The sequence below is a fragment of the Thermobia domestica genome, chromosome 7 (assembly GCF_964235325.1).
Source record: "Thermobia domestica chromosome 7, izTheDome1.hap1.1, whole genome shotgun sequence".
In the NCBI taxonomy this organism is placed as follows: domain Eukaryota; kingdom Metazoa; phylum Arthropoda; class Insecta; order Zygentoma; family Lepismatidae; genus Thermobia; species Thermobia domestica.
Window position 1 is genome coordinate 44627126 of NC_137460.1, and position 110696 is coordinate 44737821.

Below are 110696 nucleotides of genomic sequence, written 5' to 3' on the forward strand. Positions count from 1 at the left end.
AAAACGGTCAAAGATTTCATTTCATTTTTTCATTAATCCATAAAAATTCATAAACCATACCTTATTTTAGAAGTTAAATTAGCAACTATCATGTGTGCTGTCATATTTCAAATAATATAATTATTGATAGTAGATACGATATGCTGTATCTATTGCATATGAATAACAATAATATACTAATCAAATATTGTTCTGTGACATTATAAATCAAATAGTTCTTATCAGAACCTAAAACACATTAACGTGTCAATTAAACTCTCCATATTTCATTTATTTTTTAATTATAATATGGTGCATCTATCGCTAATAAAAATTGTCTACCATATCTTTCTTGATGCCAACTCCCAAGTATAAACTGTCAAAATGTATCAAAGTATCAATCGTAACCTTACTAGGTAGCAATAATTACCGTAAAGTTCCTGGCTGCTCCACTAAAGTGGAAAAATGCAAGTGTAGTCACAAACCATATCTGGTCGTACCAGAAGCTCTGTTATGTCTGTGGCTTCCCGCTCTTCAATCATGCAAACTTATTCTAACCGCTTGCAATTCTCACCAGCTGCAAAGAAAGCACACGCTACACCAGATATAGTAAACAACAGTATGAACATGGAAACAAATTCTACTACGACTCCAACTTTACGTCAAACATTATCTCAGTCAATGTACTCGTTTCTGTTGACCCGTTTCGATTCACGTTTCTCGAGTGAGAAAAAAGTTGCTCTACAACTGTACAAGTACCTTCGTCGTGTGTCACTCAAAGAAATAGTCAAACTAGGAACGGCTTTATTTTCAAAACAGAAAAAAGGCAAACATGATCAGCGCTATAAAACAAAGTACATATAGATACCTTCGACAAAAAAATGTTAAATTTGCTAACCACAATGCATCTCAAGGCAAGCAAATACCACCACCTCGCCGTCCTCCTCTCCTTTCCGTGATGAATCGTGGTGATGATCCTTATACCAATAAAGAAATTCAGGGGGAACTTACCTACAAAGGACACATACTCCTGAAGGTTATACATATTAAAAATGTTACATGTCACACATACATTGTTCAAGTACTAACACCTTCTCAAACCACTAATGATTCTCTTCTAACTAGTGAGGCATACATTTATAACAAAAACAAAGTTAAATTTTCACGGTCACCAACACCCCTAACACTTCAATGCGAAAAATGCTATACATATAATCAACACTCTACCACAATATTGCCAAATACTTCTGTCTGCAGCTATTGATCTAGTGATCACTCCAGTCATTCATATCCCAATCTACAACCCCAAAATTATTACACTTGCCATGAACAATACCCGACATATAGTTACAAGTGTTAAGGCAAATCCGTCCATACCAAAGTTCACCTTGAATAAGTGGTGCCACTACGTATATACAACTATTCTGCAAACGTTCTACAATCACTGGACTCTTTAATAACAGTACGCAATATTGTTGCCTTTCTAACGCTTACTCTTCAAAATATTCAATCAATTCATCGTTCACATGTCTTAAACAAATCATCCACGCAGCAAAAGAAATATTCCATGTTACATTTCATACTACTTATTCTGGTCAAAATATATATTTTCATACAGTACCTTTGGAAACTACTGTCTAACCTAGTGATCATAGATATAGTCTTTATATTTCTCAATATTGGATCCAATCATCAAAATAAAGCTTTATTCGAAGCGCTGTTAGTGAAAGAAAAAAGCTGTAATATTTATCCTTGCCAAAACCTTTCTCACTCCCTCCATCATTTGTCATTTTTCTGGATATACATTAATTCTACAGGCTAACACCTTCCTAGGAAACGCACAAATAGATAAACAGATGTGGAATTTTCTCCACGTATTCCATCATGTCGGCACTTTTGTAGGCTGCCAGATCTTCCTGAATATCTCATCATTACTTTATACTTCCGTAATATAACTATAATCGTTGCTACAGTTTATATCAGACCTGTAAAACCACTACCTACTGTAATCGTGCAACACATTTCCGATAATTATAAAAAAAAATCATAATTATGGATAAATTCAACATGCACAACAAATCAAAAATAGACAAATCTACCTTTCAAATCTTTGTCATAACTTACATACCTGATATCATTCATAATCTTCCAAACCCACTAGGCCTGCATCACAAAGCATACCAGCTATTGTCATTACTTCTGCTAATCACGTTTCACAAATCCAAATTGATGTTCTCAATCCGTTAGGAAGTGAGCCTCTTTCAATCAAATTACAACTTAGTACTCATCATACAACTCAATCTACAGAATTTCGAAGAACTAGCATCCCTTTTGACAAATTCAACTGTGAACAATACAAAACATATCTATCGACAGCAGTAGAGCCATTGCAACCTCGTACATCAAAGGACAAACTGTATCATGAGATTCATACCATCACACCTTCAATCCAAGAAGTTAATTCACTTTACATACCAATAAGTACATCAACGCCTTATTGATCAACATTGCCACCAAAATATCTCACATTTATCACTCACTCTCGACAGTTTTATCGTGACTATCAATGTACAAAAAAAATCCAGAATCACTCTTCATCACCAACAACTTCAGAAAATGGTCAAAAATTACATCTGTGGTTACAAGCTACCATGTCGGGTTAAAATCTGTAATACTCTCTGACGTCACTCATCCTAACAAATAGTGGAAACATTTCAATGCTCTTTGCGGAAACATAGTAAAACACCATATCTACTATTAAATGATGTCTTCCCCGCCAGGTGAACTTTGTGGTGCACAAACACCGTGTGTGTGGGTTTTCTCGGGGTTCCCCCCGTTTCCTCCCACTTTCTATATACTTTTAAGAGCTTATTTTAGCTCCCATATTTAGTTCAAACATCTTAGATTGTTCAGATTTTGTAAAAACAAACAAACAAATAAAATAATCACTGTCTCCTTTAGCCTAACCGGCATAATCGTGTGACGTAAAACTCAAAATTTTCATTTTAAATAATGTCTTACCTATATAGACAAACTCCTCCAAAGCTAATACTTTTGCTAATTTCCTTCTAAACATCTTCACACCACAAGTCCCACCTATTCATATAGACATCCAGCCGACACAATCAATCCATCTTCTCCTTCATTACAGCCTCATATCCTTCATACTCTTCCGCAAAATGAACATCTAATAATAAAACAAATTGGTTGGTATCATTTTCATTCAAATATCATAATACAACTGAAACATTTGTCACCATACTGAAGAAATAGGATCAACAAACGTAACATAAAACATATCTTGCAGAAAATAAAGAAATCATTATAATGAAAACAATAATATGCAATTGTTAAAGTCAATAGTCTCAAAACTGTCACCTAAAATAAACAAGCGCTTATAGTTACTGATAACTAAATTATTCTTTGTATGTGCTGAAATTATGAACAAATCCTACAATATGTTGATCCCCTGATTAATACGTTTATTAAAACATTTATAAATGAACATAACATTCATCTATTCACAAACATTGTTTTGGGAGGATTTCAAACCTTCAAAACACTTAATACTGAAAATGTCATAATCTATAATACAATTAAATTATCATGTAATTCATCAGTAATAAAATAGTGTATAGTTTGTGTCTGTAAACAATCTAAAATAAAAAAATACTTAATGTCACTAATAAACAAAAATACATAGTCTTCATAAGTAAAATTGCTATTTTCTTATCCATCATATTCTCCTGATGTCTCCACATCATAAAGTCAGGTCTCATCGTTTTAGTTTTTTAACAATTACTTGTAAATATTCCTTATGATTCTTTAAACTTCATGTATTTAAAAAATTTCTGTTCAATAAGGATACAGTGTTCTTCAGTACAAAATTAGTCTGTATTCATAGAAAGTTATCCTTAATGTTATGCTTACTGATATACAAATATAAAACTCACAGTGTGTTTGTTCAACTTTCATCATCAACTCGTAAATCAAACCAGTATTTATTCAATATGTAGGGTATAAATATATAATTTCAATTTAGCTGTGTTTATACAATTATATGTATCTTATCAAATTTCTTCAACAAAAAATGTCTACAATAACAACTTAATATAAGCAGCAAAATAAATAAAATATAAAGTTATGTAAAAAATATAATGCCTATCCAATAGTATTTATTGATTGAATAAATAAATAAATATTCAAAATAATTAGTCTTTTAGTATAACAGCAAAACGTCCTAGTCTGTCATTCAAAATCTAATAATTTAAATACGATGTAGTACATGGTAATGACGTATACTGAGTCGTATTTAACGTCAATATACCCTGTTACTGTACAGGCATTTTAAAATATTTATGGTTTAATAAATGAATATTTAAAGTATAACAATTCAATCTGACATTCATGCAATTAATAATTCTAAGAAGTCAACAAATGTCGCTAGTTGTGCTACCTCCTATCTAACATCAGTAATCTTGGTATTATACTAATCAATCCTTAAATGTAAACCTATTATATCTTATAATGAAAAGGAAACAAATCAAACTGGCATTCACACATTCTAATAATTCAAATAAGTTAATAAATGTCGCTAGTTGTATTGCCATCTATCTAACATATATAAATTTCAGTATTGTAATAATCAAAATATCCAACTTTAATGTAAAACAAATACATCTTATGACAAAAAGCAAATCATGCTAACATTCATGTATTTAATACTTCAAATAAAATAATAGCTGTCGCTAGTTGCGCTGCCTCATATCTAAAATAAGTGACTAATGCCGAAAACAAAAGTGTCTCCATAAATGTAAACCAAATATATCTTATTATAAAAGCAAAACATACCCATCTGTCAGTTATATTTAAATGGTTTTAAACAAAACAATAGTTGTCACTATTTGTGGTGGCCTGGCTATCTATTAATTAAATGTCAATAGTACACTCTTCAGTTAGCATTACAAGTAATTGCAATGCATTTATGTTATAAAGTACTATATGGCAATCTGTCAATTATGTGTTTAGTACTTCAAGAGGATAATACTTGTCACTAGCTGTGGTGCTTTGTATATAAATAAAGAAATAAATAACAATATTCCAGGAATCATCTGTCAATCCTAATATTCTAAATCAATTAATTCTTATTATTAAAGCAATACATATCAATATATCTCTCAAGATCATAATAATTCATAATCAAAGCATTTCTTAGTTAAAAAAAACTATAATTCCAAGGATATAATAAGTCTCTACCGCACATTTTCACTAATATCAACTCAAAAAATTCTCCAGTGGATCATAATATTGGTCATAGTTAAGACTGTTACTTTAGTTGATTCCATTTAAGTAAATCTAAATGACATTAATAAACATACCATTAAAAGAGTCGGTATCATCAATATTTATAAATAATGTACTTCTATCTGCTAATTACAATACTAATAAATTAAAGTTATATAAATAGAGTATCTCCAATCCTGTATAATAGCTGTCACTATTGTACAAATCAATTGTCCTTGCTCTTAAAACATAGTAACCATCTACTTCTTAAAAGACTAGTAATTTCAAACCTACAAAGTATAGTCTAAACTTGTGTTCCTAGTAAACAGTAGTTAGTATTAGTTATCAATAGTTCATACTTAATTTTCTGTCATATTTCAATATAAAATAAATTCTAATTCTACTGTAATATCTACAAATAGTCGTAGAAAACTAATTTATCCTAAAGTGTATGCAATATGTGAACAATAAAGTAGTAAATCAGTGAACACAATTAAAGTTCTAATCAGTATAATAAGTAAATATTATTCATCGCTAAATTCAAGCATAGTTCTTTTGTCTTCAATCTTATTTCAAATATAGTTACCAATACTGATAAATAGTTTCTAATATGGTCTAATGTGATATAACAAACTAATTTGTAGTTGTTTCTGGTAATGTTACATAAATATAATACATTAAACAGGTTTCAAGTTTAAATATTGTAATTATAATTCAACAAATTTAAATCAACATCCATAAATAAACCAAATAACATCAAACAAAGTTCTATCTTGCAATCTGAAATTCCAAAATCTTAATGCCCACAAGTTTCCGTAAATTCTTTTCTAGAAACCATTAAGCCTTATATCTAATATCCAAACAATAAAGTATCAATCAATTTTCACCATCATATAGTAATAGCGTGTAGTTCATCTGTATCTCTATACAAAACTAATCTCCTAAAGGACCTAGTTCAGCAAAATACAAAGTGTAATCAGCCAAATCTTCATATGCTGGTTCTGTAGGGTACCACAATGCAATTCATGTCAAATTCTAATGTTATCGTGCATTGTAAATTTAAATATATCTACACTATACTAAATATCAATGTGCCATATATGCATCACATGTCAATTTGTGAATCTCTAATTCCAAACTTCAATTAAACCTATGTCAAATACTCTGTCAACAACAATATATTCTAGTCTTAGATATAATCAAATTCACATATACTCCATAAAAATATTTTTACGGTAAACAACCAAAACACTTAACATAAAATTTCAAGACAAAACAATTTTTACCTATAATAATTCCATTAGTAATTTAAATATATATAAATTAAGTCAAATAAAGCACATACATTAAAATATTGTTGTACAACATAAAAATAAATAATCAGCTAGCACATCCAAGTGTTAACCAAAAGGCTTGTGAATCAAGCCCAGTTGTAAGTACAAAATTAAATATTCGTAGTATATTTACTTCAAAGTATAATAATACACTCCTCGGCAAGCTTAAACTAAAAACTCCCTATAAAAGGCATCAACTATAATCTTCGCCTAAATCAATAGTCTCGGTACTGTATCCATTGTAAGTCTTAAGTCCACATAATATATAAATAGTTCTGCAACACTATCTATCACATAAATTGAATAACTTTTACCCATACAATTATCAACAATTTCCCATTAAAATCGCTTCCAACAATGGAATACCCTCTATTCTTACTTATAGTGAACACACTTCGTAGTTAGTATCGTCAATACTCTTGGTTCAATTCTGGACCATGTATGTTTGTAATGGACAAACATCGTACATATGGAATTTTCTCGGGTTCTCCCGTTTCCTCCTACATTCTCATTCCACCATTTCATTCATCTTAAAAGGGAAAGTCACCACAAAGTGTTCTCATACAAATTACCTTAACATGCATAATCGTAGGACAATAAACTTAAAATTATTTAGTGTTCAATTGTAACCTCTGGAGCGTAAAATTTTTAGTTCAATTCTTAATAAGACTATCAAAATCAAATATTTCTGTAATCAAATCTTCATTCAGTAAACAAATATTCATTTCACCTATAAAAACAATAACCATCATGCAATAAACGTATATACCATTCAAACGCTGTAACAAGCTTTCTAAGTAAACTCAACTATAGTGTCCCGTTATAAAGAAAAGGATTCTAATTTCAAAGCATAATACAAATAAATTCAATGTAAATCAAACCGTTAAAGCTAATTTCATGCATGCAAAACAGTTTAAAACCAATGTAAATTCTAGTAAAATTAGTGCCATACGTAATAAATATAGTTTAATTAGTAAAATTCATGCTTGACTTGACAATCCATAATGTCACCATTATTTTGAATACAAGCTGTATTAAATTAGTAATAAAATTATTAAATTCGGGTCTTATATCTTAAATGTCTATGCAATAATATTGTAAATAAAAATGCAGCACCCTAAATAAAAATAAGTATCTAACAAAACAAAAAAAAATGGGTATCCTTAAAATCCACCCTCCAAATATCTAAATACAATTTCAGTTTCAACCTATATATGGAATGACTATTCTTATGCATATATAATATAAAATCTAAACACCGCAAAATTATGTTGGCAAACAAGACTTCTACGCATTTTTCAAATTAATTGTTCGTTGCTACCGATTACATAACTATTAGGATACACACACTAAACATTAAAATCTAAATATCACAATCCAAAAGTAAACTAAAATCATATGGTCTCCGCAATTAGTAACAAAATAATAATTGCATATCAAATAATTGTAACGTGCAATTTCACAATTAAATAATAGGAGCGTGCAATAAAAACAATTGCATCTACATGTTATGTACTGTTATTTCTATATCCAATTTCATATACTAAAACGCAATCATGTGCATATAATAATTTCCTGCAACATACAAACCTAACTCTCTTCCAGGCAAATATATTCTGACATAACAAAGTAGTAAGTCAAAGAGCCCAAGTTGCAATTCTATTTACTTACAATAATAATTATTTTCATAATTCTAATAATAATAATAATAATAATAATAATAATAATAATAATAATAATAATAATAATAATAATAATAATAAACTCCGATTCAAGCTGTATTAACAATAACAAAAAAGTTGTCTATAAAGAACATGGTTCTGACTTGCAAGGTGCAATAAATATCCTGCAATCAAATGCTGTACCTGCAATCAGTGTCAAATAAGCCATGTTTCCGGAAAAAGACAACATAAAAATACCAACATACAACGTTAGCTTATAAACATAGTTAGTTTCGGATAATGTACGTGTAAGCGCCATAACAATATCCACATTCCTATAATATATAGTTTCTCGTACTTTTTAAAAAATATTCTTCAATACATAAGTGCACAATAATTATGTTTTTCATAAAATTACAATATCAAATTTATATATTCACCCAATTAATTATTATTTTATTAAATTCAAAAATAGCCTGAATCAAATAGTCAACCTAGGTTATAAATATATCTAAAACCGGAAAATACAACGGCGGTATCGCAATATTTGTTTGCTTTCGGTTCGCGCAACAAGTTCTTCTACGTCATAAAGATAATCAACATCAATGAACCACCAACCGCAACTAGGAAATAGGCAGCAGCGGAGGTGTTATCAAAGGTAAGTGAACTTTGTCTTCTTACTTAAGTTAAAGTGTTAAATAAACATACATAGTGTGTCGTTATCTATAAAGGAAAATACATTAGCGTCCGTGGCTGCCGGGCAGCAAATATACAAAGCGGGTGGCGCGACGGTAATGGCGCCAGCGCAAAGGTCACACATACGTGATAAATTAAATAAAAAACAATCAGTGCTTCTAAGCACCGTTAAAAAATAAATAAAACTTCCTATTGCTTAATAAAAAATAAACAGGGCTTTCTGTTGGCTCATAAAAAATAAACAGGGCTTTCTGTTCACTGATAAAAAATAAACATGGCTGGTAAAAAATAAACAGGGCTTTCTGTGGACTGATAAAAAATAAACAGGACTTTCTGTGGGCTAATAAAAAACGAATAGGGCTTTCTGTGGGCTAATAAAAAATAAATAGGTGTTCCTGTGGACTGATAAAAAACGAATAGGAGTTTTTTATGGACTGGTAAAAATAAACAGGGCTTTCTGTGGACTGATAAAAAATAAACAGGACTTTCTGTGGGCTAATAAAAAACAAATAGGGGTTTTTGTACAGTAATAAAAAATGAATTGTGTTTATTTAATGAAAATCAGGTGAATTATAGGTAAATTATGTCATTATCGGGTCACAAACAGGTAAAAAAGTCCCTCTAACCATCGTAAGCCCGTATATACCTGTCCCAAGGATTAAAAAACTTCTCCAGACATACTGGCACCTCCAGACAATGTGTCACAATCCTACTAAGGTTACAGGGTCAATATTTCTTGACTTTCATCTGTTATAGGAGAATGGGGATTTTAATCCATGGAGTTGGCAACTGTCCAGTTTTCAGCCACTCGCCAACTACGGCGCTAGTATACATAAACACGAATAGCTATGAATTCTAAACGCGAAACATGTAACCGGGGCTGAAATTCACCAGCAGCTGGTAGAGGCGTACGAAGAGACTGTAATGTCTCGCAGGAGCGGATCCAGGACGGACTTCTGGGGGACGGTGGGTTGGAATATGCTACTTAGAACTCCTTTAAGAGATCCAAACTCTGGGATGGGTTTTATTTATATATATAAAATAAGAAAGTTTCCTCTTTTGGGGGTGGATCCGCCACTGATGTCTCGTCACCGTGTCCCAGAATGGTGTCGAAAGTTTGTGGCTGATAATTCACCGGCAGCTGGTAGAGGTGTACGAAGTCTGTAATGTCTCGTCAGCGTGTCCCAGAATAGTTCGTGGCTGACAAGGAAAATATCTACAACGAGGAGCGCAGTGGCCGGCTTCAACAGATTTGAACACAGCTGAGACATCATCGATCATCCTTCCTACAGCCCAGACTTCGCTGCAAACGACTTCCATCTGTTCCCAAACTTGAAGGAGCACCTAGTGGCAGTTGCTTCGCTTCAGACAAGGAAGTGAAACACTTCGTGACATGTCTGAACACGTAAGGACAAGATTTTTACCAGGAGGAAATATTCAAACTCATCGACAAGCACCTCAACCGAATGAAGACTATGTTGAAAAATAATCTAATGTATGGTACCTGTTGGCTCTATTGGTTGTATGAAATAATGTATACACATTTCACAGCAGGCTTTAAAACCTTACTTTTTGATCATTCCTCGTAAAACTTACTTTATGCAACTGTTAAACGTTTCATAGCTCTGTTTTTAGTTGTGTTTAAGATCATTTGTACTTCGAATGTCGCTCTTATCTCCTGAGTAGTGTCCATAGTTGTCCATATTCAGATACACATCCAGAATTTTTGCTGGGGGTGGGGGCGGTCCAAAGATAGGGTGCGGGTCCAATACTATAAGACATTACGTCTATGTTATTGGAACGATGTTATTCCGAAAAGACTATAAGTAATTGTTAAGTGGTGCCACCTATATTCTCTGAAAAATGATAGAGCTAAATTGTTTTTAGTATATGAAAAGCAAAAGTATAGATGAAGTGTAATACCAAAATCTTTAGGTCACAAGGTTACATCAGTAATTTCTCGGCTAAATAAGGATAGTTTTAAGAAGAAAATTTGCTAATGTATCCCGAGTTACGAAGTTTTTTTCGGGATGCAGACCCAATAGAACCCACACATGAGTGCCCTCCTGCCCATATTGCATTTCATTCAGGGGTAAAAGTGGGTCTGAAAAGATAGAGGGACGCATGAACGGCACCCTGTCACCCATGCCTATCTTTGCCCATTGTAATTTTTTTTTAGAAAGTTGGGGGACGCCACAGATATATTTCTGCAAGTGGGAGGACGGTATCCCTCCGCGTTCCCCGTCACTTTTACCCCTGATTCCATTTGTCCCAATATTATTTTGCACCATTCCAAGGCATCTGATTTTATAAGCTATTTGTATTATTAAATTGTGTTCGTAGTTGTCCATACTGCATAAAATTTAGTACAAGAAAAATTACATGGTATACTACGGTATAATACCTTTAATGAAAATAAGTTGCAGTACTAGGATTCCGTTAAACATTTTTTTTTTTTTTTTTTTTTTACTGTGGTTGAAAAATGAAGTGAAGAAAGGGAGGGGATCCCTTAAATAACAAAAAGAAATTGTCATCAGAAGGGAAAAGGTTTTGTGAATAAATGACAGCTGGACTGAAATGTCCAGAATAGGAAATAAACTGCAAATCAAGTTGGAACAGGAACGGTTTGAAAGCTGATGGAATTAAAAGTATGGAAAACATTCTTCCCTTCTCCTCCTGTACCCTTCTCATGGGCATCTGAGTGAGTAAAATGTAAATGAGTGAAAGAAGGGGGAAAAAATTGATTTTTCATCGAACGTACAGAACATAGCCTATCCATTCCGTACGTAACCAATATGGCAACAATGCTTGGTACTTTTCTCCATGTTCGTATGTCTATGTCCCCCTCTTGGTCATCCCTAAAAAAAACCTTCACAACTGCCTCTGATGTGTGCCACTTAATTTTCAAGCATTTTGCATTCAATGACGCTTTCAATTAGTCCTCGTTACGCCTATCAAGATCCTAGAGTGGTTTCTTTTTTATCTTTTTTATTTTTTAAATACGATTCAACGAATGTGTTAAATCCTATCAGTTACCCATCGGAAACTTCATTCGAATAGCGAGGTCGGGGGCAAAACTGCATTATTTTTTCATTCTCTCTCTGTCTCTCTCTCTCCTTTTCTGTCTCTCTCTCCCTTTTAAAATCTTAATTTCGACATTAGAGGTTTTATAATTAAAACTATATAAATGGAAACAAAATTTTGGTAAAAACTTTCCCTTACATTTCTTTTCCTTCCTGCTTCTTTTAAGCAAAAATTCAGTTCTGCCTCTCTTGCAATACCTGCATAATTTTTGTTTTAATGTCAATAGAAAATCATTAAACTACACAATAATAATAATAATAATAATAATAATAATAATAATAATAATAATAATAATAATAATAATAATATGGAATTATTGTATATTTGCTAATATCAATTATAAACGCTAATCTTTTGTTCTAATTTACGCAAGCAACATTTTTAGCTCTTTTTCTGACACAATACTTCGCATAATACACAGTACCTGAGATGGCGTAGTTCAATGAAAACTTGACTCATGACTCACTGACCCACCACCCACCGTGACCTACTCTGACCCACCAAACTCCATCATCATCAACTCTGAACCATGATCCACGCCTTTTGTCTTAACTGACTAAAAAGTTTACACTTATAGTAAACAAAGGCTGTGAAATTGTCACTAATAGAAGTTCGATTTTCTTCGATCAATCGCTCAAGCACCGAACTGTTACAATACGGGTGGATCTAACCTTTACAATATAAAATGGTAAAAGTTTTGTCATGGGCCAAATTACGATGAATTTCAATTTAATTATATATATATATCTATATATATATATATATATATATATATATATATATATATATATATATATATATACAGTGGCGTATTTAGGGGGCTTCCGGGCTTAAGCCCCCCTCCCCGAAATCTTACCTACTATAGTAAAGTATATGAAATATCTTGCAGAATTTTCACATTTTCAGGCAAAGCCCCTCCCGAAAGTTAGCAAAGCCCTCCTCGAAACAAAATCGTACAATACGCCACTGTATATATATATATATATATATATATATATATATATATTATATTATATATATATATATATATATATATATATATATATATATATATATTGACGATGGGGCAGCTCTCTAGTTAATCTTGCTCGTTTTTCCCATATATTTGGAGAACTGCTCACGCTAACACTTAGCGGTTGTCACAAGAGAAAAATATTGGTAAACACCAAGAGTTACTTGGGAATAATGGGAACTTAAACCTAGGGGTTGAATAAAGGCTCTTGTTAATATAATTGAATTTTATTACATGATTGATTAAGCAATATACAGCTCATTACCTTTGATTGTTATTGAGTATTTACTATTATATTTATGGTCAATAAGTCTCTGGTTTATTTACATGATTGATTAAGTAACATATAGCTCATTACCTTGATTGCTATTGAGTATTCACTATAGTTTTTACTATCAACATTTTTCTGAGGATATACGGCGAAATGCAATTATACAACTGCCATTCGTAATCGTGAGACCTTTATTGTAGGAAGACAAAACATAGTTGAATGTGATATGACATCCCCAATACAAGAAAATGGTACTATAAGAAACTGTTACGTACCCTGCTGAATTCTTGTAAAGCTGTGTGAGTCGTTACTCCGATAGTCGTCGCACTGACTGTGGAACACCTGAGGGCTGACTCTCGAATGCCTGGGGGCTGACTCTCGAATCACCTAGAGCTGGGCATCCTGAGATTTTTAAAGTATAACGGGTCACACCCAAATCTCGTGGTGATCAGACCATAAATTGCGTCAGATTCCTAAATATGGAAGCCTATTGCCCTTTTAGCCTTCTCATTGGTTCTCACCAACTGCCGCACCCAGGATAGGATACAGATGATACATGTACACGTGTACAATATCCGACGCACGATGCAATGTCACGCGTCCAAGCATCCGTAAGCCCTGACTAAATTTCCTGTTACTGCGTTGTTGCGATCATAGTTCAATATCAGGTATCCTGTTTTTGTATTATCAATTATCTTCACTGAGTAAGCTTCCTATAATATTGCGTCGTTGTGATAATATCAATTGTCTTCATCGTTTGCATAGTTCCCTTTCTCTTGTTACTAACTCTAAGCAAACCAAGAGAACAAAAGTGTCTGAATAAACCCATTAATTCAATTTTACTCAATTAAGGGCAAAAAAAAAAAAAAAAAAAAAAAGTTTATCGCCACAATATATATGCACAATTATTTCCTTGTGAATTGCAGGTATTTTAGTGGAAAATAGAATTAAATTTGAGTCTCAAAGTCAGCAAAATGCGATACAGAAGTTATAAACTGCTATAAACTTTGATTTCATAAATAAGATAAGCAGATAAAACAGAGCACAATAGTGCTTAAACTTACTGGGCAGTGGCGTAGCAATAGGGTAGGCAGGGTAGTCATTGCCTACGAGCGCAAGGAATTTCGGTATATTAGGGAGAGCCCCAGGTTTTTAACAAAAAGAAGCAAATTATATAAATAGTGCCCCAAGTTTTCGCGGTATTTCTTTCTGAGCATGGCAAGAATAAAAATTCCTGCTCACTTCACTCGCAGTTTAATATATTTGCGTATCAAATTATTGACATTACTGCAAACTCCTCGAGGTTATAGCACTGTATGACTAAGAAATTAATCCTCCTGTATTTATACGATATCAGTTCTATTACATGTAATGAGCTTATAAACTTTAAATAAAATTCCCCTGCACAACAGGCTTCAACAATAATGACAAATTCTATGACTAATAAAATCTGGATTAAAACGAGTTAAAAAGTGTTGCTATGATTATGAGACACAGTACTATTGCCACGTACCGTGGCTACACAGAACCAAGCAGAACCACCAAGGGTCTGGGAAACCGGGTCACTGCCCGGGGCGCCAACATTAGGAGGCACCCAAACGAGTACTCCAAAACAAATTTTCCAACGTATTTTCTAATATCACTATAATAAAATGTTAAATATAGGCTAGGACTAGGTGGGGGGACGGCAAAAATACAGTTTGACCGTGAAAATTTTGTCCATGAGTTGGACATCTCTGAACTGATAAAAGAATATGCATAAGCAAAAGTGAGAAAGAAACACTTCTGATTTTGTATATAATTTTTCGATTAAAAAAAAAAAAAAAAGAACTGAAAATAGAAAAAAATGCTTATAAGCGATTTCACAAAATTTTATTATATATTTTATAGTTATGTAAATTCGTGACTTACTATATAGATATATTAATTTGAAATCCTTTTAGTAATACTGGTTGATACATTACTGTTTATTTACACTACCACTGCAAAAAAAAAAAAAAAAGTCCGAATTTTACATGAGTATATTTTCAATGTCTAGTTTGCTTTTAAAAGACATACCACAACGATATAAAAAGAAAAACTATCAATACTGCCCCAGGGACGGCGTTAAGGGTGGGCGAGGTTGGGCGACTGCCCACCCGATGGATGACCTCGCCCACCCATCCGCCAACCCCAACAGAAGTAGAATAATGAAGGTGACCAGTGCCGGATTTAGGTTTGATGGGGCCTAAGCTATTGAAGTTAATGGGACTCTTTGTATTTCTAGCTTTCTTTTTCAGCGACAAAATTTCGCCTTTTTTATTTGAATATATGCTATATGGTAATTTATGGACCTAATACATATCTAAATACGTTTTCGCATATATTTCGTTATCTTAACTTACTGTTTTGAATACATTACAGAAAAACTGTAAAATTTGTAAAATTAGCGGTAGTTTAATTTGGTCCCAATAAAGCCCCTTGCCGATCTTCTCTGTTTTCTTTTTGCACCAACTATGATCAACGCTCCACGCCATGCTTCTACAATATGTGGAGGCCGCATCATTTCTCATTTCAAGTTGTTTCTATTCAGTTGGGTAAAGTTTGAAACGTTTCCAGGGATCCGATGTAAGTAAATACAATCTGAATATCATCCAGGGTTGGTAATTACTGCCTGAAGCTCAACTAATCGTGTAAGCTTTTTCCAGGTTAGGTTACTAGAGTAACTCAAAATGGAATGCAACTCTCGAAGATTACACAAGGTGTAATACGACACAAATTCGCTGGAAGCAGAGGCGAATCTAGAAGGTTAAAACTGGAGGAGGGGCAACTAAAACCCAGATTATGATAGATATATCGTGAGTTTACCATAAACTTTCAAAAATATGTAAGTAATGGCTTCAATTATTTCTGTCACTCAAAAAACTGGGGGCTTAGCCCTCTCCGGCCCCTGGTTAGATACGTCTCTGGCTGAAAAACCTAACTGTTGCAATAAAATTATTATAAGTCCTATAAATGTAGGTAGCATCTTTTTACTGCGACGTGAAAAGATGTTGGTACCTTGTCTGCTATGTAGTAACTAGTGCCGATAACCTAATGCATTCAGTCTGCTGCATACTAACTTACACAACGTAAATTCGGGCAGTTCTGAACGTAACAATACATAAAATACTGTTAATATATACGAACAAACGACTCATATGCCTATAACGAATGGATGAAATCACTATGATTCGTGCTCCTATTTTTTTCTTTAGTCAGGGGCGGATCCATTCTGAATGTTTGGGGAGGCAGTCGCTCGAAGTCAATTGGTTTTATTTTACGTTTATAATGCAAAGGTGAAAATTCTTAGGATAGGTTTTATTTTTAAAATAAAAAATATTCAATTCTGGGGGGCGATCGCCTCCTGGATCCGCCCCTGCCTTTAGTGATCCATTATTGCACTCTATAGATCACTATATGAGCTCCTCCGTGGCTAAGCGGTTAGCATACGCACCTTTGGAGTGGGAGACCCGGGTTCGATTCCCGGAGAGAGCTCATGTGGTTCGGATTCCATGTTAATCAGTAGATTCCGTCTCATATAGCCTCGCTGCTGAAAGGGACATTAAATTCAAAATCAACTCAACTCTATAGATCACTTTGAAAATCAGTGCCAAGTTCTGAAAGTTATGAAAATACTTCTGCACACTACTTTTCATACTTACACGTACGTACAGCGAAATATCTATAATTTCGCGATATAAAGATTACTGCCGCTTAGGGCTGTAATTCCAATATATTTTACTATTATTTCGCTAGCTTATCGTTTCATGTCTTCTTCTTATGCATCCACTGTTACCAGACTCAATTTCTTGTCGAATTCCAAATAGTACGTGAAAGAGTAGTACTAGAGTTCTATCCGCATACAAGATACTGTATCACTTATGCTGTGAAGTCTTATTAAAATAGTTAAGTGTAATGGCTGTAAAACAGGATCCCGATTACAAATAAGGCTCTGAAACAAGATCCCCATTACAAGCGGAGCTGGGAAACGAGGGCTCCATTATAAGCGAGGCTGGGCAACAGAAATCCCATTGCAGGCGGTTTGGAAAACAGGGCCCTATTACTTGCTTCATGAGAGCTTAATACATAATAGTATAGAACACCGTTGTTGTATGTGCGTTTTATCTTGCTTACTTTTTCATATTATTTGGAAATGAAATTACAGTCATTTTTCTTTAAATTATTTGGTGCCCCCAAGCTTATACGTAAATCTGGCACTGAAGGTGACATCCTGTACTTCAAAAGCAATAGGTATTACTTTCGATTGAAATGTAATAGGTTCTAGGACTCTGTTTAACTCTGCAATGAACAATGATTTTAAGATAGATACTTGTAGTAATATGATGACAAAAGTCGTGATAATTGAATTAAAGTTTAACACATACATACACAATCGTGCTATTGAAACGCCAGTGTTTCTATGTGCTGCACTGAAAAAAAAAGGAAGTACTGTCCGTTCACTGTAGCTTGGCGCTGTGTTTTGACACAAAACCTGGCTAGCGGATCTTAGCAGTCCTTCCCCTTCTTTCCCTTTATTACAGTGGTAACAGTGGCACTAACTCATCAACTTTAGCACTAGTAGGGTTTGGTATTTGCAAGTTGCGTAAATTTCGAAACAGTTTACTTCTTCACTAATCGGGGCCGTAACTTGTGTGGGGCAGGGGAGGGACAACTGCCCCCTGGGAGGTTCCCCGCCGTTCGAAGGGGCCCATTTTGAGACAAAATTTTCTTAATTCATATACGATATGAACATGAAATCTATATATATAAAAGAGAACGTACAAAATCCTTTGTTCCCTCATCACGCTAATACGGCTGAACCAATTTCTTTTATTTTTGGGGGGTTATTAGGATTTGGACCCTAGATGGTTTTTATCATATCACTTTAATTTTTAATTGCCAGTGTCTTGAGATAATTGACCATTCAAGTGTCCATAACGTACAAATCCTTTGTTAGCTCATCATAGCTAAATCTAACCGTATTTATATGCAACCCACATGACCGTGTCACTCGGCGGGTTAACATAAATGACAGGCGATATAATGTTAACATTCTTCTATGGTTTTTATCATATCACTTGAAAGCGAAAAAGTAAAAATTATCTAAGTAACAAAGTTTATTGCGTTCCAGGGTGACCGCAGCGAAGCGGGGTGAACGCTGCTAGTTATAAATAAAGCATCAAACAGTTTCACTACATTACATAAAGCAGCGCACAAAAGGTAAATAAAACAAAAGTGACTCGTGGGCCCACTTCAGAAAAAAAAAGTCTACTATTAGGAACCCTAGAAATAACATTTGTTCGTAAGGATTTGAGACTTGTCAATATTGTCCTCTGAATTAATTTGTCATGTATGGAAGGGGCCCAGGGACGTGAGTAACGGCCCCGCAGACCTTTCCGTGAGGGAGGGCCCACAGGCTCCGGGGGACAAATAATAAGAGAAAAATAGAAAGAGGAGGGCCCAAGAATGGGAAAATACTTTTTCTAGGAGGTCCAAATACACGTATTAATGCTTGCCCCCCAGAAAAAATCTAAGTTGCGGCGCTGTCTCTAATGTGAATTTATTGGGACAGTTCTGCTAATAGTTAACTATATCAGGTTGGTCTCTTTAAACCTTGGGCCGTGGAGAGAAACAATCTTACAGGAGGATAGTATTCAGATTTTAAGAAGGCGGGGTAAAGAGAGTGAGGATGAGAACGATGAGAAGAAAGAAAGAAAGAAAATGATAGAAATACTTCTACATTTACTTCATAATGAATTTAAACACATATAAACGGAAAAGGTATATCGGAACCCATCACCATAATATTTGTGGAAGTGTTGGCAACATAATATTCTGGCGGAATATATTTCCCGCCAATTCTGGAGCCTCAGTGTTTGGCCCAATTCTGGTCTTACAGCATTGCCGAATCCAGGGGGCGATTGCCCCCGGAGAGGAAACTTTCTTATTTTATATATTTAAATAAAACCCATCCCAGAGTTTGGAGCTCTTAAAAGTAGCTCTAAGTAGCAGTATTAAAACCCACCGCCCCCCAAGAAGTCCGTCCTGGATCCACCCCTGCCTTACAGAAGCTATCGTCTAGGCATTTACCTCGTGGGACTGAGGAAAACCTTAATAAGGAATGCCAGCCAGAGCTGGGTTCATGCCCACGCTCGATCTACCTATTTTAATGCCTTTTTTGTGTCGGAGAGTGTCTGGTAATGCCACCCAAACAGGGTAAATGCGTACTTCTTTAAAATGTTTACTTGTTAAAATTCGCTTTATACTGTACTTTGGACACGTAATTCAATGTGTATTATATTCTTCTTACAGCAGCATGCTTTATTTCCTAATAGTTTAAGTCTATGGCTGTTAGTATTTATAATTATTGCATCATACTAATCATTCTCAAAGCTCGTTCAATTAGTATGAAATTCTAGACTTGGCAGTTTGCAACATTGCAAAGCTTCACCAACAGGCAATAATGTGGCGAGAATATTTCCACCTATACTCGCATCGAAATTCCCAGTCCCTGTTTACAATCAGTACGATATGTTTCTGTCGCCTTATCATGAAAACAACGCTGTCCAGCGAACCTAACGGTCTTCGCTGTCTCTGTTTATTGTTTACAATACAAACTCCAAGCTTCCAATATTGCCAGGCGTACAAGGTTTTCGCTCACTTTCGAACAAGAACACTTGTACAAAATTGAGTGTGTATTATATGTAAGATTGTATTACATAATAACTAACTCGATTTGTCATAACGTTAATATCTCAGGCATCTCAAAAGCAGCAATTTATGTAGTAATAATAATTGTTCTATGACTGTGCAGAAGTAGGTACATTCGGTTCGGCGATTAATGTGCCTGGCAACCATGAATTAACCATGTAGGGGTGAGAAGCAAGATGTTGACGCTCGCACTACAATTGTTGTTTGTAAACAATTTTCCATCCTAGAGTGAACGGACAATACATTTTAAAAAGCCGACTAAATAATGGACAGGTGGCCAGTATTGACTATTGTCTCATTTCAGAAAGACAGGGAGGGAATAGTGCTTTGTGTCGGTGCGATAGCTTCTTATAAAAGGGTTGCAACTTGCAATTGTTTACAGCAATGTACCAATTACCACATGTCTTATCCGTGTGGCATTAAACAGATTTGAAAAAAAAACCTTATTACAGCATTGTTGAGTTGATCTCTGTTGCGTTCAGAAGTCTCGGTGGTCGGTGCTTGTTCCAGGCTCAGTGTCTTCCTTGTGTTCAAAGAAACGCGATTTTCAATCCGTTGACGTTAGTGATAATCCTTCTTCAATAGAGAAAAAGACAATAATACAAATACATGTGACAACCAGGATTCGCAATTTGAAGTGTTCGATTACGAAGAAAGTGAAAATGAACTAGATGCTGGAGAGAGCGAAGACGACAGTATTGCTTCTGAATATACTGATTTATATTTTTTTGTCTCTTGCTTTCTTGTAATAAATCCTTCAACGTTAAAAATGTTTGCAGTAGCCTATTTTATCCTTGGTTTACTTTACCTACTTGTTGTGTATTTTATGTTATTAACGAAAAGTAGAGTATTGTCTGTTAGTCTGTGTTGTTGGAACCTTCTTTTATTTCTATGCATTCATGTGCATTCTTGGAGGGAGAGGAGTTAAAGCTGTCTTGAACTTCATCGACTACACAGTACACACCGAGAGCCCCTCCGTGGCTAGGCGGTTAGCGTACGCGCCTTTGGCGTGGGAGACCCGGGTTCGATTCCCGGCGGGAGCTCATGTGGTTCGGATTCCACGTTAATCAGTAGGTCCACGTCTCATATAGCCTCGCTGCTGAACGGGACGTTAAACTCAGAATCAACTCAACTCAACAGTACACACCGTTATTATTGCTTAAAAAAAAAAAAAACTGGAAGTAGAGGTAGTGTGTCTGCCACGCGGAATTCTGTAGGTCGAGCCTATAGCACATTCTAAGTCCTGCATTTCTCCAGTCCCACCAGGCGAATGCCGAAATTGTACCTTCTATAAGGCCAAGACAGCTGTTTTCCACATCCTTGTTCCTCCCCAATTTCGGTCTGAGCCTTAGCTAACTAAAGACTATAAAAATTGAAACTTAATTATTGTCAAAAAATGTCTACATTACCCAGTTCTCATTTTCATTGTCCGCCCACCCCATCAAGCGTTCCTGGCGCCGTCCCTGACTGTCCCACTGATAATTTTCGGCTTATGGGCGTTTCTACGCGTTAGCGTAAGTTATAGATAGTCATGCACGGGGCCTATTCGATGGATGAGGAGGGTGCCACTAGGGTTTTTGCCTACGGCACCAACGTCAAAACGAAGGATCACTAAAGAAAAAAGGCAACGCAATTCTACATTTTCTTGTTTTGTTTTGTTTTGAAAAGATTCACCAGAGGACAGCACAATCCAGAGCGTGAAGAGCATGCGGAGTTGTTGAGTAACAGTGTCGAGCATATACAATAAATATACTAGAAAAATTATAAATTGTATACATTTAATTCTAATATTCACAAATGGGTAAAAAGGACAAGAAAAAGGGAAAAGGAGCGGAGAAGACAGCGGCAAAAACTGAGAAGAAACTATCTCAAAAACAGAAAAAAGAATTAGCTGCCCTAGGAGAGGTTAGGTTTACATTGTTTATCTTTTAGTTATTTCATTTTTTTAAAAAATCAAACATGCAGGTTAAGGTTATAGACACCTTCAAAATAGTACTGATTAAGATTAATCCGTCATTAAAATGTTTAGTTCACGGTTAAATGAAATCTTTCAGTTTAACATCCCAAGATTATGCCCTTTAAGCTAAGGGAGCCGAATGGCTAAAATGAGTGAATGCATATGAAAAAGAATTGTCTAGGATATTAAATTTCACTAGTGGAGGAATTCACAGTGTACAAAACCAGTATTTTCTAAGAGCTGTACAAGGATTAAGGTGAATCAGTGCATATTAGAGACGATAGTGAAATATACTTCCTACCGGTGAAATATACTTCCTACCGGTGAAATATTTCTGCACGATATAGGAAACCTGTAATTTGTGTTTACAAGCATAGAATTGCAAGTCTCGATTCTACGTGATTTTATGCAGTACCAAGTGGTTCTACGCATTCCTTCCATCGCTGACGCGCCTGCTCCCTACGGGCGCACTCCCCGCGCGGGCTCCCGTCCTGCATTCCTGTACTGCCTCTATTAGATAGGGCAGAACAGGACCATTCAAAGCAAGAAAAGTGCACATGCAGGTTAAGATTGTGGACACCACTCGAAATAACTGTGTTATCCACGCACAGCCACGTGAACTTAGTGATAGACAAACACCGTGTGCGTGGGGTTTTATCGGGGTTCTTCCACTTTCGTCATTCCACCATTCCATTGATTTCTCATCATCACTGTCTCCTTTAGCCTAGCCAGCATAAACAAGAGACGTGAAACTGAAAGATTTCATTTTGAAATAATTGTTAAAATATTAAAAAACGTTTACTAATCCAAAAGTTTGTGCTGGGTAACATGAAAATACTTCACTTGATATAGATGAAGCTAAGGAGGCCGCTAAAAACAAGATACAATATTGCTTTAAAAACTTGCATTCTGTTACTAACTATGCACTCACGAAAGATTTGTATTATAGCCAATGGAAAATGTAGAGATAAAATAAATAGTAGGTAGGCGAGTAGCAAGATTTGGGTTTCGAAGGTGCTTGGGCGGATGTTATCCATTCTACTATGTATAGCCCAAGGAAATTGCACTAAACTAGGGAAAGGAAGCAGAACTATTTGTTCACCCTATACTCAGCCAGTGCTTGCTTTTCACAGTCCTTGCTTCTTCATTCCTAGGTAATGTTTACTCGTAAAACATTGTCATTTGCTTTATTCCATTAAATTTTTATTATTATTATTTGGTATTCTTCTCGTATATTTTACTTTTCTGATCTTTGGAAGGATTATCTATTTTAATTTTTACTGGTATTCAAGTAATTATACAATTACTTACATCTTACATTTCGCTTCTCTGAGTCTGCACTTCACCAAATTTAATATTTCACCATTTCCATAAGACTTTGATCATTTTGCTTCATTTCACCTTTTTATGAGTACATTTGTCGATGAGTATTTGTCATTTTTTCACGTAAATTTACATTTTAGCCCAAGGAAATTGCACTAAACTAGGGAAAGGAAGCAGAACTATTTGTTCACCCTATACTCAGCCAGTGCTTGCTTTTCACAGTCCTTGCTTCTTCATTCCTAGGTAATGTTTACTCGTAAAACATTGTCATTTGCTTTATTCCATTAAATTTTTATTATTATTATTTGGTATTCTTCTCGTATATTTTACTTTTCTGATCTTTGGAAGGATTATCTATTTTAATTTTTACTGGTATTCAAGTAATTATACAATTACTTACATCTTACATTTCGCTTCTCTGAGTCTGCACTTCACCAAATTTAATATTTCACCATTTCCATAAGACTTTGATCATTTTGCTTCATTTCACCTTTTTATGAGTACATTTGTCGATGAGTATTTGTCATTTTTTCACGTAAATTTACATTTTAGTTACTCCTTTATTATCCTTATTTTGGTCTTACGGGTTTCCCATGCTGAAAGGTGTTCTTTATATAGGCGTCTTGCGATTCCAAATATCCAGTTTTACCTGTCTATTTTTAAAGCTATGATGTCTTTAAGGTTGGTTTAAAGGGACAAGTTTTGTCGATAGATGGTACTACAGTTTTCGTATCTCTCCCATGTATTTTGTACCATTCACAAAAAGTCACGATTTCTCTTACAAATTTCAACCTACAGACTTCAAACTTTTAGAAAAGGAACTTCATAATCTATCGAAGGCAATAATCCGTGCCGATTTTTTATTTAGAATTTTCTTCATTGTTGAAATGGATATCCAAACCTTTAACAATGGAACTGTTTCAACTTCGTGAAACCGTGTTAAACTTAAAGATTTCATTACAAAAATATAGATTCTTCTTACACTGGAGAAATGGTTATCCTTCCTTTTTCATTGTTATTTGACCATGAAAAAAACACCAGAGGCATATGCAACCCCTATATACAACAGTATGGTGTTGGAATGTATAATGCATAGGATATGATTCTTTAGATTTTTTTTTTATTTCAATGCTTCCAGTGTACCTTTAAAATGTAATAAAAAAATAATAGCCATGTTTTTTTTTTTTTTTTTTTTAAAAAAACATTCAATTAGAACTGGATAATCTACGCCAAATTTCCAATCGATCAGTGAAAACGTCATCTTTCTAGAGCCTGTAGTTTCCGAGATCTCATTGTCGAAAGGATTGACTACAAACTTATAAACGTCCACAACATATAGTTTAAAAGAACTCGGAAGATGGAAGCACAATTCACGTGCATTGGTTTTAGAGAAGGCTTATTAAAATACAAAGGCTTTGAACAATAATTTTAAAACATAAACTTTATGAAAAAGATGTATTTAACTAATTTATTTAAAGTACACATACTCAAAATGTTATGTTTGTCTATGTTAAACGTGAAATCACACATAACCGTAAATGAAAGATTTGAAAGCCAAAGTTATAGGTTGGAGCTCAGTTGCTTTTAAGTGATATTGTAGCATTTTAATATATATATATATATATCTGGTGGGAGATCATCGACCACACTACAGTATAACAGTTTCCACTTGAAAATGTGGTTTTGCTGCTAGCGTATACAACCTTTAAGGAAGAAACATTTTTATCAAGTAGCAGGCTGCAGCCTTGACAGTTTTTGCGAAGTTTACTTAGGAGAAACTCGTGCATTCGATTGGAGAACGAGCTTGCACAACCATCATTTCCAAGCGCTTCATGAGGTTAACTTTTTTTCGATTAACAGAATTATCGTCGACCACGAGAAGTTTACACTTATATCTCATTGTCGATTTACGGGCACGCCCTAAATTTATAATTTTTGGTGAGGCAAAGCAACAAAGTGGGAAGGTACTATGAATTCACCAATATCATAGTATGATACTATGAGTGTGTTCTATACCTCTGTTTCATTGCTTATAATTTCCGGGACTTTTTTGAATCTGTCACTTTAACGCATTGAGCGCCACACTAGAAAAAAAAATTTACTGGGAGTCGCAGTGTTTCATTACGAAATAGGAACTTCGAGAACAAAATAAACTTTAAAATTAATCAAGACTTTCACGAACCAACTGCAGGGTTTTGTCCAGGGACCACTCATCAGATTTCATAAGTATTACATGTTGCACATACAGACCTTTTTATGTGCTTTTGTTTATCAAGTTTTCGTTTAGTGACGTCAGGGTGTGTGACGTGTATTACTTTACGCCCTCTAGTGACAATACGTAAGGGCAGTTGTAGTAGCGAGATGCATACACACACAGTTACAGTTCATGTTTTGTATGAGTGCTGTGAGCTGGAAGTTGCTGCTCTGTAGGAAGCAGTCGTATGCAATTATCGTAGAGTGCGGTCAACACAGATCGTGTACTTGTCTAACACATGAGTTTAATAGTAAATGAAGCGAGTATAATTACCTTGCTCCGGTGTGATTTTTATAGCTACTGAAAGTTAGTGCTGCAGGAAGTTGGGATGTGTATAATATTGGACTCCAGCCTGTGCACAGGACTGACAGTGTGAAAATCACGTCGAATCTTCTAGAAGATAGGAAGATCAAAGGGAGCATTACCTATAAGTGAAGTATTTTTTTAAATTTTTTTTATCCAAGACGACGAAAGGAAACCACGCTTGCGGAAATTGAGGTAAGGTACTCACGTATTATATTGAATTTTTTTATTTATTTATTTATTTATTTTTTTTTTTTTTTTTATTTATTTATAAAATTTCCAACATTACAGCATAGTACTGTGAATCGCCTGTGCAGCATACGACTCACAGTATAAAGGTGTAAATGTGAGTTATATTTAATTCATTTAACTCCGGGCTTAAAACTAGCTTTCGTTTTAAATTCAACTTATGTGGCAACAATTGTGTTAAGAGTGGTCAGAAAATTTGAATACTGATTTCTTTCGTAAGTACTCTGGTGAAAGTGATAGATTACAAAAAGTTGCCAAAATTATAAGTAACAAAATGTGTCTTTAGCTACATCTGCTGGTGGTGTGCAAGTAAATCAGAATTTTGCATTAAATCATTACATGTGATGATTTTTGTTTCAAAATACATTTATTTTATGTTCTCTACCTTTCAATAAAACTAAGAATATATGTGTGTATTTGAAGGATGACGTTGAGAAAATAGTAGCCCAGATAGAACAAGAAGAGAGACGTCGTGAAAAGGTTGTGGAGCAGGTAGTGGAACCGCCATCGAGACGATCCAACTTCTCTTTTGTGTCTCACCCAGAAAAGGAAGAATTGATCTTGTTTGGAGGAGAGTATTTCAACGGACAAAAGGCAAGAGTTATTAATTTGGTAAAGTAATAAGGGAGATAGTTATTAGAGCTGGGAATTTTAAGTGCAAAATGTTCGTTAAAATAGTGCAAAATTTTGGAGAAAAACTGTAAACTTAAAATGTAAATATGCATGTAGACAATACCAAAACTAATGAGGAATTAGTAAAATAATTTACTATTATTATTATTTATTTATTTATTTATTTATTTATTTTAAGTATTCTATCTTTCGCCAGGTCCTGGGACCAATGAGTTTTTTTTATCTTCAGTTTTAGATTTAGGCCTGGAATGTTTCTTCCACATTTTTCGATCTTCAGCTTCCTCTTTTAACTCCCAATATTTTCTTATACTTTTCAAATCATCGATCAGTTGTGCTCTTTCTACTTCTCGTTTTCCTTCTATCTTTCCTTCTATGGCGATATGAAGAAGACAATTTGTTCGCAAGATGTGTCCAATCCAATTGGCCTTCCTACGAAGGATGATGGATAGAAGTGTCCTCTTCTCTCCTACCCGTTGTAAAACATCTTCGTTTGTTGCTCTCTCTGTCCATTGTATTTTCTCCATTTTCCTCCAACGCCACATTTCGAAGCTCTCTAAATATTTCTTCTCTAATTTCAGTAATGTCCAAGTTTCTGAACCATACAGTCCAATGGTCCATATATAGCACTTGACAACTTCTTCCAAGTTCAATATTGAGACTACTAGTTAAGAATGATATTTTCTTGTTGAATGATTCTTTCGCTATGGCAATTCTTGACCTGATCTCTCTGATGCAGTAAGCGTCTCTCGTCAAAATACTTCCCAGATACTTGAATGATCGACCTCTTCATATTCTCTTTATTCTACTCTGACCCGTAAGGGCACATTTCCAAGGGATATTGTCATTTCTTTCGACTTTTCGATGTTGATTTCCATTCCATATAGTTTCCCAGTGGCAGCTATTTTGTCAATCATCTCCTGTAGTTCTTCTTCAGTTCTAACTATAATGACCGTATCATCTGCATACGTGATCTTGTTATGATCAGCCTTCCAATTTTGAAATTCACGGTAATGTTTCATTCATTAAACATTCACTGTAAATGTTGAATAATTAGGGCGACATACTACATTTTTGATTCCTCTACTACTTTCCACACTGTTGGTTTCTTCTTCATTCAAGCGCAGCTTTACTCGTTGTCCTATGTACAGAATTCGAATGAGTCGTCGGTCACACCAGTTGATTCCGATTTCTTGAAGTATTTTCAAAAGTTTCGTCCAGTTTACCCGGTCGAAACCTTTTTGCCAGTCGATGAAGCACAAATACAACTCTTCCTTTACATCAAGAACTCGTTCTGAGATAATTCTCATCAACCCAATGGCATCTCTGGTGCCTTTTCGTTTCTGGAATCCAAATTGATCTTCGTCTAACATCTCTTCTAACTTACTTTTCAGCCTCCTGTTCAATACGCATGCAATAATGTTTCCAGTGTGGGAAATAAGGTTAATGGTTCTGTGATGGTTGCACTTCTTTGCGTGCTTTTTCTTGGGTAATGTAATCATTGTAACATCATTGTAAAATTGTGTACCTTCGTGTATTTGTCTTATGTAATTGTCGTTCATTTCGATGCAACCTGACATCTTTTTCAAGACGAGAACTTTGGATTAGTTGTCGAACTGTTGATAATTTATATTTAGTAAGATTACAGGAAGACACAAGATCAAGCATCTAAGTTATGAGCAGTTCAATAAGTAATTGAGAGTATTCGTCTGATAAAAATGAAATAACACGTAAATACGCTAAACTATGTGATTTCATTAATTCTTTATGAATTACTGACTTGCATAGTAGCGTATTAAACATAAAATGAATACATTAGCGTAGTGTCGAAACTAATTACGTCATATATGAGGACTTAAAAAATTTATTGATAAGACTACCTAAAGCAAGTCTCAGGACACAACGTTATTGAAGTTTCAAGATCACAAAACTAGCAAAACGTACTTTTTTAGTTCGACTTCTCCAGTCACTAAGTAAGGCTATATGGTCACGGGACGCGCCTTTGGCAAGGGAGACCTGGGGAGGTTCGGTTCCTGATTGGAGCTCATGTGGTTCGGATTACTCGTTAAACCGTAGGTCTGTTTCATATAACCGGGAACGTGAAAGCCCAAACCAACCCATCTGGTCACTAAATAAATCTTTTCAAATACAAAAGCACTAAACAATAGCACTCAACAATTGATAATAGCCGTGATTGGTCAGTTTGATGTTACCATTCCCCTTTACTTTCTGTTTCATAGCTTTCGCCTAAAGGGACTGCACTGAAGCGAAGGTAATGTGATGCCGCACACACTCAGTGTTTCTTGTTTAATTATTATAGGAATAATATGCGGAAAAGGAGCCAAAAATATTGAAAAAGTGCATAAAAGTGCTTGCTTTGAAGAGAAAATGCAACCAGAACACAAAAATGTTTATTTAATGTCTTCTTTGCAAAACAGACTAATTTGGACATTTTAATAACGGAAAAAATAATAATAAAATGCAGCACTTAAAATTCTTAGCTGTAGTAATGATGATCTGTGTAAGGATTCCAGGGCTCATAGCGAGTCACTTTTTTTTAACTAAAAGTTACTTTTTTTTTCAAGTTGGTCACTAAAAGTTACTTTTTTTTTTCAAATTTACTTTTTTGGGAGCTGAAGTGACTTTTTCGTGTGATTTATGTTTTGCATTGGCAGTTTTCTAAGAAAAATATTGTAAAAATAAACGGAAAAAGGCAGAAACTTGTTACTCATTATTCTTCTGAAAGCTTCAGTACTTGCTGCCACATGTGAAACAGTTAGCTTTATTCTCACTTCAGCTTTTATTCTTTTTAAAGCACAGTGGATGGTTGGTGGATGCTTAAGCTCTCAAGGTGGGGTTGAGAACCCTTCTGTGTCTATTCTTTCTTCTATCATAATAGTCTTTTAGTTTTCTTTCGTAATAGTTAACGCTCCGCTCAACGTTGTGTGTGTGTGTGTGTGTTTGTGTGGTTTATCGTGTTCGTCTTGTGTTATGCTTCTTGCATGTTCTTCGTAACATTAGACGATGAATTTGAATATTTCATGGCTTTGAAAACTCTCAATGCTAAGTTAAATATAATGTCTGGGATGAAGAAATTCGGAAATAGGCCAGAACTGGTTCCACTTACTCAAAAGCTTCTTACATCTGCTAAGTCTACTTACCGTAACTACAAAGCATACTTAAAAAACCTAAGAAAGGAGGAAACTCAAAAAGAAGAAGTAAAGAAGAAAAGATGAAGCAAAACAACAAACAAAGAGAGAGGTGATGGAGAAGTTGACAAAGGAAAACGGGTCATGATGAGATTTTGGTCACTTTTCAACTATTTACAAGAGACCAGGCCACTATGAGCCCTGGGATTCTGTCATCCCCGTTGTAAACTGCAAAACTTCCACATTTATAATACGGTTTCTCACTAATGTCTTTGTTTTGACGTCAGAATAACAATTCCATTTTCGTGTCCCTCATATACGTTTTGTTCATTGTCCTACCGACTTTTTCTCTTCTTTATCATTTCCCAATGTTTCTCCTCTCTAACATTCCTTCATTGAATTTTCGTTTCATCCAGCTTATTTTCTTCATCTTTCTCTATAGCCATACCTGTTTTATTATTTGTTCAAAGCTGTATTTGATTTACACTTATTTTTGATTTCGTTTCTCATGTTATGAGTAGACTTCCCAATAAATGTACTACCTTAAAAAAGAATGTGCTTCGACATATATAATGTTAACAATGTACCTATCAAATGCGTTTCATCCCAAAAAAGAACTAGGTGTTGTCTTTGATGAAAAACTCTCCTTTGTGGATCATATCAGTTGGATCTCATCCAGAGCTATGAAACTACTTGGTCTACTCTATAGATTTCCGGAAATACAAAGTCTTCCTGCCCTTACAATGTTTCACAAGGCTTCTATTCACCGATCATTGAATATTGTTATGGAACATGGCAGTACCTACTAATCTATCTCGCCTCGCATTGACTCTGTATTAAACTTCTTTCTTACCATAGTTAGATTTAGAATTCCCGAGTTACGTAATTACTCGGAACAAAAACTAATTAATGTCTTTAATGAAGTTACGTTCCCCTGACAAACGACATCTCGGAGCTGATTTACGTTACCTGTATTGAGTTCATCAATGATAAAATTGATTCTGAACTTTTACTATCGCAAATTAACTTCCGTGTTTCTCAGCGGCGAACTCGCTCTCTCAACTTGTTAACTTATGAGACACCTAGGTTATCGATTGTAAAGCGCTCGTTGTTTAACAGACTAGAGCACGATTATAATACATTGTCAACAGGATGCAATATTTTTTACCTCTGAGAGAAACTTTAGAACTCAGTTGACGAGAACTTTGTATATTGAGAATTAACCTTTATTCTGTATTTTATTCTTTTATGTATTTGTTGTTTTGTCTTTATGTTGTACAGTTTCAGCTAATTGGCCTAATGCTGTATGCAGCTTTGTGAATAAATAAATAAATAAATAAAACTTCGGATCAAAGTGCACTAAAGTAGGTTAATGTCCAATAATTGTATTTTACATTTTGTTGGGCAGGTTACATTAGTAGTTATTGGCAAATTTTTCTTTTCTACAAACACAGCAGATTTATCAAGAGGCAGGGTTGGCTGGTTTAAACCAAAAAGAAAAAAAGAACGAAAAATGCTTTAAATTGTGTGAACTTCATGGTGTCGTTTTCACATATCAAACCATCTGCATTAATTATCTTCTTTTCACCTTTTAATCAAGGCGTCCCATGTTCAATTCTTGGTCGAACTACAACCCTTCTTTCAAGTGTAAACCAAGTAGTGGTTCGGATGTCACTTCAAGCGAAAGTCTTCTTCTTAATAACATAAGGATGTTAAGCGTAATCATACGAAATGAAACCAAATTGTATATTTCTGCTTGCTTGAATGCTTGTTTTATAAAGAAACCAAGATTGCTTAAATATATTGATAGGAATTGACAAAATTTATCAACTGCCTACGTAGCTTCCAACATTAGCTTGGATTGGACTTGGTGTTAATTTTATTGAATGATTTAATGAATAGATGTAATTTTATATCTACATACTAAATTTGTAATTTAATACCTCAGTTTTAGCGTACTGATTATGATATGTTGACCTTAAAATTGTACATGCAAATACATTTAAAGTAATAACAGGATTTCCCCAATGGCTAAGGCGGGAGTTTCCCGATTTATATATAATTCTGTATAATGGTTTCATTTGTGCAACTGTTTATCTTTTTACCCTTCTGAAACAGCTCTTGACAATTACATTAAAAAGTATATAAAGATCAGTACAACGTATTTTTATCAATCAGGAGTTCTTCGTGAGTGAGTCGGCAGACTCATTACATTTGTGGCCAATTAGTCCCGGTTTCGAGTCCAAATGAAGAACAATTTCTCTCGGATGAGAGTCGAGAAGCGTTTGGATTCCGCTTTAAGCTTATGTGATCCCTTCCTGCATAATCCTGTTGTTGCATAGTAACATCAAGGAGAAACAAAGCTATTTCTGTCCATATGTAATATAAATACATAGAACAAATTATTTATACCAAAAAAAAAAAGTTTAAACCAAAAAAAGGGGGGGGTAAACAAAAAAAAACTTTTTTTTTTAAATAAAAAAACAGTTTTTGCCAACCCTGTCAAGAAGTCAGTACTTCAGTTTTGTTAAAGTTTTGTTAATTTTAAAACCCTTCCAAATTTTTTCATAAAATTATTCAATCTTCATGTGGGTTACGTCACCTGTTGAGAAAGGTAATGATATAAGTGATTGAAACCATTCAGGTAAATCTTTAAAGATGCCGTAAACAAGGTAGCTCCATACTACCGCGTTTTAAATAGTTTAAAAGGAACTGAAATATTTGAAATTGTAAATAGCGTGAGTAGGTAATCACCAATAGTAAAAAATAAATACATAAGTAAAAATAAAAATAAAATAAAAGAAATCGTTGATAGTGTTTTCTTTGGAAACAACTACAGAGTTCTGTAAGCTAATTAACTTGTAATTATCTTTGTGAGAAGCATACCTTGGTGAGTGTCTAGCACTTCATGGCAACAGAATTGGTTACAGAAATCGTTCTAAGAAAATAACTATCCAATAAGGATACCCAGTACACGTAAAAGATGGTTAGTGGTTGTTTGTTTAGGGAAAAGTGGAGCTTTTCTTAAATTTTGTATTCCGTTTATTTCATCAAATCCGATTGTCTGAGATTAAGTGTTAATGTGTAATTTGGTAAAAGGTTCATGTGATGTATCGAATGCAGTAACTATATTGCAGAATTTAGCATCATTCGGTATGCTAATTGTGTTGTCTGATTGCTAGTTGTGTTGACCGACAATTTGGTAGGATGAATTTTCTTTCAATTCTGTGTCTAATATTTTCTTTTCTTTCATTTCTTTTCAAGGAGACATATATTAAATCCACATATTCACTCATCACCAAATCACCGAAAATATTAGACACAGAATTTTGAAATTTAATAAATACATACATACATATATATATATATATATACTAGCAGCGTTCACCCCGCTTCGCTGCGGTCACCCCGGAACGCAATAAACTTTGTTACTTAGATAATTTTTACTTTTTCGCTTTCAAGTGATATGATAAAAACCATAGAAGATTGCAGTAAATCTTAACATTATATCGCCTGTCATTTATGTTAACCCGCCCCGCTTCGCTGCGGTCATCCCGGTGCTGGCATATTGTAAAAGTGTCTGTAAAAATAAGCAAATCAATTAAAAAATTTTAAACAGAAGATTCAAGCTATTTTCCGCTGTATATCGCCTGTCATTTATGTTAACCCGCCGAGTGACACGGTCATGCGGGTTGCATATAAATACGTTTATTTTTACCTATGATGAACTAATAACAAAGGATTTGTACGTTATGGACACCTGAATGGTCAATTATCTCAAGACACTGGTAATTAAAAATTAAAGTGATATGATAAAAACCATCTAGGGTCCAAATCCTAATAACCCCCCAAAAATGAAAGAAATTGGTTCAGCCGTATTAGCGTGATGAGCGGACAAAAAATTGTACGTTCTCTTTTATATATATAGATATATATATATATATATATATGCATTGACAATTAACATATATTAACAATGTAATTATATGATATTGTTACATATTACAAATTTAAATTTTATATATTAAAAAAACTGTTATAATGAAAATTTCAAATGAAACAGTAAATATCTATTCTTCGGTACTTTGTTCCCATGATGTTCGGCAGGTACTACTAAATCTTCTGCTTTCAAAGGCTCCAACCTGTCATGTTATGTCACTGTCTTGACGTACGGTACAGCATTCATGCTGTTTTTTATATATATATATAAACTTATGGACTGTGAGCTGTCTCTTCATACTCCTTGCTCGGTTGCTACATAAATTGATGCACCAATGATGTTTGTTTTTTCTCCTAACCTCCCTTCTCCGCAATTACAGAAGAAAGACTTCTTCTAGCTCTTTACTAGTGGGTAACGTTCCCATTATAGCCGACACGTTCCCACGTTGAATGGCTATGCTTATGCGTTGAATCAGGAAACTTTTTGCTCGATTATCTCCTGATTTAATTGATAGACGGTGGCCGATTTCTTTTATAAATTTGAGGCCTCCTTCTTCCCAAGAACCGCTAGACTCAATTGCTATTGCGACAAAGCAATAGTTATCGATTAGATTGCTATATTTATTCCTTTTTTCTTTCGCTCTTCGAGCAGCTACGAGTCCAGCTTGTACTGAGGCATATTGTAGGTTGGAGGGGGCATAGGTGTCTGAACATGTGAAGTCCCAAATCAATGCCTTTCCTTTCTTCCAAGGTACTATGTATGTATGTATGTATGTATATATATATATTGTCCTTGCACCCCGATGGCAGAACTTTCTTTGTCTTTCTGCAATGAGCTTTTGTAAGTCAAAAATTTTCTGCAGGAATTCCAAAATAAAAAAATCAAGATACTATTATGTTTTTATTATAGCGTTACATGAAGTATGGTAAACAGTTTTCAGCGTTATCCCTAGTTCCAGTTACAACCTGTGAAGTCACGTTTTTTGGAAGAGTTTCGCTAAAAGAACCAATTTTTTTTGCACAGGCGCAGCAAATTTTCTGCGATCGCATGTTCTGCTATGGAGCCTTGCACTCTAGGCTGTTAGACTCTAAGACGAAATTTTGTGAAATGAGATCTCTAAGGGAGGAAGAGGACGTGATTTTTCAACTTTCACTCCATCTGCGAAACTATTGTGCGTAGATAACATCGTGTCCTAGCTCGCTCTAAATTTCTTTCAAATATAGTCACGTAGTGGACATCAACTGCCGCTTGTGACGTGATTCCATCCCCAAAATTTAAAATCCTTTTAATTATTCCTGTGACCATTCTGACAAGTTCAGCTTCCGATTTTTTGTCATGACTAGGGCTCGGAAGTTGAACACCTAAAAATTACCAAAAAAGGACCTATAAAAAGACCTAAAAATATCTTTAAAAAAAAAAGGACCTAAAAACTGGAAAAAAGGACGTAAAAATAAGACCCAATTTAATTAGAATTACATATTTAATGGATATAATGCTCAGGAAATACAAGATTCTGGTAGGTTAACGGTCTGTCCTTCTTCCACAAACTGAAATACAAACTAAAATAAGAAAACTTCCCAGTGTCACCCCCTTGCTGGAGGACATTGTCACGCCTCCTTATCTGGCTTCTGATTGTTGAATATTTGCTCTTATCAGTCCAGTCGTTGAAGAATATCTTATCTTTTGAATTTTCTTTACTAAAGAAAATATGTTTAAGATGTGGAGGTGATTCGAGTTAATGGCCAGTAAATTTATTGTCGAAAGATAAAGTGCAAAAAAGACGTTAAGACTTATGAAAAGCTTAAAAAAAAGACCAATAACCAAAAAAACGCCGAAAAAGGCAAAAGAGGACAAATAAAATCCACCATTTTCTGGTCTACAATGACCCAAAATGAACATATGTTAAGCCTCGTCTTCGGGCTTTCGTAAAAAAGAGGATTTTATTTCAACTTCCGGGCCTTAGTCATAACCAATCTAACTAAATTTGACAGATCTTAATACAGGATTTACACTGACGTTGAAAGTCAGAGAAATGCTTCAAAATATATCAAGAAACAGAGAAGTCTTCTGCTGCATTTAACAGAAGAGTCATTTTTTTTTCAGTTGCTCACATAAGATATGAAAAACATCTCAATGAAGGGAGCCGCGGTGGCTCAGTGGTAGAGCGTTCACATCTGGTGCTTGGGGTCCCGGGTCCGATTCCAGCCCCCGCCAAGTTAACTTTGTGGTGGACAAACACCGTGTGCGTGGGTTTTCTCGGGTTCTCCCGTTTCCTCCCACTTTCTTCATTCCACCATTTCATTCATTTCTCATAATCACCGTCTCCTTTAGCCTAACCGGCATAACCGTGGGACGTAAAACTCAAAAATTTCAACATCTCAATGAATCAAGACAATTTTAAAATGTGATAATAAGAAAAAGGTTCCCATAAAGAAAATTATTTGTAGAAGTAAAAACGCTTAAGAATCGCTAAGGTGTTAAAAATTCAGGCTTTTGAAGAACAACAAAATAATAATAATAATAATAATAATAATAACAAATATTAGAGAATTTAAAAAAAAAATAACTTAGGTTTGTTCGTTGAAGATAATTAGAAATAGGCCAAATTATGAGGTATGTTTACTTGTTTATGTGTATGAATGTATTCAGAGCGCCTAGAGATAATCAAAGAAATAGGCCTAAATTAAGATGTGTGTTTACTTGTTCGTGTGTATGAATGTATTCAATGTGTTTTATAGTGTTCCAAATACAAGAAGTTTGACTCATAATAAGTATTTACAAGAAAATAAGCTAACTAACTAACTAACCAAAACTAACTCTATGGCCTATGGAACCCGGAGGTTCAGTGCCGCGTTCACAAAAGCTCTCCACTGACTTCTATCCTTAGCTAACTGCATCCAGTTTCTACTTTGTATTCCAATCTCTGCGAGATCCATCTTAATATTATCCTCCCATCTGCGCCTAGGTCTTCCTAATGGTCGTTTTCCTATGGGTCTACCAGTCAAGACTTTGAAAGCAATTCTACTTTCTTCCATTCTAGCTACATGACCTGCCCACCTAAGCCTCCTAGACTTGACGACTCTAACAATGTTGGGTAAACCGTATAAACTATGTAGTTCCTCGTTATGAAGCTTCCGCCATTCCCCATTCTCGTTCCTCTTGGGTCCGAATATTCTTCTCAGGATCCTGTTCTCAAATACTTTCAGTCTATGTTCTTCCCTCAGAGTAAGCGACCATGTTTCGCAACCATACAGAACAACAGGCATGATTATCGTTTTATATATTTTAAGCTTCAAATTCCTCGACAGAATTCGCGACAACAAGAGATTTTGAACCGAGTAGTAACATGAATTCCCTGCTTTTAGTCGACATTTAATTTCTTCGTGAATATGATTTTCGTCTGTTAATATTGATCCTAAATATTTGAAAGTATCCACTTTATCAAAAGCGTTATTTAATATTTTAACGCCTCCACAATTTGCCGTATTATGGTCCCGACGCACTTCCACGTATTTAGTTTTCTCTGCATTTACTTCTAAACCCATGTCCCTGCAAGCTTTTAATAAGATCTCTGCATTTATTTCTACTGTTCTCCTATCCTCCCCTATTAAATTTACATCATCAGCATATGCCATAACCTGGTGAATGCCGTTCAACTCTAGGCCCTTTCAAAAATAAAAAGGAGAGCATCGGAAAGTTACAAGAATGGAGGTTTTTTTTTTTTTTTTTTTTTTTTTTTTAATCTGACTATATAAATGATAGTGTTTACAGTGTCGCGGGTCAGGGAAAAGTTATCTATTCAGTCATGGAATTTAGGGTAAGTCAGAGAAATCAATACCAGAATTTTATTGTGAACCCTGTTATACGTAATATAAAGTCGGGAGTAACTGTTTTGGACATAAGACATTTAGATTTAGACAGTACTAATACAGTATAGTTTATATTATTTGGAAAACAGTAATAATGTTTTTCTGTAAAATTATATTGCCATGATTTACCATCTAATTTTCCTCCTAGCATTCTAGAATTGAAAATCAGATAAAGAAGTCTTGTCTTTTTTTAGTTTATTTAGACTTTTTTAAAAGTTTATTTTCAGTGATAAGCTGGAACTTTTATGTATTATCTATCATTCTATCTATTTTATCTATTATTCTTGATTTCGCTTATAACTTTTTCTTTTTTTTAACTTATCTCTTTCAGACATTTGTATATAATGATTTATTCTTCTACAACATCCCTCGCAAAGAATGGATCTTAGTGAAAGCCCCAGGCAGTCCTCCACCGAGATGTGCACACCAAATGGTAGCATTACCGACATCCAAAGGACAGCTGTGGGTGTTCGGAGGAGAATTTGCGAGTCCAAGTCAGGCACAATTTTACCATTATAAGGATTTGTGGGTTTTTCATTTGGCCAATAAAAAATGGGAGAAGATCAAGTGAGTATTATTAAAGAACAGTGAGTACGTTATATGTGTAGTATACAATAACTAGAATGACTGAAATACTTGAAAAGTGTACTTTAGACAGAAGGTAGCGGCATTGATATAAGTGTTCGCAGGGGTAAGAGTGAATCTGAAAAGGTAGGGGCGCTTGACTTCACGCCGTCTTTCGTGCCTATCTTTGCCTACTGTAATTTTAAGAAAGTGGGGGGACGCTATAGATATTTTTTGAAAGTGAGGGAACGACATCTGCCCAAGTTACCCTCACTTTTACTCCAGAGTGTTTGTTGATTGATAAGTCGAGTTACATCGATATTAACTCTTTAGAGACTGACGAGGCATATAAACACTCTGCCTCAACTTGTTCCGTTGGGGACGGGTGTGGTATATAAGTACAACATCTTCATAAAGACGTCAAATATTTGGGCATGGTGGCTCAATGGTAGAGCTCTTACTTCTGGTGCGTGGTGTCCCTGGTTCACTCTCCGACCAAGTAAGTTTATGGTGGACAGCCTCGTGCCGGTGGGTTTTCTCGTAGTACTCCCATTTCCTCGTGCATTCTCAGTCCATCATTTTCTCCAGCATCATTCACATGTCTTAATCATTGGTCTCTCTTAGTCAAATGAGCATAATCGTCGGACGTTAAACTGAAAGATTTCATTTTTACCAATCCCGATGACATTTAAGCCCAAAGTTAAACAAGAACGGGAAAATTAGCTGGCTCGTAAATTTTATAGGGGCAACGCCGAATGTGTATTGATATATAAACTTTTTTGCTTTCTGTTCAGCAACTTGCGAAACAAATTTCCATTTACGCATCGCAATTTATTATTTGTGTGTACCATTTTTTAGGCAGCAGTGTTAATGGAAATTATTATTTCTTTGTTTTGTTGTTCTACGTGGGCATAAAATATTATTTATTTTTTCTTAATATATCAGAGTGTCTACCAGTCAGGGAAAGTCAGCGAATTTCATTATGAGTCAGGGAAAAGTCTTTCCCAGGACCTCTATAACGGGAACTAGCCTAAGGCTAGGGGCTTCGTTTCAAGACCCTCGCGCTAGCTCGGGCTCCGGTCTCGTACCTCATAAACCTACAAGCATGACAAATTTCGTCATTATGGTTCTACCGGAAGTACCAACATCTTGGGGTGCAGAATATGTGATAATATGGGAATGATTTCTCTGTTTCCCATAAACCCCACCTAAAATTGATTTTTAAAAAAAAAAAAAAAAAAAAAAAAAAGATAACGCTATTAGAAACCCAGGCCTCCCAGCTGTCCAATTTTTTCCCTATATTTTGGAAATTTGTGTATATTTATCCTATATTTTAATCTTGCCCTTATTTCCTGTATTTTCAGTCATTGAATTATTAAAAATACAAGCCAAGGGCAGTTCCATTGATGATAATTTAAATTGCTACATATTAGCAATATGCTAAATGTGTCTTAGCATTTTTTTCTCAGGACTGTTCACTGATTCTCACTATTTTTTTTTTTTTTAAATTTGCTTTTTTTCTATCTTCCCATGTCCACTCTTTTTTTCTTTGTTGCATATGCTTGTTCTTCCCCAGCGAAGCTTAACTGAAGAACCTTGCCATGCTGCAGTTTCTTATAACGCAAGCTGTATCAGCGTTTTCTTTCAGCAGTGTTTGCAGCAGTATTGGCTGGCCATTGAGGTGTATTGGTATTCACTAACTTTCCCAGCGCCTTCCAATATTGCTGTACAAAATATGCAAGGTTGCCACGCGTCCTGGAAAACCTGGAAATAAGAGTGTTTTGTGAAAACGCCCGGGAAAAGTCATGGAAAGCAGAAAAAGGGTAAAAACCCTGGAAATTATTTATGAACTGGAAAAGACTTGAAATTTATGTTGTATAACAGTTGTTAGAAGTGTATATAATTTGTAGAGCTATGATGAATGAAATTCTTTTACATTGTTTATTTGAGAGGAAAATACGTTGATCATTTTTCTTTGATTAGTAAATGAAGTCATTTATTTCAATCAGTTTCTTTTTTCCAAAACAATACAGCAGGTCTATTAAGTTTAAAAAGCAAAAGGTTATATATATACTCTTATTAAAAAGGTTATATATTAATCTACTAGAGGATTTTTGTCTCTCTCTCTTTTTTAATGTTAATATCTGCTTTTTTTTCATTCACATTTTTTTATTATGTCCAGTGATAAAAGTAATAAGTTTCAGGAAGTAATTATTTCCTTTTTTGGTATAATCTCTTGTGTCTTGTCATTTCTCTCCCTAGAGAGTTTAACTTTTCCACTGTTCTCGTGCATGTTTCTTTACTTTCAGTTTGAGTATTTGATCGTACCGAAGATGTCGAAGAAGTGTCATTTCAATGAGTTGTGGTTGTAGGACCTTCAGTTCAAACCTTTGCTTGCTAAAGTAGATAGAGATCAGTATAAGGCCAAATGTGTTTATTGTATTAAAGCATTTAATTTGAGCAACATGGGTCATCGTGCAATACACAGTCACTCTGCAAGTAAAGGAGACCAGATTATTTCTGCCATAGTACGTACTAAGTCACAACCAAAGATATTCGAGGATTTTCGTGGACAGCCACAGTCATTTTCAGCAAACCACGACTCTCCACAAAGTATAGAAATCACCCATCCTGAACAAGTGAAGTTTCCAGCAAGTAGTTCTATCCAGGTGGCCAATAACTCATCAGAAGCATCAACATCAACAGAATTCATCTTTAAAGGTCAAATCCCCGTATTTTGTTTCAACAGAAAGTACAAAAGCAGAGATACTGTGGGCGCTAAAAGTTGTTTTGAGTCACTTTTCATTGCGATCGGTGGACAATTGTTCTGAGTTGTTTAAAAAAATGTTCTCTGACAGCAAATTCGAAATGAAGAAATACAAATTTTTCTTACACAATTTCGTATGGTCTTGCACCATTCTTCATGGATCAGTTAACAGAATCTTTGAGGCGTGTTAATGAATATATTGTGTGTTTCGATGAGTCTTTGAACAAAGTAGTTGAACGTGGCCAAGTGGATGTGCATCTCCGTTTCTGGAATGATAAAACAAACACAGTGAGACAAGCTACTTGAATTCAGTTTTCCTTAATCATATCAGCGCTGAACACCTGGTGAATATCCATTTGTAAGTTAGATATGCATCAGGTGCTCCAAATTTCTATAGATGGTCCTAATATTAACTTCAAGTTCCTGAGCTACTGCAAGTAAAGACATAAAGGAAGATGAAAGTGGTCATGCTGTGGTACTAGTTGGAAGCTGTGGTCTGCTTACTATACATGGAGCATTTCGTTTTGCGTTCAAGAAAGTGAAATGGGAAATAGAAGAGTTCTTATTTCACTGTACAACCTCTTCAAGGATTCACATGCAAGAAGAGGAGACTGGGTTGACTGTTCTTGTTCAGATATTTTTCCTAAGAAGTTTTGCAGGACATGCTGACTGGAAAATGTATCTGCAGCCAGTCGAGCACTTACCTAACATTAGAAAGTATTGCAGCCAGTACGAGCCAACATGTAACAGCTACAAAATTGTAACATTTGCCTTGAAATCACAATTTCTTGAAGCAAAGTTGGGCTTCTTTATTTCTGTGGCTGCACAGTTGGAACCTTTGTTGGTTGCTCTTCAGACAAACAAACCAGTAGTTCCTTTTTAATGTACAGATCTGACGTGTGTGCTGAAGAATTTAATGATGAAGTTTCTGAAGTCATCTGTTATCAGTGAACCAGTGGTAAAAATAGATGTGTTGAAAAAAGAAAACCAGCTTCTTTACTATGAGTGTGATAATGGATTTGCTGCAAAAGCTGCCCTGAAGAAAGCGAAAGTAAATGAACGGGAACATTTAGAATTCCGCAAGGAATGCGGCACCATTTTGTCAGCTCTAATTGGCAAGATTAAGGATCGTAGCCCCCTGAAATGTCCGTTAGCCAAAGGACTCACTGCTTTGAATCCTGAAATTATCGTTACTCAACCCAACATTGTCAGTACAAAGATTGTATATTGCTCTTGAAGTTTTCATTTCAAAAAAGCAAATTACACCAGATGAAGTAAAGAGGCAATACACATCTTTCGTAGAGTCCCCAACCTTGAAAGTTAATTTAAAGTCCTTTTCAAGAAAAGCAAACAGGTTGTATTAGTTATACTCACAATTACTCAAAGGCAAAGAGGAATATAAATAACTATATCATTTTGTGAAGAAATGCCTTATTTTATCTCATGGATTCGCCTCTGTTGAGTTTGGCTTCTCAGTAAACAAAGATATCTTATTACCTAATCTTCAAGAAGTGTCACTTATTGCACAACGTCTAGCGTATGATAGTGTTCTTAAATTGAGAGGTATTCTGAACATTGAAATTACGAAACCTATGATACATTATGTGTGAAATGCATAACAAAAAAGGAAGGAACCATTAGCTGAAAGTCATCTTCAGAAGCAACAACTGAAGGACGAACAATCAGAGTGAAAACGAACGGCTCAAAAAATCAAAGAACTTACAACTAAGAAAACCAAACTTCAAGAAAACACTGACCAAGAGATTGTTAAATTAGACAACCAGATAGAAGTGTTGCAGAAACTGTAAAGAATGTAACATTGTGAAGTGCATGTAATACAGTTTTAAGGGTGTATATTTGTTCGTAAACATTTAATACTACTCAGTGTAAGTTATGTATGTATGTGGAAAATTGTATAACGTCTGTGATAATGGTCTAAGTTAACCATCTGTGTAAACAAGAAAGTTATTGTATAGGAAAACCCATTTCCAAAAGTTTTTGCATTTAAATTCTATTATACTGTGATGACTAAATAATAAAAATAAATAGGAGTGGAAAGGGTGACTGTGAGGGGTGAAGGGAGGCTACTAAAATAGTCATAAATTACAGATAAATGAATTGGTACGTTTGTAGAATATTATATAAGTATGTAAACAATGACGAAAACTTCACTTTAAATATAAGTTATTTTTCGTGAGTTATATTAAGAAAAAAAGATAGCGACAGAGTCAGGGAAAATTATAATTTTATCAGGGAAAATGTCAGGGAATTTGATTATGCTTGCTTGGTAGACACCCTGTAAAGGGAGATATTAGAATGTTGAGGAGAGGTTTATCTCGACTGTATGTGAGATATTTAAAAAAAAAAAGAAAGAAAAAAAAACCCTATTAGGAAGGAAAGACCATACTATACTGTTTCTGTTCCAAAAATGTGTTATATCGGTAATAAATCGTGATGATTTATGCATCGCAAGTTGCAATGCGATACCGTTTAAATAAAATGCTGATATATACCGGGTGAGTCATTTAAAACTGTTTTTGAAAATATCTGGAAAACTACAAATCGAATTAAAAAAAAAAAAAAAAAAAAAAAAAAAAAAGCTGTAACAAAAGTTGTTCGTCTCGAAGGGGGACATTCAATGACACCATACTCCACTCCCCTGGCCCACCCTTCGGGCAGGAGGGGAGTCAGTTTTGAAATATTCAATAGGAACCCCCATTTCTTATTGCATATTTGGATTTTCCGTGAAAATAAAATACATAACTTTTGTATTGATCATTTTGTTCGTTGCTTGATAGTTGGCACTGTAATCGACAAAAGTCAAAATGGGTTACAAACAGTTGAAAAATGAGGCATTTAAAACTTTGTGGAAATATCTGGAAAACTACAAATAGGATTTTTCAACTACTTTGCCATCTATCAAGCAACGAACAAAACGTTCAATTCAAAAGTTACGTATTTTTTCCCGGAAAATCCGAATCTGCAATAAGAAATGAGTGTTTCTATTTAAGATTTCAAAGCTGACCTCCTCCTACCCCCGAGGGATGGGGCAGGGGAGTGGAGTGTGGTGTCATTGGATGTCCCGTTCGAGACGAACAAATTTTGTTACAGCTTTTTTTATTTTTTAAAAAAATCCAATTTGTAGTTTTCCAGATATTTCCGAAAACAATTTTAAACTCCTCACTTGGTATATAGTCTAAGATATATATATAATGAGACAAAAACGCAAATAATTGCCAGAAGTTTGGTTAGTTGCGACACGAGAAAAAATAAATATCAAAACAAAAATCATACCTTGTGCTTGGTATTTTAGTGACAGCATCCGTCGAGGAAGTGGGAGTACAAGATTTGACGGGAGAGTGAAGAAGTTGGAGTACAGTTCAGTAATCATAGTTTTCTCCATGTTCATAACTTTAGACATCTACTTTGTTTGCGCAAGGAAAGGTGGCTTCTGACGGTTAGGTAGACCACGTGGAGTATTGGAGACCCTGTTGCTAGAGGCTCCGCAACAGATACAGTAGCTCTGGCGACAAACTTAAGACGTGTAACAAATCGTCTCAACTACCGGCAACAAAGCGGTAAGTGACCTTCGTTGCCTAGAAACAGCGTGAAAGAACACTGCTGTGATTGGCTAACAATCTTCCCTCTCGTTTTGTTTACAACATGTGCAGCTATCTGTCAGAGGCCACCTTTCAGTAACTGCTAAAGTAATAGTGTTTGAATTGTTTTAAAAAAATTAAAATGGTTGTATATTTCTTAATCTTTATTATTCTATTTTAGTGCGCCAGGCGGGCCTTCACCAAGAAGTGGCCATCGTATGGTTGTTTCGAAAAAACACCTGATTGTGTTTGGAGGCTACCATGACAACACAAGGGACTATAAATATTTTAATGATGTATATGCATTCGACTTAGAGAATTACAAGTGGAAGAAACTTGAACCAACAGGTAAGAACATGTTTTCACTGAAATTACTCCAGGAAATTGTCTTGTTTAAGCAAACAGAAAGCTTGGGATTCATCTTTCATTTAAAAATTGTAATTCTTTTAAGCATACATGAGATATTTTAGTATTCTGAACTAAAACTCAAATAATGAAATGAATGAAATGATAACTAGACTGAAAAAATCAGAACTGGACCGAGAATCGAACTCAGGGTCTTCGGTTTATCATTGTACAAAAAGTGGATGAACACTGATCTCAAGAATGACAAATGTATAGCTGGTCAGGGAACGAACTGGGTAGCATAATAATTAACGCGTCGTCACTGTTAGCCAGAGACCCGGGTTCCATTCCCATTCCAGTTGTGGATTTAGTCACTTTTGTACATCATTGAATTCGCATGTATAGAAGAATTGGTGTGTGATTTCTTCCTTTTACCATGGATACTACACATTTGCTTACTTCATTTCAAACTATGGATAATAATACAGGTCTTTTGAAAAGAAAGTGTTAACCAGGATTTATTCATTGTTCATTCAGTTTGAGTACTAGAAGACAACTGGAGAGAGTTAGATAAACAATAAATAGGTAATGTCTATTGGATTCAATACCTAGAGGCCAATATTATATGAACTAACCTGCTTAAAGTGCAATATTATATGAACGAACCTGCTATTATATGAACTAACCTGTTCAGACGTTTATTCAACAAAAATTATTTCAGTGCTAATACGGAAGCGCTTTCTACAAAAGAAACAAGAGAAATTGACAGTTATCGGGTTGATGTTTTTCAACTGTTGTTTGTGGTAATGCAAGACAAATTTGGTTTAGAAGTAGAACTTCCTCGTCGCTAAGCGGTTAGCGTAGGCGCCTTCGACGTTTGAGATCCGGGTTCTGTTCCCAGCAGGAGCTCATCTGGTTCGGATCCCACGTTAAATTATAGGTGCACGTCTCAATAACTTCGCTTCTGAAAGGGATGTTAAAATCAAATCAAATTTATTATGAAGTTAGCGCGATTTTATGTTTTGTACGCCCCACAATAAGGAAAAACGTAATAAAAGTGATCAAATCTGAATAACTCATGAAACAAAATAAATATTAAGTGATATAATTACGTTAAAAAAAAAAAAGAAGAATTACGTGTCTCTTTAAAAGAAATCATAAATATCTACCCACAGATGTTAAATCGATGTTTTTTGACAAAAATTGAATCACATATTCATGTAGATAATGAGCCTCACGCACGTACTTCTAGGTGTTAAGCTGAAATAATCATTTCTGCATTTATGAAAAAAAAAAAAAAAAAAAAAAAAAAAAGTGAAGAAATATATTATGAAGCGCAAGCAATGTTTTCAAACCTATTAATTAAAAAATATGGACACACCTACTGAAATAGTAAGTGCTAATCAATCTCCGTTGAATTAAGCGCAGCTCTACTGACTTCTTCGACATCATAAACCAAGTTTTCAGCGTAATATCATTATCCAGTAATTATTTTAAAACAGAATTCCAATGCATCATTCTTTGCATCCTCAGGAAGATTGAGACATAGAAATGTATCTCCATCTCTACTTGCTTATTTACAAAGCAGGAATGCTAATGGCCTAGATCCTGTTTGTTCTAGATCCAAACGTTGCATACTTTTGCAGCTAATCACGGTAAAGACTCTTTATGCATACTTCAAAGTGATATTTAGGCTTGAAATGAACAAGACACAAGGAGACAAAAAAAAAAAAAAAAAAGAAAAAGAAAGAAAAGAAAAATAAAAAAGAAAATCCTGTCACTTATAAACTTGGCAGTTGTGCAGTTCTGACTTTTTTCTACGTTCGGATTTTAAATGTCTAAAAAAAAACTTTTGTTTCTCACTTCCAATTCTGTACGTTGACCAGACCTAAATATTGCGACTTACACTCAACCCAAGAAAATAATAGAAAATAAATATATTTATAAATGAAAATTTACTGAATAATTTAAGATTTTCCTTCACTTTTTCATACTACACTGACTCCCCACAATCTTGCAATCAACATAGCCTTCTGAAACTCGAGTTTTGATAGTCCCAGATGCTAACCAACACATACTAGTTCCAAGAAATTTTTTTTTTTAGTTTAATTTTAGTAACTTTTTCGAGATTTTGCCCCACTGTGCGTTCGTGCTTCGATTTACATACTATATTCTCTCATTTTATTCAATTTATAATTATAATTAATCTGAATATACATTATACATATTGAAATACAGTGAAATTCTGTAAGCTTATTTGCTTTAGATAATCTTTTCAGCGTCACGTAGCTGTGTACCCTAGATTGCTAAAACAAAGTTTCTTCCTTTCTTATTTTTTAATTCACTTTGTATGATGGAGCATATTGGAATGTAATGTATGGGAACGTTAATTCCATTAAACAGTATTAAACAGATTAAATAGTATTAATCTTGTTACATATATAAAGGTAACCAAAAAAGTTCTATCGCTTTTTGTGGAGGACTGTTCAATTATTCCTCACATCGAATGGATATGCCAGGCCTTTGGTGAGGGTGTCGTGACTACGCGCGTAGTGCAGCGGTGGTTTAACAAGTTTAAGAACAGCAACGAAACACTCAAAGACGCACCACGTGCCGGAAGACCAACACATGTACAAAATGAAGGTCTTCAGACAGCAATTGAGGCGAACAGTTGCCAGACATATGAAGAACTGGGACTGCAATCCAGTGTGAGTGGAGAAACCGTTCGGTAGCACCTTCATCAACTTGGGAAGCACTACAAATTGGTTTGATGGGTTCCACATGATTTGACTCCGCGCCAGAAGGCAACGCGAGCTGTGCTTTTTTGCTGTCTCGTCTGAGGAAGGAGTCATTTCTGGACAGGGTATTAACATGTGATGAGAAGTGGGTTCTGTACGAAGCTCCACGGCGCAATCATCATTGGTTAGCATCCCATGAACCGGTTCCGAAACAGCCGAAACCAACACTGCACCAAGGTGGTCCTCCTGTGTGTTTGGTTGACTGCTCGCGGCATCGTGCATTAGGAACTGCTAGAAGCTGGTCAGAGCATCAATGCAACTTTGTACTGTCTGCAGTTGAGCCGTGTTCAAGAAAAACTCAGAACTCTGGAACCAGCTCTTCTGAATCGCAAAGGAGTCCTCCTGTTACAGAACAACGCTAAGCCCCACGTGACTAGGATGACCCGGGACACTAGTCTGCGCTTTGGATGGAAAACAATAGTGCATCTGCCATACTCTCCGGACATTGCACCGTCCGAATAACATTTGTTCCTTTCCTTGGACAATCACCTTAGAGGACACCAGTTCAAATTCCTAGTAGAGGTGCAAATGCACTTGATACTTCCTTCGCTTCACGGCCCACCAATTTCTACCGCAATGGAATTCATGGCCTTCCAGATACGTCTTAGGTGACATATCGATGTTCGAAGGTGGTGGGTGAAAAAGCACAGAACTTTCTTGTTCACCTTTATATATGTGCATACGAAGATGTCTGACTTCGTGTTTAGGTATTATGAGGGCACTCTTATAGAGAGGTTTCAACCGTATGTTGTGCTATTTAAAGGCTTTTGCGAATTTGCCTATCTATTGATTTGACTTGCATTTAATTACTGCATTCTGAAGAAAAAAGTGAAAAGTTCAGTAATCAAGGATAATCGATCACTCGATAGGAAGGAAAAAAGTTCAGATTGTTGGACGCAATGGGTTTACTAGTTCAAACGAATCGTTCGTAGAGCTATTAATGCTCTGCTACGACAAAAATATTTTAGTAAATATTTAATTGTGTTAGCAATAACTTCTGATAATGTTGTAGACTTAGTAAAACAAAATTATCATTTAGAATTCATCCATGAATTAAAACTTCTTTCTTTTAAAGCTAAAGACATCTTTTGTGTAGCAGATTATGCTGAACAAGCGTATGTATCTATTCTATATACATAGAATTTATTGAGGCCATTAAAATTTATGCAGATGAAGGTTAAAAACGCTATACCCAATTTTCCTATTGGAAATACGTTGACATAATATAAAGAAATAATGTAATTAATGTTAGTTAGCTATCGTTAAACTAAAATTATACCCAAAATGGTCGTAAATGCTTGTAAAGTTGACTTTAATTAAATTCCAACAAAATATATGAAGCTCACAGTAAAGTGTTTTCCCGAACGGGAAACGAGATGTAATAGAAATTTTATATCAAAACAAATATAGGATTGCTTTGTGGTTTATGATACTTTTTTTTTTTTTCTTGTTTACCAGTTTGATTTTGGGCAATCGTACAACACATATGATGAGATAACATAGAACTTTAACTTCATAAAGTGGCCCCGCATGGCGTAGTAGCTAAGTTCTCGCCCTTTGTGCGAGTGGTCCCGGGTTCGATTCCCGGTGGGGACACCCGGTCGAAAAAGTGTAACAGCTTTTTCAGGCTAGTCATCTTGAGTGAGGTTTTTCCTGGATTTCCCTCATTTACACCAGACAAATGCCGAGATGGTACCTAACATAATTTTCCCAGGCCGCTTCTTTCCTTCCCCAATCCTTTCTTCCTTCCCTTTCATCAGAGTGTGATCGCCGAGGGACGTCATCCCTTATGTACGTGATGGGCTAAATGGGCTTAGATGCCGACAGCCCAGAAATCGAATTCCTAATCCTAATCCTTGAACTTGAAAAAAAGGTTAGACAACCTACATGACCTTTGCGATGTTGGGTTGCATAACATACATTTGCTGGCGACCAATGAAATACCAGTTCGAAAATCAATAAAGATAAACAACACTGGACTCTTAAATAATGAATGTTATTAAGACACCTCTTTAATTAAATTGTGTAGTCAGTTACAGGAAAACAAGATTAAGAGTTGAATAAGAAAATCATAGAAAGTCAAAAAAGCAAAAAAAAAAAAAAATATCCATTGCTTCTTCCCCTCAAGATTTTTTTTTTTTTTTTTAAATGGGGGAAACCTCTATCCCAAATAAAAGTTGACTCTTTTGTATGTCTGGTGATTATATAAAACAGAAAGCTTAATTATGACAATTTCAAATACGTCGATGTTAATAATTTGCCTTGTATTTAAAGTTACTGTTGTGTTAGCTTAGAAGAATTTTTTTTTAATTTAATTTATTCATTTTTAGTAATTTGTATAGTTATAATACAATTCATGTGAAAGGCTCAAATAATAAGTTTGAACGAATTATTAGAGCTTTTTTTTTAAAAAAAAAAATAATAAGAATGTATAATTTTGAAATAAAATGCTTATGAACAGTTTTATTTGCCATGTACACCGCTTAAATAAATAAAAAAAAAATGATGGTCTATCGCTCCTTCTTACATTTTCTGCCCCATTCTAATTGGTAAAAATTCCAATGTAAGTTGACCTCGCACATTGTATCAAGAAATTGAAATAAACAAGTCTGGCACCATTAATACATGGTCTGGAAGCCTTCATTGCGCCAACGTTACTCAGCAACTTCTCGTTCCTTTTAACCTTTCTGTTTTCATTTTTCTTTCTCACTGTCTGATGAGGGATTAGCGAAAGCAATTCGACTTTTTAAAAGTCTATGATTTATATATCTATATAAAAGTCTATATTTAACCATCAACAGGTAACTAGTTATTTTATGTATATTGTAAATTTGATGTTATCTTTTCCATAAAAATAATTTTGAGTATAATTTTATATTACAGGAACACCTCCGTCGCCCAGATCAGGTTGTCAAATGGCAACATTACCGGATGGGAAGGTCATCATCTTTGGCGGTTATAGTAAAGAAAAGCTTAAGAAAGACGTAGATAAGGGTATAGTTCATACGGATATGTTCCTCCTCTCGCCTGACAGTAAGTTATTTTTTATTTTTATTTTTTTAAAGGAATAAACGAGTTGATGTAGTTCCAATTACTGAATAATTAAATATAATGAAAAACATGTTTAATGTCTTATCTTGCTTTTATTTCTACTGGGCTGTGTGGACTTTTGAGTCAAGACTTATCAAAAGTCAGGAAGGGGTTATAACTCTGAATAACCATTGTATTTATTATTAGTTTCCATTGATATTTCACAGACTTAAAAATCAAGGATGGGATATTGTTTACACTTGTGTGTGGAATATAATCTTAGGCAGATGTCAGCCATTATGGGCCCTACAGATACGGGCCCTCTGTAGCACATGACAAGACTCAACACTTCTGTTTCAAGTGCCTCTGCACGAATATTGTCTTTGAGCTGCTGTATTGGTTATTCTTTGTTCACATATACTTTGTCTTTCAAATAGCCCTAAAGAAACCAAGCAAATTGAGTGAGGTCAGAAGAACAAGAGGGCATGTTTCTTGTGTACTATATAGGATTCGTATCTGTGAGGCCCATAATGGCGGACACCTACTTGAGATTATATTCCACATATAAGTGTAAACAATATGCCATCCATCCCATCCTTGGTCTTTAATTCTATGAAATATTAATGGAAACTAATGATAAATAAAAATAATTATCATAGTTATAACTCTATCGTGACTTTTGGTCCACCCTGTGTGTATAGAGATAAATAGATATAATACAAGCTATTAAAAAGCTTATGTTACGTTACGTTTCATTACATTAAAATGAAGTGAGCTGAGTTTGAGATTTTGTTTCGTGTCCTTGTGTAGCACAGAGGTTATAAAGGACGGGACGTACTACTAACGTAGGCTCTGATCTACGACCGAAGCTTTAATCCGGAGCACAAACATCATCCAGGATCAACTTTCACATTAGTAGCCGTTCTCCACCTTACTATTTCGCCTTCCAAGAAGGGTTGATTTTTTTTTTTAATTATTAGGGAGAAACCCACATAAGAAAAACACATCGAGAACAGAATGCCCTTGAAAAAAGGTTTCCAAATCATGCATAGCTAATTTTTTGCTTACAATCGATCAAATGTACTGTAACAGTGTGTTCAACTGTAATCTCTTACATAAAAATGAAAAGGATTTTGTTTGTGATCGCATCATGGAGAAACAGCTGAACCGTTTGGAATAAATTTTTGGATATTATCGTTATCGCGTACCACGAAGTAGGATTTTATTATGTTACTTCGATTAAAAGGCATATTCTAAGAGGGGGGAGCGAAAGGTCACACACTCTGCAAAAAAAAAAAAAAAAAAAAAAAAAATATCTCAATCCTGTCCAGTTAGGAAGATAAAGTGTCCTCATTAAAATTAAATGGATCCCTGTCCCAGCGTTTTTACAGTTCCTGTTTTAAGGGGGGAAAGGGACATTTTCTGCAATTCTTCTTCACATTGAAAGCGATGTTGCCTGTTGTTTGTGATCGCATCACGGGGAAACGGTTGAATAGGTTGAAGTGAATTTTTGAATCTTGATCTGGGATTTTATCATATTACTTTGATCCAAGGGCGCATTCTAAAGGGAGTTTCAAAATTTATGTTACAAATAGAATATGTTAGAAGCTCGCCAATTTAGGAAGATGAAACTCGGTGTATATAACTCCTCACTAGAAATAAGTGGAAACGCATCTCCCTGTTTTTGAAAATTACCGTTTAAAAGGAGAAAAAGGACATTTTCTATAATTTCTTTCTTCACATTTAAATTGATGTTGTCTGTTTAGGATTGCCTCACGAGGAAACGGTTGAACAATTTATGAACGTACTTAGTACTTACATCAAGGTGGAATTTTATCATGTTACTTTGCTTAAAGGGCGTATCCTAAGGGAGAAAGAGGTCCAAAACTTATGGCAAAAATAGAATATCTTGTGGAGATTTTATGATAACATTTTCATTGATATGAATATTCTAAGCGGCAGAGGCATGAACCTAATTCTCCCTGTGCAAGGAACGGGCATTTCAGCTAGTCTGGAATAAAAAGTAGTGAGATTACATTCCCTTTATTTTTGTAGTACGTACTCGTGTCTTGGTAAGCTCTTCCGGGTTCGATTCCCGGTGGGAAGGCCAGCCACCCTGAATGAGGTTTTCCTGGGTTTTCCTCATTCATACCAGGCAGATGCCGAGATGGTACCTAACTTATAGGTCCCAGGCCGCTTCCTTCCTTCCCCGATCCTTTCTCTCCTTCCCTTTCTCCGGATAGTGTGCTCGCCGAGGGACGTCATCCCTCGAAACGTGACGGGATGCCGAAAGCCCAGAAATCTAAATCCTAAATCCTAATAACCGCGTTTTGGTACAAACAAATAATAAAATATCTTCCTTCATGTGCCAGTTAATCACAAGTCGAAAACATTTTATTTAAGAAAAAGAAATTCTTAAAGATAAACGCTTATTTTCTCAATAACAATCAGATTGTGAAACTCGAATTCATCTTGCATACCTGTGGAATATATGGCTTATAATACAATTAGCATTTGTTACAAAAGCTCTTTAATCATAAAATAACTTACGAGAGCAAACTGGTAACTGGAAATTAAAATTTTAAAAAATCCAGCATTTCAGTACTTCCAAAAAAAATGTCTCTTTATTTTAAGAAAAAATTAATAATCTGTATTTTTACCTTTGACTCATGAACTTGACGTAATATCTCAGTATTTGCCTGGCGTGTTTCGCAGGAAACTAAATCCCTGGTGCGATCCCCGCTCGAGCCAAGTGAACTTTGTGGTGGACAAACACAGTGTGCGTGAATTTTCTTGCTGTTCTCTCCCACTTTCTTAATTCCACCATTTAATTCACTTCTCATCATCACCGCCTCTTTTAGCCTAGCCGGCATAACCAAAGGACGAAAAACTGAAAGATTTCATTTCATTTTTCGAAGGAAACTAAAGGAATCTTTAGTCAGGACGACTGGCTAAGGAATTTGAATCCTGAGTGTAATGAAGGATTTTATTCCTATTTTATGTTAGATGGAATTACCCACCCCGAATCGCGGATGGAGCTTTTCGGATTTTTTAGTGTTGCTTTTTTAAAGTTTAGTTCAGTGACTCGCGATTATGAAGCGATGCTAAGGGAACTACTGATAATGAAATGGATAATAATGAGGTGGTATGACGAAAGTGAGAGGAAACGGAAGAACCCGAGAGAAAACGCATGCACACACGGTGTTTGTCCATTACTAAGTCCACTTGGCGATAGGTGGGATCAAACCATGAACCCTCGACAGAAGTGATCTACCGCGGTGGCCCTACAAGAGAATTTGATAGTTTCATGTATACACTAAAACACGAATGCTTAAGTGGCATTTTAAGTGCAAATATGGCTTTAAATATACGTACAAAATTCAATAAAACTCAAGTTTTACCCAATAATACCCGTTTTTGCCAAGTAAAACTCAATTTTACCCAATAGAACCTCATGGACTTTTCACAACCCTATTTCCAAGAAAGCTGGATGACAGGATTATGCCACCAGGCTTTCGTCCGACGGGGAGGTGTAAAGCAAAATCAAAATGTGAGTGGCTGTAGTGGAACATATTTTGGTATATAGGCAATAGTAATTTAAATTTTCTTAACGCCGGCGAGAAAGTATCTCCAGAAGTATGTCTGGAAGGAATAACGGCATGTCACTGGTTTCGTTAAAGTAGAAATAAAGGCGCATACTACTAGTACTAGGTAGAATCGCCTTAGTTTAGTGAAACAGTGCAATGAAAATATTGAGAATATATAATTGAAAAATTTTGTCCATCTACCTCTATTTAGAACTGCGGCTCGTCAAATTACTCTACAAAAGATGAGAGCATTGAAAGTGGATGGAAATCTATTGCAATGAATAATTTAGTATAGTTTTACATTACCATGTTGGAATCACAGAGGCATTTGATTGCTAGACTGGTACGAACAGGAATTCATTTTTCTCGCACCATGTAGATATTTAGCAATCCAAATATCCACTATAGTGGATTGTCTCCACATACAAATTGCGAACGGATTGCTATGCCTAAAAACCCAGTTACAGGGAAACTTAAATTTAATGTTTGATCTAAACTAGAAAATGTGATAGTAAGACTATTCATGGCTTTGGATTGATTGTTTTAACAAAAGAAACACTGACCAATTATAATTTACAAATTATAATTTAAAATAAAGTGGTTTTTAAGCTTTGGTCAGTGTCTCTTTTGTTAGAAAATGTGAGTCTTAAATTGAAGGAAACTTAAGAATAAAAGATGATGATTAAAAAGGAATAATAATCCCTACCAATGCCATTGAGTTTTACTGGATTCTAGTTACTTCCAAAGAGTAAGGGAACTTTGTAATCATTGTAAGAATAAAGTCTGCATAACTTAAACTAGAAATATAGATAACTGAACAATGCAACGTTTATTTTATTTTATTTATTTATTTATTTATTATTTTTTTTTTAAATAATAACTGTGTAACAGTTTCGCCAACTAACTGAACATATTGCCTTCATCAGACAGTGTCTAGTCGTAGACAGTATCGGATGAAGCCAAGTATGTTCAGTTAATTGGCGAAACTGTTACACTATTATTATTTTTTAAAATAAATGTTGCTTTATTCAGTGATTTGCATAAGTTATTAAGAATAGTTAGTTCAAGTCTGCATGTTCAAATTGATTATTCATCCCAAAAACACTATAACAGTCGTTGATGTTTTTTTTAATTCTTGAAAGGACAGTGAAGTTGATTTTTCTTTCATTGAATTTTAACTAAATTTCAGGAAATATATATACCTTTAGAAGTGCTCAATCGCGAACGTACAACCCCAAAACCCTTAAATACCTGTAAACGTAAATATTAAGAAATGTTAATTCAGATAATTCACTTTAGTGTGGATTGTATTTTCGATTACAGAAAATGATACAACGGGAACCAAGTGGAAATGGGTGAAAATCAAACCGTCCGGAGCCCTTCCTACTCCCCGGTGTGGGTTTTCCCTAGCTGTGGCTCCCAGCAATAAAGCCTATTTGTTTGGAGGCGTGTTTGATGTAAAAGATGATGAAGAGGATCTTTCAGGGACGTTCTACAATGATCTCTACAGTCTAGAATTGGATAAACAAACATGGAGGACAGGTAAGGAACTAACAGAATATTTAGTAAGTCAGTGCTTATAATTTTATTGAAACTTTATTCGTATTATTATTATGCGATGGTTTTGTTTGGCGTACATTTAAAGTATTCACCTGCAGAAGATGTTTTACTCTCACAAAGCTCTTTTCCAACTGGAGGATAGGGGAATGCCCAGCAGATTTGGTTGGATACTGGGAATTCGTTAGATGGACCAAGCCATCACTGTTTGCATTGCAGCTAGTAAAGCTCCGGGTTAGAGGTTAGACGAAAAACTCCGGATCTTCCAGGTTGGGGAATAGGAAAACAAGCCAAGACTTTCGTTAGATATCTTGTAACATTGAGTTTTTGTGTATTATTCCCTTGCCAAATTGAATTGCTTTCTGTCACTGCTGTTTATTACTCACTTGCCAAATTGAATTGCTTTCTGTCACTGCTCAATTTTATGTCCCTTCTCCTCGAATCTAGCACAGAAAACACGTTGTTCAACGCTCCAGCGAAGTCCATGGTAACTGATAGTATTCCTATGAAATGGCATCCTATTCTCTTCCAAACTCTCACCCTTAACCCATTCCAAGCTATCGCGCTTGTGCAGTATTCAGCTTTGAAATGTGTCAGTCGACTCAGCTCCACTCTGTATTCACATTTTTTTTATATAGCCACGACGACGTAGTCTGTAAGACATATACCTACCGATGGCTCGGGTTCGGTCCCTGGTGGGGGCGATATTTTCGTCCTATCATCGTTCAACTGGGGGAAATGGAAGGAGGCCTTACGTTTACATCGCCAGTGAGCCATGCTGTTTGTTCCGAATGAAGAGTGTGTCTACCTTCTACAAGCACAAGACTAAATAAAAAGTAATGGCAACGCTGTATTATTCGTACCTGGCTTTATGCACAGCATAACACGTGTTATATCCCTTCAATGCAATCGCCTCCCATCTCTCTCCTGCCGCATATATGAAAAACATCGTAGACATTACGCGCTACAACTTTGCACTTGGGTGGCGTAATGTTCTTCGAGATTTGACAGGCAGGGAAATGAATTCCATCAGCGTTGCCAACTTAAATAAATATTCGCTATGAATCTGAAATGTTCAGTATTATTCATAGTTTGTATGTTGTATCTTTCCATCTATGTATATGTAGATTGTAAAACGTATACGTAAAAAATGAAATAAAATAACAAAAAAATAATTTCAATCTTCCGATACACTATACGAAAGCCGGCTAAAGAACAAACCTCTGCAAGCTTCGGAAATATCCACATTCGTGCGCAACGTGGGTGCCATGGTTGCCTTGGCACCCCCATTAGACTTTTTTTTATGTAGAATTATTACAAACTGAGAATAGATTACGTGTAAATTATTTCCCTTCTGCATGTGTGCCGTGTGTCGCCGACGCAGCGTCGGGTGCAATGACGCTATCTTTTCTTAGGGGAGAGGGGGGGAGAACTACGTTCCATATCAGGGTTGGCTGGTTTAAACCAAAAAACAAAAAAATGTTTGTAAAAGTGTAAATGTTTGTAAAATCTTGATGAACACACATTTGTGGGTTATCACGTTTCACTCCCGTATGTTATTCGTATTATATTCAGACCTAAATTCCCCATTCATCACTCAAAAAGATTATACTACAAAAGCAACTTTTTTTTTTTTTTTTTTTATAAGTTTATAAATGTTTATTTTGTGATTTTTTTGTAGTTATTATTGTTATGTAATTGCAATCGAAGAAAAATTCTAAATATTGTTTGGTTTCAATGTTTACTATTGATAAAATACATCGAAAATGCCGTACTTTTTGTGTGTGTGTGTGGGGGGGGGTCATACAGACCCCACGAGAGGCATTTAGTGAAATAAGTATCTTTGGTATCTATTTATGTACAAATGAGTCTGAGCCAAAGTGGACTCAAATAATTCGTATCTTTATTCACTTTTCTTATTGATATGCAGATTAAGTCGGTGTATTTCTTTAATTTGGACCGATAACAGTCGTTGTTAACTAACTTGAACTAAATTAGTTCTTCTGTACTCCGTAGTACTTTGAAATTGTTCATATGTAATTCTGTGTAATGGTTTCACTTGTGCAACTGTTTATCTTTTTGTCCTTCTGAAATGACTCTTGACAGTTATATTAAGAAGCATGTAAAGATCAGTACAACGTATTTATTTTTTATCAGGATTCCTTCGTGAGTGAGTCGGCAGACGTATCGCATTTGTGGCCAATTAGTCCTGGTTCCGAGTTCAAATGGAGGACAATTTCTCTCGGATGTAACTCGAGAAGCGGTTTTTATTCCGCTTTAAGCTTATGTGACCCCTTCCAGCATAACCCGGTTGTTGCATAATAACATCAAGGCGAAACAAACTTATTTCTGTCCACATATGATATGAATATATAGAGCAAATTATTTAAACCAGAAAAACCTGGTTTAAACCAAAAAAACCTGGTTTAAACCAAAAAAACCTGGTTTAAACAAAAAAAAACAGGATTTTTTGTTGTTTTTTTTCAATAAAAACCATGGTTTTTGTCAACCCTGTTCCATATGGTGGTACTTTAGATCTAGCACCCACATTCCCAATGTCCTGCGCACGCTAGTGGAAATATCTTATTCCGAGGGATGAATGAGCCACGCTTCTGTTTTAAGCGAATGCTGTTGCCTAGGAACAGCAGGGGTTACCAAAATGTACCATGTGTTCTGTTGACCAAGAGATGTGTAAAATTTCTTCTTTCTTTCTAAGAAGTAAAAAATAAAAGAGTGAAATAATGTTTCCCATTCAGTATTTCTTAACATTGTGTTGGTGGTGGATATAAAACTAAATCTTTGTGTTTTGTAAACTATTTTAAAATTTTACATGTATCTATTCATTTATGTGTTAACGTCTGGGAATTGTGTGGATATTTATATTGTAATATTTTGTGTAGGTGGAGTCAATAATGGACTGAGAATCTAACTCTTCACCTATTTATTTATAACAATACAAAATAGTCTTTCTGTTTTACAAAGTTAATATATCAGAATCTCCTTTATGACCAAGGGTGAAGGAAGTAACGTTTCATACGTGAACCCCTTCACTCATGGCACCCTCATGAGGTATAGTTTGTGTTGAGGAATCCGCTTCGCTTCAGAGCAGCCTTCAGGGATATTAGGATAGGTTAAGCCCCTTAGTCCAGTGCAACCTCCAGAGCTGTTGTGGATAGGCGATTATGGTCAACTGATTCCTTCTTCCTCTGTAGTTCCTCTTGTATAGGCCCTCTTTAGGTGGCTCGTCCTCATTCAGTTCCCATTGTGTTGATCTTCATATCTTCCTGTTCAGTGTATTGTCTGCTTGTTTGTAAACATTAGCATGTGTCGTCCATAAACATATGCTCATATTATGATGTGAGGATCCTTACACCCCCACAGTGAAAAAAAAAATAATAATAATAATAATAATAATCTCTAAGATTATTTAAAAAAATTGTAATGAACTGGAGGGAAGTTTCACGGAAACACTGATACACTTGAAAACACATTATACTGTAAACACTGTTAAAGACACTATAAAATCACTAAAAACTGTTGTTTTGAAATATATACAATAAAAATGGTAATACCACTATACTTCTATTCCGGCTAAGCGGAATCAAATTGTCATTATCACTTCCCTCAGGGCGGGTAAAAACGCCATAACGGTATTTAATAAATGTACACTCGTTCACTAATTCTGCCCTGCTAAGCGAAAAGTCCTTATCTCCATTTCTTACACTTTCGAGAAAATAAGCAAAACGCGTTTTGGCTTAGGCTGTACGTTCAAATTTGTTGTATTTCAGTAAAACTTTATTAAATATATTTTCACGATCTAAAATTTGTGTGGTAATACAGTTAAATATTTTTGCTTATGAATTGCCACTTAAGGTTTTTTGTTTACTTTTAGTTACAGTTTTGAACATAAGGTAAACACTCATGACGTCATTACCCCCAGCCTATTGGTCAAACCACGTCAATTTCACTTTAGATAGATGCAGAATTGTACTACGAACATTCCCATACCAATATCTCGATTTTCGAAAAATGTGGAGTTAAGGTCTTTTAGCTTAGGACGGCAGAATTGAGGGTATTGGTCGAGTTTTTTGTTAACTGAAATCGGTATTAATGTCACATTCGGTATTTTCAGTCTGAACTGTATGATTATCAATTTGAACAGCAGGCGCCGATGAGTTAAGTCTTTCCAGTGGTAATGAGATGTCTAGACGATTTATTAAGCTTTTGCCTTTATAACGAGACTTATTAAGGATGAGGAACAAATAGGTTATTATTATTATTATTATTATTATTATTATTATTATTATTATTATTATTATTATTATTATTATTATTATTATTATTATTTTTATTATAAGAATTAAGGAAAGAAGAACAATCGGATTTAGAATCTGGAACATTTTTCTGGAAAAGAAAAGATATTATTATTGGCGTGTTTCTAAGCGTTTGTACAGTGCGTTCCACGAATAACACTAAGGTCCATCTCCTGAAGAAACCAAGGCAGATAGGAACGAAACATTTTGTAACCTTCAAGGGACATAAAAGACAACATTATGCTGATATAGAGAATCCCCCATGAGGTGTGCTCAAGGAGGTTACGAGGGTAACTACACAATTTTAAATAGTAACCCCCACTGTGTGGTATCTCGTTTGAAAGGTAATCACGTGTAGAGACCAATTTTGGAAACTACAAGTCACTAGCTTGTCCCCATCCAACATGGCGGCCATCCGTAACTACGGTGGAAGTACGTTCCACGCATAACGCTAAGGCCAGTCTCCTGAAGAAACCAAGGCAGATAGAAATATGAAACCGTTTTTAACCTTGAAGGGACATAAAAGACAACATTATGTTGATATGGAAAATCCCCATGAGAGGGCCTAAGGGGGTTACGAGGGGTAACTACGGGTACTTCTACCGTATTTACGGATAGCCGCCATGATGGATAGAGACACGATAGCGACATGTACTTTCCAAAATTGGTCTCTACACGTGATTACCTTTCAAACGAGATATCACATGGTGGGGGTTGCTATTTAAAATTTTGTAGTTACCCCCTCGTAACAACTTTGTGCGCACCTCATGGGGGGTTCTCCACATCAGCATAATGTTGTCTTTTATGTCCTTTGAATGTTACAAAAGTTTTCATGTTTCTATCTGCCTTGGTTTCTTCAGGAGACGGGCCTTAGTGTTATTCGTGGAATGCACTGTATAAGAAACGTAAAGCTATACTTATAGCAAGTAAAAGAATAAATATAATGAGAATGGTCCAGGGAAAAGAATGATGCAGGTGTAATTCTGAGAAATGATTTGGTAAATTTTTCTGTTCTCATTGGAGAAGAGCATGAAAAGACGTTACAGTTTGTTGAATATTTTGTAAGTTAAAAGTAAAATTGAAATTACAGTTGGCATGAAGTGTGCAATATTCTAGAGTAAAATTGGCCGAACGTCTGGTGGGTAGGTTGAGGATCTCTGTCTTGATGTATTCGTAGTCTTCGTATGGAAAGAAGTAAGTTAGAGATTGCTCCATTTCATTTGCAAATACTATGTGATTTCTTTGACGAGTTATCCGTACTGATTTTCGTGTTGTAAGCAGAAGCCCAGTTGGAGGAAGTGTTATGTTTTTAGTCAGGTATAAACAGTCTTGCTGAGGTTGCATTATGACTCGAGTTGTAAGACCTGATCATGCATCTTCCTTCTTCTTAGCTGGTAATCTTGGCTTCCGTGGATATTTTAAAAAAGAAATTATGTTTTTATTTAAATCTATGGTGGCATAAGTACGTTGGAGGAAATCAGTTTCATAAATGATTGGCATTTGCCTATCAACTATCCTAAAATATTGTTTGCCCTATTTTGAATGTTATTAGTGCTATTTGTTTCAAATAAATGTTTCTTCCTGACACTACTTTTACTACCGTTTGGAATGAAATTAAATCCGTTCCAGGTGGTAAACTATCCGAGGGCCAGGTTGAAATTATACTCCCTGTATCGATTATTGCATTTTGTGGTCCTAATTTGGTATTGATTACTAAATTTGATCTGTTAGTTTCGTCTTCTAAAGTGATGTTTTCACGCCGATCTGCCAAATTTTCTGCTTGGTTTTCTGAAGCAGAGTAGGGGATTGACGATAGGATCGTAACAATGCAATTGTAAGGGTTTTTTGAGACGAGTTTTCGAGACACCTGACAGGAAATCGAAGATAAAAGGATATTATCTTGGTTGTAGGAAGCTGTCGTATGTGTCTCTCATTTTTTTTTGAGATAATACAAGTTAAATATAAGAGTCATTTTTTCTCAGATGTAAGTCCAAAAGTATAATTTATTCTTTTAAATTTAATTATCTATTACTATTTATCTATATATATAATTATCTATAATTATTTAATTATTATTTTATTTTAATTAGCTTTCACAGACCACTTTCTCTGTGTACACAATATACTTGTTTTTCAAAACCATTACAACATAAAGCAAATAACCCCTATGTGCTTGTATTAAATCGCGAAAAATAACTCCGATTTCAAAGATAAAATAAAACGAAAACTTCACATCCCTATTATTCGTTGTCGTATGATACATTATTAATTTCTATTAAAAGAATCATTATCTTAATACGTTATTGTCACAAATCTTATTTCCTATCAAACTCTCATGTATACTGCGGTTCATACAACAACAGTACGCGTGCGCTTCTTCCGTATGGCAACTATCTGTATGTATAGTTGGGTAAAATTAGAAACAAGACTAGCTGAACCTGCGTTCCCTACACAGCGCATCATTCGCATATGATCATAAATCTCCTTCTCATTCCTCACAACATCTGTGCATGTCCCTTTACAGACCCAAGTGAAAGACGTATTGAATAAAAAAAGCCAAGAGGTATCATAAAGGGGAGACATTTTTCGATTATTTCTTCTCCATATCTCGCACCGTTTGCAAGATTTGAGCCTACTTCCGGTTGGAGTTCCTAATTCATGTATAACCAGTGTTTTCTTTCTTGCATGCAGTATGTAATAAGCAAATACATTACATACACAATTAATTATAATGTCAGTTATATATGGTGTTCATTGGGCAAAACACTCCAAAAATAAAGGTTCATCTTAGACTGGAGAAATGGTTATCCTTCCTTTTTCAATATTTGACCATGAAACCAACGCCTGAGATATATATATATATATATATATACAGCCCCTATATACAACAGTGTGGTGTTGGAATGTATAATGCGTAGGATGTGATGCTTTTTTTTTTAATTTCAACACTTCCAATGTACCCGTAAAAATGTAATAAAGAAATAGTGGCCATGTTTTTTTTTTTAATATTCAATTAAAACTGGACAATCTACATGAAACTTGCAATCGATCGGTGAAAACGTCATCTTTCTAGAGCCTGTAGTTTCCGAGATCTCATTATCGAAAGGATTGACCACAAACATATAAACATATAGTTTAAAAGAACTCGGAAGATGGCAGCACAATTCACCTGCATTGATTTTAGAGAAGGCTTATTAAAATACAAAGGCTTTGAACAATAATTTTAAGACATAAACTTTATGAAAATGATGTATTTAACTAATTTATTTAAAGTACACATACTCAAAATGTTATGTTTGTTTCTGTTAAACGTGAAATCACATATAACCGTAAATGAAAGATTTGAAAGCCAAAGTTATAGGTTGGAGCTCAGTCGTTTTAATTGCTATTATAGCATTTTAATAGATAGACAGTACAAAATAAGACATATTGCGAGAACGGATTGATTGATACAGCGGTGGCCCACACATTACTAACTAGTAGAACCCATATGAGATACTAGTAATCCACTTGAACCAAAATTTTGAATTTTGTATGCATGCTTATTTTGTATTGAAAGTACACTATTTTACTATTTGTAACAGTCATCTGTGTACAGTCTCTATGTTTCGATTCTATGTTTGCGTTCGATTTGTAAAAGATATAATTTTAGTTTAATGCACATCGAAGTTCTAAGCCTTCAGTAAAATCTATCCATGCAAGGAAAACTTGGAACAAGTCTTTCCTCGGTTTTATACAAACGATATTATGGCACTTTCTTTTTTAAACTTTTTTATAGTACACTTTTGAATAAAAATCGTAATTTTTCAAAATATGTATTGATTAATTTATTTATTTCAGTGACTATAACAGGAAAGAAAGACCCAAGTAAAACAAGAAGAAGAAGAAAGAAAGATAAAGATGATAATAATGATGGTGAGGATGAAGAAAGTGAATCTGAAAGTGAAGAAGAAGTTGAAGAGACAACAGAGAAGATGGAAACAGTCAATATCAAAGAAGAAAGTACTGTTGCTGATGATGGAATATTTAAGGTATTTATTTTTATTTCTTTTATGCAGTTCAAGTTTCCATCGACACATTTCTGTGTTGGTAAAATTTGAAATTATTTCCTTTCTGTTCAATATTAGTATGCATGTAACAATGTTACAAACACAGGAAAATGTGGCCATTGATTAAAGAAGGACTCATTTTTTTTTCCAGTTTAGTTCATATCTACTGTTAATAATGGAAAACGCCAGTATCAATAACAATGTTTCGGTAATCGTGTATAGACAAGGCCATATATGATTCCTAGCTTACTGATATTCAAGTAGAGTTATCCGAATAACTTGGGATCCATAATACACTGAGTTTTCTTTTATGTCATCATTTTCACCAGATTCACAGCTGTTTCTTCATGGACCCTCGTTGAAACATCAATTAATACATCTGCATATCTAGAAGTAAATCTCGATCACCTAGGACATACGAGTGGGGGAGGACCCAAAAATAACAGGAATTTCGTGATAAAAAGCATGGACTTTTTTTTAATACAGATTTTTCAAATACAACTTTAATCACCTTAAAAGGACTCTATTAGTGCTGATGTACTTGTCCAAACGTTCACTCCGTTGTTAGAAGCACCTAGCAAATTGGGCCTTTTTAATACCTGCTAGCACCGTCGTGATGTTGCGTTTGACTTCGTCGACATCGACAGAATGCTTGCCTTTCAAGTCCTTTTTCATCCGACGAAATAGGAAAAATGTCCGCGAGAACCAAATCTGGCGAATAGGGCGCGTGGATAGTTTGTGACTGCGTCTTTGATTGCACGACAGGTTTCTACAATAATACCTCTTTGCTCTTCGGTAAGAAGTCTGGGCACAAACTTAGCAACAAATAGTCGCATTCGCAAATTATCGTACAAAATGAGCTGAATGGAGCTCTAGGATAAATCTTTGAGTTTGTCGATTGTTCTGTGTCAATTTTCCTTAATGAGATTACGGATTTTGGCGATGTTCGAGGACGACTGGAATGGGGCTGATCTTCAGTGGTCATTTCCCTCCTTTTAAACCGAGCAAATCTTTCGTACACTGGCGTTTTCTGAGAGCATGTTTTTTTGTAAGCTCTTTGCATGCATCATCACAATAGTTTCTGCTGTGTTCTTGTCGAGTTAAAAACAAAGATTCACAGCCGCGCGTTGTTCGTGAGAATCTGCCATTTCTTCGTGTCACAAGTGTACTATAGACACACACACACGTGTCGTTGTCGGTTGACGCCACGTGGCATACTGACTCAGAAGAGATCCTCCCACAGCGGCGCAGCTTCATACTACAACTACGCAATGCGCATTAGTACGATTCCGGTTATTTTGGGGTCTCTCCTCGTAAATAATCAGTTTTTACTCCAAGAACCAATCTCACATTGCTGCACCTAAAATATCCACATTTACTAAGTATACACAGGCTCACTACCAATAAGCTTGACATAACAAGCGTGCTGTAATATCATAAAACTTTTCTTGTCCAGGCTAGCCTAACACATACTTTTATTGTTTGAAAATTGAAATAAACTGGATTTTTGGTTTTGTATTGAAAGCTGTATAGACATTGTCATAAGAGTTCAACGGGTGATCCGAACTACATAAACTTCCCAGCGTTACCTTCACCTCTTTGTACACCTAAAACGGGACACACTTGTCGAACTTGTGCATTAGGAACTTATCGGTCCCTAATGCCCAGGTCTGTACATGGGACAGTTTATTAATAATAGTAATAGAATGAAATACATGTATTCATGAATGAAAATTGCAATGAGAACTTTAAATCGAAATCACATGAAGCAGGAAACTCGTACCATCAGCTTGTTGGCGCTTAGTTGAGCACAAGTTACAAACCATTGAACCAGCCGAAGAATAACGTCATCATTGGCTGTGATTTCACTGCTGCCAACATAAGAAATGTTAGCGATAGAATCATATTGATATCTCGATAACCATAGATAACCATCGTGGGATCGAAATTTTCAAATGTCACTAAGAATTTCTGTCTCATATTTTGTGTTTCTGATCCCTGTTCGTTGGCGTAATTCAGAACACTGAAAATGTTCTTAAAGTTCGGGATGTCTTGTCTAATTGAAAGTAGCTGGCAACTCTACCTCCACGAAAACTGAGAACGCTAACCTTTTACTCAGCAAGAGTTCAAAAAGTAAAAATTTGTATTCTCCGTAGAGATAAACCACAAGAAATAGCGAGAAATGACTTTCTGATATGGATTTATCTCCACTCCGATTGATCTGTTCCAATCGGAAATGGTAGAAATTACGATTTCCACTTTCAGCACAGAAAAGAAAATTGGTAAGTGCATTTACATACGATGCCGGCACCGGCAATGCCAGTGATGGCCTCGGTTTCGATGCAGTGCAAATCCTAGCTTGCACATGTACCGGCATTGCCCTCTGAACATCCAGCGACGACAAAATAGCGATGGAGAAGGCACCGCAGGGGCAATACTTTCTTATGGGTGACTGCACATGAGGCCGGCAATGCCGACCATATAATATATTTTTGTAGTCTAGCTAAAGTGAGGGATGTGACAAGTAGCTATGTATACTTGTTTCGTTTCTTACGTCTGATGTTTTGTTGTTTCCATTTTCTTCTATTACAGTAATTTTTAAAGTATTGTCTTGTTCTATAGACCATTTCAGAGCTTTTTTTTTTTTTTTTTTTTTTTTTTTTTTTTTTTTTTTTTTACAGTTCCTGTTTTTAAAATAATTACCCTGATTATTATTATTACTTCCTTTTGTTATCGTCAGAATGAATTTGGGGCGATTACTTCGTCCAATTCCATTCAACAGGCAATGATAGAATATTTGTTGACGAGTTATGAAGACGATATATAAAAACTTAAATAATAGATGTCTCTTACATCTATTGAGGTATAGGCTAACTTCTGGAATTGAAGCAAGAACTTCAAAGCTTAGAAACTGATTTTGAATATTCCATAGTATAACTTCATTCATTTTCAACTTAGATGTAGTTAATCCTTTGTCTCTCGGTGGTTACGCTGTCAAACTACCATTTTGAATGTTTCCTTTCTGTTTCCCGCTGATTACACGGTAAAAGAACGTTACAATACTAATTACCTCTGCCATCTGCTGTACAAAAATGCAACTAACTCTTAACTAGACCAATAAGAGAAATCATGTTAAAAAAAAAAAGTGAAAAATTATAAATATTTTTTCTATATAGAAATAGTCTCTTCAGCATAATCTTATTTAAATATACATCAAAAATTATTTTTTCAGAATATTTTTATTCATAGTCTTCAAAAGGTTAATATAAAAATCAATATGTGTCAGAGTAAGCTTGGAATCAAACTGATGTACTTATAACTCGTGGAAAGATGAGAACATCAACATGCATATTGTCGTCTGAGATTCAACACCACGTATCTCCAACTTTGACGAATTTTAGTGTTTGATACGATTAGAATCAGTATAGAGTGGCGTACAATCTGGTTAAGTAGTACTGGTATATCACGACAAATGGCTCTGTTATTCCCTCAAAGTAATACCGCGTATAATGAGGCTGAAGCTGATTTTTAAACAGTTCTTTGTCTCTCCTGTAAGATGGGTGAAATGTTACTTACGCGGTATTGAATCTCAGATGATATTTATGTACATGATTTTTTTTTTTTCGCATTGCTTATTTTTTACCACCACTGACGCCAACACAAGAGGTCTACCGTCTCACATCTATACCAGCACACTTACCACATCCGTACAGTCGTCGCTTTCGTTACATTCAACGCCGCATAGCAGACACTCATCCGATTCTTCATGAACTTTTAGACCAGATTCCAGCTCTACCACGTTACGCATGTTCACCGTTTGATCACCTTTTTGCTATCCATGAACATGACCTGGCCACCGCTGACTATAACCCCTGTCGTCGTATATATCATCACCATCCATTCATCCATTACACATAATTTCATCAATGTACTCCTTTGTTTTCTAACTAACAGGGCTGCAAGTGTTTGAACCCGCTCTGAGTAGCCCCAGAACAGAAGATTAACACTCTCGTCGCAACTAACATTATATACAGAATTCTGTTTCAGCCTTATGGTGGTGAAGTACAGACCCGTGCCCTAGGGCATAAAACCCCGTTTTCACCAACGATCATGTTTGATGTGAGAGCCCTGTTGGTGAACGATTGCACGACATCGTAGTTTCCACTGAAGGAGACCTCTATTGAGCACTGCCTGATCCAATTTCGCCCACTGCTTGCACACTTTCCAAAGGCCACCAAGTGAGGTCGGACGACGCGTATTGATGTTCCGTTTGAGAAGGCCGAAAGTACAGAAGTCCATAGGGGATGCATCTGGTGACTTGACGGGGATGTCTCGAAATGGGATAGCCTTTACACCTGTCTCCTGTTCCATACGTGTCATGTAGGCCACCGTTCGTTTGGCAGTATGACTGCTGGCCTTGTCCTGGTGGATGAACACTATCAGTGTCATTGCCATACAAATCCGAGGCATGTTGGCGATAGATGGGTTCCAGTACATGCTCGATATAATACGCTGCATTCACCTTGACATGTGATTACACCGGTGTATCGGAAGCTTTCCTTTTGCACAGAAACCCGTCACTACCATAAATCCCTTTGGAAAACTCTCCTTGCAGGAGCAAACCCACTTTGCATGATCGGTTCCATCACTGCGGCGGTAGTAAATTGCATGCATCTGCTGGGATCCTGTCAAATAGCCCCATGCTTCATCTAAGGTGATCACATAACGCCATTTGTCACCTGCCAGGTAACCTTCATACAGCTTTTTGCATACCACCCGCCGTTCTGCGATGTGCGTTGGCTTCAGAACATGGACCCGCCGCTTGTATGCACTTCTGAGTCCTAAATTGTCGTGTATGATTCGGTGTACAGTTGCAGTTGTGTTCTGTTACCTACACTTCATTTTATCATGTAAATTACATACCATGTTCAGGTCACCTTATTCTGCTTGCCTAACCAGATAAATATATCAATAAATGAATAAATCCTGACACTCATCTCCCAATGATACTACCAATAAATGAATATTCATGATCCCAGAGAAGGCGTTACCTTCTACGGCCCGCCCATCTTCGGATGGGAATGAATTGCAGATTACAAAAATTGTTACATAAAGTTTCAGTATCGGCATCTACTGATTTCATCCATATGCATGCTACGTAAGTTTTGTATTTTATAAAAGTAAAGCAAACAATAACACATATTTTTTTCGTCACACAAAAAATTAATTGTCATAAAAATTGAGTGTCATAAAATATAAACGTCACATTATTTATTTTTTAAGATATTGTGAGAATACTAAGCCAGTGGAACTAGGAGGTGCTCATTATTCCGTTTCCGCAAAAGATCGTGTGGAAAACTGGAACGAAAAAATATTAATTAGATATTAAAAATGAAGTTAATAAATTGTACAAATACTGGGTAATTGTATCTTCATTATGCATACGTTCACTGCGGGACATCAATTAACAGTCTTACAATGTAAAGCATTTCGGGTCCTTATAGTGTTAAAATGTTAGATTCTTCACAGATATATCTATAGAGAGCAATCTCTTCCTTTTCTTGCAGGTAACAGTCGGACCTGCGCTATCTCAATCAACTTGTGTTGTTGGAACAAGTGGAGCCAGTGATGCAGCACAGAGCCAAGTGTTCATTCCTTCATCAAGGATGAATGCTGGGTTAGCAGTAAAGCGTGGAATTCTTTATCTATATGGAGGTGTCGTCGAAGACGGTGATAAACAGTTTACACTGTCCGATTTCTATGCATTAGGTAATTATATTAGTATTTGTTTAGAGACAATTTTTATGTTTAGTAACAAAAGTGTCACTCGATTTCATAAATTATAGTACATTCTACGAGGGTTGTAAATTTTATAGAGGCAACACTGCTGTACATAGTCATAAAACGGAACCAGTCCTTTCCGCTTATACCGCATGTTAGTTCGAACCCTCACAGTTAGTTTAATTGGTAGTACGTCCATTTTTGGTGCACATATTTCGGGTTTGACTCCCGGTGTGAGAACACTAAAATTTAAACACCGTACTGTGGTTTAGATTTCAACTTAAACTGTAGAATTACGTTTTATATAGCCTCTGTGTTGAAAAGGGACGTTAAACTTTAATAAACAACCACAACAACGATAGTTTGATATGATACTTAACCTGACTCGTACTAAATGGACTCCTCTTCTAACGCTCCGCATATGTAGCGTTAACACTCGGAAACTATATTGTAATATCCCACGTAGTATTGTGTATAAACTAGGGGTGGACAAAACCGGTTTTTTATAAAAACGAAACCGGTTTCTAGAAAAACCGACATTTCGGTTGTCTCCAAAGCCAGTTCGGTTTTCTGTTTTCACCGAAACCGATTTCGGTTTTCTCCAAAACCGGTTTCGGTGCTCAGAACCGATTCGGTCTTTACCGAAACTAGTTTCGGTGAAAACTTTTCTAAAGCACATAAAACTATTTCTGTGGAAACAGATTCGGTTTCCGGAGAACAACGAAGCATTATTCTGGTCAGAAATAGAACAAATTTTGGGGAAAATAAACGGAACCGGTTTTGAAGAAAACCGAAACCGGATCCGGTGATAAACCGAACTGGTTTCGTTGAAAAACGAAAAACCGGTTTTTGTCCACCACTAGTATAAACAACATTTTACGCTTGTGTTTATAAACACCACCACGTGGTTTTACGTCAAGATACTACGCACCACGTGGATCCACTACAACCAGCAGACTACGAACTTCTGGCTCATCCTACGAAGCAAACGATGACATCAGAGCAGCAGCGCCATCGCCGCCTGAAGCTCTATAAATTCGGCAGCATCCAGCGGACCAGTGCCAGTTCTGTGGTGTCCCTCCTACTGTTTGCCACGAAACATTAGGAGTAACGTAACCCCAAGCCTCTTGTCTGCTACGGGGCTCTGTGACCACTGACGTCCTCACTGCTTGCCACAGAGATTTGGGGACTCCTTCGCCACTCTGCTTAGCCTGCCACGGGACTTTGTGGAGATCCTGTCCGCGATCTCACGGTCTAGGACTACCTATTCTAACCTAACAAATCTAGAGGAGAATAACTGTAGTATTTCTATAAATACCGTTATTTAGTGAATTTCATAATAAAAGCCGGTAGTGGGAGTCGATTCCAGACACTCATTTTTTTTATCTTGCTCTACCTACAACCTAAATGGGACAGATATTTACAATATGGAATGGAAATCAACTTCGAAAAGTCGAAAGTCATGAGAATATCCCGTGGAAACGCTCCCTTACGGGTCGAGTAGAACAAAGAATTTGAAGAGGTCGATAATTTATTTCAAGTATCTGGGAAGCATTTTGACGAGAGACGCTTACTGCACCAAAGAGATTAGGTTAAGAATAACCAAAGAAGCATTCAACAAGAAAATATCACTTTTAACCAGCAGACTCAATATTGGACATAGAAGTTGGTCAAGTGCTATATATGGACCATTGGACTGTATGGTTCAGAGACTTGGACATTACCGAAGTTACAGAAGAAATATTTAGAGAGCTTCGAAATGTGGTGTTGGAGAAAAATAGAGAAGATAAAATGGACAGAGAGAGTATAAAATGTAAAGTGTTTTAAAATAAATAGGAGAGAAGAAAACACATCTAGCCAACATCCTTTGCTTAAGGCCAGTTGGATTGGACACATCGTGCGAAAAAATTATCTTCTTCATACCGCCATAGAAGGAAAGCGAGGAATAGAAGGAAGGACACAACTGATCGATGATTTTAAAAAATAGAAGAAAATATTGGGAGTTAAAAGAGGAAACTGAAGATGAAGAAACGTGGAAGAAACCCTTCCAAGCCCGAATCTAAATTTTTTTTTAAAAAAAATAATAAAATTCTCATTAGTTCTAGGACCTGCCGAAGGGCAGAATACTTAATAATAATAATCGTAACTAGAAGAATAGATTCTCGTATTAGTTGACAGTGTAAATTTGTATAGGTATGATGTTCTTGAAACAGGGAAAGCAAAGTTAGGTTTATCAAAAGATCTTTGTGTGGCGTGTGGTGTGCATTTCTTATATAATTGTGGCACGATTTGTGGAAATCTCCAATGAAAAACGCTGTAGTGTGGCAGATATGTTCCGACTTTCGCCGTAGTATTGTTAGGGAGAATAAAATGCAAACTGTTAGCGCGTTGCTGAAGACTGAGCGACGTTAAAGATTCGCTAGCTGGCGCGAGAAACAGGGTTATCGCATATTATCAACTGTGCTTCATATTATAAAAGAACGCTTGGGTATGAAAAAAAATTACATGGCGATGGGTTTCGCACCATTTGAAGGAAATGAAATGCAGAAACGGCTGCAATATGTCTGTTTTCACACATTTGGAGCGCTTCGAGCACGAAGGAGAAAGGCTTTCTTATGTCGTGTCATTACGCTGGAAGAAACATGAACTAAATCATACGAGTCGAAACTGAGACACAAATCGGATAATTGGCGTCATCGCGTCTCACCACGAACATCAAAGTTCGTGAGAACCCTAATTGTGTGACAGTTGCTGTATTGTCGTGTACGACTACGATAGCGTTATCCTAGTATATCATGTCCCAAGGATACACCGTCTTCACAGTATTACCATTAATTTTTGGAATTAAACCTGTGACCAATGTTGCGAAAGATCCAGCAACATTTTCTTCAAGGTCTTCCCATCACTTTGCAAGACATTGTTCGGTTCATTCCGTAAAACCTGTGACTGTTTTATTCATTCGAGTGAAGTTGGGAAATAATTACCATCCACTGTACTTCCCTGTGACTATGAATTGATTCCCGAGATGAAGGAAGCGCTTCGTGGCATCTTTTCCGAACCGTGCCAGATTTTCTGCAGGCAATAGATCCCTTTATTCGAACTATGAACTGGACAGTCCCTGCTACAAGTTTACTACAATATCGTTTATCCTTAATAACTGGTTGTATACAATGCTAGTGACAACATCGAAAGAAAGAAAAAACTTACGGAGGCATTTCTTTAGTATCAGTTGTAAAATAATAATAATAATAATAATAATAATAATAATAATAATAATAATAATAATAATAATAATAATAATAATTCCACTACTAAAATCTCAATTTCCAACTGGTGTATAATATAGAAATAACGAGATTGCATCATTTTTCTTTCCTTTTAATTTTTTTCGTAACTGAAAATGATGTTAATAATAATTGTGCATACTTTAATGAAATCTGTTAACGAGCAAAAAGTATCCCGGTTCTTCAGCATTGAAATGTCATTGCTAATCAAACTACTAATATTGTCGTCGGAAGTGAAAGAAAGTAGGAGTAATAGTGTGAAGAAGGCATGTATCAAACGTTTTGTGCGTTTAGAAACTAATAATCTCAAAGAAATGCAAAGACTGAAAAAGTCCATGCCTCACATTCATACAACGCCACACTCCATACATATGCTTTTATCAGTTTTCTGTTCAGTTTGATGTCGGTATTTTCGGTCAGATGCTTCTGAGCTTTATATATATATGTATATATATATAAATCTTGTAGTCTTCATGCCTCACATTCATGCATGTCTTCTAGAGTCCATACCCATCAGTCTTCTAGAGTCCATGCCTCACATTCATACAACGCCACACTCCATACATATGCTTTTATCAGTTTTCTGTTCAGTTTGATGTCGGTATTTTCGGTCAGATGCTTCTGAGCTTTATATATATATGTATATATATATAAATCTTGTAGTCTTCATGCCTCACATTCATGCATGTCTTCTAGAGTCCATACCCATCAGTCTTCTAGAGTCCATGGCTCACATTCATACAACGCCACACTCCATACATATGCTTTTATCAGTCTTCTATTCAGTTTGATGTCGTTATTTTCGATCAGAAGCTTCTAAATTTTATATATATATATGTATTTATTTATTTTATTATAATCAAATGCCATTTAAGTAATTTGGTGTGGAAAGGGTAAAGGTTTCAGTAGAGTTGGTTAAGGTAAAATATTTGAAGTTCAGACTGCCAGTTTGTGGAAATATCTGACGACGGAATATCACGATTATTAAACTGACAAGGGAACATTCCGATTTGGTGAAATCAGTTGCTGAAAATGATTGCTAGCACTGGATTCAGCACCAGAAGAAACCGAGAAAAAGAGTGTGTTTAGTGGCAGACCGTATACAACGTGGGAGATAAGTTAGGGCAAAGTGCGAAAATAGGACATAGAAAATGTCTATAAATGCCATGTTAATTTTGAAACTAGTAGAGAGATTGAGGTCAAATATTGGATATGAGGAATGCATGTAAAGCTCCACCGAATAGACGTAATGTGAATCATGGGGGACATTTGAAAAGCCACCATGTTGGAATTAGCGCAAAAATAATATACGAGAAAGGGATTATGTGACATATGGCTCTTGACATACACCGTCTATAGAAATAAATAGTGGGCAATACAGTTTGAGACCTCTGTTTAATTGAACTGTTATGAAACTTAAGGGTGATTGTGTAGTTGATACAAACATGGAAACAACAATGTGCACATTTGAAAAACGATAAAGATGGACAATTGGGCTCGTCACAGCTGTCTCAATTTGATATTGAAATTGAAGTAATAGTCGACAGGAGTCATGAATGCGCCAGGTGCTGTTTGCAAATATCCAGTTTTGTGAAAAACATACGTAATCATAACTTGGAATCTTGGTGCTGTAAACTGGAAGTGGGTGAATGATTGCAAGTTAATAAAATTGTTCCGTTGCCATATTTTGAAGTCAGATGACAGAAAAATGGCGTTTGTTATATATTTTACGAAATTCGTATACGTATGGAAGAACACATCCAACGGTTGTATGAGTGATGTGCATCCATCATTGATTAGGAGTCGGATAAGTCATACATTGTCCAGTTTCTGCACCAACTCTTCGTCTTTATTGATTTTCCATGAATCAGCGAGGAACAGCAGTTTTATCTTCTCTTTAGAAGGCCAGAAAACTTCAGTCATGAACTCTTTTAGGTTGTCCTTGATCATATGTGCACCTTTACCAGCATATGAACGGATATTGGGTGGATTGGAACCAGGGTGGATTGATTTAAATCAGTCTGATTTAAATCACGATTTAAATCAAGATTTAAATCACTTGATTTTTTTTTAATAAAAATCGTTGATTTAAATCAAATTCTGAAATAAAATAATTTAAAGTGAAAATAAGTAAAATCCCGTTTCTGTTCTGTTATTTCGGTTATGGAAGTTAATAATCATAATACAATGAGACTCAAATGTATAGTATAGTATGAAAACAAGTGTCATGCACAGGACGCTTAGGGAAAATCCCGTTTTGAACGGGTAACAGAGCAATCTTACTTTCTTCTCTTCGTAACAATGGGTTTGGGTTTTTAAATCGTTAACTATTCCAACGGGGAAACCACCATCGACATTTAAGACGAAAATTTTTTCGCGTGCGCGTCTGCTTATTTGTTCCCAGATAATAGGGCGTATATAGAGGGGTCCTCTTCTCCCCGATTTTTTAAAAGATTTATAACTTTATGCGAAATTTAGGTATTTCGTGCCTCAAGCTAATTCCATTTAAAAAAAATATATGCCCCTACCAAATATTAGTAACTTTTGTGAAAAAAAGTGACATTTTGATAGACGTTGCTATACTTTTTCCTTAATGCTTAACCTTTTAAATTTTATTACCTATTTTCATTCTATTAAAAAATTAATTCTTCATTATTCCATTAAAAAAGTATCAATAAACCTTTTTATTTCGGTTTTTTCAAGACTGAAGGCATTGTAGAACATGTTACATATGCTTTCACGCCTTTTTGCGTCGAGACATAGTGTGTGATGACATCATACATTTTAAAAGATATTTTTTGTTATGCCTATTATTATTTTTGGCAGGCTTACATTTTTTCATTCAAAAGACTGAAATTTTGCACACTCATTCACTGCACCCCTTAGTATTTTTCATATGTTTTCAGATCTCTGCGTGAAAACAGGGGAGTCCAGAAGGGAAAATGTAAAAAAAAATAAAAATAAAAAAAAAAAAAAAATAGCTTTTGTCGCGATTCAGTGGAGACATATGAATGTTACCGTTTGAAAGGTTGTTCTATTCTGAAGATAATGATGTACAAACCATGATCCTAGGATAAACAGGGATGTTTCAGGAAACTGTTACCTGAGATCCTGTTTTATACGGGAATCTGGGGTATTTGGGGGACATTTTTGCGGGCTTACTTTTGCACCTAGAAGATTAAAATTTTGCACATTTATTCAATGCACCCCTTAGTATTTTTCAATGTTTCAGATCTCTACCTTAAAACAGGGAGTTGGAAATATTTTTAACAAAATCCCTTTTTTCGTGATTTTTCCGCCCCAGATACACGATGGAGACATTTGGATGGTACCATTGAAAATCTTTTTTTTATTCTGAAGAGAATAATGTACAAATCACGACCCTAGGATAAATAGAGGTGTGTGAGGAAAATTTTATATTACATGCGAGTTATCTGGGGCATTGTGTTGATGTTCTTAGCTCATTGTTAAATATTTTCCTCGCCCTTACTATCCAAGATAGCTTGAAATTTAGTACACCCCTTAGTATTTCCCAGTTGATTTTGAGATATGTGCGTTAACACAAGGGAGTTCAGAGGGAATCAAAATTTGAAAATAAAAATCAGAAAAATCCCGCTTTCTCTCAAAATTTTCTGCTTCAGGGACATGATAGGGAAATGTGAATGTTATCGTTTCAAAGGCTGTTCTATTCTGAAGAGAATGAGGTATGAACCATGATCCTAGAATAAATAGGGATGATGATATAGCTACTTGACTGAAAGTCTATAATTTTCCTTTTAAAAGAGCCATAATTTAAAAGGGTTGAGACATTGTTTGGGATTGATATAGGTTAACAATTGAGAATTCATTCAAAATTCAACCCTCCTAATGCTTTTCCTTCAGTTCACGACTTGTAATTTACGAGGAGAAAGATTTGATTTAAATCAAAAAAATCGATTTAAATCAAAAAAATCAACAAAAATGATTTTTTTAAAAAAAATCATGATTTTTTTCCACCCTGATTGGAACGCTTGTTGGATGAAAAGTGGCCTCATTCCCGTTTGTGGTTGTTCCTCATTCATGTCACCTTTACGACAGTGTTGCTACATTGCCATAGCGTGGAACGCCTCCTGCTGCAGTGGTCTCAAACTGTATTAGCCACTATTGATTTCAATAGACGGTATGCGTCAAGAGCCATATGCTACATGGTCCTTTTCCCGTATATTCTTGCGCTTATTCCAACATGGCGGCGTTTCAGATGTCCCCCATGATTCACATTACGCCTATTCAGTGGAGCTCTACATGCACTCCTCATATCCAACATTTGACCTTAATCCCTCTACTCGTTTCAAAATTAACTTGGCATTTGTAGACATTTTCTATGTTCTATCTTCGCACTTTGCCCTAACTTATCTCTCACCATGTATACGGTCTGCCCCTAAACACCTTCTTTTTCTGTGTTTCTTTTGGTGCTGAATCCAGTGCTAGCAATCATTGTCAGCAATTGAATTCACCAAATCGGAATGTTCCCTTGTGAGTTAGGCTGCCTTCAGTATTGGATGACCCTTGACTAAGACTATATGAATATACATAGAAAAGATTAACCTATATATTTTTTTAATTATATGTGAGAGCTAGAGGAATCAAACTATTTTTCTTAATACTATATTTTCTTTGAATGAGAATTTATTGTAAATTCTACTCTCACGGATTTTCATTAATATAGACATTGGATTTTCTAAGCACAACAGGAATTGTTGTGTGGTCATTGTTATTTGAAAGGCTGTGCGTTTACTCTAAGGGTGAAAATGTGTAGCGGACCACAGACCGACTAGCAAATGTAGTGGTTGTTAGCGTAGCAGCACGGCAAACTAGAGACTCGATTTTGATTTCCTGTTCATTTGCACCTTTTTACTCTGAATTTTTAGTTCATTCACATCTTTTCACACTGAATTTTTAGTTCATTCACATCTTTTTATTCGAATTTTTAGTTCGTTCGCACCTTTTCACTCTGAATTTTTAGTTCATTTATATCTTTTCACTCTGAATTTTTAGTTCATTCACATCTTTTTACTCGAATTTTTAGTTCGTCCGCACCTTTTCACTGTGAATTTTTAGTTCATTCACATCTTTTCACTCTGAATTTCTAGTTCATTTACACCTTTTCACTGAATTTTTAGTTCATTCACATCTTTTTACTCGAATTTTTAGTTCGTTCGCAGCTTTTCATTGTGAATTTTTAGTTCATTCACATGTTTTCACTCTGAATTTTAGTTCATTCACATCTTTTCACTCTGAATTTTTAATTCATCCACATCTTTTCACTCTGAATTTTTAGTTCATTCACATCTTTTTACTCAAATTTTTAGTTCGTTCGCACCTTCTCACTCTGAATTTTAGTTCATTCACATCTTTTCACACTGAATTTTTAATTCATCCACATCTTTTCACTCTGGATTTTTAGTTCATTCACATCTTTTTACTCGAATTTTTAGTTCGTTTGCATCTTTTCACTCTGAATATCAAATATAACATAACATTAGTTTCAAGGAATTTGATCTAAACTTGTTTCTTATAAGAATTTTGAGGCTTCTTTAATAGAAAGCATCTGAAATTGTGTATCTTACATTTACAGATCTGCACAAGCTTGATGAATGGAGAATCCTTATAGAGAGTGACTTAAAGAATCAAGAGTGGTTGGAATCGGAAAGTGAATCAGAAGGAAGTGGAGATGAGGAAACTTCGGATGAAAGCGAAGAAGAGGAGGAGGAGGAGGAAGAAGAAATGGAAGACAAAAAGCGTGATAAGGAAACACCAATGGAAACAGAGTGACTAAAAAAAAAAAAAAAAAAAAAAAAGTGAAAGATAGTTTACTTCCTAATGAGACTATATAATTTGTAAATAATAAGAATAATAATAATGTGGATAAAGTTTGTAAATAAGGAACAGATGACAGTTTTGAAACAAAGATATAATCATTGTCGCTTGAAGTAAAATTTCGCGCCATTTGTTTTCATTGCAGCTACGTTATTGGATGTATTAAAATATGGTAATTATTACTACTTCTGAAGTTAGTGCAGTAGTACTATCTTAACGGAAACTTCCATAATACTTATTTTTTTTTTTTTTTTTCCGGCAAACATACCAGGGACAGAACCATTACTTTTATATTCACGGATAGTCTCTTTTCTCCCAACTTTTTAGTAACTTCTTCATAACGTACACGAATTTTCAGTTCATACGTATTTAGCACAGAGATTACTTACTACTGCAATTTGAAAAATAAATCTGCGATACGTTACAGTGCACAGTGGTTCAGAACGAGCAAAAACCTGGTCAAAACCTATAACCGTTTATAACAATGTACAAAATGCTTTTAATGCCTCAAATATGTGAAAATTGTATATTTATAGTACTAAGAATTAACGAACACGTTCATCGTTCGGTGGCGCTAGCCTGTGTGCTGGAGAGAGTTTGTAGGAAATGTTTGTAAATACTGATTAAGTACTACGTATTGGTATGCATTACGTCAGTACACACACACATAAAAATCTGCACTACATTCATGCATACAAGTCTTCATTACACTCACACACATAAATGAAAAACGAGAATTCATTTTGTAAATCACATTTGTAAGTCAATCATTACTGTCACTATCAATATCGCTGAATAAAAATGGAATGCCTTCATTCTTTTGTTTGCTGGACGCCGCGTTGGCTCCTTATGCTCCACGCTCCGACGTCTTTAACAGCAGTCGTCCTTCGTGTCACAAGCAACGTTTTCTCTTCCCGGTAGCCATGTGCCTAATACTCGAAAGAAAGGGATCAAAAGTAATAAGGAGAATATGCAGCATATCTTGATTCGTAATAGTGCGAGAGAATTTGCATGAGTGATCTTTCCGAAATGTTCGTAAGTCCCTCTTGTGCCTCTTCAGAAAGCTGACCTATTGGTAAAATGGCATTCTGTACCCGATCCATGAACAAGAATTTTATAGACACTAGCAGACACATAGAACCAACTGTAAAGATGAACAAAGAGTCAGTCTGTCTCCAGTGCATAACTGTCAAAAACGTTGGGATCAATATCAAGTCCAGAATTGATTACGTATAATATCACCGAAAAACGTGTAATCAGTTGTTCAGAAATCCCCATTATTTGCAAAGATCGGTGTGAGTCCACAAAACATCTAGTAGTGTTCACATCCTTGTTTGTTCCACTGTCTTCTACTTTGGGCCTATCGCATTAAGGCCTATTTTTGCTCTAAACTGCTTCCGAATCTCATGTTTTCGTGATTTCAATAGTTCCTTGTGCTTCTTTCGAACTTGCCATATTTTGAAATCGAGTCTATATGCAATATAAAGGAGGCACTCAAAAAATCGTATGTACGCATGTAACACTGACAATCCAAAGAGAAATGAGGATGCGTCTATGTCTATCAAAGAAACCCTCTCTAAATCTTTTATTTCATTGGGAGATGCTTTGCAAATATAACACTTTCGAAGAGATTTGTTGTTCAGGAGTGCATTACAACTTTTCCATCTACCATAGTGAGAATGAACTCGTGATGCACAGTAAATTGGAAACCAATGACATTCACAGTTGATAGGTGATCTTGAATCTGCTGTTCGATGCACTGGACTCGTTCAACTTTTTTTTTTTTTTTTTTTTTTTTTTTTTTTTTTTTTTTTTTTTTTTTTTTTTTTTTTTTTGCAATAAAGCTTGAGATTTAATTTCTACACTGACATCTGAAACAGTAATACTCCCATCTGACGGGTAACAACTTTCTTAGCCTCGAGTAATTGGTGATAACTTGGACAAATGTCTGCCCTGCGTGTTTTGGCACCAAGACGTAGACAGTTGTATTGGTTTTTGGTTAACTTACGACCGAGAAGCAATGCACGCGCCTCTTCTTTGGTGCACGGTTTAAGTAAAATGCTCTGGCCCTTTGCGCTCATAAACGCTTGTCTCATCTTACGAACTCTAGTCGAAGTTGTTTCTGTCATCTCACGAAGTACTTTTTCTGCATCTTGTTGTTCTGATACCCGAAGCCTCATTTTGGCAGCAAAAGCCAATTCCGACGTACTTGCAGATGTACGTAAATCTTCCACTTTCCTCCGTTTAGTTATGTCAATAGGTTCTCTGAAATCTTTCGATGGACAACCGCCAGGATTTGATCGACGTTCCATCTGTCTCCAGAATTTAAATGTTAGTTCTTCATCAAGCCATTCTCTGTGTGTCTTTAGGAAATGTCATGATTTCTGCCACTCTTATACAGTTTTTGGTACACTTGGCTGCAAAACCTGGAAACAATTATTCGAATGTCTTCACTAACGTGGGCTGGGTTTTCCCCAAGGTCCAATTACGTCAAAACCCAGGTCTGGACATGCTGTGTTTGTTCCCTTTGACAACGTCCTTACATTTCTCTCATTTTCGCATTGACCTGGATGCGTCTCAGCATCATTATGAACTATAGATGTCCTGCACGTAAAAAGTAGGAATAATTAATTTCAGTGTCCTGTAACCACACTCAATCACAAAGGAACACGTATTTCACGAATTCGCACATATTCGCACCTAAACTTTCTGAAAAACAATTCATCATGGATTATTCTTTCAGGCCATTTCAATAACTCTGCTGGGGAACGCTGGGCATTATACTAAATATCTGTAGTTTTGTGGACTTTTTGCTAAAGCAAATTAGATTTTGTCACATTAACATATTTTGTTCGAGGAAACGTAGATATGGAATATACTGCATAGCCACTTTGGATAGTTGCAGTGCTTGAGAGGTATGTTTGTACCATATACAACAAATGTTTCTTGTAACCACATATTCTCAGATACCAAGCCATGAATTTGAATGACAAATACTCTATTTGGCAGCTATTTCACAGATATGTCCACAATGGTTAGCTTTCACCCTTTCTAACTCACACGTTACATGTTACTCGTGTTCATTATTTGTATATAATAAACTATGGATATTTCGTAATCCATACACTAAACCAGTATCCTTCTAACGCAATTTTCAAAAATTGGGTTTTGGCCAGCTTTTTGCTCGTCCTGAACCACTGTGCAGTGGCAGAAAATTCCTCCCCCCACAAAATGTCTTTGCCATAAGACAATGATCTAGTGAACTACCTCACAGAACGGTTGCAAACTGCATTTGAAATTCTTTTCTTTGTCCACAATAAGTTACTTTCTAGTGGGAATCCTAGAAGAGCCGTAGTGAATGAAAACAAATGTGTAGAGCCACTCGTATGACCAAGGATTGTGTGCGGGACAAATCCACTTCTCTTTGCCGTGAAGCGTACGTTTCTCTGCAAATTTAGAAATAAAGGTACAAACATAATTTGTTTTACGATAAAAAATTCAGCGAGTAGCTTTCCTTCTCTCATTCTATTTCGAAAATCTCGTCAGTAATTCGGAACACTGAGGAGGGGCCACGTTGGCTCAGTGGTAGAGTGCTTATCTTTGGTGCATGGGATCCCTAGTTCAATTCTCGATCAAGTAAGTTTGTGGTGGACAGCATCGCGTCCGTGAGCTTTCTCCGGATACTTCCGTTTCCTCACGTATTCTCACCGATTTTTCCATCATGGTTCACTTGCAACTCTATCCATCACGACTCTGGAACTCAATAAAGGAATAATTAACACTTCTGACCAGAGTATTTACACTTATTTATTACAACTAAAATACAGTGTAAAGGTTTCGACAATTTAACGTTATTTTCTTCAGATACTAACTCTGTAAATATGTTAGCGTAGAGTTAGTGTCTGATGAAGATAACGTTAAGTTGTCGAAACTGTTACACTAGATTTTAGTTGTAATAAATAAGTGTATATACTCTGGTCAGAAGTGTTTAATCATTCATTTATTCATTTGTCTCCTTAAGCCTAAAGGGTATAAGCGTGGGACGTTAAACTGAAAGAATTTGAACACTGACAAGTGAGTACAGTATTCCGATATTACCCTGTACAGTGAAACCTCCCGAAACGGACACCTCCGTAACACGGATATTTTTTTTCGCGGAAAAAATATGTGTATTATTTTCGGACGGAATCCTTCCTTTTTATATACACTCTCAGATGCGGACACAAACAATCTTTTACCTACAACGTTGTAGGAACCTTTTCATAATGGACAGGAATTTTTCTTTCGTTCATACTTACTTAGATCAGAAAATACTTCCTGCAATTTGAAATAAACCTTCCAGCAGTTACAAGCAAATTTCGATCCAAATCTGCAAAAATTTTCTGCAGAAGAAACATTTGTGATTCTTAAAAGTACGTTTTACGCGATGTAAAAAACAGTTCACACTATATTTATGCAAGTAGTCCGTCCATTTAAGACATCTACATATGGCAGGCATGTTTTTATACTTTTCTGTTGACTTTTTTTTTTTCTTCTTTCACAATTTTTCTGCACAGGCGCGGCAAATTTTCTGCGATCACATCGCAGATCGTGGCATGTTCTGCTATGGGGCTTGCTTTCTTCAAGAAATTCATAAATCGCCGTGATTGGTTAGCTTTATGTACAGTTTCAGTATTTAATAATAATGTTTCATGTTCTCATTGAGTTATCTTTAATACAGTCAATAAGCGAATTAATGGTATAGAGATATGACTTACGCCTGAGAAGAAACTTATCACATAAGCATTATATTGTACAGTACACGCCCATACAAACATTCCTCTGCAATACTTTTGTTTCTGTACAGACGAAGATTACTCCGTCATTCCCCCAGTGATTCGAGCACTGACTGCAGTACTTTGATATTAGCCTATATTTGCATTTATAACTAATGTATTCACTGTATACTGCATACAATTACCTCATGAGCTGTGAGTAATCTAAATTTACTATATATTGCATGCAATTGCCTCATGAGGTGTGAATAATCTAAATTTACTGTATACTACATGTAATTACCTCATGAGCTGTAAGTAATTTAAATTTACTGTATACAGCATGTAATTGCCTCATGACCTGTGTGTAATCTAAATGTACTGTATACTGCATGCGATTAGCTCATGAACTGTGAGTAATCTAAATTTGTTCAACGTCTCTGTAATGGACATCTCTCATTTACGGACAAACAAATCATGTCCCATCATTGTCCATTATTTAGAGGATTCAGTGTAATAGTGTTTCCCAACCGGTGTGCTGCGGCACACTGGTGTGCCGTGAATGGGCCGCTGGTGTGCCGCGAGGAAATCGAAACAAAATTACTAATTCTATAGCAATCAAATTGCAAGACGTAGGGAAAAATGTATATTTGTATTTCCCATTACTAGGAATCTCCACTATGAATCTACAATTTTAAGTTTCATACCGTGTTACTTTTCTGTACATTTTTTAATGTTGAAAAGAGTATTTATCATTGTTATGACCATTATTGCTTCTTCATTGTTGCAGATTATTTCGTAACTTAAAATGTTAAAATATCATTCAATGCTTTCGACAAAGCAAACATGTATACAAATTACCTACATTTAAAAGATTTGTTTGTTCGTTCGTTATTTAGTGATCTTCCTTCTTAGTGAAAGGTTGGATACAGTTTGCGAAAAAGAAAGTGTATTTTTAAAAACCTGAGTCCAACATTTCATTGCAATTGTTTTTTTTTTTTTTTTTTTTTTTTTTTTTTTTTAATTAGAATAAAAAATAAGCATAATCATTTACAACGGGGGGAAACCAATGATCGAGGTTTCTTTGTGAGAAGATCAGTAATTACAGAAAAAAATACCACGCTATTTTATATTTACAAATAATAATTTCTGAGTGTGCCGCGAGAATCCAAGTTACACGCGTAGTGTGCCGCAAGTTGAGAATGGTTGGGAAACGTTTGTATAATACATTTAAACTGAATTCCATGGCGTTACGGCTGTTTGGTGATCAGTAAGGCGTGTTCAAGTGAGTAATGCGTGGTTAGTACATCTGTTCGCAGTACTATTATTTCTGACTTTTAGACTGGAGTTTACTTCCTCTTAACTCAAGATTACAGTTGGAAATTTTGCAATTCTACCTAGAATCGAACACGCAGCTGCGCAGGACTGACTATTATTGATTACATAGGAGTACTGATATAAACACAATACAGTACTTCTAAACACAGTTATGTACGAAGGTGAAATTGTGAAGCAAATGAGAAATAAATTTATTGTGCAGATTTATCATTGATTTCTATTAAAATTCGAGATTGAACGCGTTAGATTTTTATTTATTTATTTATTTTTTAACAGTTTTTAATGGGAAATGAGCAAAGTTCGTTCTTGGTTGATTATGGCAAAACTTTACTTTAAGTATACAATGCAACAAAAGCCTAATCAACACAGGCAGTTTCATAAATTTAAATGAGTGTCATTTTTAGAACTCTGTGCGGATGCAAGCTTTTCGCGGATGTATTTTTAATTTCTTTGCGGATGATGGATGCCAGAATAAAATTGTAATTCGCTGCTGGATTTTCTTTGTTTTCAAAACCCTGTAATGAATATGAAGAGATAATGAATTATATGTAAGTTAGAGTGGCTTATTCTTATTTCTGAAGGACATTTCAACTCCGTTTCACTTTTGTGTTCTAAATAAAGACACGCGTGTCCCATAAGCATTATATTTTGCAGTACATGCCCATACGTTTGTCCTGAAATTAACTGACAGGTAAGGTATTACAGATTTCACAAGTTCCTCATTATAAATTTGCTTGTGAGGGAACCGTATGTGTGTATGTATGTATATTTTCCATTAATTTTGCAATTTGTTTCCGCATAAATTTTATTTTATTTTATTTAGCGTAGGTGACTTTCAATAGGAAAGGATCGTATTTCAAGTTTAGCTTCTATTTTATTTATCATAGGATTGAACGAAATATATACATATAAAAAAAGATATTTACAATTGTTGTATTCAAAACTATTTTTGAAATTATAGTTGTCGTAGAACAAACAAGTTATATGCATTTGTTATCTCACTGTCTGTGGATACGATATTTTGTACCTACGCAGACCTCTTAATCAATTTGTATATCTCACTTTAACATCCATTTTGGTGGACAACCTTCGCAAGGAATTTTTCTCTAATACAATATCGTATCGTTTGGATCAACTCTCTATATATTTATGTACGTTCTATATCCTGATTCATTGAATGCCTGTCAACAATAAAGATAAACCAAGAAGGTCAAGGTTTGCAACTTAGTGAGTATGATATCGGATGAATTCCATCTTCCATTTTTTGTTGTTGTTGTTGCTAAACGTCCAAATTTGATGGCCAATAACTCGGGAAAGGATGTATTGTAAATTCTGCATACGTTCTTTCTGTCGTCAATGACAAATGTAATTTTGATGTAGCCTTATGTATTACCATCAACCATTTATTCGCGCTTCATTAATTAATTACAAATATTCCATAGAAATCATTCAAAAATAAGAGGCACTGCTAGCTCTCTATTATCGTTGAGTGAACAGTCTATAAACAAATGCACTATTACTATCTAATAATCGGGCCGCGGTGGCTCAGTGGTAGAGCGTTCACTTCTAGTGTGAGGAGTCCCTGATTCGATCCTGGTTCGCGCACAGTGGGCTTTGTGGTGGACAAACATCATGTGCATGTTTTTTCTCGGATTTTCTAGTTTCCTCCCATTTTCTTCATTCCACCATTTCATTAATTTTTCATCATCACCGTCTCCTTTAGCCTAGCCGGCATAAACGTGGAACGTAAAACTGGAATATTTCATTTCATTTACTATCTTCTGTCCAGTGTGATTATATTGGACAGCTGAATAAATGCGTTCTCTGAAAGGAGCTTCAGATAGAGATCTTAAACATGAATTATGTACAAAATGAGCAAGAAAAAGAAAAAAAAAAAGTACTTGATTCCCTTATCCACTGAATGCACCATATGACCTGGGAAAATAAAATGTAAGAATAAAGCACACCAAAAGTGAATACATTACCATGGAATATCTTATGCCACTTTCTGTATTTAAAAGTAAAAACGTAGATGTTATACATCGAACTTAGTTTTCCATATCGTTATCCATAAGAAATTAGAAAGAAATGTTGATAACTGCTCTTAACTATCTCAGGAAAACCTGATAGAGCATTTATCAACAAATTGAATTTCCTTTAAAATAGAGTTTGTCCATAAAACGTGAAGATTGCAACACTTTTAGTTTTAGTCTTAGACCACGTCTCCATTTTACGTGAATCTTGTAGCTGTCAAAAAAAAAAATAATAATAATATTGCAACTCGATCTTTCTATTTACTGTTTACACATTAGAACTTCCTGAAAGCAAGAAAGATATCTCCACGCATGCAGCACTGCACTCTTGTGGACAAATAGTGAACCTTCTCATTAAAAACGTGTATTTTGGCGCTCTTACCCTCTCTGTCCAAAAGATTCCGTTGTTTCGGAAGCGGCGAAATGTTTTTTTCTTTATGTCAGCGGAAGGACAACAGTAGGTTGCAAGTAAGACGACCCAGAAAGTTGCACATGATTTAACTCCTTGCAAGATGGAAAAAACTGTTGTATGTCCCTTTCAAGACCATGTTTACATGGAGAAATATTATAGAGTTTCGAGTTCTTTTTTTTTTTTTTTTTTTTTTTTTTTTTTTTTTTTTTTTAATGATAACTACAGGATTCATGTAAAATGGAAACACGGTCTTAAGCTCTAACGTGAAAGCAAGATACAAACACTTCAATGGATTTTTTTAAAGTTTAACATTACACAGTTATATCTTTTAGGTTAAAGAAGACTGATAAATGAAAGTGAATGATTGTGGATTAAATTTTCCCACCGGAAATCGAACTCGGAACCACGTGAACCAAAGACAGACGCGCTAGCCACTAGACCAGTGAGTAGGGCTAACAACATCAATAGAAGAAGAGGAAGAACATTGCGAAATTTACAATCATATTGCAGTTTGCAACGAGTGCCAGGGGCCCCAATGCAACGCTGTCCATGCCATGTGTCAAAGATGGTACACGAGATGGCATATAGTCAAAGCAATTCATTGAATTTCGCAGAAAATAAGTGCAATATAACATACTCGTTTTTTCTGATCCAACAATTCCCATCAATTTATATGATCGATTAAATCATCGGCGCAAAATAGATGCGCGGAGGCCTAACGATTCAATAAGCAAGTCCCTTCTAACCAATTCATATGATAGAAACAAGTCATCTACGCGAAAGGAAACCGCTGAAGCCTAAGCAATTCGTATAAGCAAATCAAATAATCGCAGGGGTGTAGCCAGCAGGTTTGTGTAGGGGGGGCAGCTACAATGTACAAAGCCAAAAAAAATGTGTTGCTGCTAGTGTTTTTGAGGCCTGAAAGAAAGGAAAATTTTGGTTTCCTTCTGGAAAACTAAAAACACTATTTTAGCTTCTTCTTCTTCTTCTTATTATTATTATCCATAAATTATATTTAAAATAGTTTTTATTATGCTTAATCAAGAACTACTGCCCGGGATCAAACGCTATACTTTTGTGCATAACTATAAAGGTAACCAAGAAAGTTCTGTCCCTTTCCGTGGAGGTCTGTGTTCAATTGGACCTCACACCATGAGTTGAATGCGAGTAGAGATAAGGCGAACGTCAGTTGTTGGTGTGGGTACATCCAACATACTACCTGGTTGTGGCAATTCAGACACACCGTGAACTTGAGTAAAGACAGGAAACACGGGACATCCACAGAGCGTCATAAGAGCATGTATGCTGAACGAGTTCAAATGGAGGTCAAACGCCGCTGTAGCGGGACAGAAGATATGCCAGGCCTTTGGTGAGGGTGTCGTGACGACGCGGACATTGCAGCGATGGTTTAACAAGTTTAAGGACGATGACGAAACACCCGAAAACACCACGTGCCAGAATACCAACACATGTACAAAGAGGAACTGGGACTACAATTCAGTGTGTGGAGAAACCATTCGGCAGCACATCCATCGACTTGTGAAGCACTACAAGTTGGGTCGATGGGTCTCACATATCTTGACTCCGGACCAGAAGGCAACACGGCAGTCGCCTGTGTTTATTTACTGTTTCAGAGCCATTTCTGGACAGGGCGTTGACATGTGATAAAAAGTGTGTCCTATACGAAGCTTCGTCATCATTGGTTAGCATCCCATGAACCAATTTCAAAACAGCCGAAACCAGCACTGTACCAGAAGAAGGTCCTTCTGTGTGTGTATGGTGCATCGTGCATCGGGAGCTGCTACCAGCTGGTCAAAGTATGAATGCAACCGTGTAGTGTCAGCAGTTGAGCTGTGCTCAACAAAAAGTCAAAACTCTGGAGCCATCACTTCTGAATTGCAAATGGGTCTTCGTTTACGGGACAACGCTGTCCCACGTGGCTAGGATGACTCAGGACACCATTTTCCGCCTTGGATGGGAAACTATTGCAACCACTATATTCCCTGGGTATTGCACCGTCCGATTATCACTTGTTCCATTCTTTGGACAATCACCTTAGAGGACGCCAGTTCAAATCCCTAGTAAAAGTCCAAAATGCACCTGATACTTTTTTCGTTTCACGGCTCACCAAGTTCTACCGCGATGGATTCCATGGCCTTCCAGAACGTTTTCAGAAGGTCGTCGATGCTGATGGGGACGGACTATTTTTGATCTTCCAGGTTAGGCGACATATCGATGTTGGAAAGTGGTGGGTGAACAAGCAACAAAACTTTTCTTGGTTACCTTTACATTTAAATTTAAGACCTTGTATACAGAACCTATCTACACAAGATTGATTTTCTTTGAAATTTCACTTAATTTCTTTAGGGTTTCCTGACAAAAATATTTATTATTCGTGACTAAAAAAACATAATTATTTTATTACACTGAGTAGAAATAAAAGAGAGAGCGAATGAAATCCAAATTGAATAAAGGCATTGTTTCTCACCAAATTTTCCATCCTCTATGTCTTTTAAAACACTTGTTAAAGCATATTAAAATATACTGTACTTACAAATCAGTTTAGTACCTTTGTTTTATGGCTGTATTTGTAGTACCTTGTTAAAACGTTTGTCTTCAAACTGTCAAATATAAATCGCAGTAAATTGTGTAATCTGCTGTCACAAAAAAGTATCCTATTTTTCGATCGGTATAAGGAAGAGATACTATACTATTTTTCGATCGGTATGGAAAAACAATATTTCTCCATACTATTTTACCATAAATTATTAATTGTCAATAAACTTTGTTACTTTTACCGGTAAATGAATGAAGCAAGATAAAGTTTCTATGATGTTATAAAAGCTGGTCATTTGGGGGGGGGCTGGCCCCAATGTCCCCCCCCCTTGGCTACACCCCTGAATAATTGAATCATGTGAATCAGGGTAAAGAATTGATTCTAGGGATGAGTAGAATTGAGCGCCAGAAACGATTCTGTACTCAGTTTGGTTACGTTAACTCACTCACTGGCTTACCTTGTTTTCCCTCCTTTCACGAGCAGGCCGTATTCATTTTATTTAGAATCGATTGTGGGTCGATTTGCTTACGCATAGTCACTGACCTTGCATTTATGGACATGCCGCGCGCATGGAACACATTTCTGCTATTCATACTTTAAAGTTTATGGAAATTTACCCTAACTCATGTGAAAATGGTCCTAAAGAGCTTTGCTAGAGTAGGTTACGTTCTATTTCGTTTACGTTATCAGCGGAGAGGAAAGCCAGCGAAATAAGCCATGAGTGAAAGTAGTAAATCCGAAACAAGAAGAAATCAAGTCCAGCAGAGCAAGCAAGAAAGTAGAGCACAGCGGGTCTATGCGTGCAACGACCTTGCTTTTCTAAAATAAAATGGTTGTTTTTGTTCACATTTGAGAGCCAGGATGATGATTAACTTCGACCTAAGTTCATCCTAACAGTTTTCAGTCGGAGGAAATTTTAAATCGAGGAAGGAAATATCTGTTTCAACAGAATGAATGAAGATCTAACAAGTATAATTAATTTCTTTTTAAATAAACTGGTGTAAATAATATCTTAGCCCTTCACGCTGGTCTAATTGCTAATACGTGCCCACCTGTGATTCTGGTTTCTGGTGGGAGATCATTGAGTGTATTACAGTGTTCAAATTTCACTTTGAACTGTAAATTCACGGCTCATATAGTGTCGCTGCTGAAAAAGAACGCTAACTCCAACAAAGATGTGATTAAATATATTTACGCAAAAAAAAAAAAAAAAAAAAAAAAAAATCATTTCCGAATTTCATTGTCCACTGAAGTTAATTGCGCATTCAGATGTCATTCAGGCTAATAGTACGAAGTTATTCAAATAACTGTTGATCTAGATTAAAAAAAAAAAAAAAATATGTTTGGAGCAAGTTGCTGCACAGTAATACGCCTATCTCGCCTAATCAGCTCATCAATCCTTACCATGTTGCTTTCCGTGGAGGCAGTTCGAGAGCTCCCACTGCCAGGCTAATCTTCGATACTCGTGTTTCCATCCTTAAAATGTTTCACCCACCTCCTAACACTGCTGGCACACATCTCCATAGGCACGCTGCAGTCTGCGGTGAATTTTAGAAGCAGATTGGTCCTTTTTAACAAGAAATTAAATCACAGCACGCTGTCGAAACGTTCATTTTATCGATACGAATACATGTGCAGTTTGAAATTAGAATTGCGCTCATGTTGTTAGCTAATTTTAGTATGGGAGAGAAGAAAGGAAGAGAGAGAGGGGGTCTCTTTACCATACACGATTATGGGATAAGAAGGTGTATATTGGGTGGCCTAGCTGCACGGCGTTAACTCGCAACTTTTTGATGCGGAGTGTACAAAGGTGTTTGGGTCACTGCATTTCTGATGACATAAAAATACTTGTTCTAGATTAAGGAAAATAGTTACAAACTATTTTATCAACGTAGAAGATTGAAATTGATTGATAATTCATCTTACACGTATTGGAAAAGTAACACAAGTCACAAGTTTTATTTCAATATTTATTAGTGTTATTATTATTTATTAACATTAATGATAGTACAATGTGGGAAAGTCGGATGCAAAAGTTTTTTTTTTTTTTCCTCGGACATTGAATTTTATACCGTTTCAGGTTTGCATCACTGGCGCTTACAGCTTCACTAACAAACAGGTGCCAATTATGCATTGCTTGCTGTGTATTACATTGTCAGCGTAGAGCGTCAGTGCTGTACTTTGGACGAATATTTGACTCGGCCGTTTGTTTTCCAGTTTGATGTGGACTGATGTAAACCTGTTCTTTTCCTGTATGCTATTTTAACATACCAATTAACAGAGGAATGAACCAGATTTTTATCACTTTGAGTAGTCCAAAACATCCAGTTCGGCTTACATTCACATGTGGAATCTGAAAATCATTTTTAAAAAAAGACAGTGTGTTCTCTCCCTGCATCATTAAATTTCTACCACTTGAGTAATACTGGTGGAGATTATGTTCGTTACGGAGAAGATTACTTCTCGTTTTCTATTATATAAAGGTAAACAAGAAATTTCCGTTGCTTTTTGTGGAGGTCTGTATTCCATGGGACCTCACGAGTGAGTTGAATGCGAATGGAGATAAGGCAAAGGTCAGTTGTTGGTGTGGTTATATCCAACATACTGCCTGGATGTGGCAGTTCAGTTACACTGTGAACTTGCGTAAGGACAGATTTTCCACAGAACATCATAAAGGCGTGCATGCTGTAACTTACGAGTTCAAACTGGGGTCAAACGCCGCTGTGGCGGAGTGAGAGGTATGCAGGCCTTTGGTGAGGGTATTGTGACTACGTGGACAGTCAGCGATGGTTTAACAAGTTTAAAGACGATGACGGAACTCGAAGACGCACAATGTACTGGAAGACCAAAACATGCATAAAATGAAGATCTTCAATCAGCAATTGAGGTGAACAGTGGCCAGACATGTGATGAACTGGGACTACAATTCAGTGTGAGTAGAGAAACATTCGGCAGCACCTCCATCAACTTGGGAAGCACTACAAGTTGGGTCGATGGGTCCCATATGATTTGACTCCAGGCCAGAAGGCAACGCGCATAGACACTTGTGTTTCTTCGCTGTCTTGACTGAGGAAGGAGCTATTTCTGGACAGGGCGTTAACATGTGATGAGAAATGGGTCTTGTACGAAGCTTCACGGCGTCATCATCATTGGTTAGCATCCCATGAACCGGTTTCGAAACAGCCGAAACGAGTACTGCACCAAAAGATGATCCTTCTGTGTGTTTGATGGACTGCTCGCGACATCGTGCATTGGGAACTGCTAGAAGCTGGTCAGCGCATCAATGGAACTGTGCACTGTCAGCAGTTGAGCCGTGTTCAAGAAAACTCAAAACTCTGAAGCCAGCAGTTCTAAATCGCAAACGGGTCCTTCTGTTACAGGACAACGCTAAGCCCCACATGGCTAGGATGACCCGAAACACCACTCTATGCCTTGGATGGAAAAATATTGCATCCGTCATGCCATACTCCCCGGACATTGCACCATCTGATTATCACCTGTTTTATTCCTTGTACAATCACGTTTGAGGACGAGCGTTCAAATCCCTAGTGGAGGTGCAAAATGGACTTGATAACTTCTTCGCTTCACGGCCCACCAAGTTCTACCGCGATGGAATCCATGGTCTTCCAAGACATTGGCAGAAGGTCGTCGATGATGATGGGGACTATTTTTGATCTTCCAGGCACGTCTTAGGTGACATATTGATGTTCCAAGGTGGTGGGTGAAAAAGCGAAAGAACTTTCTTGGTAACCTTAATAGTTTTGTTTTAAGCGGTTTCAATTGAGGTTTATTGGAACGATTGCAGAAAATTGCTTCTCGATATCTCTTACTTTTTTTTTCTCTGTGTAAATCAAAATTGAAACCGTAAGTATTAATAAATTTTAATCACTATCGGCTTCGAAAAAATGTTACAAGTTGGTAAAGTATGCTTTCCTTAGACACAGAATCGATTCTAAAAACCGCTTGTCGCCATAGGTGCCCGTAGCGGGTCAGGCTGGGGAGTAATTGCCTTCCCGTGGATTTTAGAAACGTATTCGGGTCTTTGAAATACATAAGAACTTATCAAAAAGTTATTACATTTTCTTACCCACATACTATAATATTGCAAGGATTCATACGTCCTCACATACTATAAGCCACACTTTTTCGTGACAAACACGTAGACGGCAAAGGTGTACCTTTCACGAAAAAAACGAAGAGGACACTGGGAACAACGAAGATAGCCGATAACCCCTCCACAGGTCCTCCCTCCAAGAGGATGGCTATAAAAGAGGACGACGAGACTAAGAAGTTATCAGTACCAGTGCTGATCATTCACCTACAAAACCCTTTTCCAGAGGCCACCATGGTCTACGGAAATATCCTTTATTACCTACTTCCGGAGCTGCTATGAGCTACGGAGCATATAATCTTTTAATACCTGCTCCCGGGACTGCTATAAGCTACGGACTTTATAACCTATCTCGTCTGAAGACGCTGTGGACAAAGACTAATTTCCTTCCAACCCGAAAACAACATCGTATACCGAAGGGAAATATTCTTGACTTATTCTGTAAGCATTTTTATGATCAAAGACTTAGAGAAAGAGTCTTTAAAAAACTTTGTACAAAAATATGATTAAAAAAAAATAATAATACAACCGTAAAGGGTTAAAATTTCCGTGTACATTATTTGACTCTACCAACAGAATATTGCAATATTAATAAAATTATGCAATGCGTGTCAATAATAATAATTGTTTTACATGAATTGTTATTACCGTCAAGGTGTGTGTATTTGTCATTTTACGTATCTCTTCGTTCTTTTAGGGTTAACAGAGAAGACAGATCTTGGAACGCTGAATCGAACAGTTTATTTCTGCTTTTTCCAGTTTGAATAGAGGGTTAACAGAGAAGACGGATCTTGGAACGCTGAATCGAACAGTTTATTTCTGCTTTTTCCGGTTCGAATAGAGGGTTAACAGAGAAGACGGATCTTGGAACGCTGAATCGAACAGTTCATTTCTGCTTTTTCCGGTTCGAATAGAGGATTAACAGAGAAGACGGATCTTGGAACGCTGAATCGAACAGTTTATTTCTGCTTTTTCCGGCTCGAATAGTGGGTTAACAGAGAAGACAGATCTTGGAACGCTGAATCGAACAGTTTATTTCTGCTTTTTCCGGTTCGAATAGAGGGTTAACAGAGAAGACAGATCTTGGAACGCTGAATCGAACAGTTTATTTCTGTTTTTTTTTCGGTTCGAATAGAGGGTTAACAGAGAAGACAGATCTTGGAACGCTGAATCGAACAGTTTATTTCTGTTTTTTTTTTCGGTTCGAATAGAGGGTTAACAGAGAAGACAGATCTTGGAACGCTGAATCGAACAGTTTATTTCTGCTTTTTCCGGTTTGGATAGTGGGTTAACAGGGAAGACGGATCTTGGAACGCTGAATCGAACAGTTTATTTCTGTTTTTTTCCGGTTCGAATAGTGAGTTAACAGAGAATACATCTTGGAACGCTGAATCGAACAGTTTATTTCTGCTTTTTCCGGTTCGAATAGTGGGTTAACAGAGAAGACGGATCTTGGAACGCTGAATCGAACAGTTTATTTCTGTTTTTTTCCGGTTCGAATAGAGGGTTAACAGAGAAGACGGATCTTGGAACGCTGAATCGAACAGTTGATTTCTGCTTTTTCCGGTTTGAATAGAGAGTTAACAAAGAAGATGGATCTTAGAACGCTGAATCTATTGGCTCCCCCCCCAAAAAAAAATATTTTTCGACCGCATACCATTTTAAGAGGCAGATAAATGGATGGTCATAGCCATCGTATGACTTTTCACATTTATGCATACTTATAGGATAGGCTCAGTGATAGAGCGTTCACCTCTGGTGCTTGGGGTCCCGGGTTCGATCCCAGCCCCCGCCAAGTGAACTTTGTGGTGGAAAAACACCGTGTGCGTGGGTTTTCTCGGGGTTCTCCCGTTTCCTCCCACTTTCTTCATTCCACCATTTCATTCATCACTCATCATCACCGTCTCCTTTCGCCTAACCGGCATAACCGTGGGACGTACAACTTAAAGATTTCATTTTCATTTCACTTATAGGATAGATTGAAAGTCTATAAAGATTCTGTTTAATAATAACAATAATATTTTTAATTAACAATACGTACAAATTAATACTACTAAATGTAAGTGTTACAACTTCAAATAATTATGCACATATTACTTCTTGGCAACCTTTTATTTATCGTTTTTTTAAAGTTGTTTTGCAGAGGTTCTTTAAGCCAAATGTAGGAATTATCAATGTAAGAATGTTTTCACTCATCCTTTTTTTTCAGCCAGCTTCATCAAATTTTGCTTAAATAATAATTGGCAGACGATCAGACGATAATACCACTTCCCAGATTTTTTAAAAGTGAAACTCAACGGTTTTCACTCGTCTGACTAAGGCATTGAGTAGGCCTATAAAATAATAATAATAATAATCAAATTAAAATCATAAGAAAATGTACGATCAATTTTAGTTTAACCACAATAATTGATTTTGACCTACAGTATTTGCTGTACAATGATTAGCTCTATGTATGCAGGGCTGGTGCGATATCCGGATTTGGATATCGATATGGGTAAAATATCAAAACGATCAAAATATTAAAAAATGTCAATCAGAAAAATCGATATTTTACAATATTTATTTATTTATTTATTTATTGAACAAATTCTTAGATACAGCATTTTACACAGGGAAATGTTAACAAGCAGGGAAAAAGAAAAAGGATAAAAATAAATAATAACAACAGTAACATCAATAATATCAAGAAAGAGCGCACAAGTAATATTATTTGGCCAACATGCATTTTATTGCGCTTTCAAACACGGAGTATCTCGAAAAAAATGTCCACCTCACAAGTTAGATTATTATAATAGTTCGGTACTCTGTGAAAGACAGAAACCTGTATAATTGTCAACCTAGGGCGTGCAAGATGGAATAGGTGTGTATTCCGGGTTTTGCGGGAAGGGACACGTAAGGATAGTTGTTGAAGTAGGGTTTCTGATCTTAGGTTCCCGTTAACTATCTTATGAAGAAACTTCAAATCAGAGTTATTTCTGCGTACTCCCGGCGTCTGGGTATTAAGATATCGCAAAATTTCCTCCTTAGGTAATATTCGAAGTGCGGGAACACGAAAACGTACTATTACAATAAAGAAATTGAGATCAGACTTCAAGTCTAGAGAGATTTTAGGCACAAGTCACAGATGCCCGGGCCCAGGGCAGCTTTTTTATTATTATTATTATTATTATTATTATTATTATTATTATTATTATTTAATGAGATTGAAGTATGGTAGGATAAAACAGTTTTCCACGAGAGAGAAAATTAAAGATCTTTAACAGAAAACTAAACAATGTTGGTACCACAACGCATCCGAATTTTCTCATTACGATGCTAAAAGGAGCTGAGGCTATTGCTTATTGGCTGCCAGCGCAATCCGTGCATTTGCTTCTCTACGTCTTATCCTGTTACTGGTGGATTAATGCAAGCGTACGTAGGCATATAGTTTACTGAAAACGAACAAATAAGGACAAGGTTGGAGTGCAATAATCTCTTAGAGTCGCAAAATACGTAAATACAGATCTGGCTCTGAATTAATCCGATTGGAAATGTGGTGTATTCAGTAATTATTTATTTATATCCAGTTGGTTATTATTAAAGCCTTCTGGATCGTCCCACAGAACCTAAAATTGGGTCCCATTTAACCAAAGCAAGAACACTAACCATTTAGTCATGACGAGGCTCTGATGTTCGGCAGGAGACGTATTTTACGGTAAATCTGAATACTGGACACAAATGAAGGACGATATATGTCATACGTTTCTAATAACAAGTAGCCCTACCTGTACGGTTACCATATTTTTCTCAATGAATCCGAGGCAGGCCGGTAGCCAGCCCAAAAATGTAGGGGGGGGGGCAGTAGAAGTTAGGAGGGCCCGATCCAACCATATTATAGTTCATTTGCAAGCCTACCGTGAAAATTTTAGGGGGGCGGTAAACATTTAGGGAGGCCAGGCTCCCCTAGAGGCCCCTTGGATACGGACCTGATCATTGGACACAGCATAAAAGTACAAAAACAGTATATTAATGATATGGGGACGCCTGGTAATCTTAACCCTGCTGTGTTTATTTTAATATCACGAATTATACGATTTGTATTTTCCTTCAACTTCTGTGCCTGTGCGAAAACAATGTCCCTGTCGTACTCAGGGAGTATATGATCTTACTTGAGGTGAATTTCGAGGTTTAATCACAGTTTTTCTTTCTATGAAGTTAGAAAAATATCCTGGTACCAATGTGAGAGTTATATTTTGTTTTGAAATACTTTTTATTGGGTTTCACGTGAAGGCATTATTTGTATTCGTTTATTGGCCGCCAACTCATCAAAGAACTTCATTTCAGAACGATGCCGCAGTTACGGAATTTGATTTAACTTTCCAGAAGCTGTGGATTTTATTAGCTTCATTTATGCCAAGGCTGATCGTTCTGAGATCGCGTTGCTCAAACATCTGCATTTTTTAATGCCGCCATCCCATTCCCTCAAAGTGCGTAATTCAATCTCAATTGTATAAAGTTAAAAGAATATGATATTTTATATTACTACTTATATTACTGTACTTCAAATGTAAAAATAAAAATGATAACATCATTACAGATGATAAGGAAAAATAACGCTTTAGCACGACGCCAATGGTATTGCAAACATGCAACATAAGGGCGCTGATGACTGAAAACGTGTGATATGGTCGGATGAGTCATCTTTCATCTTGTATCAAATTTAAAATTTTGTTTATGTTTTATATAGCAGACGCTCAAGGAAGCATATGGTGCACAATGTCTCTCCCAATCATGAATAGCGCCTGCTCTGTGATGCTGAGAGTATCCTCTTTTTAGTGGGTCCTGTGCTAACGTTAACCGGTCGTGTCACTGTCTCTTGGTTATATCCCCTCTTTAGGGGAGCATGTGCATACTACTGTGGACATGTTTTCAGACGGTGACACATATTTCAGGATGATAAGGCGCCCATTCACAAAGTTGGAGCTGTTGCGGCATGGTTCAAGGTATATTTGAATGAAGTTAAACACTTCCTCTGGCCCATTCAATCTCCGGACATGAATCCGACGCGGATTGATCCACATCCATCCTCTCTCACGGAAGTGAGTGATGCACTGCGCTCGGAGTGGTGTAACATCCCATTTCAGCTTGCTACCATTCAAGACATCCGTGACTCCATTTTACGTCACATCAGAGCTGTTCTGAAAGCGAAAGATGGTTCAACGCCATATTTAAGAGACTCCATCATGACGAAATTAAAATACCGCCAAATTTTTTGCGGTAACTATGTTATATCTTCAAATAGATAAAAGATAATCGAAAAGTGGACCAACAACTCGCTAGACAATATTATTTTATATAAGATACCGTTATCACGTCTCACTTATCTGTTTTCCATTTCCAGCCATTTAGAAAAATCGGCATTTATTTTCGCGTTTCTAAATGGCTGCAAACGGAAAGCTACTAGGTGATCCGTGATAACGGTACCTCATGCAAAATAATATTGTCTAGGATGCTCTTGTTCCACATTTCGATTAATTTTTATCTCTTTGGAGATATCTCATAATTACTGTAAAATTAGCGGTATTTTAATTTCGCAGTGATTAGGCCTCTTAACCTGGTAAGTTGCATTTTTAAAGTGTTTATTAAATTGATAAGTATTTGTGTATAAAGTATTAAGCTATAGTAAATATTAGGCCATAGCTATAGTTAAAGCTATCCTAGTATTATTTATCAATATGTTTACCTGACATAAACGCTCACGCTTATTTTCGCAATGACAACAGATCTTATACGTCATCTTTTGAGTTCCCTGTCCTGGCAAAGAGTTCTTCAACGTATCAAGTTCAGCCTAGTAAGGTAGATAAGATATTTTAAGCATATGTTAGAAAATAAGAAGTAAATCTATGTTATAATAAAATTGTTTACTTTAAATTAGCGACAGAAAGATATTTATTCATGGTATTTTTTTCTATATTCTCTTATGTCCTTCCCCATTAATCATATTGCGACATTTGTTTCAAGCTCCCAAATTTATATCGTTTCATGATTTTTGAGTATAATTATAATATATCATAATATAGGGTTGTATATATTTTTATAATATGTTGTTAAAGGGGTGTCAAAACCCAGAAACCCGTTTTACGTACGTCACTAGTCTAGTAACAAAAGCCGCACCTCTTTCTTCTTTAAACGCAGACCACCCGCTTAAATTTTGTATATATCAATACACTTTTAATGTAAAACTACAAACACACGAAGCATCACACTTTACAAATGACAAACACATCACATCATCACACTTATTATCTTCTATTTGTCTATCATGCTTACTGTTCAGCATTTCAGGAAATATCGAATTCTGGAGGGAATTTTAGCAACCAGGAAAATAGGAGACATAGAAATAGTATCATGAATGAACAAAAAATGTTAATTTTTGCGGAAAATGAAAAATTACTAGCAAAAGACTCGAAAAAGGAAAAAAAAAAAACGTACTGGAAAATGAAAAAAATACATGAAATTTTAATGTAATGGAGACTATATATATATATATGGTGATCAGAAAAATGGAAACACCTGAACGAAATTGCAACTTACCAGATTAATATGGTGTCGGGCCACCTTTTGCCTTCAGAACAGCCTTGATGCGACGTGGGATGGAGGCATAGAGGTCGTGAATGGTAGCAAGTAGAATTTTACACCATTCCTCGTGCAGGGCATCGGCCAGTTCTGTGAGAGAGGATGGAGGTGGAAATCGTTGCCGGAGTCGTGTTTCCAAGACGGACCACAGATGTTCAATTATGTTGAGATCTGGGGATTGGGCGGGTCAGGGGAGGTGTTGAACTTCATCCCGATGTTCCTCAAACCACGATGCAACAACGCCAGCTGTGTCAATGGGTGCATTATCATCCTGGAAGATGGCGTCATTGTCCGGGAACAACATCCGGACCATAGGATGCAAGTGGTCTCCTAAAATTGCGACATAATCGTTGGCAGTGATTCGTTCGCTAAGTGTGACCACATGACCCAATGAAAACCATGATATGGTGGCCCACAGCATCACCGAACCGCCGCCATGTTTCACAGTTGGGCGGAAACACTGCAGATCATAAGTTTCTTTGGGCGTTTTCCACACATAAACACGGCCCGTGGTAGGGAATAGTGTGAAGGATGACTCATCCGACCATATCACACGTTTCCAGTCCTCAACGGTCCAAGTTGCATGGTCGCGGCACCATTTGCGGCGTGCGAAAGCGTTATGGTCCCTGATTGCGGTTTGGCCCGTGCAACACGACCCCGTAAGTTCATGTCATGTAATTCGCGGCGGACTGTGATTGTCGAAACAGGTTGGGGAAGGTGCTGATTGAGTTCCTCCGTCACTTGCTCCGCAGTGGCACGACGGTTCTGCGTGACAATGCGCTTTAATACCCGACGTGACCTGTCACTCATGATTTTCTTCCGCCCACTGTTCCGCTTCCCCGATGTGGTTTTCCCGTGTGTTGTGTAAGCCGTCATCACCTTCGACACTGTCCCACGCGACACACCTAACACAGTAGCCACTGCTGTCACACTCACTCCACATAACCGCGCACCAACAATTTTCCCTCTTTGAAACTCTGAGAGTTCTCCCATTTTACACTACCTCCGTCTGCTGCAGCCACTGGACACTGCTGTTCCACTTCGCCTGACGTAGTATGGAGACCGACCTAACACACCACCACCAACGGTCAGGCGCTGCGGGCGCCACGACACCACTGCCAACCCATACATCTGACGTGTTGCTAACTACAGGTGTTTCCATTTTTCTGATCACCATCTCTATATATATATATACGCTATACCGATATTTTCAAAATTTGGGGGAGGGATTCTACAATTTGCCCTTGTAACACGTATGATTTAAAAAATGGGGATTACAATATGAAACAGGTTAGAAGCTTTTCTATTTCAATTGTGCCCTCGGAAAATATGTGAAACACACTTCGGCCCCACATTTGCCGCCCTCTTACGGATAGGAAACCTTCCCTTTGCTTTGGGGAAAGAACCTCTGAAACAGTAACTTGTTCGTCCTCTTTCGAGGGAGGTATGAGAAAACATATCGACAGCAGCGCCAGCAGGGGCACACTTGAAATACGGTAAAATGTTACATATTGTTGAGTTGAGTTGATTTTGAATTTAACGTCCCTTTCAGCAACGAGACTATATGAGACAGGGCCTACGGATTAACGTGGAATCCAAACCACATGAGCTCCCGCTGGGAATCGAACCCGGATCTCCCCGTCAAAGGGGCGTACACTAATCGCTTAGCCACGAATGAACTCAGGATAGATATTGTAAGCTTGTATTTTGATGTACTGCACAGTGCTTGCTTTCAATTGTCAAAAATGTAACCAAAGTCGAAAACTTAATTTAATCTTTTTAAAACTCAATAACCTACATGAGTTTTTTGATATTGCTGATTTCTAATATTATTATTAAAAAAAAAAAGAAAGAAAGAAAACGGCGGACAAAGCCACGGTAAACAATTCAATAATTTTCTTCATTTCACATTAAAATAACGGGTGCAAATGAGCGGTTATAAACAAATTCATTCACGGCCCCAGAAAAATTGGGATAAAACAAAATGGTGCAGCTACTAACTACATTTTGTTTTACATTTATGAAGGACGATTTTAAAAGTCGAGGAAAATTCGACAACGGCAATTTTGGTTTCTGTATATTTTAGTTTCTTTGCAATTTAGACTTGTACTGTACTATATACACTATATATATATTGTATTTTAATGCTCGTGTAGTGATTAATCAGATTGTACTGAGTTTTATCCTTATGATATTACAATAGCAAGGCGCCTCAGTTTCTGCCACACTAACTCTTAATTGTTCATAATAAAACTAATAGTTGTCACTAACAGCTTTGCATCCTACCTTGACACCAAGAAATGTCACTAGTGTGCAAGGAACTTGCAGACAAGCCGAAGGCTTGGGGTAACAGCTGATTTACCTAGTTGAAATTGAGTTATTGTCAGTTGTGTACTCTAGTAGACATTTAAAAAAAATCTACAAACACAAGGAAACGGAGGGCGATTAAAAACCCTTTACTTATGTTCTTCCATATATCGGGTGGCTCAAAAGTACGTATACAGTCCCGTACTGGTCAGCTCACTGTATTATATATCATTCCTTGTTGTTATCAAACAGGTAGCCTTAGTTTCTTTATTACTTGTTCTTAACGGGTTTTTTTACTTATAACTTAAGCCTGGAACAGTCAAAGCAAATAAGTTCAGAAACTAGAATGTTATACTTGATCAATACAGGGGATGTATAGCTACTTTTTGGCCACCCTGTATATGATAGATTGAAAAAGATTTCGGACGGCCAATTATGTGCATCTGGACCTCAAAAATGGTTGTTTTTAACGGCAACGATACCAATCTAGCCACGTAATTAGGATTTTAGAAGTCTCTAGGTTTAAACTTCGATTCAAGGGTCCTTATGCAGAGTCGTTTTGAAGTCTGATTAAGTCAATACTACGGGCTTGACTAACGGATGGTTATCGAAATTGTATTCAGAGTCTCTTATTAGGACCTAGTATTTGACGAAGTTAATCACATGTGACTAATTAATCTAGAGCAGTCTAATCTTTTACCCACGATTTAGCGTGCGACACAACATTTCGTAATTCATATATTTTCATTTTTACAGACAAAGTATGCGCTCATCTACTTTTCCATAGTTGCCACATTTATTTTACTCACCGATGCATTGGGGTTCTATAAGTTAATCATGGCCAAATCATCATTTTAGTTGTACTAAAAGTAGACTCTGAATACCAAAAAGTGTACCTTCCTTAGTAAAGAGTTAGTATGCTTACTAACTATCTGAGACTAACCTTCGATTAACGAATTCTCTCTGAATACCGCCCAAGGAGTTTTGGCTATATTTTTAGCATTGAGGATCATTGTGCGCTGTTGTGATTTACGAGGCTCATCCAAAAAGTAAGTTTCCCACGCGTCCCATAGCTGGTAAACCGTGTGTTGCGCGAAGCGACTGCGTACACATGAGAGAGTGAGATCCTACCATGGTGCATGCGCCAGCGAAACTTCCTAGTGCTCTCAGTAGCGTCGTGTCAGTGGTTGAAGATGGACGTTCTATTCCCGCTCCCACCGAATTTAAGTGCGAGCAGTGATAAAAGATTTTGAATGCACAGGAAATAGCGCCGATTGCAATCCATAGCTGCTTTGAACATAGTTGCCAAGTCTTTCAATACATTCTTCCCATCGTGGCTCAGGCTTCAACTTACCCTGTTCACAGAAATCCATCTTTTGGGAGTAAAGATATGCATACACAGCCGATTTGATTCCATCAGAATCGAAATGTTGGCCAGTCAAAAAATTTATTTATCGGGCCAAACAAATGTTCGAAGATGGTTTAGTCGGTTATTACAAATTGACTCTTTTTCACATGTCAAATCCCTAAGATTCAAAAAATTCGCATCACCTGGAGATACTAAAGAAATCCGTACAATCTTCCCCATGCACACATCATTTCCCTGTCAATTTCACTTGGGTTTTGCCTTCTTGGTACAAAGAAACTAACTACATCTCTCTGCTCTTCAACGTCTTTGCTTAGTAGATCACGCTTTTGCCACTAGAGGCACAACTGATAGAAAAACTACCGATAACAGTACAACTATAAAGTAATTCTCTTTCAATTTTCACACCGCAGATCAGTGTAATATCGCGTGTGGACAAAGTATTGTGCGTTACTTCTTGAGCTGCCTTCGTGATGTTTCGTTGGCAACAATTTCTGCCAGATCTCTTGCAGGAAAGACGCTATGGACTATACGTACCTAGGTACACATAGAGAGAAGCTGCTAGTTATAAATAGTAAATTAACCATTATCTTAACTGTAAGAAATTATCTACAATTAATATTATTCTTAAATTTTTAAAAATAAATTCATGAAGAGTAATAGTTATTTTCTAGGCTTACATACCTGTCGTTTCTCGCATAAGCGCCTGAGACTGCGCAACTTGATTCTGTATTTGTTCTTGAGACGACGGTTCTGAACTACTTTCTCTCGAAGCTTTCTGTTTAGAATAATGGCAGCCCTCGCTAGTCCAAAAAATGACCTGTGTAGCAAAGGAAATATCGTATCACATACATATAATTATGTTGATAAACTGTAAATATAATATTTTAAAGTTCATCTGAAATTTATAAATTACCCCATAACAATGCCAAACTGTCAAACATTATTGGAAACATTAATCTGGATTATGTTCAAACAGTGGTCGTTGAAGTAGGTATTTTCGAAGAGGTCATGCTGTGTCATGTGCATAGATGGTTGAACTGCGAGTTCCATTTTCTAGGAAGCCTATTACATATGGTTGTACACACAGTAAAGGAACACTTCTGGATGGTAGACCCATATGGAAACTTACGGCAAAAGTGTACCATCCAGAAGTGTCCCTTACTGTACCATGAATTCAAACCTACAGGCGGACCAATTGTAGCATATGAGGTGCTCAGTACATAAAGAATTCAAGTCCACTTTGGACATTTTGAACATATTTCATACTTAAAATCTCTTCCTGAAGCTCCTTCCAGTGCCTAAAATATCTAAATATTGTAACTCTTACAATTTAAAAACAGTGCGTTCACTTTTCTATGTATTTAAACGGAGTGTACACATTTTCTCTCTTTTTAATACGTTGGTAATTGGACTATCTGTGGCTATCTGTGGATATATCCGCATCAAAATGAGTATCAGCGGATGTATATTTCTTTTCTGTGCGGATAGCGGATACATTTGGGGATATGGTTTCCTACATCAGCATTTGAAAATCTTGGGTAAATACATATAATAGATCGTTCACTAACTTCTAATTTGTATCTGCACGGTTTATATTGCATTTTATTTAGCGTAGTTGGTATTTGACCACGAGGAAACTAATATAATATATTGTTTCGTTTGAATCCGAAAAACTACACACTATTTAAAATGTGTTTTAAAATATTTTCGAAATCATGACTATTATAGAATATGTAAGTTGTATATATTTGCTACCTCATTATCTGCGGATGCGAATGCGGGTGAGGATAGAGATGCTGTAGATGTGGGTGCTAATGCGGATAGAGATGTTGCGGATGCGATATTTTATGACCGCGCAGACAGGCGCGGATCCAAGGGGGGCTATAGGGGCTATAGCCCCCCTTGACGCTCAGATATACACTGGATAAAAGGGGCTTCAATCCTGCTTTACACTGGATAAAGCGGCAAACGATGGTTTAGCCCCTCCTTTGATCATATCCTGGATCCGCCACTGCGCGCAGACCTTTCTACTATAGATTCCATGTATCTGCCTCAAAATTCAGATTTGAATGGTCTAGAAAATTTTACCACGTATCCAGTTGTATTTATAGTCCAAACATTTAAACACCGGTTTCATCCCATAGTTCCATGGGAAACTTTTTCCTGTATAGACAGAAATTTTCCATTTCCGACGGAGGACAACTGAAATGCTAATAAAAAGCCTAATTATGCTAGAAGTAGACTTCCTGGTGTTAAAACCCATGTAGAACTGCTATACCCCAGATTTCTTTTAAAGTTCGATTCGGAAGAATATTTACATTATTCCTTTAGAACGTTCAGTATAGGAATGGCCAAAATTTTCCGGAATCGGAAATTTCATTTTCCTAAATCTGGAATTTTTCTGAATTCCGAAATTTTTCCGAAATACGGAATTTTTTAATCCGGCCATTACTCGGGCCCACCCCTTTTAGTCTCGACTCTCATCTTGTAGGCAATACTACATAGAATAATCGACATCTGCCTTAGGTTTATGGTATGTAATCAGTACCATAAATAGAATTTCATGAAGGGGTGGGCTTCAAAATCCCAAGTTCATGTCATTTCAGGCGTTTGTATACAAGGGTGGGGTGAAAAGTTCTCGACCTGACAATGAAAGACTGCGAATTTCAGTTCAAAAATGATTTTATTTTTCGACATAATCTTCCTTAACTTGAATACACTTGGTCCAGCGTTTCTCCAACATCAGTATTCCTTCCCTGAGGTGAGATTCTGGAAGGTTGTGAAAATAGTCATCCACGACCCCCTCAACTTCCTCATTCGATGTGAAGCGCTTCCCATAAAGACATTTCTTCAAGTTTGGGAACAGATAGAAGTCCGATGGTGCAAATCAGGAGAATATGGGGGTTGGCCAAGTAAATCGTACCCCAAATCCCGCAGTTTTCCCATTGTCAACACACCCTTGTGCACAGGAGCGTTAAAATTAAAATCGAAACTGTGACACTATTATTTATTAAAAGTGATTTGCATTGGTAAAATTTTAGTTTTAATTAAGGAAAATAATTTCCAAAGCCAGGATAACAGCTTTCATATATCAGTATGCCTTTCTTGCGAAGAGAGATATTTCAGTGAAATAAAGTTTCTACTGTTCAGTGGTCTTTGAAGTTATACCTGGCAATTATGTACGTTTCTTGTTCTAATTGCTACACCTCCAATTGGGCGCCATTCACATACGTAGAATATCCAATCTCGTCCTGAAACCCTGGACGTTTTAAGTTTCTGCTCTGCTCACCTGGAATGCCTGTGATGCCTGCGTAAGTTTCAATCTTCCATTTTGACGCACCCCTAGAGCCAAAAGTCACACTGAGACAGCTCTGGTGATCTTGCGGACTATGATGTCGATCCACTGTGGTCAATCAATCTGCCTCCAAATTACTGAACCAGAAAGTTTCTGTGAAATTACGCCCCATTCTTACCGAGGATGCATATCACTCTTGATTCCCAGTGTCATTAGTTGGGAAAGGACGGACATCTGGAGCGTATTGAGGTAGGTATTGTCCGGCATGGCACCGTCCTCGATGAAGAAAGGCCCAATATATAGCGCACCACACATTCGCAGCACTATGTCTGGCTCACGGCTTGGGATTTGCAGTACGATTGGGATTGGGATGGGCTCAGTACCTCTGATTCAGCATTCGTTTCGGTTCACCTTCCTTGACATAACGAAAGGTTGTCTCATCTGAAAACATGATGTTCGCCAGTAATGCATCATACAATGTAGTCGGTTGAGGGTAAACTTATGGAATGCCAGGTTAATGTCCTAATCTTCCTCATTCAAACTATGCATAATCATCAGCTTGTAGGAATTCGATTTCGTTCTGGGGGAGACACTAAACATAATAGACTGCAACACATATAACTCTAAGAACCATATATGAGATATGCTTTCGCGGGCTACTCGCAATGCTCTTCCTCACTTGATCAACCATCTTTCTGTTTATCCACCAACAGCCATTTCGCGGCAAATATGAGAGATTTCCTGTCTTCAGAAACTGTGCATATCTGTTCTTCGTGCTTTTCACGCCTATGCCTTCATACATATATTTAATTCATGCTGCTGTACTTTCAAGGCTCCAGATCGCACAATATCAGCTGTACGTAACACAACATCCTCTGTGCTCTCTCGGAATAGATGCTATCTATGTGGTCGCTGCAGTGACATGATTCTTTCAGTGTGTAGTAATGTGAGGTAAAAAATTTTAGACTGCTGTTCTGTAGGAACTTTATTTCACTTAAGTATTTGTGTCCCTTACAATGTTATAGTGAATTGAAATGTGGGAAGGACTTTAAGGAACTTCCACTGTACTTAAAAAGAGAACATAATAGACTTACAACGAGCTGTGTGTAGCGTCCAGAGGCGGCAAGTCATCGTCTTCAGAGTCTTCAGATTCTGAAGTCATTTTGACCAATTGAAGATCTTCCAGTGACTTAATAATCGACTCCATATCTTTAGACTGTTCATGGTGTTCAGCTGCTCCAGGCTTCTCAATTAATTTAAACTCTTCAGATTGCTCTCCCTGCAAATGAAATATACGCAAATAATCCACAGAAAAAGAAAGTACACAATGTATTTCTGTTTCTCGTATTAACTTAAATATCCACTTCAATGTCATAGGATAACAGTATATTTATTGCTTAATCGCGCCATCGCTCCGCGATAGTTTTCTCGTTTATTAAATGTGCGTTTGAAATATTTCAGAGTAAACTGGAACACCGGCCATTGTGACCATGGCAAAGAAATACAGTGTGTGCGTAAAGTTGCGCAACCCAAAGTTTGATTGGTTATATCTTTTGCTCTAAGAATGATAAAGACCTGAGACTTGAAACAAATGTAAGCATGTTCTATGTAGATGTTTTCAAGACCATTACTAATGCTGGAACTTGTAGCGTTTTTGTGCAGTAATGAAAGAAATTACTGTAAGTGTAAAATAAAAAAAGATGAGCAAAATGAAGAAAATCAATATTCAGTTGCAAAAAACTGATTTCCTGAGGGTGAATTCCTGTGTATATGTACAGTATGCATCAACATTTATCCATTGGTGCGAAAATTTAACAAGGTTGATGCAATGTTGCCATATGAAAAGGCTACTTAATGCAAGTCCGTAAAATGTGTGTTTTTTTATAGAAACGCGGCCCCTGGCAACACTGTTGTCTTAAAATTACTGCAACAGCTTTGTTTTAGGTTAATTAATAATAAGCAATGAGAATTTGCACATAATTGATAACATAAATTTTTATTCAAAAATTTGCGATAAATTTGCAATATCGCATCATATAATAAAAGAGTATCTAGATTTAACCATTTAATATTTTTCATAAAACACTTCCATAGCAAAGCTCGACAGGAAAAATTCTAAATGTAGATACAGAAGAAGCAAACAAAGTAAAAAGAAAAGAAAAGAGAAAAAATGACGCGACGCGCTGCGAAAGCGATTGTCATGACAAGACACCCAACTCTACGTTCTTCATTAGCAATATTATACAATGTAAATCACATTAGGAAGACAATACATTTGAGCTGAGAAAAGGCGCGCAAATCAGATAATTGAGAAAATGTATGTGGACGGAATTTTTTACTCTCAAAATGCGTACATGTCCGCGTAAATACTGGCATATGATAACCTAAAGATAATTCTAAAATTCTGAAGACATACTGGGCCTTATGCAGAGTCGTTCTAGCGCTTGATTAATGACACACTAAAGAGTTCGAATAACATAGGTTTCCTGCAGTAGTCAGGCCTTTAATATGATGCTAAACATACGTCGAAACGACTCTGCATAAGGCCCACTATGCCTATGAGCTTCCGAAATACGCCATGGTATATATTAAACTTTTGAACTAAATCCAGGTCTGCAAGTTCTGAAAACTAAGACGTCAACAAAC

At 36.2% G+C, this 110696-nt stretch overlaps 2 protein-coding genes across 2 annotated transcripts; one reads left to right on the forward strand and one right to left on the reverse strand.

Annotated features, from left to right (window-relative positions):
* Window positions 1-21721: 21721 nt before the first annotated feature.
* Window positions 21722-79453, forward strand: LOC145690041 (kelch domain-containing protein 4). Its single transcript, XM_081764540.1, has 9 exons — window positions 21722-21957; window positions 26562-26732; window positions 38058-38293; window positions 44838-45004; window positions 50683-50832; window positions 55740-55958; window positions 64127-64317; window positions 69903-70104; window positions 79015-79453. Exons 1-9 carry the CDS (start codon window positions 21850-21852, stop codon window positions 79209-79211), a joined length of 1641 nt encoding a protein of 546 aa, XP_081620666.1. The 5' UTR covers window positions 21722-21849; the 3' UTR covers window positions 79212-79453.
* A 17158-nt stretch (window positions 79454-96611) lies between these two features.
* On the reverse strand, window positions 96612-109329 carry LOC145688863 (uncharacterized; the record flags this gene model as incomplete). Its single annotated transcript, XM_081763032.1, is given in 4 exon segments — window positions 96612-96794; window positions 100187-100291; window positions 105437-105572; window positions 109145-109329. Coding segments are annotated over 4 exon segments (444 nt in total), but the record flags the coding sequence as incomplete, so codon positions are not given.
* Window positions 109330-110696: the final 1367 nt, after the last annotated feature.

Bases quoted from the DNA above. Each gene is read 5' to 3' on its own strand.
- LOC145690041 (XM_081764540.1), top strand. From the start codon at position 21,850: ATGGGTAAAAAGGACAAGAAAAAGGGAAAAGGAGCGGAGAAGACAGCG. The intron at 38,294-44,837 runs GTGAGTATTATT...ATTCTATTTTAG, and splicing joins AAAAAATGGGAGAAGATCAA to TGCGCCAGGCGGGCCTTCAC. The intron at 45,005-50,682 runs GTAAGAACATGT...TTTATATTACAG, and splicing joins GAAGAAACTTGAACCAACAG to GAACACCTCCGTCGCCCAGA.